We start from the raw sequence: 144,179 nt of genomic DNA, 5'->3' as shown, positions 1-144,179 counted from the left end.
CATTATTTTAATAAGGTTTTAATTAAACAGTATTATGTACATGCTGCACAGTGCTTCTAGATTACAGAGATCTAGTCTCCATCAAGGTTAGCATTCACAAAACATACAAATTTGGACTTGCCAAAAGTTAAGAAGCTTTTCCAACTTTCCGATTATATTATAGATCAGAATACAGTAATCCTTTTACACCTTCAAAATAAATATAAACTTATGTTGGTTTGTCAGAGTTATTATAGTTTGGGATTTTTTGTTTTTTTGTAGTTTTCAATCTTTATTTTAAGTTTTAGTTAGTTTTCAGTGAGGGTTTGTTAGTTTTAGTTAAGTTTTTATTAATTTTTATTTATTTGTGCTGGGTTTTTTGTTTCAGTTCTAGTTTTTGTATTTTTGGTAGGGGTGGTATTTTTCATTATAATGATATAAGGCATTTTGTATATGTTTGCAACAGGTATTTTGTAATGCAGACAAAAAAATAAATTATTTTTTAAATTTGTTCACATTAATTTGTAAAATTTGGGACCAGTTCAAAATTCTCTGCCCAAAATTGTATTCTCTTTTTTAGCCTAAACGAAAAGACAAAACCTAAAAACATTTCACGTTTTTATTTCATTTTAGTTTTCTAGGTAGAATAGGTAGTTTTAGTTTAGTTTGAGTTTATTTCAGCTTATGACAAAATTTTTAATACCTAGTTTTGGTCTTTTTGTCTTGGAGTGTGTGTGTGTGTGTGTGCGTGTGTGTGTGTAGTGATGGTGGCAGTGGGAGCTGCCCAGTAAAACCATAATCTTTTCTTGCGGCTCTGTCAAGTGTGACTGTAGTTGTTTCAGAGGGAAAGCTCTTCCTGCTCCCTTCCTCCGTCCAGATGTTCCTAAACGCTCCAGGGATTCAAACCACCAACATTCCCATCACAGTTCTACCCATAGAGATATAACACGTAGATATAACATGTGTTATATCTCTATGGTTCTACCTCTCTAACCTGCAGGCTGATCCTAAGTCCTGCGCATCAGTTTGGATTTGTCAAAAAAAGAGAGCGACCAAGCTGTGATATAATCTGTTGTTGTATGAAAATGATTATTTGCTTTTCACCTCCACACTAATTTTCTCTCTCAAAGGTTATTTAAAGATGGAACACACAGCAGAGGGAGGTGACAAAGCAATTAACCCCTTAATAAGCCCATCTGTGCAGGTGCTCACGTTATAAATCTCTCATGGTGCTCAGACAATTTATTCTGAGCGGTCAAGTTTTGTTTTTGTTAGTAACATTTTGCAAAGAGTGCATTTTTAATAACATACTGTTGAAAAACGGGAACAATAGCCAGCACTCTCAAAAAACATAATGTCTGTATTCAGGAGCCACAATGAACATGTTCTGGCTGTTCTGCCTTCATCTGCATTTGCATTTGTGGGACAGTTGGATATTCAGGAGAGGTGGCTCGTTTTCAAAGGTTTTTTTTAAGGCTTTTGCACCTCATTCTGTCTTTCTTTAGTTTTTGAGCAGAGCACCTCCAGCCTGTTTTGGTTGTAGAAAGACAAGTAATCTTAAGTGCATTGCCTTTGCTCCTTTCTTTTCAACCCCGAAACAAAATCAGTGAAGGAAAAAGAAAACAAACAAACTGGAAGTGACTGGTGTGTATCAGGGATGGAGGACAGCTGATTACATGCAGCAGAATATCAGTAATCTGATTCATAAGCATTTAAACACAGTAATCATATTACAGATACTTTTGGAAAAGAACAATAGGCGATTACTTGTTGAATTACTCAAAAACATTTGAAGGGCAGAGAGTAATTTAATATAGCTGATCTTCATAGAGATTTATATGACTAATAGCCCTATTGAGATAACAGTTTGTAAATTAGAATAAATTGTTCAACTTCATATTCTGTGGATTGTGCAGGCACATGTAATGGGAAGCTCCCAGATATAAATTTCTGTGTGAAGACGAGTGTTGCTGAAAAAGGCAACACAAGGCAAACTTTATTTATATAGCACACTTCATACACAAGGCAAATGCAATGTGCTTCACATGAAACACAAAAAAATATATAATTTGTCAGGTAAAATGGCATTATCAACTCATAAAATGACATTAAAAAAAGAGCAAATCTTAAAGGTAAAAAAAGTAGCTCAAAAGTAACAAAGTAATCAGTGTTAATAAATTTGAGTATTCCAGTGGATTACATCACTGATTTCAAGCAGGTAATCAGTAACCTGCAAGGAAATACAGCAGATTACAGTTTGAACAGAATCTTTCCAACTCTGTTTAGTACTTATACCCTGAATATACCTTCAGTGTGGCAGCAGCGGAGAGTAAACTGAGAGAGAAAGGAGTAGTTTAATCATCATGGCAGCAGCTCTTCTTTTACTCCCTGCATTTTCTAAACTCAAGTGCCCTCAAAAAAGCAGAAGTATATCACCCAAACACTGTGCAACTCCCATGAATATCAGCAAACGCTGTCATCTCGGGTGCACTGTCATTATTCACACAAACACAGTCAGACACAGACACAGACACACACACACACACACTCAGCTCCCCTATGAGGTGGCCGCTGTGTCATTTCAGTGTGCGATGGAGCAAACACTGTTTATTTAAACTAAAGGAGGAGTGAGTTGAGGTGGCAGACAAGTGCCGAGTGGACTCAGGGTCACATGATGTTTTTGCGCACTAAAAGACACTAAAAGAGGCTCACACAAAAAACACACACACCTATACGCATGCAGGTACATGCACACACACACACGCACACACACACACACACACACATACACACACACTGGAGCCAGAGCTGTTTGAAATGCATTGAGGTTGCTCTGCAATGTTCTGGTTATTGTGAATTCCACTGTGGGCTACTGTCCTGTCCTCAAGCAAACAGACGCAGGCTGGCTGTCCAATGCATTTTCAAACAGTTATCTGTCTGTCTGCCTGTCTGTCTGCCTGTCTGCCTGCCTGCCTGCCTGTCTGTCTGTCTGTCTGTCTGTCTGCCTGCCTGCCTGCCTGCCTGCCTGCCTGCCTGCCTGCCTGCCTGCCTGCCTGCCTGCCTGTCTGTCTGTCTGTCTGTCTGTCTGTCTGTCTGTCTGTCTGTCTGTCTGTCTGTAACTAACGCTTAATATTCCCTCCATCAGCCCTTTATTCTCCATCTCAAAGTCTGAATAAAAACATGATGACCCACTTTTTGCTTTGCTCTGGTCCTAAATCAAAACCACCACTCGTGTTTAGTTGCCCCTGCAGCAACTGAGAGTGAGAGAGAGAGAGAGAGAGAGAGAGAGAGAGAGATGTGATGGTAGTGGGAGGATCGTCTCTCTTTCAGCCTGAAGATTGCTTGGTAGAAAATCAACTTAAAACGTATTTCCGTCATGTCTCCTCACTACTGCTGTTGTTTACGTCTTGAATATATTTCGTCGCTCTCCAGTGAACTGAATTGACCGAATGAACTATCGATACAAGGACAGACAGCATGCGAGACAACTGCACAAGGGCTTAAATGCATTACAATCCATTTTACATTTACATTATAGTCATTTAGCTGACACTGTTAATCCTCTTATCTGTCCTTAAGTGAGCAGGTGAGAGTTCAGTGTCTTGCTTAAGGACATTTTGGTTGCTGCCAGGATCAAATGTGTGACCTTTTGGGTTTTTATGAGATAATCTCTCTAACCAGCAAATGCTTCATTTATGGCCTAAATCCATAATTTGTTTTTGTGTGGAGAATAATTCACATGTTTTGATGTTTGATCTGAGGGTTGGAAAGAGATTATTTTACATCAATGAATCCTGTCCTTCAAGGCTTTAAGTCTTGCAAGACAATCATTCTAATTGGCTTTCACTGTCAATGGGTTTCGTCTCTTGATGACACATTCGGGTCTTATAGTTCTCTGACCTCTTTATCTTCTGCTGAGCTGAGTGAGGAGAACACGCTGTATGGTAAGGTATAGTGAAATGGAGTGTGTGTGTGCAACATCTTTATTTCTGACTCAGCGTAGTGAAATCAAAGCAAAGCCGAATGTGGATCAAGGTTGTGCTGAAACGTCTTGACTGTATTTGATATTACTAGAAGAGAATGGGAGTGCAGTATTGTTGTGATTTTTCGAGGAGAACAAGAAGATGGTGGGACAAGAAAGGCAAGTGCACCGATTTCGAGAGATGAGTAGTTGGTGACAAACCCACGACGCTTTAGTATACACTATGCTGAATGATAGTATGTGACTAGCATTATCTAAAAAAAAATGAGAACTGTTTTAAACTACTAGGGATTACTTTCCCTGTTTAAGTGAAGGAGGTGGGAAATGACTGTTTACATCTAAAAATCAGTGCACAGCGGATGAATACATGTTTACTGAAATAGTTCCAAGACTAAACCTGGCTACATCAGCTATATTGAGTTAATGATATTTAGGGTTCCACTGCGCATACAAAAAATGGCACGAATTGGCCCATGGGGGGCGCTATAGTAAGGTCCCAAAGTCTAAGGCTCAGCCCCGCTGTTCTGTTAGTCGTAGAGATGTGAAACTTGGTACACGTTATGTGTATGATCATGCTGAACAACCTCCAAAAATCTTCTTCTTATGAAAAAAAATGAACACCAAATTTGGTATGTAGGCTTCTTAGACTTGCCTTTACTTTGTTTGAAAGTAGCTAAGGAATCAGCCATGCAGCTATATTTCATTTTTTTAAATTTATGAATCTTACAGGCCATAAAATAAAAACCAAAAACAACTGCTTATTACTTAAATGTTGGTCTTTTTACTTTGGATATGCTAAAGTGTTACGAAATACTCCAGGACAGCACTCCAATTAATTAATTTAAATTTATTGCAGAGACAGACGTTTCGGGCATGACGCCCTTCTTCAGTACGCTTTTTAGGCAAAAAAAAAATGCTAAAGTGTTACCATGAAGCACTTTAGTGAATGATCTACTGGGGACACACGGATGATTTTGGTGTCTATGTTCTCATCACTTAACAGGTCAGTCCCCAAATCTCCCAAAAAGCTTTGTGTATTCCTTTAACAGAATATGAGAATGTCTCCTCCCGAGTTTTCACCATGAACCTCAAACGTCTCCCACAATGTGAGCTAGTCTCACATTGTGAATTCCACTCTCAAGGTGTGTTCTTCACATGAAGGTATTCCCTCACACTTAACACATCCTCTGATGAGGGGAAATCAGAGCCCACGTCTGCTTGAGGGCTGCAAGTTCAGGAGCGCTTCAGAAGAGTGGTGCTTCTCTCTGAGAGGGCTGCTGGCTCGCACACAGAGACCAGTACAGGGTGTGTGTGTGTGTGTGTGTGTGTGTGTGTGTCTAAGGCAGAAACAGAAACAGAGACAGAGCGAGAGAGAGACAGGGACAGAGTGTGTGCATGACTGTATGACTGTGTAGGAGTGTGAGAGAGAAAGAGAGTGTTTGAGTTTCTGTCTGTGTGCATGTGTGTGCACGCCAGTGTGTGTGTGTGTGTGTGTGTGTGTGTGTGTGTGTACACGTATCAGTGAGTAATCCCCACTCTGCAGTAGGTCCACACTCCACATTTTATTGTGGTATTGGGTTGGATAATTGCACTGAATTTCACTGAATATCACACTTCTCTAACAACCCACCATTATTTGTAAAATGACTATCCCATGCCTCAAATGATAGTATTGTACAAGGGCGTATTTTACAGGAATCTTGCACAAACACTGTAATGGAGATCTGAATGTCATGCCCTTTCGGGAATATGGGTGGCTTTGTATTTTTTTTTCAAAAAGATTCAATATAAAAAGTAACAAGGCAGTCACAGGCATCCTATGCATGTAAAATGGCCTCAGTAACCTGACTTAACCTGTATCTGATTTGAAGGATACACACACACACACACACACACACACACACACACACACAAGGAGTTTCTGTGATGTGACAGCACAGATCCTGTACAGACCCACGGCGCATGCTCAATTCTATGCACTGAAGCACTGTGACAAGGTTAAATTACCTAATTCCACTAACGTTACTTAAATACCACAAGTTGACGTCACCTACCGTTAAAGTTTGTACGGCAGCGAAGACGAGTCACTGTCTGCAGACTCTGTGGATTGAGTTTGATGCTGCTGGTCTGCTGTCTGTACATCTCCAATTCATTTCCACTGAGCAACTTTAGATTTTGTGCCTCTATATGGGAAACACAGCATCTCACAGTCAAAAACGCCCTCTAGAGGCCATCTGACGAAGCGCATCATCTCACTAAGTGTTACCTCACTGACTGACTGACTGACCTGAATTTGCCTCGGTGAGGTGTGTGGTGAGGTGTGTGGCTTGCTATCCCCTTCTTTTCTCTATCTTTGTTTCCTGCTCTTCCTAAACTTTTCTCTGTCTCTCTCTCTCTGTCCCTCTGTCCCTCTCTCTCTTGACGTTATTAAGTCAATTAAGATTTATGTTTAATTGACTGAGTTTTAAGTTGATTTCGTTCAAAAGTCAACCCATATACAGTATGTATGTGCAGTTAAGTGATGTTACAGTGGTTCAGTTGAAAAGGATCAGCACAGTCAAAAACACACACCCACACACATACACACTTACACATTGACTGACAGTCATGTTGTCTTCAACTGTTCTAATTAAAATTGTATAGTGTGGGCTCAATTTGTGCTTCTTTCCCCTTATTGTTAAAACTTACCCCAGCTAGTGTTACAACTTACCCCGGTATTGGGGTAGGTTGTAACAATGAAACTGCTTGTATTTGACATCAAGTCATGAAGTCTGTGATATTATAATAGAGGTTGAAATTATTGCTATTTGTAGACAAATGTGGGTACTTTGTGTCAAAGTCTGAGTTATAGGTGCTGAGGCAAAATGTGTTACAATCATCCTGCCTGATTCTGAGTTAAATGTACAAGAGAAATAACATGCCATGCATTTATAGTACTGTAGATGCACATTTCATTTCAGCCCCGGTTGCTGCAAAAACAGAAATGCAATCACACACACACACACACACACACACACACACACACACACACACACACACACACACACCCACCAAGATTGAAGATATTTTGTAAGCAAGATATACCTTTCTGACAGTACAAGTATACAGGTATGCTCATGTTTGTGTGTGCCTACCTGTGTGTGTGTTTTTTTTAAGTGTGTGTTAGCACACGGATTGATGGAGCTGTCTGTGTGTGTTTAGTGGGCCCAGACGTTGGGGAGAGATTAGTGTTCCCTCAGAGGGAGGTTTTCCTGCCAAGGCCTCTTCGCACGGAGGCCTTACATAAAAATGAGCACCGGCGCCCCTCTGCCACCCTGACCTGTTAAACCGCCACGCTTTGCAATATATATATTTTTATGAGGCACGGGTGGCAGGGGTTGGGGGAGGAGTGTAAAAAAAAAGAGCATTGGCTGATAATGAAGCCTAAAAAACAGTCATGAGTTCCTGGAGATTCAGTTCAGTGGAGGCTAATGCAATCTTCCCTTTTCAAGTGTAGCTATTACATAATGATAGATGCAGTGCACAGAAGGCTCGCTTTTATGAGCCACTGCCAATTGGACTGTTTGGAAAAAAGAGCAAATGAGGTTAGTAATTTACATTTTGCTATACTGACTCCTAAAGGATCCAATTTTTCTCATCTCAAACCAAAGCCTTGTGGTATAGAACTGATACAGCTGTAGCCATTGCACAAGTCCCTTTCATGCATTTATCCTGCATCTATTCTACTACTACAGGCAGTGTTACACAGTAGAACCAAAGTATATTGCAAAAGAAAATATAATGTCTCTCAACCAATTAGCTGCCAGGCCTTTCTTTGTCACTTCCAACAGCTGAAATGAGAGCAAAACTTGATTTTGCAAACAATTCCTCTTTGGGGTGACGCAAAAGTGAAGCAGTCAGTGAGCATGCGGTAAAAAGTGAGCTTTTAAAATGGGGACATCTGTATACTGTCTGCTGTTTGCTGGTTCAATCCCCGGTGTAAATAATGTCCAATACTGCTGGAGTGCCTCTAAACAGCTAATATACATTCTGCCCTTATGGCAAGAATAGACAACTTGATGCATAAATAACCAATAGCAAGCAATAGTAGGTACCAATAGCAATAGTAGGTACTGTCCATCAGCCTGGCTCAATCCACCACAAAATTTAAAATTTTTATGCTGTAAAAGGAATGGGTTTACAACTAGTCAAACATGAGTTTTATGCTGGAATATGGCTCCACATGACAAAAATCGAAAAACAATTGTTTAATTGTAACGGCCATTGTGGTTTTACTACATGAGAGATGCTTGATAGGGATTTACACAATGGCAACTCGTATATTTTCTCTGCAAGAGGGCCTGTCATTACTTGGCTGCAAATCAACATATCTTGTTGTATTGTTTGACAGCCCAGGGCCCACAGTTAGCCAGCCATCCACTTCATGGCTTCTACAAAGAAACTCTAATTAATGAGGAAACTGATCTTTCCTTACCATTTCTATCTCTATCTGTCTCTTTCATTTTCTTCCTTTTTGTTTCTTTTTCCACTCTGCCTCTCTGCCTCTTCCTTCTTTTTTGTCTCTGTCGCAATCCATCTCTCCGTCCATTTCTCTCCCTCCCTCTCTACAGTAGCTTGAGGAGCAGTGGGTTTTTGTTTTGGACAGATAGAGATTTCTTTTAGCCACTGAAAGTGAGCAATAGTGAGCAAAAATGTTATGTTAAGGAAAAAACTCAAAAATGTAAGAACACAAACATAGGCACGCCCAAGCACAGAAACAGAAACATAGTATCTTTCTTTCTCTCTGTCTCTCTATCATTCACACACACACACACACACACACACACACACACACACACACACACACACACACACCTGATCTCAACTAACGTACATGAGGCACAAACTGGAGGAAAAACATAAGAGGTGTTTTGTCCTTCAGTTATAGGAGCAATAGCATCCAAGATGTTGGATTTTTTTGTGCTTTTTCTGTTCATATTTATACTGTGTGGGTGGAAAGCAGTCTGAGGGGAGAGATTCCTCCGTTTTTATCTCAGTTGATTTTTCCTCCAGTCTTTCTCTTCCTTTCTTTCTCTCTCTCCTTGTCTCCCTCCTCCCCCTTTCTCCATCTCTGTTTGGTGCATCTCTTAATGTGCCGCTTTTCCAACCCTGCAAAACATCCTCAACTCTCCCTCTTTCTCTCTCTTTCTCTCCTTCCCTCATCATCCCCTGCAGAGTATAAATCCAAGGCATCCACATGCTCATCTTTTACAATCTCATTTTGTTTCAGTATTTTAGTAGCCTACACACAACACCATAAACAGTCCATTATCCACACCATGCATGCCTGCATTGCGGCCCCCTGCCTGGGTGTAAATCATGCAATTATGGTGCACACAGAATATAAAAAGAGTAATGGATGTACCATCAAACTGAATATTTCAGGAGATGTAATGATACAACGCATGATCAATTTGTCTACTTGGTTGAAAGGTTTTCAAGGTGGTGGTGGTGTTGATGGGTGGGATGTTCTCTATTCAGTCATCCTCCTACACTGCAAAACATGACAAGTTGTCAAGTGATTTTATCTTGTTTCCAGACCTATCAAGCTTATTTCATGACATTTTTAGTCAAAATATCTCACTGTACTGGCGGATAATCTTACTGGTTTCTATAAATTTCACATTCCAATATGACTTCTTTCAAGAAATCATCAATGAAGAAAATCTTGAAACAAGAAACTTTCTAAAAGACAATTTCACTTTTACCAAGTAAATGTCCTGAAACAAGTTACATTATCCTGATCAAAAAAAGTCTGTTAGGGCTGAGTTTGTCTGTTTGTTTGATTTGTTGAAATCGGTAAAATTATCTGCCAGTGCAGTTTGATTTCACCAAAAAAAAAAAAATCCTACAATAAGCTTGATAAGCCTGGATACAAGATGAAATAACTTAACTAGTTTGTCAGTTTTCCAGTGTAGATATACAGATACCATGCCATGATGGAGTTTTAATTTTTAACTATAAGCACTGCATGACGCATGGTGGAATGTTTTCTTTTCAGAACTACAAGGAACTCTGCCAATGCTAAACAATTCTCCAATTTGCTGTTACACCCAAAGACATCACTCCTGTCACTTGAACTCTAATGTTAAGTTGATCATTGATTGAGTTTTTCAATCTCTTAAAGCCATTTTGATCTAAAGGCTTATTGAAATTAGTTTTTTAGACAAATATAAATAGTGAAGTTGATGCCTTTGCCTTTCCATCAAGGCAAAGGGCGGCTGCTTTAAAGAATCTAAAATATAAGATAGTTTTGATTTGTTTAACACTTTTTTGGTCACTGCATAATTCCATTTGTGTTATTTCATAGTTTTGATGTCTTTACTGTTATTCTAAAATGTGGAAAATAGTAAAAATAAAGGAAAATGTGATATGTCCAAACTTTTGACTGGTAGTGTATATACAAAGAAGCTTTCTATCACTATGTGCCCTAGGGTTACACCCATATATCAGGCCAGTATTGCCTTTTATTAAATATTCAATATCGGCCAGTCAGACGTCCACTGCATGATGGAGCTTCCTCCCAGACAACAGTTAGATATAAAACAATCTGTGAAACCCGCAAAGAAATTTAATTTTTTTTTATTTTTTTTTTATTCATTTAATTGTTCAGTGAAGTAATTTTTTCATTTAAAAGCCTAATGTATCCCAGAGTTTGCCCTACCAATGATGGGGTGTGATGGGACACGCCGCTTTAAGGAGCTGCTAACCCGCCAAAAAGAATATCATTAGTATGGGTTTCGGTGGAGAGTTTTAGTGTCACATGGTCCAAATGCTGTGTCAGAGGGTTTTTCACCCTGCCAAGAATAAAATTATGGGGGAAACAGTGAACGCTTGTAAATTCTTGGCATGGAAATGGTCAAATATAATAGATATAGTATACTGAATAGCCAATGCAACAACATCCCACAGTACACACATGGGAGCAAAGCCCATCAAGTGCATATCAATCAGTAATATAGGCCTATATTGCACTGACCCTGTTCTCAAGCTCTCTGAAAAAGCCAAACTCCCTGCTGGGCTTTGCTGATGTTGTGATCTGTGTTGATGCATCAAAGCCACACGTGGATCTATTAATTGACCATGGACAGCTTGTTTATCTGAGGATCTCTTGTAGATGAACTATAGTCAGTCTGGAAGTCTGAGTTTGGAAAAAACGTGTTTTATACTGTTAATGGGCCACAGTCAGTTTTACTATAGTGCATTTACAGTAGAGCCTTGTTTGATAGTTTGAGGTTCTACTCTAGACTACTAGGTTTAGATAAATTGACTTTATTAGTACAATTCTTAGTCTGAGTTTTGGATAAACACGGTTCTATACTGTAAATGGATTACAGTCAATTCATTATTCTGAGGTACTGTTTATGGACTATACAGCAGTTGGTTTATTAGTCTGGGGTTGTACTGTTTATTGACTAAAGTCAGTTTGTTAGTATCACATAAAATTAGTATCACAAGTTTCAATAAATGAGAGTCTAAGCTGTTAATGGACTATAGTCAGGTTTTGGATATATGAGGTTCTACTGTTAGCAGACTTTGGTAGTGTGAGGTTCTATTGTTACTTGACTGTAAACACTTTCAGTCTGAGGTTTGGATGAATGAGGTTCTACTAAATATAACGTCTGATTTGTTACTCTGAGGTTCTGCTGTTAATGGACTATAGTTGGTTTGAGACTATTAAAATTAGGTTCTAAATTAGTCTGAGGTTCTATATTTTTAATGCAGTACAGTAGATTTGGAAGTCTGAGATTCTGGGTGAATGAGGTTCTACAAAATATGCTAGTCTGAGGTTCCACTGTTAATGGACTGTAGTGTCAGTCCAGTCGCCTGGTAGATGCAGATATACTTCTGTCTGTTGTCTCCAGGCTGCAGCAGAACCAATTGTTTTATTGGCTGCTCCAGTGGATGTGTGTCTGCTCAGCTGCAGAGCAGAGGGAAGCCAGATAAATGAATTCCTCTCGGCTAGGCGCTGGTATTAACACGCATGCTTCCCTTCCCTGCGTCCCACGAGACAGGCGGAAAAAAGGAGAGAACCAGAGAAAGACATTGAGGGAGCACGTGTGTGAGAGAGAGAGAGGGAGAGAGAGAGATGGAGACAGAGGCTCTTTCTCAGTTTGTGTTATTGTGTGTTCCTGCTGTTCCTGTATAACTTGGCCGTCTCAACCCCAATTCAAGAGACATGGTTAACTTCTTTGCTGATCCGACTGGAATGATTTAAATCTGGCTCTATTTTGTGTTAAGGTTTGCCAGCTTGTTAGCTAGCAAATCATACTATCTGGTCAGCTAACCATGACGGTCTTGTTTGATTTGCACACTAACACATTTGATTTGCACACTAACGCATCTAGCATTAGCTTGTGTTACTGGCTAGTATGTTAACGTTAATATGGGTGCTTTGATAAGTTAGCCTGCTGGCTAGTTACCTAGCTAACAAAGCCAAAATTCAAATGTTAGTTCAGGTTATCTGAGCTGATGCTTTTCAAGCTACAACTTTGAAGTAGAGGCTAGGACAAAAGACAATACAGCTGTATCATAATAACCTAAATTTGGAAACAAATCTACCATAACAGACTATGTTCACTTTTACTTATAACATTCCTGAATAGACCTACACCCACAGCACAACAAGCTTTTCAGATATCTCTCTTCTTCTAGCTTTGCTCTTATACAGTAGGCTATTTATTATTTATTTATTATTTAGATGTTATTTACGTATAGCCAATTCTCCAGTGTACTTCCATGATGGCACCAGGAGATGTGTGATGCAAATGCAAACCTATAGTTTGTGCGGCAAAAAGGATAGTGGCAGATGTCTTTAGGAAAATATCTTCCTTCAATTACAGAGACAAAATTTGATTTTGACCACACCTTTAACATTTCACTAAACAGCCACATCAAAATGGAATCACATGTCCCAACATACATAAACACCAAATGCTCTCATCTGGATGCATAGGCCTACTTAATGAGAGCCATTTAAATGCATGGCTCAAACCCGCACATTCGCCACACAATGTATGTTGTTCCTGATAATATGAGCAAAACGCTTACCTTCAGGAAAATCAATTGCAACTTTAATGAAACTGAGGGCTGCATATACTCTCCTGCGTTTACCCTTTATCAATGAAATCGATCATGCCATGCTGTTTTCTCTATTTCTCTCTCTTCCTCCTTTCCTTTTCTCTCTTTCTCTCCCACCATCTCTCCATCTTTCGTTTTGTAATGCTCAGGCCATGGCAAATCAATTGATAGAATTGCTTTTAAAATCCCTGCTGGTAAATGCAGAATTTGGTGTTCCCCCACTTCTACCTGTTAAGATGGCATCTTGTCAGCTTCATGCATCAAGAGTTTCACTGCAAAATAAAATATCCAATATTTAAAAAATATGACGCCTATTCTTACAAAATGATTGCTGCTCTGAAAGTAAAATCCATTGTGGAAATATTGCAGTTAGCAGCTGAAGTTTTCTGAGCTGAAACGATTTTGGAGGATACAGCACTGAATTATTGGTAATGTTTTCCAAAATCGATCCTTGGAAGAAAAAAAAAAAAGTTACAAAATGCTATGCCAATAAATAAAAAGCCATTAAGATAAACAACATAAAGTGATTAAGGTTAGAAAATAATAAAACAGTCAAATCCAAAAAGAATAAAACAGTCCAAAACAAACAATGTTAGTATAATGTGAAGAGCCTCTGACAAGACAGAATTGCAGACGGCCGTCCCAGGGCGATTCGTACTGTATTATTCTGATCCCCGTAGTAAGAAAGACAGATTTGTTTCTCTGCTGGATCAATGGCTGAGTCTCCCATGGCGCTTTCCCCCTCATTTATCTTCTCCACTTTGATTTCATTGTTGGAACAGAGTGGAGGATGTCTCCTCGACTCAGCAGGGAGCTCCACACTTCTACGATTCATCCGTCTCCGTTGTGTTCCATATTATTTGTCTTCTTACTTTCTGAGTGAAAATGCCATGATTGCACACTTTGGCTGTCACCACACAGCCTGTAAATCCAGTGGTACCTTTTTGGCCTTGGATTTGTCTGCGATCCAGATTGCTGTATTGATCAAGGTTGTCTCCGACACATATGCAAACAGAATTACTCTCCCTTGTGTGGCCGTGTTACGACAGCAGACCTTTCTTTGTGATTACTGCTCAGTCCATGAACCGATAAATGAGAAAATGTTGAAGTGGAGAGCACAAACACCAGATGCAAATGTGTTGTATGTGAACGTGCACACATGCATGTACACTTAAAGAAAACAAACCTCAAGAAAAAAACAACCAAACAAGACTGGAATAAATGACTGTCTTAGATTATTTAAGAAAATGTTTGGTGCCGCCATGAAAATAAGTGTCAGGACAGTGCATAAGAAGGTAAAAGCTGATATGTTGCTATGCGTAAAGACAACATGACATTTGATATCAGATCCGAGACCTTGGGCTTAACACAGTTAAAGTGATGATCCACAAAATGTTTTGATTCTGGCGACATCTTTGGTGATGTGGGCGGTACTGTGACGTCTTTTCCTTGGATTTTCTGTTGCTGAAGTTTGAGTTTCTGTAGGTGGCGCTCTTTTCTTTGTCTGTTCAGCCATGGTGTCTATCGCTGCTCATGCTAACTACCCAGTTCTTCTTCTATTTATTCCAAACAAGCCAGTTCCTACTGCCAGAAACGTAATGGACTGGATATAAATAGTAGGTTGAATGTGTTATATGATCAGGTGAAAGAAAGTAGATTTATTTATGTGAAAATGACGTGGATTATTACGTTAACATATCATTTGGCAAAACATTCAAGTGTCAAAAACATTCAAGTTAGTACCATCTTGAACGTTACAACTTTGATCTCTAATCCACTCTAATCCAAGTCTCACACACTGTCCAAACACACAAAAAAAAAATGCTAATTTCCTTGACAACAATATCAAACTTGTTGGATGTGTCAAAGGCAGTAACCAGGATCCAGCAGGACGCGCCCTTGCTATTCATTCTAATTCTAGGGAGCGAGCCCTCCGAGGAAGACTCTTTACCTTTTTGCTAATGACCTCCAGGAATTGTTGTAATTACTTGTCGGCTCATCACTCCACATTACGAGTGGGAAGCGTTACCTGCCATCCGTCCCCCGCACAATAAAGGTCATTACAGGCGCGGGATTAATCTTCATCCTCATGAGAGGGCCTCCACAACGTGCTCATCTTTTATAAACCACAGAAGATACTCTGCTAATGCATTACAGTTAACCCCCGAGGAAAATGGCAGCAATTAGAAAAACTCTTAAAAAAAACTCTTATCTGTTTTAATAGATTTGTGTTAATACCTATAATTTCTTTATTTGCAGTTGCATCATCGAAAGCTTTAAACGCAGCAACCAACAATGATTGCACTGACAAGACCATCTGAGTCAGTTTAGTCAGTTCCATCTATGAAATTTCTACTTTTTCTATCATTGCTGCGTTTTCTATCTTATATCCTGCAGTCAAGAAGGATCTTTTAACGACAAAAACAAAAGGCTAGATAATGAAATGTAGCAAGGGCACCGTTTCATCTTACTGCACACAACTAAGACACCTGTGGCCAAAACAGTCACCATCCTGCCAATATAATAATTATTATTATTATTATTATTTTCAACGCGGGCAGCAAACCATGCAAGATTCGTTCATTTAGCAAAAACCCCCTCCAGAGTCACTGCTGATACAGAGGATAAGAAAAGTCTCTGTCACTGAAAGCAACATTGATCCACTATTTTTTGAAGTTATACCCACAAATCACTGGGACAGAGATACACACTGCCAGAGGGATGTTTTGCCAGGTTTTTCCTTGGTGAATAAATGGTGTTTTAATTCATGTCTACGATATCACCCAGCCATTCTTAGTGAAAGCTGGGATCATAGAAAGAAAAGTGGTGACTCTTCCTCTTAGAGTCATTTTAAGTACTTGGTATTTAGTAGGTAAATACTTTGTAAGAATTGTAAAGAATGTAATTACAGGCTATCCGTGCCTAAGTGGGTAAATACTTTGACATCACAGCTGAATTACTTAAAACCACTTTTGGTTTTACTCATCAGTTCAAGTAAATACATTGTAGTTGTCAGAGGTTTAGGATGTTAACAGCCCAAGTTTAACGACATAATTCCCAGGGAATTCGGCTAGAGTTTCTCAGAAACACTCCTCTAATACAAAAACCTCTCTATTACTATCTTTAAAGTACTGAAACTGCATTATTGTTTGTTCCCATGGTGTTCCCAGGCTCTTACCATATCTGATATAATTGGTTATTTCCTTTTTGATTGAGTCAACCTGTGCTCTGCAAAGGTAAAGGAAAAAGTCAATTACTCCAATTTACTCTGTAGAAAGCTGAAACTTTTATGGTAATTAACTAGTACTTAGACTATACCATAAAATTATTTAAATGCTAATCAGAGTTGGGAGGGTTAATTTCAAAATATGATCAGTTACTGAATACTGATTACCCACTTACATTTGTAATCAGTAATGTAATCTGATTACATTTTACTTTGTGCTCATAATGTGCAGTTAAATAGGCAATGTATTCCAATTATCAGACTGTAATTTGATGTTTGTGTCTAGAATATTCACAATTAACATTTTACCCTTTGTCATATTTATAGGTTTTCAATAAGTATCACCTTTTTTCAAAAGCATTAGTAATTTGATTACAATGTTTTTGAATGACTGTAAAGTTTTTTAGCAGATTACTGTAATCCCATTACTATTATACTGTATTATTTAAACTCTGATGATAATAAATTGTTTATTTAATAAGCTCCAATCAGCCTCATTAATCCGTCTTTTTATGTTTTTGCAATGATAACTAAAATACTTGCCCAAAATTAATTGGAAACATCCAACATGCATGCCAGATGCATAAGACTGTACTGATTAATCTGTCGTTGAAATGTTTTAAATTCCATGTAATTCACAATTCTTTTCTTACAGTTTTCGCATGTCTTGTTTGATAATTCAGCCCAGATGAATGGATCAGGCGATGTGCACCCTGTCATTGAAAAGGGAGAGAGATGGTGTAGATATGTTGAATGCTCTGAGGAATTTTTAATAGGGAATCATTGCGGCGTATCTTTTCAGCTTTGCACATATCTCTTTCAGGGGAACAGGTGCAGTCAGCTGCAGCAACAATCTTCCGGACGGGAAATATAAAGAAATAAGGGTGTAAGAGTTAGTTGATGTATTTCTGATTCGGAGCGTTCCTGATCAGTGGATATAATAAGAAGCGTATTCACAGAGCAGCGACAGGTTTTAAATTCCACCCTTCACATTTTTAGAGGGTTGCTGAGCACACAGGCAGCTGCCAGTCAAAGTCAAGCAGAGCCTGACATGCCAGACAAGGTAAGCCAACCTCTGCCTCCCTCACTATGAGAACCATCAGCCGTCCGAAGTCAGCTTCCATCGATCCAGCCTTCCTCTCTTTCTTCCTCACCATCTGTCCATCCCTCTGTTGATGTTTCAGATTAGTTGCTGTGTGCACTCTCTTTTTCTCATCTAAACTGGTGGCACTTTTGCAATAGAGGCTGCTGAGTTATACTGTGGAACAGGAAAGCTGAGATAAATGGCCGGGTGTAAAGAGAAAGACCTGCGCTAGTAGATGGGCAATGGATCTGAGCTGCCCACTCAGCGTTGGCTAATACATCAGAGAAGTCAGCGTGCCATTATATAGTGCACAGATAAATAAATGAACAAAAGCCATTAAGATGATTTGACTTGCAAATAAATATTATTAAAGATATTGCTTTTCTCTGGTAGCAATATCTCAGCCACACTGCAAACCTTGCGTGATTTTTCAAACTGTTAGACAATAATATCGATGGCCAAAAAGTTGTTTTATGAACATGCTGCGCCGAGGCACAAAGGCAATATGGGAAGATACGCTGGCAGTAAGTCCCATTAAAGTTTATGTAATTGCTTTTAATGTACAGCAGATTTATAATCCCGATCCACAACCCAACCGTCACAAAACTGTGGCTGAAATGGAAAGAAATAATCCTTAAAAAGTGTGTCGTTTGTGCAGTTCTCTAATTGTTGTTGAATTTAAACTACAGTGATGCTGCTGATAGTATTTTACATGCGGTGACAGATGAGGCAGGTACACCGACACCCCATCCCTATAACTGTCAATGGGACTTAAAGCTGCTAGTAGGATTTGAAATTTGATGACCTTAGCGACCCTTTAAGTCCCTTAGTGGTAGGCTAATGTTTTACATCACTGTCGGAAAGACGACTCGCCACTTGACTTGAACTGGTTACCATGGTAACCCTTGCAAAAAGTGTTTCAGTCCATGTCTCAAATTGTGTTGTCAGTGTTGGACCATTATCTAGTTTGTTATTGTGGGAATTGAGTGAGCAGATTTTTGGGGCTTGTGTTCAGTGTTGACATAGCCAAACTCCTTGCTATTGTCCAAGACAAGCGACTGTGATGTGCCAAATAATGAAGCTAACACTGAATTGTTAAATAATGTTTTTTGTGAATGAATTCTTCATTTAAATGTAGTAATCTATCCCAGAGTTTCCCAACCATTCATGAGGTGGGCTGGGTCACATTGCCTTAAAGAGCTGCTAACCCAAAAAACATTTCATTAGTCTGGTTTCAATGGAGAGTTTTTGTGTCTAAATACTGCCGCAGAAGTTTTTTCCACCCTGCAAAGAATAAAATTCTGGGGAAATTTTGGATCATTAAAATGAAAAACTGTAAAGATGTTGTATATTGGCACAAAAATTGGCCATCGGTAGCTTCAGTACAAAAATATTGGTGTTGGTATCAGCCGTCAAAAACCCACATCGATCAAACCCACCTCCTACTCCCTGCTACCCCAGCAAAGTGGTGGAGGTACACTTCTACACTTCCAGTACTTTACTTCTCTATTCCTTTAACATTTCTGTGTTTTTTTTTCTGGTTAATGATAATGTTGTACTAGCAGGCACCTTCAAAAGGTATTTTATCCCAGCCTTAGTTTCAACCTGCTGTTTACAAATGCATAGCTTTTCACTAAGATCCGTAGTGACAAGATCTGTCAGCATGCAGGCAGGGAGCAGTAAGCTCAGACTTGCAGAAAGCTGGTTCTCTTTAATGCCATAAACAGCCGCTTAACTCTGCAGCAGCCCCTTTGATCTCCACTCTGACAAACGCCAGGTTGGAGAGAAGATTATTTTCAACTGGGATCCATCACTGATGATAGATCACTTGCTAAAAATCGGGATTAATAACATAATCCATCTTTGAGTTATTTTTTGGCTTACTTCTCCCAAAAAAAAAAAAATCTAGTGACTAATACAATATGAAGCAGAAAGTTAAAAAAGTGACATCAACTCTTATAAAGATTGTACAAAGATTGATAGCACAAAAATACACAATTATGGTACATTTTTTAATGGATGGCAAGTAACTTAAATCATTGGTTGACGTTGGTTGCTAACACTTTAACATTTTAGATCCCCTACATTTGATTGATATTGCATTGAAATGAAATGTTTTGGAACAGAATTCTTCACTTAATTGAAAATCAGTAATATGACAAGTGTTAATACCATCATCCTTTTAATTAATAGCACAGCATTAAACATAATCACAAATTAACAGGATAGCATTGAGACGTACAACAACTATACAAGGACAATACCATCACCTTGACCATGATTAGTCATTAGTTCATGTAAAGTCATGTTTGTTCATCATCTCACAATCCAAATGGCATATTTCCCTGCAAAGTTTTTCAGCAACTGGAACATATTGCAGTTACCATTTTTTGGGGTTGTAATCATTTCTATAATCCAATTGCTTGTCCAACAATACTTAGTGCACTCCAGAGACTTAGGCATTTTTTCTGACTGGATTTTTTCTTCGTTGAAAAATTATGTTGTTTGTTCTTCAGTTTCATAGCTACAGGATAAGTGTTTGTCACAGAAGCATATGGATCAGTAATGCTGCATCAGTCTGATCACCAATCTGCTCAGTTAATGATGTGTCACGTAACCATTAGCTGCCTCCCTGCAAGGTAGGATACCTGACGTCATACAGCTCCACTTTCCCTGTATCATTCTTTGTTCTATTTCATTCTTCCTTTCTTTCTTTTTTCCCTTACTTTCCTTCATTCCTTCCTCCCTCCCTTCCTCTCTACTGTCCATTCCTCCTTCCTTGCTTTCCTATATTACATTTCCATTGTGAGCTGAGTTTTTCCTTCATTTAAGTGCCATACTGAGTCTCAACATCAGGATTTTGTCGGGGAGGACGATGATGTGTCACCATGGCAACCCACGCATAAGCTCACAGAGATACACACATCATGCAAACACACACTCGCACACCATCTGATCACGTGTATGTGGGTGCATGTGTACTTGCGTGTGTGTGTGTGTGTGCAATCTTGGCTATGTGCTTACATATGCATGCATGTGCAATTATGTCAAAAATGTACTGTTATGTGCCTCTGGGGCATAGAGGACTAACATGAATAAGAGAGAGAGAGAGAGAGAGAGAGAGAGAGAGAGAGAGAGAGAGAGAGAGAGAGAGAGAGAAGAGGAAAAAAGACTTGTGTCTCAAAAGCCAAATGACATTGTTTGACAGATGCTTTCAGCATGTGTCTGGTAGTGAGTGCAGATAGAGACAGCTGTGAATGTAAGGTCACTTAAAATGCCATTACTTTTCCTCGTAATAAGAATGGATGAAGCTCTCAGCTCTCACCATTACTGCCTGTTGCCTCTCCACTCTGTGTTTAAAACAAAATTGAGATCCCCACATTGAAAAAAGTGACACCTATGCAGTGTGTGATTTTTTTTTTTTTTTTTTTAATTAAGCAACGGAGATGCTGGAGAAGCAACTTTGCCTTACTGCTGTGCTACAGTACATTGTTGCCAAGAGGGACGTATCCTGAATTTTGTGTTCTGTTGTTCCTCCCCCACTCAACTCCCCTACATACTCTTAGATAATGAATCCTGGCATGAAATTTCCTTATGGGATAAAACTTATTAGCTATATTACGAGCTTTGGTTACAAATTGGAACCATTCTTGAAGATGGTGTCATCTGTATCTTAAATTTGATAGTTCAATGAATTTCATCTGACAAAATGAAGATACAGTGTTATAAACTCTTTACATTGTCTTCAGTTGAGAATGATGCCATGCTGGGACAGACATTCAACAACGATGATCATTCAGGTCCACCTTCTCTCTATCTTCCTGCTGTAAATGACCATTAGGTACATGGAAAATTTCATATTGCACAAATCTTAGTAATGCTAAATCATGAACAAACTGCATTGGAACTACAGTAAATTACTGTTTTTACTCATGAAACTAAGCTGCAGCGATTATTTTTCTCTCTACAGTAATTCTTTAATAACAACTTGCCTCACTATTAAGTCTAGGCCCATACAGACCATCACTGAACACACATGTGAACAATCAGTCTAAAAATACTGTAGCCACAATTAAGCCTTGAATAAATATGGATATAGATTGCAACAGCTTTTAATGCCCAATGCTACTTCCTTTTGGGTTAATCTTGAAAGCTCTGCATCCTTAATAGTTGGTTAATAATGCTGTCTGAGGAAGTTTGCCTTGAAATTGATAAGCAATTTTATTTATCTAAAGTGACAGATAAAATGGCTGCCTTAATTAGCACGTTCCGCTGTCATGTAGTGGATGGTAGTAAATCCCTGCACCATGATGATGATGGTGGCAGTCTGACAACACTGACTGGGGTGTCAGCCTTTCTCCAGGGTCATGTATTTTTTAAAGTCTCTCTCTCTCTCACACCCTCTCCACTCTCTTCATGCCTGTGAAGACACAACGTACAGAGTGTGAGAGAGAGAGAGAGAGAGAGAGAGAACAGAAAAAGAGAGAGTGAGCTGGCAACCCGGAGGCAGCCATCTTGGATTGGGTTAAAAGCGTAATCCTGGGCACGCTGTATCAGCAGAAGAGGAGAGATAAGAGAGCGAGGGAATGCCTGTGCTGGGAAACCCCCTCTGCAGAAAGAGACAGGCACGTGCACAGATACTGCAGATACAGTCGCAGTCCAATAAAACGCCTCGGCAGAAGGTGGAATAGAGGAGCATGATGTAGCGGAGGTTAGAATGGGTTTAGTGTTGTTATTTGAGGCACGTAGTGGCATGAAACCGCAACATGCCAAATCGCTTAAATAATGACTGCAGTCCTTTTTTTAAAATTCAATCTATTTAGGTAAAAGATTGCAGAAAATATTTTTAGTCAAGCACCAAACAAATGTGCATTCCTTGAGTGATATTTAAACCTGCAATAAGCAATATCAGACCTTATAACCAATCGTGAAACTAATGTGTGCTATGTGGAGATTTCACTGAGACATAATGATATAAATATCTACACATGCGGGCCAGCTGTGTTGCTGTTTTCACCTCTTTTCTAAAGCTTGTTGTCAATATCCGCTCCGGAAGGAAGCTCCTCAGTAGCTTTTCACTTTTTTAAAACTAGCTTGCCTCCACCCTCGCTGTTTAAAAGCGGCGCTCACCCCCTCCCATTTGTCATTGTGGGACAGTTAACCTTCAGCGAGAGAAAGATCTGTCAAAGCGAGACTGGTAACCGGCGAGACTTCTCCGTAGGTACGGTTAGCTTAGCTATTAGCCTTTATGCACGGTCTTTTCCTAGGTTTGTCCTTCGTAGGCCTCCGTAGTGCCGTGGTTTTGCTGTATGTTATGCTGCCTTCAAATGGAACTCGTGAGCTCGTGGTTTACGACATGGGAAGTCGTGTACACGATATGCTTGGCGTTCAAGTGGTTAAGTCGTGAGAGCACCGCTGCTAGGCAACGCTGCGTCTAGAAGCCACCAAGGCTAACAATTTAGCTAGCTAGCGAGCGGGTAACGTAATGCAGGAAATGCAAAGGCATAATGACAGAGTAAAAAGATAAGGCCGTTGGGAATATCAACATTTTCCTCAGACATATTATAAAATTACTAAGAAAAACTCTATACGACTAAAATTACAATATATTAAATTTACCATCCACCGAAAAATGAACTTCCATGGCCGCCGCCATTTCCGAAAATGTCAACAAACACGTCACAACTCGTGAACTCGGAGCTTTAAGAAAATTTCCACTTCCGAAGTCGTGAATACCACAGGAGGGGGGCGTTCATATGGACTCTTCTCGTGTACACGGTAAACACGACCCCATTTGAAGGCACCATTATTTACAAATGTGTTGCAGTTTCTGTCGCCCTCATGCACACACACACATGTACACGGCTCATGTACACACACACACATACAAATGAAGAATTGTAGATTGTGTATGGAGAAAACATTGATAAGGTGACCAGACAGAACAAGAAGATGTATTACACCAAATTCAGATCACATTCTCTTTTAAACCTTCTAACTAGCTCTTGCTCTCTGCCAGCTATGTTGCATGTTGTAAGAGCTCATTTATGTTCAGTACCTCACTGTGCTGGCACAAGCTGACAGCAAAATGGTGTGGATGCTGCATTTGTGAGTGATTGGCTGCCTATCTGAGAATATGTACATATATGTGTCCAAGTGATGGCTGCAATGTGTGTGTGTGTGTGTGTGTGTGTGTGTGAGAGAGAGTAATGAAAAGCATTGCATTTTTTTGAGAGTGTGTGTGTTGCCTATCAATCAAAATGTGATCTCTGGTCAGTTCATTGATTCTATGGAGTGTGCTAGTGCACTTCTAGGCAGCTGAGTGGCACATGCACACACACGTGCACACACACACACATATTCTGACTTGCCTCACCGATATTTACCTCCTCTAACACACCGTAACCACCACCGCCACAGAGAGGTGATTGAGGTTAAAGTATTGATGAGCAGTAGCTGCCTGGTCGGACTGATCAGTAACAAAGAGAGGATGGTTTATAATGACGGCTGTAGAAATGATGCTGGTAATGGGAGTTTTACAGAGAAAACCGCCTCTGGCCGTTGTGTCTGGAATGGCTAATTAGCTCGCTGTTTACTCTGCAATATGTTTGGAACGGAGGAACACTTTATCTTTGTTGTGACTCTGATGCGCTGTAACCTTAGAGGACCTCATTTCAAATGCATGGCGTGTAATACAATACTATACAGTATATCATTAGTGGTTGACTGTGTTTTCTGTCTCGTAAGACAACACAAAACATGGCGCATGGTAAGTGAAGTCATACTATCAGAAATGTACAGTATGTCTGCATAAACACACACACCCAAAATCTCTCTCTCTCTCCGTCTCTTTCCCCCCCCAACTCACCCACACATACACACATATACTGTACATTCGAAAGGTATATTGTTATGCATCGCAACACTTTATTGCCTCTGCAAATTATAGACAGCATGCTGAAGTTAGCCAAGCTTGAATCTCCTTCCTTTGAAAACAGCTCTAAAAAGAAACCACTGTAACGGATTGAAGTGATTGCCACTAACTGACAAACTGCTTTTTTTTGCTGTTGAAATTTGTAGCCATCACCACCAGAAACCGGATTCTGTGACAAGGCATAAGGAGCCTATGATCATTATTTTCATCATTTCTATTTCAGGGATTCGAGGCAAGTTTCTTGTATTCCATTTTTACCCACATTCTCCCCTCTTTCATCTTCCTGCAGCTATTTTTACATCCTCTCGTTCTAACGATGCAGAGTGCAGAACAGCAGCCCGATGCAAACGGGAGGGCGAGATGAGATAATGGTGTTTGTCATTGTTTTCTCATTCCAATCTGGATCATCTGCATTAGAAACGTTTTTCTTTGAAATTGCCCTTTATACAACAGGCAGCGCCAGCCAAGCAATCTGATAAACAGACATTAGAGAGCAGCAGGGTAGAGTAGAGAGTAGATGGACTGTCCTGACAGCAAGGTGTGCTGAAGTGTCTATGAGCAAGGCACTGACCTCTGACCTCTGACCTCTGACCTGCCTGTGGAGGAGAGTGAGAGAAAAGAGAATTTCTCCTTCGGGCAAACAATAGTGTCACAGAATTTCGTAGCTGTGTTAATGAAAAATGCCACCGGTTGCTAAGTGTAACAAGTGGCAAGTAAGTGGCACAGAATACACAAATATTTAGACCTCTACAAAAGTGTGAAGTGTTGTACATTTACACTCATCATTGACCTCTAGGTGGCCGTATAGGTTCCCATTCCTAAAAATGGGCATTTTTGCCAATTTTCAGAGTTCTGCTCCAAAGCTATGATAAGATATAATGATTTATATTCTGTACACATATAGTCAACAATTTGATCCAAATCTTTTTAATGACTTTGGCTCCTTTCACTGCCTGTTGTCAATACTGTCAGATCTTTGTCACCTCAGTTACAGAGACTTAAAGCTGCACTAGGCAAGAGACTGCAGAGAAAGAGGCTGCAACAGAGAAGAGCACCCCATCCTCACTAATTGAAACCCTGTAGATTCGACCTATTTGCCCAAATGAAATTCTGGTGTGGTCACTGGTGAGAAATCTTCTCAGAGCAAAATACGAAACTGTCTCCTAAACAAGAGCAAGTGAGCGCTCCGTCCAGAGAAAGATGGACTCACCGACGATGGTTTAACCTCTTCACCACCTCCACCCCCGTCAGCCACTAAGAAGACAAAGTTAGGTCAGAGGAGTGTGCAGTTTACTGATGTTAACGTTACATGATTTCTGGGTTACAAAATTCAAACACTTACCTCTTGCTGCCATTTGTGGCCACCAATGTACAAGTTGCCTAGTACAGCTTTAAAGAAATGTTATTATATTGTATGGAGCTAATAATGTTGATCTATTAAAGCTTATTTCATGAAAAATGCATCAAATTTTCCACCAAAACTTTGTTTTACAGATTTATTTAGGCTCTGTAAACTAAGATTTTGTTCATCAATGTATTGTTTTATTGAAATGTAAAACCTCTTTTGTCCCAGAATGGAGGAATTGGTCATAGCAAGATATAACCAGTGCTGTTTGAACCCTGCGTTTATCTCCGGGTAGAACAAGGCCTGAAGTCGGCATAGTGGGAGGTACAGCTTGTGAAAACTGCATGTTGAATAATTGATTGTGTATATAAAGCATGATGTGGAAGAAGAGGAGGAAGGGGAGACGGGGCTGGGGGAAGGAAGGAGGCTAGTGGAACAGAACGACAAATAAATTCACATATTACCTACAGTAAAGCCTTGCTTCACCGCCCAATTCAATTTCTGCCTCTTTTTTTTTCGTGCTTTCTCTTTCAGCTCACTTCTCCTCTCCTCTGTCCCTCCACTCCTCCTGCCTCAACCCACTCATTTACAAAATGGGCTGAAGAGTGCCAAAGACTTTTCCAATCTATTTTTTTTTATTTTTATAAAACTGTCAGTGTGCAATAATTGTGGCTGTTTAAAAATGTATTGGCTTCAGCAAGGCAGCATGGTGTCAGATCCATCAGAATCCTTTGGGGACTATGTAAATGCGACACAGTTTGCAGAGGGACCCTGGTGTTGCTTCTGCTACATAAATTATGAAAGATGCCCCCTGAAATTGGGATTTGGATGCAGGGAAACGCAGGTGGATTTGTTTGAAGAGTAGGAGGCCATTAATGGCGAAACCAGAACAGTTTTACCTCATTTGCTTGCTGTGGATTTGATAGGTGGAGAAGTTTGTGGATCCACATTCAGCATCTGAACACATTTGTGCTAATGAATATTTTATCGAGTCCACCGAGAGACATTTGTAATGTGCTTTGTATGTATTTTTGTGCAGTGCAGGGTGCAACACAAACGGGAAACGTCAAGGGTAATCCATCATTTCAAATCACATATCTGCCCCACAGTAAGCATGAGATTGTTCACCACTCCACAGCTGAAAGTCCCACTCTGCAGCAGTTTTCATTAGCCAAGTCTATCCAATGCAGCTTGCTTGACAAAATCCAAACGCATGTAAAATGTGAGTGGCATTTTGTGCTTAAGCACCACTGGTAGCAATCAGCCAAACAATCACAGTTTAATTTGCCTGAGAGCCTCCGTTTGTGTGTGATAAAAGGAGATGTCACATAAAACTACACTCATCGATTGAGTATAAACATAAAACAAATCTGCACCATATATTACTGAGCCAGCGCAATGCAGAGAGCTGTTGCGGCTAGTTTAGTTCAGTGAGAGGTTCAACCGAGACGCTTCCCAAGAGGGAAACAGGAGACAACACAACAGTCCATCATTACTCACTGAACATGGAAAATCAAAGTAATAGACACTGTGTAACTGAACAATGCAGCAGGACATGAGCAGGGTGATTCACTAAAAATGCTGGCTATGCCTTTTTTTTCAGATATTTGGTAAAACAAAGCAAAAGAACCTATAGATCATTCTCTGAAAATCAATCACACCCCAGGTAAAGAACAAACAGAGGTCAGATGTATTGTGGTATAATGTCCCCTGTAAGCTCTTGATAGCCATGTCTTAAGCATTAGCTAAGATACAATAATAAACCTAACCCTAACCCTAACCCTAACCCTATCCCTACAACATCAGGCAGTATGAGAAATAATTTCCATAAATAATAAAAAAAATAAGCAAAGTAATAACAAATAAGCAGTCAGAAGTGCAGGAGTGCAGCGAAAGATTTAAATTGTGAAAAATTAATGCGAAAACTGTTTCAGATTTTTTTGTTGTTAATTGATATTAAAATAAGATATATTTTAGCTCTATTAAGAAGACATCAAATCTTTCACACCTTTCAGGCATTTATGTTTGTGTATGAAGAATTTAGCAGCCAAAATGAAAAAAATTAACCACAATTTCAACTGTTCGTATGGCTAAAATGAGATGATATCTCTTGCCGAAAATTCATAACAATCATTGAAAGTAAAATGTACAGACATACACACACCCACATGTACAGGTGACATGTAAAGGACACAAAGGACTGTTTACATGTTTACAATCGACACAGACTGAATTCACACAGAAAAGAATGTCCAAACCTTATTATGTTATAGCATAAGCAATGGCCAGACTCATTTGAGTAAATCATCAGTCATTCAGTGCTCTGGCTTCAAACCCACATGATGTTCATGATGTGCTTGAGGCGAAGGAATAATGAGTACCTGGGAGGTTTGACTGTGGATTATGAGGAAAAAGTTGGTTATCCTATTCTGTGGTGGGAGAGAGATAAGTGTGAAAATGTAAGATTATGAACCAGCCATCAGCCAGTTGGACTCTGGGACTTCTCAAGCAGTTACGTCTGTGTTTTCAACATCCAATTGGATAAAAAAAATGTGATTGTGAAAAATACCATAGGTCATATAAGTTGAAACCCATGTTTAACTGATCCTTGTTAGATTCATGTGTGTTTGTTGAGGATAAACTGGGTTAAAGAGTAACTAAACCCCAAACCCAAATCTGTACAAAGCCTAACATCTAAAGTTAAAAAAGCATGCTACTGACATTGCCATCTCCTATTGGCTGATCTTTGGTGCCAGATGATGTCACCACCTGTCATACACTATTGAAGGTGACATAATTCCACTAACATTACTTAAATACCGCAAGGTAATAATGTTACCTACCGTTAAATGTTTGTAGGGCAGCAGAAGACCAGTTATCAGGTTACTGTTTACAAATCCCGTTACTAACACAGGCGAGTTTGGAGCAAATGGTGGAATGTTAAGTTTCACTTTAGTTTTCAGGCTTCTTTCAGGCTCTGTTGGATTGAGGACAGTGCTGCTGGTCTGCTCTCTGTGCAGCTCCACATGACAAACATGACGTGATTCACACATCAGGCGCATTAAAGATCGAATTAGATCAATTTCTATACATTGACCAACTTTTTGTTTTGTGCGGTGCGCCTCAGATCAGATGAGCCAATGTATGGAAACACTGCATCTCGCAGCCAAAGACGCCCTCTAGAGGCCAACTCACAAAGCATTGATGACTGACTGACTGACTGACTGACTGACCTGAATATGCCTCTTGATGCCCTCGGCTGTGCCGTGGGAAAAAATAAAATTAGAATCACTTTATAGCTTCAGTCCACAACAGGGAAGGTAGAGGAATGTCTCTTGTTACACATATAAAACGGACAGGTGAAATGTTATGCATCCACTGAACTGCATTGTAATTTACTCAGGATTCAGGTATTACAGAGGTTCAACATGATATAAGGATGTTCAAGGCTACAAAGTCTGTGTCGCTCTGCCTGGTTACATATTACTGCAGAGACTAGGCAGACTTTTGTTGAATGTTTGTCTTGTTTTTTTGGATGTGCTTGCTATCAGTAAGCTTCTAACAGCGTGTTTGTGTGTATGTCCAAGGCTGCCAAATATCACGGCCATCAGCTTAGAAACACAGCCAAGACATCTGGTACTGTATGTGCAGCTAAGAGCTGATGCTTGGTCAGTTTGAAGGACAACCTATAGTGTATCTCAAGGATAAGCACTTCTCTCTACTCTTCATTAGCAAAATTACGTCAGGGGCATTGGGAATATTGGGCGACCATAAACCATTCTGACTTCACATGTGTGTTTGAGTAGACCTGCATGTATAGGTAACACTTCTGTGACAGCTATGACAACCAAATCAATAATACGATCATGTCTGGTAGTATAAAGGCCTTTGTATGTGTTGTGGTAAATGCGGGCAAATGGTACAGTAAATGTGTACATATACCACAGAGTTTGTAAATGTGCACATTCCCCAAGGTAAATCTTGTAAATGTGTACATTTGCCGATCAGGCTCTCTCACAGTCCTGTTTCATTGTGGGTGCAATGCTCTGTTAGCCTGGTAAGACCATCCTGATCACGTGACCTCACATTCTGTTTCGCTCCACGGATCAGTCTGGACTTCTAGCCGCCCACATCGATTTCAGTGGGCGGGAGTACTTGCCTTGACAGACAAACTCCTTCAGCCAATCAGCGAATCCAAATTCAAATCCACACGGAAGAACGGCGAAAACGTCTTTTCCGCCGAGAAACTCCGCTAGTGCATACTCTTGTTCTTATTTAATTGTTGTTATTGTCTATTTCTGCAATAACTGCAGTTATGGCTGTGTTTACTCTACTAACGTTAACGTTACCGCTCGTTGCTTCGGGAGACGGCATTACTGTTTTGCCAGCGGCGGCCTGTATTTCACGTCATCAACTACGACGCAGTCCCTGATTGGCCCGGTTACATTGTAATTTCAGGAAATCGATGCGGGCGGCTGGAAGTCCAGACTGATCCGTGGAGCGAAACAGAATTTGAGGTCACGTGATCAGGATGGTCTTACCAGCCTAATGCTCTGTGGGAAATGTATGCATTTATCATTTTCCCACATTTGCTGTAACATATGCATTACATTGACTCACATGTGTTTCATAGTGATCCATCTGCAGAGAGAGAGTCATGTTGAGAAATTGCACTTGCCATGGCATAAAAGTGAACGCACACTATAGGGCACGTGTGTGTGGACCTATTTTCTGCTCCGCTGTGATTTGTAAATCATTAATAAACTGCCATGGAAGGCAAAGCAATTTACTTTGACTGGGGTTGAAATTATATATTTGACAGCAACAAATCAAAATGCATAGTATGCCATGTGGAGGAATGGAAAGATATCATGGTAGAGTATTAGTGCAGTTGATTTGGATATAGGGAGTATGCTCACAATTTAGGACTGTTAACAGATTAAAGATAGTGACACAAACCACTTAACTCCATGTCTGTCACTGTTGTTATTCCTCATCCTCCTCTCTAGGTGAATTGACTGATGTAGCAGGTAATTTAAACTTGTTCAAGTGTGCATGCATACACATGAACACATTCATCTCCTGGTAAATAAGTCTCTGTAAATGAGGAAAACCTCTTTCAATCTCTCTCACTCTGTTCCTCTCTGACACATACGCACACGCACACACACACGCACACGCACACACGCACACACACGCACACACTACACCCCCCGCCTTCCACACACACAAAGTCATTAGTCATCCACCACCATAACCACCCCCACAACACACACACACACACACATACACACATGCATACGAACACACACAAATACACACATACAGAAGCACTGTTAAACACAAAGACTGTAACTACAGCATTTCCTCCAGGATATTTCCCCAGGGCCCAGTATAACGTCTCTGGCTAAGGTGGAAGCATACATTATATATCTCAGTTGGTCCCTTTATGGCTTGTTGCTAATAGGTTTTGTGTAAATAACAGCCTATGTTACCTAGATTACTTCAGCAAGAATTACAACCACAAGGAGATGTGCAGTCAAAGCGGAAACGTCAAACTAACACAAATGTCTCGTCTGTAACGCAACATACAGAAAACACAGTGAAGAGCTGGAGGCGAATCAGACTAATAATGACTGGATGAATTATTTGATCTGATCAAATAACTAATAACAAGCATTGTTCTGAGCAGTTTCTCAAAATGCCGGTTTGTAAGCAAAGAGATAATAGTGAAGCTGACAGTCATAGTATTGCCTGCAGAATCAAACAATGGATAGCAGTAACCCAGAGGTTAGAGAAGCAGGCTTGTGGCCGGAAGGTTGGATTAAATCCCACATGTGAATGAGAGATGTTTTCCCCTCCTTTTGAGTAATGCACTTACTGTAATCCCAAATTGCTCCAGTGGGACAGCAGAAGACTGTGGTTGTATCACATTCACACAAGTCACAGGTGTGAATGGAAGCTGTATGAATGTAAAGCAGAGTGTTGCTGAAAAAGGGAATGTGCTCTCAGCAAACAAACCCTCCCTGGAAAGATAAAAGCAACATTTTCTATAGCATTTGTATCCAACAAATGTTTGACTCATGAGATCAGGCTGATCCCACGGCTATTTGTAGGAAATAATTTCATAAACAGTGCACCCTGCATTTGTAAGCCCTGTATGAATTATTTTTATGGGGAACACCTTTACAGAATCTCAAGATGCCTTAGAGCAGTGGTTCTCAACATGGGGTCCGGGGACCACCAGGGGTCCTTGAGGGGGTTCCAGGGGGTCCCCAGCAAATTGATGAATTGTTAAACTTTAATTATTTAATTTACAAGAAGTTAACACGATTAGAGAATGTAGAAGAATGACTGTTTTGATCATAGTGTCACTGTTATCTCTCTACCTACAATACAAATAGTCATGGAATTCTGGACAAAATCATATCTAGCAATAATAATATTCTCAGATTTGGGTCCAAGAGACAAAACCTCATTAAATGGGGGTCTGGGGCCCTAATGTGGACTAGATTAGGGGTCCTTGATATGAAAAAGGTTGAGAACCACTGCCTTAGAGAGTGGTAAGCTTGGTTAGCTGAAGTATGCCAGCAATACTGTTGTTTTCTAGCAACCAAAACTTTACAGTAATAACCTATTTTTGTGTACAGTATAAAAAAAATAAATGTCTGTACAGTTTCCTGTCAATTATCATGAGATAAGGCTGCAAGATAATGACTAAAAGTTACAGTCTATTGCTTACAGAAACTGATGACTCAAGCTGCTAGCTTCTTCATGGGTATATGAATCACAAAGAGTTTCTGAGAAAAAAAAAACGTTTACTGCCCTACTGACTCTCCTTGTTGGACTGCCACAACCCCATTAAAACTAACATTCAATTGTCAGTCAAAGCCAAATTCAGCTGTAAAAGCAACACTTCTAAAAAAAAAACACCTTCCATTTTTCAGATGACTTTTACAATACCTTGAAACCAGAGTTAATTTAACAAGAGAGCAATGGGAGGCTGTTCTTGTTAACAAGGTCATAGAAACCTGCTTTGGGGGAAATCTGCTATTTAACAGCATGTGAATAAATGGTGTGAATCAAGGTGATGGGGGAAGGAAATGAGAAATCATAATGAACAGGTCTGGGCTGCTAGAACAAAGACACAGCAAATATTAATCACTGCAGAGATTAATTAATGACTGGTCATAATATCATTTTGCAGCAGTTTTGTTTGATGAGACTGGTCACGAATCAAGTCAAAGTGGCTTATACACCAGACACTAATATATTATTTAGTACAGTGAGTCTATGGTTATGCTTTTGTATTGACAACCAAGTCCACTCCCTGGCAGGTCTGCAGTATACCGCATAGACAAATTGATAGATACATGATACAAGAGTCAAATGATCTTTGCCTGGGGAATGTCAGGCAATTTCATGGTTATCGATTCTGGCCTCGTCCATATCTACCACCTCCATTTTGTCTGTGACCTTTCTCATAGGTCAAGCTCGGGTCAATCTGAGGTTTCTTGTGGCAACAAGCGGTTTCCCCAGAGGCCTCTGCAAAGCAGCTTCCCAGATGGTGCAGTTCATTAAAAAAGGAGAGCCAATTTAGTGAATTTAGGCGGATTAAGAGAATATATTAACTCCACCAATGGTGGTACAGGAATATACGGTATCGCCAAGCTTCCTCCCACACTGTTATTCAGAGCAGATCAAAGAGAAACGGGGAGAGCTGAGATTCCCTTTGTGGATATGAGGAGAGAAAAAGAGGAAGAGAATGAGATACGTTCTAATTTAACAGGCTGCAATGACGAGATAGAGTTTGGCTACCTTTGGCGCTTTATCAAAACAAAATTACAATCTGCTGCATCACCACTTCCTAAGGTCGTCCCAGTAAAGTACACAGACTCGACGCTGATACTTCTTTTTTTCATTTGTGCAGCTAATATGGGTTTAGGAACAGTAAACAACAAGGAAGAGAGGTTCTTTGGAAACAGCATATTCAAGGGTTTTTATTAGATATGATTAAGATTACTTTATTAGCTAATTTACACTAGGTAACTGCAACTTTTGTTTGTGCATATCCCTCAGATGTACACATGCATATAGCCCCTTTTAGCTCCCTTCCAGAGAAGCCGGAGGTCGGGGTTTCCCACAGTGCAGCACCTGTGGAGCGGTTCGGGGGTCAGCGCCTTATTCAAGGGCACTTTAGCAGTAAACTAGAGGGCATCATAGGTGCAACACCAGTCACCATCTGGTCACAACTGCAGAACCAACCCACTGTAAACAAATCCTCTACTTTTCTCTCAAATTCTCTTAAATACTTCAGTAGAGGAGTTTGATTTTATCTATGTTTTGATGGACATCCATAGTGAATATAATAATAATATAATAATACACTTTATTTGTATAGCACCTTTCTAAACACAGAGTTTACAAAGTGCTTTACAGAAAACAAGAGAAACAACTCAAAAAAGAAAGACAGACAGCAGAACAGAAGACAGACAGTGGTACAAAAGACGGACAGTAATAGAAAGCACAGGGCAAAAACACAAGATTTAAAACAGGATCAAACAATTACATGAAAGCCAGTCTGTAGAAGTATGACTTGATATAATATAAGACAAGCAAATCTGCTCTGGGCATTTCAAAATGTGATTTTATCTCATTGCGGTGCATCTTTTATAGTAACAAACATTTCCATCATGTGCCACATTAAAATGCTTCAAATCAAGCAAAGTTAAGGCTCGATCAATGCGTCCCTCAAAGACATTTTTTCACCCCACACTCTTCCCTCCCTCATTCATCACACTGCCTCCCCCTCTCTTTTGTTTTGGCTCTCCTGCTGTGTTCACTGTCTCTGGCGTATAGCTGACTATATACTTTGGAGCACAGTGTTTTAACAGGAAAGGAGAGGGTGACATAGTGACTAAAAAAAGGATCTCCGCCATCCATTTCTGTCATCCAAGCATGTCATCCATAATAAAGTATGGTTAGCATGTGTGAAATGGCTTTCCGGCAAGGGGAGGGGAGGAGAGGAGAGGAGAGGAGAGGAGAGGAGAGGAGAGGAGAGGAGAGCTAATGGAAGGAAAGGAGAATGAAACCTCTTCTTTTTAGTATTCTCTAGCTGGTTCTCCATGTTTATTCTCTGCTCTTCTTGTCACAACATGTGATGTCAAAAAGGTTTTGCATGGCGAGTGACGGAAAAAAAACACACACTTGAAATCCAATCTGAGTGGTCAGACTGAGTTACATTTTCAGAGATGTAGTTTGAATCGGTGGTTGGTTTTAAATCTGATCTGAAAATATTGGATTTCATGTGACTTTAGAAAAATACTCAACTTGTATCAGATATGCGAATAAATGGGATTTGAGCTGCCTGTCTGAGCATAATATAAATGTAAGTACAAGTAGCCAACTACAGCTCAGTCATTATCGGGGAAGAGTGATTTGTGATGGAAACAGAATTCTTTCTTTTCCTGTTTCATTCTCTGTAACTCTCTTTTCCTATTTTTCAATCTTTTACTCTCTATCTCTCTTACATCATTTCTCACTCCTGTCCCTGTCCTCCTTTCTTTCTCTTCTCTCTCTTGTTTTCTCCCTGTGTCTTTTTCCCCTCTCTCCCTCATATTATCTATTCACATATATCACCATATGTCTGAAGGCAGGACTGAGGGTTTTGCATGAACGAGGGAGATAGATGAAGAGAGGAGGAGACAGAAGAACTATAGAATGTTAATGATGGAGGCGGGCTGGTTGGAGATGTGTAGTCTGTTGAGCCCCCAGTGTACAATTTATTTGGCCATTTAGATTGTATTCATGCTTACATTATTTCTTGAACTATTTGTCTTATACATGGAAAATCCACATGGACAGCTTTTTGAAACTTTAATAACATGCTGCAGGTCAAAAAACAAGTCTGCATTACTTCCAGCCTCCTGATACAGTCACGGTACTAAACTCACCTCAAAGAATTGTGAAGAGTTTTGATCATTTTTTATCAGAAAGGTTGAGCACATAAGGCTTCAGATCAATGCCCCAGACTGGGTAATATCTGTTAAAAGGGGAATTTCTATATTTTTAGCTGTTCTAAAGCCATTTCTCTCTGATCTTTATCGTTATCAGAAACTGTATCTGTACCTCTTGCCCTTTGATGCTGTTCCAACAAAATTCCTGAAAGAGGAACTTGACCAGAAAATGTCCCTTCTGTTTTGAAACATGCAGTAGTTCAACCCCTTCTCAAGAAAACCATTAAATCCCAGCAACTACATGCCAATCTCCAAGCTTCCATTTTTATCTAAGGTTTTACAGAAAGTTGTTTGAAGCCAACTAATGCTTGTTGTGAATGAAAACAACAGCAGTAGTATAGAGATTGCCCTCATTAATGTAACCAATGACCTTTTAGCAACAGATTTTGGTGCAAGTTCTATTTTAATCCCTTTTAGTGCAGCTATTCACACTGTAGTCCATGCAATTTTAACTGACCAATTCAAATCCTGGGTTGGCATGAAGGACACACCACTTAATTGGTTCAGCTCATACTTCTAATATAAAACATTGTCCTTCACTATAGGGTACTCCTCTAATTCTTCAATACACATTACCTGTGGAGTTCCTCAAGGTTCAATTTTAGGCCCCATGTTGTTTTCCATTTACATGCCCCCACTTGGCCACGTGATTCGTAATATTTCTTGCTACGCTGATGATACTCAAATATATTTACCACAAGATGTCACTGCAGCTAAATGAAAAAAAAAAAAAGAAATAGTAATACTGTTAGCCAATGTGAAGTCAACTGTCAGAAATTTGGGTATAATTTTTTAATTCTGACTTAAGCTTTGATGAGTAGGTAAAGAGAGTGCTAGTAATCTAGTAGTAATCTGAGAAAAAATCGGAGAAATTCATTCATGCTTTTAACTTTGGCAATAAGCAAAAGTCTCAAAGTTTCACCTCTCCAGCTTGTTCAAAATGCAACAGCGAGGATTTTAACTCGTTTCCAGATCCCATAATCACCATCATTACTCTTACACCTACTAAAGACACCTATTAAAATTCCTAACCTTTAAAGCAATAATAATTAAAAGAACCCAACCCAATTGTGTTCAGTTAATGGCACAGCATATTGATAAAAGGTCGGGCATAATATTGCAGACTTTAACATTTTGCAAAACTATAGGTAGATGGGTACCACAGCTGTTTTTGTGACATTTCTTCACACATTTCCAAGCTGTAAGAACGTGCATTCTACCTTATGCATATTAAATGGCTAAATTTGTAATATGCACTACACTTTAACCAGATTTACATAACTCCTTGAAAAGAATGACATCAAGATAAAGCAAAAAAAAAAATTAAACAATTTCACAGATTTTGAGAGATGCACAGCCCTGCGTGTAAAGATATCTGTACACACATCAGATCTGACCATCTCTGTGGTCGTGTTACATGCGCTGTCAAACAGGCTTCAGTGATGCATTGCTGTGTGTCACGCAACAGAGAGGTAGAGGTGGTCCCAGGACACCTTGTGTCACACAACTTGTGTTTAGCCTGCCTTGGAGACTGTTTTCATTCTCATAGTTTCCTGTTCCTACCTTACTAACCTTGATACATTCTCCTTATCTACACGCAGTCATTGAGGTATGAACTTGAAACTACAGGTATATAGAGGACTCCTTCCACATGTAAACACACACATAAAACACATGCTTGCATGCACAAACACTACAAAGCTGGCAGTATCATCTCAACTCACTGAGACATCCTTCTCTTTTTTTTTCTCTTTGTCTACTTTTGCCTCAAAGGAAAAGGGAATCATCACTTTAAATTATTTGGTACCTTTTTATGCTATACTATACTACTATACTATTATAATTTTTCACTTTTTGACTAATTTCCCTCACCATACTTTTATTTTTACATTATCCACAGGCCATTTCCCATTACATGGATTTGTTGTTGTAATATAGAGTATGGTCACTTTAATGAATGGTTATGTCATGCTCATTTAAGTGCTGACTGTTAAATTAACAGCTGTCTAGTCCAGTGTAAACTATATTAGTCCCACTGAGTATTTCAAGTCAATTGCTTCTTATCCAGGAACTCACCGGCAGTTATCAATATATTGTCTGAAAGGGAACAATAAAGCTGTTTCTATAAATAAAGTAGGTATCTCTCATTTCACATACGATTATTGCTTCAGAATGACATTGATTTATAGCCAGTGTGATGGATCTTCAAACGTAATGGGCACCTAGGAAGGCAAGACTGAAGGTAAAATGCTCTACGCATTGACCAAAAATCAAGGTAGACACGTATGCATTGATCAGCAGTCTGCTGCAAGTAGGTCTGAAGTAGCAGAAACAGTGATTAAATTGAGTAAAAGCCTCATTACACTTTTCTTTTAAGGATGAGACGACAGCGAGTTGAACTAGTGCCTGTTTTGTGCCATGGCCTCTTTTCTATTCTAATTTTCTTGTTCTGCATTGTTGCCATCTCATCTCCTTGGGCAAATCTGTGTTACCTGGTTAGGGAAAAGGAAAAACTTGTTTCTTTTTGGATGAGCACAGGTTTATATATTAAAGTACTTTTTTTTTTTTTTTTTGCTTGAGGCAACCTTCCCCTAAGACTGAAACGCTTGATAATGAGGTCAGATGAATAAAGGGAACGGGAAGAGAGAGATCTGGTTAGCATAATGCTACAACACCGTCTCAAAAGGAAAACTTTTTTCTTTAAAAGATGGCTGCTTTCATTTCCTTCCCAACCCTCAGCTGCAGAAGGGACAAAAAACTTGTGGGAATTAGAATCATGTCAAAGCTCACTCATTTAGACTAGAGGAAGTTATGAGAAGTCTTTTTAAGCAGACTGTAGCTCAAAGTACTCTAAGAAAATGTTTCTCTCTTTCTCTCTCTCTCTCTCTCTCTCTCTCTCTCTCTCTCTCTCTCTCTGTGTCTCTCTCATTAGCAGTATTCCCATTAGAAGATTGTATTTATATCAGAGGAGCTGAGTGACTTCTAAAAATAAAAGGAAAAATAAAAAAAGGATTTTACAGTAGCCGATTGCAGCCATCATATTCCATTTGATGCAACATTGTTTTGTATCACATCATGCATCATATCATATCACATCATTACATCATCACATAACATCATGTCACAATGATTATATCACAATACAACGCAATATCAGAATTACATCATATTACATTATCACATCACATTACCACAGGGAATCACATCACATCATCACAGTACATCACAATACATTATCATATGACATTGTTGCATCAGAAGACATCACATTATTACATCATCACATCATCAAGTAACATCATGTCACAATGATTATAACACAATACAGCTCAGTATCAGAACTACATCACATTATATTTCCATATTACATCACATGACATTATCACATCACATGACATTACCACAGGGAATCACATCACATCACATTGTCACATCACAGTATATCAAATTACATCACATAACCAAATAACACTACATGTTCACATAAAATCACCACATCACATTGCATCACATCGCGTCACATTAGTATGTTGATGTGCCACATACTTTTCATCAGTGAATAAACACAGTAAACAAAAAAACCACATACTTTAATTGACAAACACCCAATACAAGGAAGACAAGGAAGATGTGTGTGTGTGTGTGTGTGTTTGTTTGTGTGTGGACACCCTCGCTTGACTAATCTGTCTTCATTAGCAGAATGGGTCCTGAGTGACTGGTGTCCTTTTGCCCCCTAACTAGCTGCCGCTGTCTCAAAAGCTGAATAAACACCCCTGATACCACTTTAGAAAGCAACCGAGTCGAATTAAAAAGGTGAGTCAAAGTCAAACATGCACCGACAGCGCTCGCCCGCCGAAAAGATACAGGCACAAACAAATTAGTCCGAAAGACAGAGACAGAGAGAGGGGGTGGGTTGGGGGGGGGGGTTCGGGATAAAGAGGAAAAAGAGAGCGGGAGAGAAAAGAATGAGAAGAGGGAGAGAGACGGGATGAGAAAGCGAGAGGGAGGGAGGGAGAGCGAGAGAGAGCAAACTTCTATAACAAGACTAAAGTAGCAAGACTGGCAGCAAAAGAGCTCCTAAATAAATGAACCCAAAAGGGGCGATCTGCCAAGGCTATTGTTACCGGTTTAATGTTGAGTATTGATTAGCTGCACATTTACATCAAGGTGAACTCTCGGAGAGAATACCAGCTATGTCGAGGTGGACCTTGTAGCGGCTGCTTCGCTCGTTTTCCTGGCAAACCACGCTGGCTCCGGCGGTGTATCTGACATGCTGATGTAAGGGATGCTGACTCTGCTGCCGACTTAAGTTGAATAAAAAAAAAAAAGTGAGAGGCTTTTGATTTCATGGCGGGGAGAACTCTTAGCAAAATGATGAACGATACAGACGGGGGGGGGGGGGGGGGGGGGGTTGGAAAGACAGGGGGGGGAGAGAGGGAGAGGTAAAGAAAAGAGGACGAGAGGACAAGAGGAAACACAATGACAGAAATGCAGAGGGAATACAATGCAATAAAAAGAAGAAAAGGAGAGGAAATAACAGGCGATACAATGGGGAAAGACTCCAGCATGTAGCCTCCACCCCCTGCGGCCCTCCAGCAGCCTCATAACCCCAGAATAGAGTTTTCCCTCTCTGTCTCTTTGAGCAAAATGCTGATCCAGCAGGCAGTGTCCTACACAGATAGGGCCTGATGCTAGCTGGCACATTTAGAAAGGCACACAGGATTGTGGTATACGCCTCCTCTCTCTCTCTCCCTCTCTCTCTCTCTCTCTCTTTCTCTCTCTCTCTCCCTCTCTCTCCCTCCAGCAGCTTTTATGTTACTATAACCCTTAAGTCACAAGTTACAGCCGAATAAAATGCACAGCAAAATTGGATAGATCGTTGGGAATAATATGGCTAAGCTCAGCATAGACAGCTAGTTAAATAGATAGACATTTAGAAGAGCACGCCAAATTGTGGCTGCATCTCTCTCTTTTTCTCTCTCTGTCTCTCTCTCTCTCTCTCTCTGGTAGAGAGGGGATGCTGTGACTTTGCAGCAAAGCTCGCTCGCTCAGGCAGTGCTCCAGCAGATCACTGCTCTCTTTGCCACGGCCCTAATCGAGTTCTCTATAGTCTGTCACATTGTGTACAAACCGGCATGCTGCAGGTGATATGGAGAAGCTAGCGAGAGGCACTGGTAAAACCCACTGGAATTACATGGTGCAAAAAAAAAAAGAAAATTCAGCCTAATGTGTCCATACGCAACTGCAGGCGTTAATAAGTAAATTCACATTCTGCATGCTCCTTCCAGGGGGTTTAAAATGCTTAATGGGGTACTTATTTGCACCTTAGACCAGTGGTTCCTTGGGATCAGGTGATGGTGATTTTGAAATACTGTATATTTCTAATGTAGGCTATTTATTTATTAATTATGCTTTCAATTTTTTTGATAAATGATTTTTCTTGTGAAATAATGAGTATTTGCAGCCTCTAGGCTTTTTCCAATAATCAACCAAATAAAATAGCTTGAGAGGGGGAATAAAAATCTTTCTTTGGTGTCAAAGGTCACCAATCTGCGTGTTTACGCCTGCAGCAGTGGGTAGGGATCACTTTTTAGAGGGGTAAGAGCCACAAATGTTGAGAACCGGTAGATATACAGTATATTGATTGGTAATGCATTTTAAACATAGCTAGGAATGCTGTGTGTGCTTTTCTGCAACATGCTATGCCACAAGTATTTTGCTGTGGCATTTGTTTAAATGTAAATGTATCCGTATGCTCTGTATCTGTAGTAACAAGTGGCAATTTTCTGTTTTCACTGTGCTGGTGGACATCTGGAGATCCCAGTGGAGACAGCTCATACAGAGCAGCATGATGAGAGGACAAAATGTTGTGATACATCAGTAGAAGCATGAGAGGAATGAAATTAAAGACTGTCCTCTAGTGGTGAATCTGAAAATTGCCCCGTTGGAGAGTTTAATCTAGGAAATAGCAGCCACACTGGTGGATATTTGCACCAGTATATAAAATAGATAGATAAATAGAATATAAAACAGTATTTTCTGCGGATTACCATTGGCTTCACTGTATTTTATGCACACATGAAAATTCGTCTTTGGCTTCATTACCATTAAATGAAGGGCAAACACTGCATCCCAAATCAAATTAAACTAAGTAGCAGGGATGCAAAATGGCTCCCGCAGAGGGAGCTGTGACATCAGATGAAATCACAGGATTGGTAATTGACTACTAGATGTTGTACCTGTTTCTTGGCTTGAATCAGTAATCAACTAAAGAGTAAGCTCTAGAGGGATATTTGCCTAATCAGCAATCACCATCAAGCACTCATTCACCGTCGCAGTGATTAGTACACAGACTGTATCGATCTAGCTAAAGTGATTGATAACGTTTTAATGGTGCAGGCATTGCGAGTGCGAGTCAATGTTCAATATCCTCCACAGATAAGGCAAGGGGAGAAGCAGGGAACGATAACCTAGCTTGGGTCGTATATTATTGAAATGGTACAGTATCACACTGAGAGATGCATTAAGGGAGAGCGATAGATAAAGAGCGAGCAAGCGAGAGAAAGACAAAAAATATATAGAGGTGGCGCTCTCCTGTTTGACTTAAAAGCACATAAATCAGCATATTCAGACAGTTGCCTAGCCAAGCATCAGGCACATTCTGTCTGTTTCTTTGTGAATCTTTATCTTCACTTCAAGATCAGGCACAGTAAACACAACTGAAAATAGAAAATGGCCTATCATCGCAATAAGACACATTTGCTTGGTTATTGGGCTCTATAATACACCATTGAAACTATTCTTCCAAAAGTCCTTGAAACAAAATTCTATATATAGTGTATAGATATGCAGTTACCAATGACAGAAATAGAAATTAGAAATTGCCGATTGGCATAAATTACTCAGAGCAGAAACATGTTGTTTGATGTTTTAAGTCATAAACTCCACTCCATCACTTTCTCAATGGACTCAATTCTTTAATGCTGTATCCTAAGCAGGTTCCAACATTTAAAGACCCAGAGCGAAGAGCAGACTGGAGTTCATTTTTGCAGAACCACCATTCATTTTCTCTCCAGGCAAATCTGTGAAAGTGCCCCAGAAAATGTAACGCAGAATACTCGAAGCCTCATTTGTCTTGGTGATATGTATTGACATGGTGCCTGGGATGGATGGTGAAACAAATTGGAGCTGAGGCCAGTGAGGGGACATAATGGATACGGTCGGCTGGTCATCTGGTAAAAGCATATAGGAGACCCGGACTCTTACTGGAAAGGTGGGAGGCGTTTGGGGACTTAAATGAAAATGTTCTTTGACAATGTACTTGGTCCCATATTGCTCAGTGGATAGAGAATGACACTGAGAGGGTGAGGGGCGCGACTCCCACTGGGGGACCTTTGCTAAAAATATATGCACTTGTGGTTTTGTAAGACACTCTGGTTAAAAGTGTCCACCAAATGGCTGTGGGTGTTATCCTTAATCGAATGTATGACCATTTCAAGGTAATATGATAAAAAATAAATAAATTATATTACATAAAAATGTTTTTTCTTTTGAATCTCTCCAAAAAAGTGGAGAAAATGAATGCCAACAGATTTTTGATGTGAAACCTTTTCATAAATCACAGCTTAACATGGATTTGGCTGGCACTGTTACTTGCACTAGGTGTGGACCAGCGGAGTGTAGGTCAAATAAATCCACCAAAAATATTTGACCTACTTTATGCAGTTTCTCTCAGATCTATGGGATGCATTCCCTTCCATAACATGCAAAAGTATTTGTAATCATTCACCGTTGAGACTATTCCAGATGTGGAGGGGCTATATTTTAAATACATTAAATAACAGGTCTATCAAGTAAATAATGCTCTAGCACATGAACCATGCACATTTCATGTAGTCCAAGAACTGAAGGCCATTGTCAGTCATATTTTTTACCTAGGTCTGCAGGATGGCAGTGGGATATTCAAAGAAGCAGGATTACTCAGTTAATAATACTAAAAACATCATGAAGTAGCCTCTCAAGTGTTGATCATAATGGAAAATCAGTGGTTCATATGACCGAATTGTGAAAATATGGCAAAGTCCTATAGGAGCTAATATCCAAGTTTAATTTACTGTAACAAATTATTCAGAACGCCAAAGACAGAATCAAGAATAACTAGTAATTATTTTTCAGTTATCTGGTAAGTGTGTAAAGCTGCTTCTTGAAATACCTCTCAGGAACAGATCAAAGTCTAATAGTGAAGGTAGAAGATGAAGAATTGTATTTCCTCAGCAGACGCTGTGATCATCATAAAACCATCTGGACCAAGTACAACCTTTCCACTGGATAAAACATGGGAACATCTGGCAGCAATTATATATACAGGACTCCTACAGGTTTCCCTTTATAGGATTTTCTTCCTACATTTCTTCACTGGATTTGATGTTTTGGTCAGTGTTCAATTAGTCAAGATTGATCAAGATTAATCATCACAACAACATACATCACAACATGAGACGCTGTATCGACATGTAGAAAATGTGTATTGGGAGTCGACTACAGTTTTGTTTCAATTCTTTTCCCGACTTTTCGTCCAATTCTCAATCAAAACCTGGAAATGGTAAAATAAATTTTCTACATTTTTCCATACTTTTCAGATCTGTGTAGCAGCTCAGTCTACAGTAGTGAAGAACCGCAAGGATGGAGTTCTCATACTATACTACCATGGTCTTTTAAAATATATTGACAATATGGCATAGTTCAATAATACTGAAACACTATGGGAGCATATTATAGTGTGCAAGCTTTGACTTTTGACTTTTTCACAGCATCAGGCATCAGACAGTGTAGGCTGGGTGGGGAGGGCTCCAACTGTAATGTTAAACTGCTATCAATAGCAGTAATGCTTCAGGTGCAGCCTTGGTAGAGTCCTGGATGTTTCCTGCACCTATTTAGCATTAGTACTGCAGTCAACACTGCTGCACATTGTTTTTCAAATGTTGTAAAGTGGAACTGAATAAGCATAACACAGCTTGTGTTTCTCACACACCTGGATGCCAGATCTTTCCTCGCACTTTGTGATAGCAGAGTAAAGAAATCTTGTTCACACCTGGAAACAGGCCGTAGTAAGTAAGTAGACAGTAGGCAAAGCAAAGCAGGTCACAGTGAATATTAGACAGTGATGTAATCCAGTGGAATACACAAACACAGTAGCATGTTTACTTTCAGTTATTTTTAGTGACTTGGCTCAAAAATAACTGAAACTTATGTAGAAATAATGCTACAGAACATGCAGTAAAACACATTTACTCGAATTTAGAGATGGTGATTTGAGTCATGTTGCTGTCATCATCTATAACTGATATTAGCCACTATTTCAAGATGTGTAAAATATTGTTCATGTCTGTAATTTTACAATCTAAATAACAGTTACAGGTACAGTAACTATGACAGATTAAAATTACTATTTTTCAGATTACTGTAACCCTGTTACATGATCAACTCTTCCCCAACACCACATGTGAAATATAAAGTAAAGGAGACTAGTTCTAGTTAGACCACAGGACTCAATGAAGCTCAATGGACTTTTTCTAGTCACACAAGGTGTCAATGACATGGAAAAACATAGCAAAATATATTGAAATATTTAAATGATTAGCATGAAAAACATTCAATCTGGGGTTAAGTCCCCCCTTGGTAGCAGCGTTGCATCAGACCCGTCCTTAGTGCTGTGCTGGTTGTTTCTGTGATGTAGACAGATCAATGTTGTGATAATGATTAATCAATAAGCCTCAAGGCCCTCGAACCAAGGTAATAAAACAGAATTACTACTCCAATCTCTGACACAGAGCTGGTTCTATACCGTTACCTCACTGGAGTCATGGGAAACACAGATCAACAGTCTTGGTTGTGTCAGTAGCAGTTATGGTACAAATTTTCAATTATTCCAGATGAAAGGTGAAGGTGATTAAAGGTGCATTGTACAGTGGGAGCCACTGGGAAGGAACCCCCTTCATGCATTTATCCTGTGTCTATATCCTGCATTAATACTGCAGACTATTCTTTCTTGAGTGTTACACTGTGGAACCCAATTAGTATGTTTTCTCTCATCCTACTAATTACCAAACAATAACTCTTCACTGCTGAAAAGAGAGCAACACTTGATTTTTGTGATTTGAGATAGAGCCAAAGTGCAGCAGTGGTTCAGCAAGCATGGGGAAAACTTTCAGATCGATATTCCTTAAATATTGTGCCTTGATATTTATGATGATATGAACTCATGGCGTCAGATCTGAATGAGAAAAACATTCCAGTCATGCACCCACTATATGTTTGAGCAATGGACTTTACAATATAAACCATAGTGGCGTCATTTTTAAAATAAGTAGCCAGTAATTTGATAGATTACCTTTAGTACAATGCCAATGACAGCAAAGGAAAAGCAACCATAAACCATCAATTTACTTGGTCATTGTGAAAAAAGTTCCTATGCAAAATTCACTTCGCTAAAATAAAATATTCTGACTCAGTGAATACATTTACGAGTCTATAGTGGTGAAACTAAAATGCAGATTGAGATCGACACCATATAGCTCTAATGATATTTGCTGCTTGTCCTTGCGCCAGGTCAAAACTGGACAAGGAGAGAAACCTGCTCAGCTGATGTTGCCGCTCCGCCATTGTTGCCCGGGATTTGTCATTTCCTCTGTACCACCGATGTCTTGAAGCTAATCCTGGGAACTTTGTGATTCTTGACTGAGCATCCCATTCCTCATAATGAATGTCGGGAGTGTTAAATGTCCTGCCGTCTATAAGGTCATCCCTTTAAATGTCAACAGGCAAAGAGAGAATGAGAGAAAGAGAGAGACAGAGACAGACAAGGAGAGAGTAATACCTCGGCTGTCCTTAGGCTCATACATCTTATTGACCATCCTCAGTTTGCCTATATCAGAAAGGAGATGATTCCTGCTGAACATGCAAAAGCAAACACCTGGATGAGGGAATTATTTTACACTTAAAGTTGCACTAGGTTGAATCAAAACTTGAGAGCAAAATACAAAACTTTTTCCTAAACAGCAGCAAACAAGCACTGTGTCCAGAGAAAGTTGGACTCACGAATGATGGTTGAACCAGCTGGGAAAGATTTTATTTTTGCCACAACTACTAGCCATTTGGAAGAATACATTTATGATTTCTGGGTGATGAAGTCCTTCAAAGTTTAAAAAATTCAAACAGTTATCTCCCACTGCCACTGGGGGCCGCCAAAGTGTGAAGTTGCCTAATGCAGCTTTAAAGTAAAAAACAAGAAGCACACACATATGTAGCAAGTACACTTTGGCCCACGTCAACAACAATACAGAAACTGAAATAGTTGAGATGCACATGCACGAACACACACACACCACACACACACACACACACACACACAAAGGTCCTTCTACTCCATTCCTCCAAACCCTCCTGAAGATTTGCATGCAATTAGAGGCGGTGCGGAGGTGCAGTGGCAATCAAGTACAGAGCCTGGGCCTGCTAGATAAGGTACCGCCATGCAGCCGCCATGTTGCCTTCCCAGTCAGACGCCAACACCACCGGCACCAAGACACTCCTGCTGGGGACGGAATTTGGAGTGTTTGCATGTACGTGTTCGCTTGGGGTAAAGTGTGTGTGCATGTGTACTAGAGTTGGACCGAAACTGGATTTTGAAGGCCCAAAACCAAAACTGATATTTTTGGATTGAAGAAGTTGATATTTTGTACCGGTATTCTGTACATTTAAATGTGAACATTTCCACGCCAAAAAATTCTGTGTTTCCCCCAGATTTGCATTCTTTGCAGGGCGGCAAAAACCTCTGGAACAGAATTTAAACCATCATGGGACACTAAAACTCTCCACTGAAACCCAGGCTAATGAAATTATTTTTAGTAGGTTAACAGTTCCTTAAGGCAGAGTGAAGCAGGTTCCATTACAGGTTTTACAGACTGACACCACCTGAAGCTGTTGGATAAGATCATATCCTCACCACCATCATATCAGTGGTGGATGACATAGATCTTTATTGAAAGGCCAATATCGGCCACTTTAAGGCCACTATAACCCTGATGTGTACTATACACGGCTCTCTCAGGTGGTGGAGGGACGTGTGTGTGTGTGTGTGTGTGTGTGGTTTATATAAAAGTGTAAACAATTTAGCACTTCCCTCACCAGCACCATACAACCAAAAAAGTTGAATATGCACTGTATTATGTGATCTGCAATTTGACTTTTGCACTTTAGGAGTGAGTTGGGTAAACTTTAACTTAACTTATATTGTCCCTCTAGCAGAAATTTGGTTTGCAGACAGGGTTTAAAATAACACAGCAAACACAATGACAATACATCGGATAACATCAGTCAAAAACATGTGACTGCTACAGAAACTGTTACAGAAGTGCAAAAGATAAAGAGACAGAGAAAGAAATTGTGTGTTAGGGAGAAAGAGAGAGCGGGAGATTGAGTATATGTGCATGTATGAAGAGAATGTGTGTATAGTAGGCCTCATACATTCTCCTTCTCAGTCATACACACACAAACACCTATACACAGATGTGTGTTTGCCCATCTGTGTGTGTGTGTATATCCCCGTGTGTGTGCACGTGTTCATCTGCTTTCACAGTAAGCCTCCAGGAGGTATCTATCTGCGCACGTGGGTTATCAGCTGTCAAACACAGCCATTGAGGAAATTAATGAATCCAAAACAGAAGAGCAGGTGCTACAGAATCAACGGAGAGAATAAGTGACTCTAGCAGGAGGTGGAGGTGCACGCTTCTAAAGACTCACATACGGGGAAAACAATTTCATGCCTGTGGCTATTGTTCCAAAGCAAGAGCTATTACCTCAAATAATAACAGCATTTATCCCTCCATGCACAAGGAGTGGAAGAGCTGCAGTGTTCACCGTGTGGAAATTGATATGCAGATACAGTATATAGCACAGTATGTAATACCAGAGCAAATCAAGCCACTGTAGCCCATCTATGAATAATGATTGCATAGGGGCCCAATAACAATGCAATCGCAAAAGCGGTCATTTGAATCTGCATTACAACTGAAGTGCTGACAGTGCGTGGGTTCAGCCACCGACTCGAGGCAGGAAGGTTTTCAGAGTCCGCCCATGTTCAGTACTACAACCACAACGGAAGATTTGTTTTTATTAAAGCTGCCGTCAACAGGATGCTTTCCTGCTCTGTCTAAGATGAAACTGTGGACCACTCCTGCTGCCTAATGACAAATTCTAAATTAGGAAAACCTGATAGAATAAACAGGCGTCCCGATGCTTTTCTTTACTAGGGCCTGTAAAAAACATTTTCTCTTACAGTATGGTGTGAGATTCAAAACTAAGTTACTACTACATCTACTCAATTACTAAGTATGGTACAGGTATGGTACACACTTGCCTGTCTGTGTGAGTAGGATCTACCCGGAATGAAGTAAGCAAGTGCAAATAGACACCAGGCAGAGAGCTGGAGAGATGGATGGATGATTGATAGCTAGACAGACAGATAAATGGACAAACTACAGTTATAATATCGACTGTTGCGATTTCCATTTTGCAAGAGGCTGCAATTTTCCATCAGAGAGAAATACGTTTCAGATGAATTCCTAAACAAGATGCTGAGCAGAGACCATCAACAAATCAGGCTGCATGTTAAAGAAAACCCTATTAACACTGAGCAAGTCCTATAAGTAATGATTTAGTAAGATGGAAGAAGTGTATTTTCGCAATTAGTTGCTGTACTAAATACGTCAAGAATGCAGGTTTCTTACGATGTATTGATAACGACAACAATAACAATGCACAGTAACAACACCGTAGTGCTTTGTTGATGTGTTAGCTTGCTTTCGTGTCTAATCCCTCCAGCACTGTAGTAAAGATGGCTGCAGCGGGCTTCCACTCCTCCAGCTGCTTCACTTCCTGTATCTCCTCCTGTTTGTCCCGGAGCCTCTTTTTCTCTAAATAGGGCACGCTGCAAATAAAGGCAATACAACATGAGCAGTTTGAGGAGTGTTTTCTCATTCAACAAAATTGGATTTATGTGTTTTAAAGTGTGTTGTACTTTGTATCTTTGAAATTGATCTCGTTTATCTTCTGATGTGTGTTGTATTTTACTGCTTTTGCATTCCCCCTTCGCTGCAAACCAAAGCATTACAGAATTTTTTATTTGTTTACAATAGCAATATTTCCTGCTTCATCAAATTGACCGAGAATAAACGTATACAATACAATTAAAATAGTAAAATTGGTTTTGGGCCACTTTTACCTCTAAAGGCTTAATCCCAAAGGAGAATAGCAATGCTCTGAACTGCTGCTCACAGTTTTCTGTTGAGGAAGTGTGTGTCTGGAGATGCATAAAATATATTAACTGTTGGGCTCCAGATTGGGATCCAGGCCCATTAAATTACAGAATATTCCATTTGTTTCCCACTCACCGGGTCTTGGTAGAAGCCTGGAGAGGAATGAAGGTGTCTGTTTTGATATTTGACATCGTCCTGTAAAGAGGATCATTTCACTGTCAGCAGTTTGGTTGTAAAACTGTTGGTTTCCACACTTCACAGGACAATCATAACACAAAACAGTGTCATATGTGAAATTATATGCTGTTGTCTTCACCCTCCTGCTTTTCCCTTAACTTCAGTGATAAAAAAGACAATTGCCCCATCTGCTGGTCGAATGCATTACATTACAGCTCCCATTTTCACAAAATCAACACTAATGGCAGTATTTCTGTAAGCCCACACCCGTTAGAGTTAATTTAATACTTTTAGATAGTTTTGAACAGCCAAACAAACGAGTGGACAAACAACACTTCAATCTATACAATTTGCTGTGCAGTCTCCCTCTTTCTTGCAATAGTCATATTTTCTGTACATCAACTGACATAACAGGCTATACACAGTATTGTCTGGTTAAATTGTAATTATGGATAATTAAATGAAAACAGTCTAATTAAATTACAATTACAAACAATTTTGTTACTATTTTGTTGTGTACCTGTCCTGTCTTGGTAATTTTGGTAATTTTAAGGTCTACTCAAGCTTCAAGATATAGCATAATGTAATAACCCTTACTAACCTATGGGAAAACTGTTCAGAAAAATGGTTTCTCACCCAAAGGTGCTGCGAGGTAATGTGGAGCCTAACTTGTGGAAGCCGGGGCTGTACTCAGGGGAGCGGTACGGTCTGGCACCAGTTACTGCATGGCAGGTTAAAGAGCCTGAGTAACACATTGACAGCAGAGATAGATAGATAGATAGATATATAGATAGATATATAGATAGATATATAGATATATAGATAGATAGATAGATAGATAGATAGATACCTACTTGAGGTCAGTACACTTGGAACTGTACATGCCAAAAATCCATCTCAAAGTGATTTATTTGTGTATTCAATCTTAAATTCTTAGTTTTGTTCAAACTAATTAGAAAATAAATCTGTGAATGTGCTGAGATAACTTGTTTCAATAATTTTATCTTTAAACACATAGAGGGATTTGTCTTATTTCAAGACACTACTGTTTGTTTGGAAACAAATGATCACACCCAAATTAGCAGATTTTTTTTTGCTTGTTTTAAGAAAAATTCGATTTTTAGACTGAATTCAGGATTAGTCATTAAGATGGAGATTTCTGCTGTGTATTGCAATGTACTGTATAACACTCTAACCATCTGTAGATGTTGTCTGAAGTAGGGGCTTGTTTCAAAATCTTTAAATACTAAATAGCTACATTTTAGACTTACTATGTTTTTTCCTGCCCATGAAGACTTCAGTGGTTTGAAGTGGGGAGTCCTGCCCAGAACGAGGCTCCTCAGCACGGACGGTCTGAACCCGCCGCTGGCTCAGGCCGGGGTAAAACACCCACTCCTCCTCAGACACCATGTTAGCTTCTGCACATTAGAAGATATTCAACTGAATCCAATCCAAATCCAACCACAACACTAACCACAACCCACAACACAACATAACAACACATCATTTATTCCTGAGGTACAAACATTCAAACAGGATCAGTTCACACACTCCATAGCAAGAATACAACAGACAGACAATGCAGGATATATAAAGATATCAGTATACTTGAGCATGTTGCAAGGGCATGCAGGAGTAGATATAGCTGAGTCCCAGGAGTGGGAAGAGGGAAGGTCCTTGGTTAAACAGCCAAATGGCCCAAGGTATGAAGTGAGTTGCCCCTGCCTATTTCTATCACACTAGGGACCAGAGAAACGCCAGCCCAGCAGTAAAAGTTCAAAAGATGGGTGATTATATAGACAGAATAATAAACCTTAAGGATTAAAAACTATTCTTGTCTCCATTGAAGGGATAAATACAGGTTTATAGGAAGCCTATCTGATTTATCATGAACTGGATGTCAAGAAGGCTTTGAAAGAAAGCCGTAATATTTAAGTTCTTCCTTGTCGTAAATCATGCTGTAAAACAGAAAATAGCTTGAAATGCACTATACTGTATGTGATTTTTCATATAAATGGCTTTGAGCCCCTTTGGCTTGTGCTAACATTGCTAATAAATGCTAACAAATACAGCCTCCGAGGTGTCGATATATGTCAGTATCCCCAAGGCAGCGGGAGAAGGGGTTTTGTGAAACTATATTGATTTCCCAAAGGTCAAGGGTCAGGGTCAGCTGCACTATACACCTGGAGCTGGTAGGGATTTAGTGGTTTGCTCAACGATGCATCAGCAGCTCGCTGTTACACTGGCTTGAATGCCCCCAAAACCCCCTGAGAGTGCGCAGAGGGTCGCTGGTTCAAATCCCTGCACAGGCTGGGAAAAATCTGCGCCTGTAAAGAGAATGAATAACACTCTCCTCCTTCAACTGCTCCTATTGAGGTCAGGCCATTAACCCCGAACTGCTCCAGTGAGGCTGGTCAGTGGCCAACAGTTGAAGCTTGGTTTTACTGGACAGCTCCCAGGTGTGACTGGTGATGACTATGTGAATATCAAAAAGGCGGTCCTGAAAAGGAGCACAGCTCAGTAAAACCCTGCTTTGGATAAATAACGATTAGAAAACTCTGAGGGAAAAGCTTCTTGATTGGACTAAAAGGATTTTTAGTTGCTATGCAACACCAATGAAATGCCTAGTGGGCATTGTGCACATGTCGGCCTCTGCCCCTCCCAAACAGAAAATTAGAGTCCAACGCCAATTTCTGGCTGTGCTGCATCCCCAAAAAACTGTAGAAACAGCAATGTTGCTCTTTTACATTTTTGCACCGGACAGTTTTATGAATGATAAATTATCTTATTTTAGAGATTCTGATGGTTATATGTGTTTTACATGTTTGGTATTTATCTACAGTGTTTCTTCCATGTCGTTTTTACATTTGTGTTCACCTGACTGCATAACCAATTTCCCTCTGGGACAATAAAGATATTGAACTTGAAATTGAATGTTGACACATACATTGCCATAGCTTGTCGGTGGTGACAATGAATCCCCAAAGTAGCTGATACTGAAGGTTGGCGGCTCCTGAGCGACTATGAAGTTGTCTGGACTAAAAAGAAGTTGTTTCAAAGTGAACGCTCTCTGTAACAACACTACTCACGTGGGAAAGGCCTCAGGAGGCGGATGCTCTGGGGGAACTTGGCGTCTTTAATGTGGGGATGGGGGGCATCGCTGTACCGCGGCGAGGGCAGCCAGTGGCGTCCAGACCGCCAATCAAGATCACCCCTGAGGGGTCAAAAGTGAAATCAGAGTTGGAAAGTAAAGTAAATTTACTTAAGTACTGCACTTAAGTACAAGTTTGAGGTACCGGCACTTGAGTATTTCCATTTTGTACTTTTACTCCACTACATTTCAGAGGGAAATACTGTACTTTTTACTCCACTACATTTATCTGATGGCTGGAGTTACGAGTGACTTTGCAGAATAAGGTTTTCATAAAATATGTTGCATTGTTAGAGTTTAAATTACACAACAGTATATGGAGCAGTTAGACCTCTAACATTAAAATACTTCTTATAAGTTAATGCATCAATAATTTAATTCTGAAAGGGACTGTTCTTCAGAATGAGTACTTTTACTTTTGATACTTAAGTACATTTTACTGCTAATATTTCTATACTTTTACTTAAGTAAACTTTTGAATGCAGAACTTTTACTTTTAATTAAGTATTTTTCAATTATGGTTTTGCTACTTTCACTTCAGTAAAGGATCTGAGTACTTTTTCCACGACTGCCTCACATACAGGACCTCACATACAAGGCAGAAGGATTGTACAAGACACATAACATACATACAAAATGAAATGAAAAAGATTTAATCACCGTATGCATTCAGGCAGCATGGTAAATACTACAGTTGAAGCAGAGCAGCAATGAATGTGTGTGTATCTGTATGAATGTGAAGCAGAGCTTGTGCTCAGCAAAGCCTCCCTTGATAAAGATTATAAAGGGTTATGAGTGTGTAAATAAAGACCACCAACAGATATCTTCTCAGCGGCTGACTGGACCACGCTGTGCTCTGTTAAGAATATCCCGGTCTGATTTCAGATGCGGTATCACGAAATGTGACTTCAACACATAAGAAGACAAACAAGGGCGGTCAGAAAGTGCTGAGCAATGATGCAGCACTGTATCTGTAATCCGCTGAATCACTAGTTGCTCTGCAGACTCCTCAGTCCTTCTGTCTCTGTCTGTCTCTGCCTGTCTGTCTCTCTTCCTTTCAGGCTTCCTGTCTGTCTCTCCTTGACACTTTGACATAACAACTGCTTGATGACTCATAAAGCGGCCCACAGCGCTGCCATAATGCCACTTCTATTGGGGGAATAACACTGTGACAGCATAGTGGTTAAGTGTCACTGTGACAAAGACAAGTCCTGGAGTGAGTTAGCAGGAGTGTGTGTGATGAGGATGAAGAGGATCTCAGCTGCTCGAGGACAAGAATGAAAAGCTGCACTGCAGCAATTTGCTGTAACATCACAGGAGGGCCGACTGACAGGCTTAAGTATTGTACCAGCAAGCTTTTACATGAAGTAGCCGGCTCGAAAAGGAATAAGATGGCAATTTGGAGTTCAGTCAGTTCATTGAGTAGCCTACTTGTCATAGGCGTAATCGGCGGGGGGGATGGGTGGACGCGCCCGCCCATCCCCCAAAAAAATATCTTAAATTAGCATTTTGACTAGTCATAATGTAATAAAAGATATCTTAAATTAGCATTTTGGTTGGTCAATGCTACTTTAAATGCTACTTTAAGATATTTCAGATATCTGTAATGAGAACTGCTGGAATTACCACTACTAGGCCTATACTGCTGCAGCAGCTGTAGTAGTAGCAGCAGCAGCAGCAGCAGCAGCAGTGTTGTTGCTTGCCACTACTGACTACGACCACCTGGCTTAAAAGTACTGCTGCAGCAGCAGTACCCAGCACGTTCCCTGGAGCCCCTGGTAAAGCTAGTAAAGCTAAGATAAGATCAGATCTGTCTGCAACGAACGAAATTGGTGGTGTCTCGCATCTCTCGTGCCGGCTTTTTTTTTTTCTAGTTAATTTTGATGGTTTGGACTGGGTGGTGGGTTTTGCGTCTCTTTGTACCAACCGCTAGCTCTTCAACGAACTGCCATCACTAACCGCCAGACCACACCTTTGGAGCGACTGGCAGGCTGGCTTCAGCGGGACGCGAACTGCGCCTCAATCGCGACCGCCAGACCACTGTTTGTACTAGCTGGCAGGCTAGCTTCAGCGGGAGGCGAACCGCGTCTGTTCGTACCAACCACCACCTATTCAACTAACCGCCATCGCTAACCGCCAGATCACACCTTTGGAGCGGCTGGCAGGTTGGCTTCAGCGGGACACGAACTGCGCCTCTTCGTACCAACCACCAGCTCTTCAACGAACCGCGTTCGCTAGCCGCCACGCCACCTGGTCCAAACTATCAAAATTAACTAGAAAAAAAAATAAAACACGCCCAAGTATCCAATAGCTACTGGTCTGAGGAGCCGGACCGTGTAAAAAGGTTCCCAAAGAGAGCCTCTTGCTGGACCAAGCATCAGCTGTACCAGCACCCAGGGGAGCATACCTTACCGTGGTAAGGTATGAAGCTCAAGACCTCAAGCGGGGCCTTTTATGCCCTGGGCTGCTGCAACCAAACATGTCAGAATTCTGATTGTGATGTCATCAGTGCAGCTGAGACAGGCTCTGATTGGTAGAGCAGAGTCCAGCTCCATCCAATGATGTCATAATCGGTTAGAATGGCGAAGCGAAGCCGTGTTCTGATTGGTTCCGATTGAATGCCGAAAATGAGTTTGGATTATTTGAAATGATATTTAGCCTATTACATAGAACTTTATTTCTATTTGGAGTAGGCTTGTAGATGCATGCATTTACAAGTCAAACTTTTCAATACGAATGTACGTATGTAAAATAAGTCCAAATTTATGTGCAATTGGATGTCACGTTTCTTAGGTGTGTGTGTGTGTGTGTGTGTGTGTGTGATATAGGCCTAAATGTTGTCTAACAGCCTTGAAGCATAAACACGCCGCCAAGCCTCCAGCTGGTCCAGCTGCACCGGGATGAAAGCTGTGAACAACTCAGAGAAATTAGAGAAACTGTGTGGCTGAGTTCAGAAAATAAATAAAAAATAATGCATGTATATGAATAGATTGAAGCCATTTTGTCCAACAATGTCTGATAGGAAATAATTGAATTATTTGTGTGAAGAATTCCCTGTAAGTTTCCTTTTTCCACGGACGTCACACTCTCTCCCCTACTCTCTCCAAAATTTCAGTTTGTTATAGGCTATTATAGCTGTAAGCAATACTCAATTAAGTACATTAAGTACATTCCGGTACTATAATACACCTAATATGACAAGAATAAATACCCATGGAAAAGAAAAAAGAAAAGAACATAAGTACATCTCATCTATACAGTGCTGTCTTCCTTCTAGCCCAAGCTTTTTCTAAATAGTCAGCAATTAAAAAGGTTTTGTGTTCAAACAACCATGCCAGTATATCTGTGTCCTGCATAAGGAGTAGATCATTTTTTCCCTCCACTTTATTAAACAGTCTCATTCTTAAATCGTGGTAATGTGGGCAATACAAAACAAAATGGATCTGATATTCAATCTTAAGCTCACACAAAAGTCTCTCTTCCTCAACAGTACCCACTCAACGACCTGACCTAATCTGGGCACACAGAGATCTTATTTTTTCTTTGACAGGTTATAATTCATGTTGAATTTCACAAAATGTCCTAAGTTTTGTAAGTTGAGTCATTACATTCATTTGCAATAGGAAATACGGTCAGATCAATGTCTGCTAAATCCTATACGGCTGACGCACAGTGTCCTGGCGCTCGCTGTATTCAAGAAAGCTCATCAGTGATGCCAAAGTCTGTAGAATTGCAGGAAATACATTTAAAATTAGTTAAATTTTGGCCCCCCGACCTTCAGTTGGTCCCCCCCAATGTTTAGACACAATAACGCCACTGCTAGGCTACTTGTCATGCTGTGGTGAATATACATCAACAATTCATTCAATTGTAAACTGCACGGCCCTTTACTTGTTGGAATATCTTTTTATTATTATTATTGTGGTAAAGTTTCATTTTTCACCACAATGTGGCAAGCACCAAGTAGAGGAAAGTAATGGACTAAAATTGTCCATTATATCAAAAAGTATCTCTTAAATTCAGATCTGTTAGAGTTGCATCCCTATACTCACAATGAAGTACTGTATGTAGGCTACTGTACGAATAGTGGCATACATTTCTATGTGCAGATTTTGATGAAAGTTGATGAATAAACATGATGTCTGTAAGTCAACACTTCTCATAATTGTATTTCAGCAGAGTGGTTTACAGCAAAAGATGAAGTGGTTTATGGGGACAGTTTCTGAGGAACAGTCTAATTTAACTGGAATTTAATTCACTAGAAATTAAACCAACGACAAATATCTTGCCACATGGGGGTTCCTGGGTCAAAATCTTAGAAATGTCAGTAATGGGGGAAATTAAACTAAAAATGTTGTGGACCCCTGCTGTATGCTACTTACTCTGTCAGGTTGGGCCTGATGTGTCCAATGTGCGGTCTGTAGTCTTGTAAACCCTCCATAGATGAATTAGTAACAGCCTAACCAGCAGGTAATCAGGCTGCTGTTGGCCGAAGGACGGTTCATTCAGCTTTTTACAATTTACGCCCGGAAGTCTGCCTTTACAGACCGAACGTCAACCGTCTACGGTCGATATTTTGGAAATTGTTCTGTTAATAATTTCCTTTTGTAATAACGCAGTAGTCAAAAGCACCATGCAGCCAAACTTAGCCCTTTCGCCATACACACAGATACCTCAAGCTGTCACAAGCTGTTGCTAGGAGACAAACTTCCAGCGTCAAGGTAGACAGAATATATATTGAACTTCCGGTCACAACTTTCAAAATAAAGCACCCAAGATTTTCTCCCCCAGTAATGCCAATACTTTCCCCCCCAAAAACGTCGTTTTCACATGATATATTCATAGAAATATGAGCATGAGCAAGATGCCATAGCCTGCCAAAAGTGCACAAAGAAAGACTCAATCACAAATAATAGACAACTTGGTGTGAAAGCTGTCTACTCCCATAAAGTCAATGTTAACCCATAGCAGTAGCCTAATAGTGCCAGCCAGAATAAGCCACCACTGAAATGCTCTGTGCTTACCACATAGAATATTAAAGGCAGGAATGTTTGCAAGTTGTCTAGTACAAGTTTTGTGATTGAGTCTTAATTTCGACAATATGAGGCTATGTCAATTACATGCAATTACAGGCAATCTTTCAAAGAGTCAGACGGTGGCGCCAAGAGATCAGTGTCTTAGCCTACTAAATCCTAGTAAAGGGTTTCTTTGAAGTCATCAGTGAAATGTGTCTGGATTTCTTTCTTTTTTTTTTCAAAGCCAAACTATCACTTTTTGGTATGATAGACCTATTTCATGGTCATTTGGCTGCGCTCATTTTGTGTGCCACTCTTGGTAGCCTAATTCTGGACTTTATGTCTTCCTCTCTTTTTGCAGCCTTTAATGCATGCAGTGGTCAATCCATTATTTTGTAAAAGTTAAACATAACTAATTGCTTGGTAGTGAATGGTAATAGCACCCATGGAGAGGAAATCACCTCTTGAGCAATGAAAAAGTCTGCATACAATATCATTTGCAACCATAATTTACAAATCCGCTTATCTAAATTTATTGGTACAACTGGAGCAATGACTAATGACTGAATTATTATCTGGCAATGTGATAGGCTAAATGATTAGTTGTAGGTCACCAAACTATCAGGGGACATAGTCCTATGTGAAATGTATGTATTTAGTTCATTTTAGATAGCTTCCAAATAGATGTTTGCTTTATCTTGACTCGCAATTGTAATGATAGAAACTACATTTGAGCTAAGAAGTGGCCATACAGCCTGCTTTGACATATCCAATTAACGCGAGTGTCTGCAAAACTGGAGATTTCAAGGAAACACGCACACACACACGCGCGCACACGCACACATACGCACGCACACACACACACACACACACACACACACACACACACACACACACACACACACACACACACACACACACACAGGCTGGAGCGCTGCTCTTTTAAATACACCTGTTCAGGCGTCTTCCTGGCTCTCCGCTCGCCGGTGCTGATAGGTTTGTCGGGGAAGAAAACAGCATTTTTTTTCTACGCCTGGTGCCAGAAGTGTCGAGGAGAGGAGCTCCTCTCATAACATCATCACACCACACACACCAGTGTAGCGGGGCTCCTCCAGTCGCTGCTGAATGGATTACCTTCCACTTCATCTCTCCCGGATGGTTTTGCGCATAACCTCCTGATATCAAATTTCCACCAATCTCCGAGAAGACTCGTGCGTTTCTGTGATTAGATGATAATCTCTGTGAGATTTGTGGACATTACTAACCATGCCAAGTGAACTGGACTGATTTTTTCCCCCATCCAGAGGCAAGCTTTGACTTCAGAGTCTCATCACCACTGCGGAGTGGACGCACGCTGATCATCTGGAGAGCTTTTCTGCAACAAATTGTTGCAAACACTCACACAGGGGCGAAGTCATGGTGCCGGTACCGGCTCGGCTCGCCATGGCACCGTGATAACTTTCTCTCCGTCCCCCCTTTCTTTTTTTGTTTAGATGTTTTTCAGTGGGATCGTCCTTCTTTGGGAAATTATCCACCGTTTCCCCTTTCAATTATGTTCACTTTCGCTGCCTTCTGCTACATGCTGTCTCTGGTCCTCTGCGCGTCCCTGATCTTCTTTGCGATATGGCATGTGAGTAGCTTGGATTTCATTAGTCTTGTTAATGATTTTTAGAACCGAGGGACTGTTTTGTTATCGCTGATGTTTGCATATCGGACATGCAGGTAGGCTGGCTGGACCAACGCTGTGTGCTATTTGTGCGTAATTGTGTGAGGTAAAGGAAAAGCTCAAAGCATTCATCCATTTCAAATGTGTCTTTTAGCAGGCTTCTGTTCCAGATTACAGACTTACCGCACTGATCATTTTTTGGACAATCATGTTCCTTAAAACGACAGGTGCGCACCTGTATCTGGACGGTGCTTATGGGAGCTCCTGGTGCATCATCCATCCATGTACTGTAGCTTGCATTTTCACCAGTTTATCACAACAATGCCACCAATGTTTTCACTCTTTTTTTTCTAATTTATGGCTGAACATTTGCGCCTTGACCCAGTTAAACATGCAGAATTTCTTTTCAGTCGTGTGCAGCTTTCTAGATCAATTAAACAGTCTCCCTTCCAGATCAATTAGGAAATCTTGTACAGTGTTGACGCCCCCCCCCCCCCCCCTCCTCCTCCTCTCCCTCTCCATCTTTCCGCTCTGCTCCCTCTCTCTTTAATCAAGCTTCTGCTCAGCAATACAGCAATGCCAATATGACTGGCTGCACTATGGTATTTGAATAATCTAATTATTTGCTCCCTGAGCCCCGTCCTCGGTGCATCTCCATCATGCAGGGCCTTATGTAAAGACAGATTTGGGTCAGGTCTTCCAGCCTATTGCCCTGGGTCTGTCTTTTGCATGGAAACAACAACAGACCTGATACACTTGGGATGACTGATGAAGGGCAATTACAGCCCAATAGTCTGCCTGCTGCCTGCCTGTCTGTCAGACAGTGGCCCATGTGTCTGCTCACAGACCAGGCATAAACACTGTAATGTACCTTCATGACTGTAGAATTAAAACTGGTAGAGGAACTTTCTGTCCATTGCACAGACAGAAGGAGAGCACAGCACTGCATAGTTTCCCATTGTGAAAGGTTAAATGTATGGGAGGTTTGTGCTAAGGAGCTGACAGGAGAATAGACCAGCAGACAGTACAGTATATCATATACTTAATGATGCTATGGAGTACTCCACTCCTAAAAAAAGCTGACTGTCTGTCTGTCTGTCTGCCCCAGTGCACAATGGATGGATGGAAAACATAACATTACCTTCCATTATGTCTGTGATGTAAATTCAGCACTCATGGAGGATCACAATGGAACACATTATTCTGTAGCTTCAGCAATAATCCACACGGCACCGGGCTTTATTTTGCATTCTGCTTAAGACGGCAGAAACAGTGGAGATGCCTCCTCCACTGATTCCCATTCACAGAGACACAGAGACATGCAGCATAATAAGCCCGTGCTCCACACTGTGAGGGAGCATAATTAGGACGAGGCTGTGAGGTGGGAATATGGGTAAGTGTGTAAACGTGCAGCAGGGTTGGATATTAACACTAGCCACCTGCCAAATGCTGGAAAATTTTTGGCAAGTGCAGCAAGTAAGTCCGTCAGTTCTACCGGCCACTTTGGCAGGCGGCCAGCTTGCCATCAGTCATCTTTTTTTTTCCTATTTCAATAACTCATTTGGCTTCAAAGAGCGGGTGAAAATACTGAATCCTCCTGCCACAGCGGCCAGTTGACCGAAAGGTTACTTTTATGCCCTGAACAGCGTATTACTAAAAAGAGCAAGGGTGCTGAGTCAAACTACCCAGGGTGAAATAAAGCTATAAATAAAATGAGGCTGTGTAAGTGAACATAAAAAGACAGAGGCTATTAAACAGGCCACAAGACAAAGACAATGGAAGAGTTATGCATTGCACTGCCTACTACATATTAGGGCTGGGCTAAATTACGATATTGACTAAATCAAATATCATGATATTTTAGATTGAATACCTCGATATGGGTAATGTGATGAGATTTTGGGGATGAGTATTCGTCCTTTCATAAGAACATTTTGAAAATTAGTAATGATCATTAGTAATCAGCAATGTGTAATCAGTAATGTGGATATGATGAGCAGGTAAAGGCAATCATTGTTCATTTTACTCAAACATTTACTAGAAAATTGTGTCACTTTACTGTAACACAGTCTTTAAGACCAGGAAGAGGTAACATTTAAGTTATTTCACAATATTACCCAGACGATATCTAGTCTCATATCACGATATCGATGTTATACGATATATCGCCCAGCCCTAGTACATATTACCAATCCTGTCAGCAGGTAACGTGACCGCCCGGTTCATTAAGGTCCCTCAAAGTCGGAGAATGAAATATGACCGTACATCGATAGACTCCTGTCACTAATTGGCTGTAATCAATCAAACTTTACCGCTCAAGCTATTAGCTGACATGTGTGTGGCTTATCTACTCCTTGACTCATTTCCAGGTGCTTCCCCTCACCCGAATCCCCCAGATAAACCTTTCATTTACTTGTTTTGACGCAGGCGCTCTGATTGGACACACCTGACCCTTGTCCTCACGTCTCTCCCTGACAAGCTTTCCCTCTCACACAGCTCTCATTTCCACACAGGCGAAGCGAGTCTGTCAGACATATAGAAGGAGAACGGGAAGGACATTTGGGCTATCTTTGGAATATCCATTATCATTAATCACGTCCTTCTCTTAGTAAGCCATCCCTGGATTTGCCGGGGCTGAGGTGTGAAGTAAGTACAGGCTGAGTGATGAGGAAGGAACAGATCTTGTCTTGAGCTCAGCTTCACCTTGAACCCAAAAACATCTCTGCTCCTACCTGAACTGAGCTCCTGTGTGAGCCCCATAAAGCTGTGCCGGGATGATAAATTGGTATTAAAAATACTTCCTGACAAAATTTTGTAACCCTAGTGTCACCCAAGATGAAGTCATTTTGGTGAGAAATTCAGCGTTTCCGGCACGAGGAGCATCACATTGGGTTTGGGTGTAAGTGTCAAGAGCTAGGAGGGAATCAGGAAGTGTGTTGGATGTGGAATAGCAGGAGAGGAATCATTGCTCTGTGGTAACGCTTATCGCTCGGTATAATCCAGACAAAATGGCACTGGCAGCTTCAGAACCACTTTAGACTACGGTCCTTATTCTGTAATTACGGTGTAATTACACTTAAACAAAAGTTGACACATCTGGTTTGGTTGCTAGCAACATGCCTCAGTCACCTGACATATCCATCACCTGATCTTGACTGAATATTTACCAATTAAGATTGTTGGAAATAAGCTATTGTCAATGGAGAGAGGACAGTGCCCAATCTCCATCTTTCTTGCTGTTTTATAAAATTCTATATTTGATAACTCGATAGTAGGTAACTCATTTTACAGTATATTTTGTTACAGTCCAATTACAGTCATAGACATGAGGGAGCTGGAATTTAAATGACTGCATTCACTTATTTTTTTTACTGTAAATTACCAACATCTTGGGGTGTAAAAGCTGTCCCAAACTCTGGTAAATCAGATTTTTCAGTATGCATTTTTTAAGCTGGACTGGACCACATACTTTGGTTATTTCAGACTCATCTCTTTTGGACTCTGAGAGAGGAAGATACTCCATATGCATTAATGAGCTCGTGAAAATCTGCTTAGGTTTTTTTTTTTTTTTTTTTTTTTTTTTTATAGTGTAAAAAGGAAAGTCTAAACTAGCCTTGAGTGTCAGTTGCAGACTGTTGATAGTCTTTTTCACTGCATGGCAAGTCTAAATGGTTTAGACTTCATAAATTCTGTCATTCCTTCATCTTCTTTCGCTGGGAGTAAAGTGGCTTTCTAACACAAATTCACACGCAGTTAGAAACCACATACCTCTAACCTGATTAACTACTTTGACAGGTCACCGAAATGTATTCACCCACTGAAAACAAGATTAGGTAATATTCATGATAACCGTGTTACGATATCGCCGCTGCGAGATAAAATGACATTTGTAGCGCTTTGCTTCTAACCAGATGCAGCGATCGGGGGAATCAATCTGTTCATCATCACACGGAGAGCGGCGCCGCGGTCACCCATGGGAGCACTCAAGTAACCCATTACGAAGCCATTTTAATTAACATACAAGGTGAACCGCGACCTCCCCCGAGCTCAGCGTCTCTCTACGGCCCGACTCCGGTCGAACGATCTCCTTCCCATGTAACCGCAGCCCCTAATGTGCTGTAAGTGTCATTAAGGCTGGGAGCGAGCCAAGCGCTGCTCCGGTACATCGCTGATACATGGGAAAGCCCCGCGGTGCAGATATGATGTAGAGGTTCCCCCCGCCAACGTGGCAGAGGGGCAGAATGTCAAGCTGACACCATTTACTCTCCCGGCTGGTGATCCCATTACGTTGCGGCTGTTTTGGTATCAAGTGCATGCAAGGTGTGCCGAGGTACGGAGGAGCTGTGAGAGGAGACTGCCAATATTTTCACACTTCTTATCTCTTCCTTGTCTTTCGTTCTCTCTTACAGCTGCCTTCCTTTTGTTCACTATAATTACTTCAGGCAAAGCAACGTCGGTTCCTTAATAAATAACATGAAGGCAACACGTCACGTCGCCTTGATAGCATGAATCGTCGTGTTTTGCCTGATCGTTAAGACAAAATCCATCCATATCATGATGGATTTAGAAGTCGGTCTCCTCAGTGTGTTTCTAGCCTGGTAAGACCATCCTGATCACGTGACCTCACATTCTGTTTCGCTCCACGGATCAGTCTGGACTTCTAGCCGCCCACATCGATTTCCTGAAATTACAATGTAACCGGGCCAATCAGGGACTGCGTCGTAATTGATGACGTGAAATACAGGCCGCCGCTGGCAAAAGAGTAATGGCGTCTCCCGAAGCAACGAGCGGTAACGTTAATGTTAGTAGAGTAAACACAGCCATAAGTGCAGTTACTGCAGAAATAGACTCAATAACAACAATTAAACAAGAACAAGAGTATGCACTAGCGGAGTTTCTCGGCGGAAAAGACCATTCTTCCGAGTGGATTTGAATTTGCATTCGCTGATTGGCTGAAGGAGTTTGTCTGTCAAGGCAAGTACTCCCGCCCACTGAAATCGATGTGGGCGGCTAGAAGTCCAGAGTGATCCGTGGAGCGAAACAGAATGTGAGGTCACGTGATCAGGATGGTCTTACCAGGCTAGTGTGTTTCTGCATCACGCTCCGATTTTGACAAGTACAGGACATTCGCAGTTTTTAACGGAGGTGCCGTGTGAATAATCACCGAACAGCCTCATCTGTGTTACTGTCTCTGTGTGGATCGGATGTTGGAGCAAAACAACTTGTTTCCCTGGGTTTCTATGTGCAAGAAAGAGAGAGATGGTAGTGGTGGGGGGTAGTTGGAGAAAGAGTTGGCGGAAAGGCATTGAGGAAAGGGAAGATGGAGAGTATTTTCCTTGGTTTAGAAGCAGAGGATTAGATTCTAGAATGGCAGAAGGTTGATTTAGCCGCTGAGACAGATGCGAAAGTGCAGCGGAGAGATTGAAAGTGAGAGAGATATTTAGCCAAGCATGATTCGCGCCGCCTCCCTCAGGCTGCCGGAGGCCTCGCTCACGTGATCCGTAAGGCCTCAGACAGCTGCGTGTCCGGTGGGGAGGGATCGGTCAAGTCTAGACGAGAGGGACAGACAAGGTCGCGGCAAGATGAGAGGAGAGAGAGAGAGAGAGAGAAATGTGGATGAGTCTGTTGAAGCAGAGAGGGATGAGTCAGGCTGACGGAGGGACGAGATGATGGAGGAGGAGAGGGAAGAAGGGCGGAGAGACGACTGATTTTGCTTACTGCGAGTTAAGACCAGGTGAGACGGCGTTAGTTGACGGATGACAGGAGAAGAATGCAAAGCGATGATCAGAGACATGAAAAGGGGGAACAGCGGGCTTCAGAGAAACTGTGAGGAGGTGTCGATGCAGACAGCGAGAGATCAAAGGGAGATGGGAAAGAAATAATAAAAGTTAAACTTCTCAGTGGGAAGGCTGAAGTTGCCTAGGAGAGTGAGGGGAGTCATCAGGAAATGTTCTGAGGAGGATGTCAAGCTCTTCTAGGCAAGTGAGTTACAGTGACAGTGTAGAATACAAATGCAGAAACGAAGGAGTAAGAGACAGGAAGAACAAGAACAAGACATTTTGATAACCCTTTAAATTACAGGCCATTATTTACACGGCAATGACTGGAAATAAGTAACTAACATACTAATTACTGAGAAACAAGTTTAAAAAGGTGCTTTTACCAGTAATTTTATTATATAAGTGGCACTACTGTACACTTTTGAAAATGTGGTGCTGCTGGCAAAGGATAAACAAGTTCAAAAAGGAAGAAATCTTCTGCACACTATCTAGCCTGCTGCTGCTTTACAACTATAAATTGTATATTAAATATTCTATAGCTTCTAGATGGTCATGTTATTTATGATGGCTTCTGCCTGATGTCCTTTTCAGGCTCGTTCTGGGATTTCTGTTGTTTTCTGTTATTTCTGTAGAGTTAGTATGGAGTATGTTTGTATACATATGTGAATATTGTGCATTGTCAGTATTACTGTATGTATTCTACATTGTAAACAAATGCAAACCTAATGAAAACACAGATTGTTTCTGCACAGGTGTAGTCACTTGCTGTAATGAATGTTCCTCTCCTCCATGGAAGATAAATCAATGGAGATAGTGTGCGGAAGCTTTATTCCTTTTGGAACTAGTTCATCCTTCGCCTGTAGCACCTTTCAAAGTTTTCAAAATTGAACAGTAGTTCCACTTCTCTAATACAATTACTGGTAAAAGCATCTCTTTTTAAACTTGTATATTACTCAGAAATTACCAGTCATGCTAATGCTAGAATTACATCTATTTTACTTGGATATTACTTAGTTATTTCCAGTCATTACTGTGTAATTAATGGCCTGTAATTTAAAGGGTTACTGAAATTTCCACTTAATTGTCCACTAGGACAGTAAAGCTCTATGTTGCAGAGAAGGAGCCAGGTGTTACCATGTTGTCTGGGATCATTCATGTCTTAATGAAATCAATTAACTACAGATGGAATGAAATCAGCTTTCCACTTGAGGTGCTTGTTGCAATTGTCTCTTTTTCTGTTAAAGATTATACTGTACTTGTGCCATCTTGGCTTGTGAGGATGTACGCAAGAGATTAGCCCCAATAAACGCTAGATAGCATGCATGCTTATATTTACTGTTGCTCTGTGCCACTCCAATAATAAATATCCCCTAAAACAAAAGCGTTAGGTACTTGTTGTTAGGTAGTTTGCACAGGAGAGGACAGGAAATATAGGAGAAAGAGAGAGAGGGGGGACAAGCTAGATTCAGACTCACAACAGAGCTGTTGGCCCTGACCAAGCACAGTGTTGTCTAATCAGACATGTAGAGAATAACTGAGGAAATATAGATTGACTGTTTGATTGGTCCAGGACAAATAGGTTGGTCACTGTGTGTCAGGGTGGAGGCAGGTTGATAAATTATGCAAGGAAAGCCAATGACAGCAAAAACTCATTTTCTTTGACGAGTATGCAGAAGTCCTGCAACCTTGGGACACAGACTGGACCAGAATTGTTTTTTGACAAAGTGGGGATGCTGGTCCTGTTGGACGCCAATTTCACATATATCCCAGGCAGTGCCACCATGATGCCTCACCACACTCTTCTGAACTGTATCTACAGTATATCCACAGAAAAGACTGGGAAGTAGCCGGAGCTGAAGGCATTCTAGTAAGACATCTAGGTGTAAGAAATGCATAGGTGAAGCCGGCGATTGTAATCTCAATGAAGCAAACAGTCAACAGGGCTTTCTGGCACCAGGCACCGGAGGCTAATCGAAGTGGCGTTAGGTATAGTTGAGTTGGCTCAGCATCGATCCACATGTTCATTAACCCCTGCTGGCTCCTCATCCATCATTCTGACTCCACTGTTTCTATTGTTCTACTGCACAGCACATGCACTGTATCCACTCTCTATCTACCCCTTCCCTCCCTCCTTTTCCTTTCCAATTGTCTCTTCTCTCCTTCTCATTTCTCCTTCCACCTACACTCTCCTCCCCAATTCTTCCCATAATAATTGCCATGCCATTTTTTTTGTTTGTTTCTGACACCAGGCAATTTGGCAACGTTTCACTCAACACTGCACGTGCAAGGCATCTTGGTTTGCTTCCATAAGCTGTAGTCATAGTGAGGATAAGTAAGAGAATGGTTTAAAAAGTATGCAGTTTTGAAAGCCATGGTTTCTTTCTCTGTTGACTTGCAATAGCACTGTTAGTGTTGTATAACAATGCTAACAAGAGGCTGGTGCCAATTTTGCAGAATCCACAGTACAGGTCTGGAAACATTTTGAATGTCTTGAGACTGGGCTTGATAAGTGATCATTGGAGATGATGATAAGTGACCATTGCTTGCAAAATCAGACAAATCGATATATGCATCTCATGCTTCTGCAAGTATTAAAAATGCCTTCACCAGCTGTTTGTTTACAGGTCTGTTTGTTTTGTGAATGTTTCCCTGGGCCACATGATCAAAATCGATAAGGAATTGACTGTGAGGATTCAGGATTTTGAATCTCTTGGAATTGCATCGATTTTTCTTGTGTGTAAAGAAACAAGGAAAATCCACAGTGGTTTGACATGTATTGGGAAACAATCATTATTGACAGTAAGGAAACCAACCTGATGATATGCAGGTTGGTGTAAATAAACAGGTACAAGATAGTAAGTAGCAAATACCCTGACACCCTGAAAAGCAAAATTGTCTGTCTGTCTGTCTGTCTGTCTGTCTGTCTGTCTGTCTGTTTCGTCATCATTCGTTTCATTCATTCATGCTTTCCGGCTCTGCATGAAGTGAACAGTTTACTGATTATTATGCTATAATAATATGCATTGTAATCATTATAATCAGAGCATGATGTAGTCAAGCAATAGTCGTCAATGTACCAATAGACCACATCATGCAACACTTTGCGTCACGCCTAATGATGCCCATCATAATACTGCAACATTACACACCAGCTTAAAGTCAGAATTGCTTGTCATTTTGATTTGAAAAGGTTTACCTAAACACAGACCACACAAACACAACCTCTAAAAAGAACTTAACTGGCTTTTGGTTGCCTAGTCCTTTTGTTATCATTGGCTATGTTCACATGCAAAATGTATTCCGTTCTTAACTCGGTGACCGTAAGCTTGCGCTCCAGTTTTGAGGAACCCAGTTAAGATCCCTGGTTTACTCCAATATTAAACTGGTTATTTTTGCTGGTTACTATCGCTCAGTCAAAGAAAGAGTGGATAATTGGCAGCTGTACCTTCTCATACTTTTTGTCTGGCATACCATTCTAGCTGTGAGCGAGGCACCACAGGTAGACATGAAAATTCTGTTAACTGGTTTATTTGTGGCAACAGAAAAACTCAAATCGCAGGGTGGCAAAGCTTCATGTAAACACCTCAATAAGACCTAAACTGGAGTATGACCAATAGCCAAGTTACTCACGCTACATGTAAATGTGGCCATTGGTTCTTGATATGGTTGGTTATCGTTATGGTTGGTCAATGCTATTGTGTCCCTTTGGTGACATCCAGTTGAACCTACACAATAGTGTCTCAGTGTGTGCTACACGCATCTGACTCTGACAGCCTATACAGTTAAGGAAGTAAGTGTACAACATAACTGTTATTTAGCCTGCTGGAATCAGTGTCTATGGTAACTCTGGGCATTGACACATTAGAGAATGTAGAATGACTATTTTGGTCATACTTTCACTGTTATCTCTCTACCTACAATGCAGATAGTCTTGGAATTCTGGACAAAATCATATCTAACAATAAAAATATTCTCAGATTTGGGTGAGAGAGACAAAATCTAATCAAATGGGGGTCTGTGGCTCTAATGTGTAATAAACTAGGGGTCCTTGATATGAAAAAGGTTGAGAATCACTGCTGTAATGGACGCAATGCACAAAAATCTGAGGTTTGAATACATTCTGGTGCACCTATATAACTAATAGCAATATCATAACACAGTCACACCAGATTCATAATATATTTAAATACCTGATATAATGCCTAATTTTGTAATATAATTAAAATGTAATAACTGTGAATGTAGCTGCATATATGCTTATAATTTACCTCTGATGCCTCACAACGCACCCGAAGCAAAGAGTTTCTCTGAGTTCCCGTCGACTGAATGATGCTAAGTGTAGAGAATGCTGATATATGAATTCGCTACAAGGAAGAGAGTTTGTTTCTTTTCATCTGCTCACAGTAAAGTAAGGGGTTAACTGTGCCAGGAGTATTTCTGAGCATCAGAGAAACTGGCTTCTCCAGCTGTCTCCTCCTGCCAAGGTGTTCTGTGCAGATACAGGCCTACACTGATGTGAGCGTGTTACCAACAAAAACACAAGCCAACTCCCAACACACACAGAGCCAGTGTCCGCTGGAAAGTCTGCAGGAGAGAGAATGCGTTTTAATGATGCTTAAAAAATTCTGAGGGGAAAACCGAGCTTAAAATGCAGATAGAGAGAGAGAGAAGCTAAACACATTCAGTGTTGTTTCACAAGTTAGAGTGATAAAAAATGTGCAAATGTTGTAAAAATGGAAATGCAATTCTTTCTCTCAGTCTCCTTTTTCCCTCCCTCCTTCAGTTGTTTTAGGTTTCCTTTCTCATCTCTGCTCTTCAAAAACAGCATCAATCTCCAAACAGGCAACCCTTCTCCTTACATGAATCCCTGCATCCCTGCATCTCTGCACTGGCCATGTCAGCCATTTGGTTGCCACTTTGCTCCAGCGAGCGCCCTATATTATCAGCGTTTCATTATTAAACTTGCCATTTCTGCAAAATGAATTACACGCAACAAAAGACCAACCCGGACTTATTCACAAAAGACCCTTTCCCATTCGTGGCTCCGCATTTTACTCTCCGCCTAAGATAAGATGAGATAAAACTTTAATGATCCTCGTGGGGAAACTGGGCAGCCCGTGTTGTAAACTTTGCATCGTGCCTGTTAGTTAATGCTGGGAGCCAGACAGACTGCATGAATTCAATCTTGCACCATTCAATTCTCAATTGGCTGTATGCATATTAGACTAAGCATTGGGCGCGAGTTTCATTGTGCTCTAAATTGCTAGTCAGAGGTTGATGAGAAATGGATGTGCGGAAAATTAACCCGTATCGAGTGGGTTTAAAATACCGATGAATAATTGAGGCGAGGCACTGAATAATTGAAGCGGACCTTGTAGTCTTTTACATTAGAATGGATGTTCCCCCTGACTGCTGTTGTGCTGTTGTTTTTAATGTAGTTATTTCCATATGAATGCCTTGCAGCAGTACGATAGCAGCATGGAGGGAGAAGAATGTTTTTTGGCGGGTCATAGTTTCAACTCACAGATAGGCAATAGAGACATACAGAGGCAAATTATACACATATACACAACAAATTAGACAACACACATAGTCTCCCTCTTCTACTCCCTCTCTCTTTCTCTCTCTTACACACACACACACACACACGGCACAGTGTCAGTCCACCAGCAGCTACAGTCTGTACTGAAACACAGTGTTTATCCAGAATCGGTGTGCCAAGAGGAGCAGAGGGTGCCAGCTCGCTCACTCAAAAACAGAATTTGATTTGCACACAGAGCCCAAAGTCATCAACACTGGAGCCGCAGCAGAAAGCCCCTTTTTGAACACATCGCACATTTGTTGAGTTGCGGTTCTCTGGGTTTTTCGAGCTTTGAGGCGAAGGTTGTTTGAGATCAAAATTGATTGAGCAGTCTAAGATCACGGGGATGAAATTCTGTTTTGGGGTGGATTTCGCCTTAAGCCCGTCTAGAAATGACTCTGCCTCTCAGCAGCACATCCACTCTGTAGTATTCATCTCATGCGGTGCACATAAGGATGTATAGATGAGGTATTTCATCACCCCCCCCCTCCCCCCCCCCCCGCCTTGTGATGTACTGTATGTCACCAACAGTTTGTGTGTGTGTGTCTGTGTCTCTATGTTTTTGCGTATGTGTTTGTGTGCTTGCGTGCATGAGCAGATACATGTGTGCGCACTGTGTTTGCCTGCATGTACTGTATGCGTAGATGTATGTACCCATGCAGAGTGTGTGTGTGTGTGTGTGTGTGTGTGTGTGTGTGTGTGTGTTCCTGTGGCCCATGAGGAATGGCCAGAGGGAAGCCAACACACTGTAACAGTGAGAGGCAATGAGCCAGGATCATTCCACTGGGAAATAACATGTAAAGGGCTGCCTGTCACTGCGGGGGCGAGCCCAGGGAAATAACCGGGGATTGGTGCGGGCCTCTGCTGTCTCTCTGATGTTAATTCCCCACACTCAGATAACACACAGATCCACATGCACTAACACACATGTCATGGCTTGCATTATGTCTCTTTCTGTCTTTTTCTGTCTCATTTACACACACAATGCAGGGATAAAACGTGTTTGTTTCTGTACCACACACAGACACACAAAAACACGATATAGTAATCCATTTTTTTTGTGCATGCACCATACATGAACACACATACACACACAGACACACACACACGCACATACGCACACACACACACATTAACATACTTGTGCTGCTCTCATATCTTGCGGTTCCCCCATGGTGCGCACACATCAGAGACATACAGTGTAGTTCATATGCAGATACACTCACTGACACTCATATTTTCTATCTCCCTGTGTGCTGCCTCTCTCTTCCTCACTCTCTTAAACACACACACACACACACACACACACACACACAGACAGACACACACACACACGCCTCCCTCCTGGGGGCCAACTAGTTGAGCTATAACAGCTGTCTTTGTAGTGTGATTGCCTCCTTTGCAACACATACCATGAAACACCAATGGAACCGTTGCGTAAAGATGGCAGTTTCCTCGCTGTTCATTATTTCTTGATTCTATTACTAAGAGCTGTCCCACAATGCAACGCTGGGTGGGCGGCAGGATCAAATGACACCTATCCAGGGGTCTCATTTATTTTTAAGTCTCTTACACGCAAATTTTGTGCCTCCAGGCAGATCTGAGCCAACGTTGTAATTTAAATCAGCAGTTTACATTTATATTCTCCAACACTAAATCTAAAACATTTCTATCATTACCTAATGAGTGCTGTAGATGCTACCTTCATTTTTTTAATCATATTCTTTGGAGACATATTTTCATGCTTAAATGACATTTTTAGTCTATTTTATTATGATACGAGATTAAGTCATGGTATAAAAATGACATGCACACCAAAAATGTGATTGTATTGCGACATACTATGATTAGTCTGATTATGCTCTTAGTCAGACTAAGTGTAATTGTAACAACAGATACTCCAATTTACATGTATTAATAATATAAAGAGGCCATTCAGAACATGTATACACCTTCATCACATTTCTTTATATGTAATCAAGTTGTACATGTAGCTCATGTTGTTCATTCAGTCAGTTTTTTGTTATTTCTGTTTGAATACTTGCACTAACCATGTCACATGTAAACCAGATTATATGGGGAGGTGTCACTTTATATAGAATCATGTTAACAGCTTATTGCCTTAATCAGAGTATTAGCAATAGTCGCATTCGGCCGTGATCAGATAGGACGCTTTTTCTCTTGCTCAAACACAAAGTGCAGGTGTGACAGAGAGCAAGAGGTCAAAGGGCGCAAGGAGCGTTACATCATCTGTCATCATTAGGCCTTCATCAAGTTTCAAGTTCTGTTTCAAGGGCTGCTTTCACCTGACAGTGCAGCAGCCTGATTGGCTTGTTTAGCTTGTGAAACCGAGGCTGATGACACTGATGTTATGTGCAGCTAAAGTTGAGACATTTTCACCTTGGAGCCCACCATTGAAAATGACTGGAATAAAAGGCACAGGCGAGTTCAAAAAAGCATTCTATGTGATCATGACCTTATTGTGTAAATGTAGCCACTTTTCAGTGTGATTTTCTCAGCATAATATTGGTTGGCAAGACACACTGGAAACACTGAGGATGTGCTTTATCCATAAAGACAAATTTCAACCTGCCTTTCTTTCTTTCTCGTTTCTCTTTATCTGCTGCTTCTATATTAATCTCTTATTTTCCTCTCTCTCTCTCTCTCTCTCTCTCTCTCTCTCTCTCTCTCTCTCTCTCTCTCTCTCTCTCCCTCCCTTCCCCTTTCTCTGTCTGTCTCTCTCTTTCTGACTCAGATAACGGCTTTTGATGAGCTCCAGGCCGACTTCAAGGTGCCGATCGATCAGGGCAATCCACTCCATGCGGTAGGTTTGCTTTCCCTGCTCTGCACCATACATCTACTGTACATGCTACTCCATAGATTATTGTCGTGTGTGTGTGTGTGTGTGTGTCTGTGTGCGCGTGTGTGTGTGTGTGTGTGTGTGTGTGTGTGTGTGTGTAAAAATACTTTGATCCATTTGCCAAGGACCACACACATTAATACACTATATACCAGCGGTTTCTCTCTGTCTCGACTTTCTCTCCCGGTCTACCTTCCTGTAACTTCTTTCTTTCCTCCTTTCTTTCTTTCTTTCTTTCTTTCTTTCTTTCTTTCTTTCTTTCTTCTACATGTGTCTGCCTCTCAACACTTGCTTCCGTCTCTCTCTCTCTCTCTCTCTCTCTCTCTCTCTCTCTCTCTCTCTCCATTAATATTAAAGTAAGCAGTTGGCAACATGCTGGCATTGTACGCTCTCCTCTCCTCTCCTCACTTCCTGGCTGACTAGCGGGCTTCTATCAAATGACTTAAGGCCAAAGCATTAAGTATTAATGAAGTATCATCTTTAAAGAACAAATCCTTGAATCCAAATGTAAATAAAATAAATGCTCAACCACTGCCAACGCCCAAAACATGGAGTGTCAAGGTGTGTTCCTCCCCACATTGATTGACAGTGCTCACACTTACATGCTGCAGCCAAACATTTAAAGTATTTACAATTGTTGAAATGGGTAAGAAACAATAAATTGACTTATTTTGAAGAAATTGATATCATGCCCTGGCCATCTTGACATACTGTATCCTAGTTTCCATATTTTCTGTGGAAATCTTCTGTGGCTTACTTGTTTTGTCTAGCAGCACAAATGACAGTGATGAATTTTGAGGCACAGATTCAGGGCACTTTTCAGAAGAGTGACATGTTATATATACCGTAGTTTAGGATTAGCCTGTAAAGTTATGTGGGCCGGTTTGAGGTTAATGCCATGTGATTTTTGCGTTACATAAACCTAACAACATAATATGCTCTCACACAATTTCTTGTCTTTTTAACTGTTTTGCCTGAAAACTGGTTGTAGGGTTGTGATATGGGTGTGAGTTGGCAGGTTTCCTAGCTATTACTACTGTAATTGGAACGCACACCTAGATTTGATACCAACTGAGGTGAGGTGAGAGGGGACTGAACGCGAGGTTGTCATGGGTGGAGGTGCTGGAGGGTTGCCGGGTGTCAACTGATCAGCAAGGACTGTGATGAATGAGAGAAAATTGAGGTAATCGGCATCTGTAAAGCCTCCACAGGTGTTGAAGAAGCAGAAGGTGAACGCAGCTAATCTGCAATAAAAAAAAATCAAATCCTGATGTTCACCGTGTGTTTTTGAATAGATCTTGTCTGCTGCACACTGAGCTTCTTTCATTTATTGTTCCTTTCCTCCATTGTTGTTGCTGTGACTTCCCTGTGCTGTGGCCGCTAGCCTCACCTTGATAGACACAACCCCTGGCCACGCCCACAAAAAAAAAGGCGTTCACCCATCCCTAACATAATTGAAAACCCAATTTCAGGCAAATAGGGGGACTTAGGCATGAACACACTGGATCACAGACAGACACAGACTGATCACGTATAATACATCCTATTTATTTAATGTTATTTTAATGTGAAAAAAGTTGCATATTGCAGCTTTAAGTGCTTAGAAAATATCATTATGTACCTACAATGCTTTTCCACAGGGAATACACAGGTTATAACACTGGATTGAATATATATCCTCAACGCTCCCCTGGGCAGTGTGGTAAACAAACTGGATGTGGATGTGCAGCGAATATTGTATGAATGCTGTACTCTAAAGCTGTTTAAACTGTGCTCCAGCAGCTCTGCATTAATGTATTTGTATCATCATATGTAAACAATGAAGAACCTGGCACTCGATCTTGAGTGTAACGCGTGAGAAAGAGGCAATTTGACAAAACATGGGTCTGCTTGAGCCATGGTCAGTTGGTTGTGATTCTGTGACACAAAACACACTCCCCCTTTCACCCCCTCACTTACAAATAAGTCACATGTTAAATCCCACATGACACATTTGTTTTCATGTGTGAACAATTTTTTTTTCACATTGCATTCTGACATCACATGTGACAGTTTTTACTTCAGCTGAGAACATTTCAATTCATTGATGCAAAGTGGGGTTTTTTTTTTCCACAAGTACACTTTTTTTTTTTCATGTTTTCACCTGCCATTACATGTGACAATATTTTCTTCTCATGTGAAAACTTAATTTGACACGTGAAGCTGTCATTTTCACACGGGAAATGGGAAATCTCACATATGAAAACCAACGTGTCCAAAAACCACATGTGCTTTGACTTCACATGTGGATTTTCACGGGACTTTTTTTATAAGGGTTACCCCCAATCTCATCTCCTCCCACTATTTTCTTTCTTTTTTTCCTTTCTCAAACTTTCACACAGAGAGGAAACAGGCAGACACATCCTGTTTCATCACTCTTTTAAATTGCCCGAGTGGCAATCACAGATAAACGGCTTGTGCCAAGCAGTTGTGGAGAAAAACTTGCATTAGCTCTGGCCACCTTGGGAAAGCTGCCTCTGGTGAAGTTGTTTTAGGATGGATTCCAGCCCTCTAAATCCCTTTCCCTTGGGTCTTTTGGGGTTTTACTACCGCAGTTGGCTCTTTTAATAATGCATGGTGGTACAGTATGAGCAGTTAGTTTGGAGGTGACTTTGACTTAACGCTCTGGACTGCATATAGCTACTCCGGAGTATTGACTTCCATACATCCTTGGGGAACGAGTTGAAGAAAGAGGGGAGAAAAGTTGGAGAGGAGTAAGAGAGAGACAGCCAGAAAACGAACGCAAGACTTTGCGAAAGAGGGGAGAGAGGGAGACAGCCAGAGAAAGAGGGAGAGATGGATAGCTGAATGAGGATTTCTTAAGAGAGGCAAATGAAAAGAATTATTTGGCTTGAAAGGCATTTTCAAGACTTTGAAGACAGTACATTAGACCAGATTTCCCCCACTCTGTAGCACTTTCATATTTTGTCATATTTGCATATCATTATGCGATGCAGAATGTATCAAAGAATTCAGCAGGGGAATGGGTACACAAGGTTTTGTCACATTTTCTCTTCCCTTTTCCTTTCTTCTCACTCTCCAATTTCCTTTACCCATCCTTCCCCTCTTGCTTCTTCATATGAAATGCATCATTGCAAAACGCTGCCCGTTTCGAGAAGAAATATCTGTCCTGACATACGTTATTTCATTTTTCTTTAAAATACATACGATCATCCTCAAACTTGCAGCCATTCTCAACGTTCAAAGTTCTTATGATAGGTTGAAGTTAATGTCTAAGCCTTGAAAATCATTGAAAGTCTGTGGATTTGAGGAAATAATAAGGCCTTTTTATCAAAATATAGCACCCAAATTTATCAATATGCCTCAGCTCTCTGGCCCCAGGATCAACATCCTGAGGAAAACCCTGTGATGGAGATTTGCGTTGATTCGCGTCCTCTTTAGTTTTAAAAGTAATGATTTCAGCATGATTTCTTGACTTGAAATGGATAAAAAATGAAGCCTCTATGACGTCTAATTTTAACCAAAGTCATTTCTTACCCCAAAACATGACCTAAAAAGTCCTTGAATTTGATGTCCATGGGGGAACCCTGTTTTTTATTGTAGGTAAACCACCCTGTTCACAAAAATGGATCACTCCTACCATGGCTGTTGTTTGTTATATAAAGCAGGCTCACAAGCATCAAGGGATTCAGTCGCAGTTCAACTGAATGTTAGAATGGGCAAGATGAGTAATGAAAGCAGCTGAGAGAGTAGAAACTGTTTCTAGCATCTCAGAAAGCTCCTGGGCTTTGTGCGCCTGATAGTGTCTACGAATGGTGCGACTGCTAGTATTTAAAGTGGTAATACACAAGATCCCCATTGGCAATAAGCGGTCATTGCTGTGGTGTTTCTGCACTGCACTTGCCGGAGATCACCTGTCAATCAAACAGTGTGGGCGGGACTGTGACGTCTTTTTCCTTGGATTTTCTGTTGATGAAGTTTGAGTTTCTCTTTTCTCTGTCTGTTCAGCCATGGTGGCTCTCGCTGCTCATGCTAACTACACCAGTTCTTCTTCTGTTGATTCAAAACAAACTGCTGTTGCTGCTGTCGGAAATGTGGGTGGGTCAGCACATGGATCCCCACCTTGAGAAACACACACACACACACACACACACACACACAGACATGAGCACATATACACACACAAGGACATGCAAACATACACACATACACACACACAAACATGCAGGGACATGGATGCAGGCACATACACACACAAGGACACAGGCAAGTATACACACACACACACACACACACACACACAATCATACCACAAGACATAGGTATAGTCTCAAAGACTCACAAGGACACACATACAATTACACATACAAACATGCAAGGAATGCAGATGCAGGGCAGGCACTCACACAAGAGTATGTGCGCACACACACTCTCTCTCTCACACACACACACACACACACACACACACTCACACATCGTGTAAGTTGGGTCTGGCCTGGTACTAGGTGGGTGTGCCTCATAACGAACCTAATAAACCTAAATAAACCTAATAAATGTTAATAATACTCCATCACAGATTTCACTTTCATGTATTTGTTGCTCATGAATGTCACTTCTTCTTTCAAATGGAATAAAACTTCAAACTCTCACATCCTCGCTCACTCTTCCCATCTTCCTTCCTGCCTTTATTCTCCCTTTCACCAGAGGAGGTTATCAATCAGAGGGTGATGGCTTCCTCCTGAGTGCTGCCATATCTCCCCCACACACACACATTTATACACACATACAGGCATGATCCAACTCTCACTGACTCTCTCTCTCTCTCTCTCTCTCTCTCTCTCTCTCTCTTTCTCACACACTGGTATAATGTCTCTCACCCGCTCTTCCTTCCTTCCTTCCTTCCTCTCTCTCTCTGTCTTTCGTTCTCGCAACCAGGCAGTCTAATTAGCGGTTTCTGTCAGCCTGCTCCCTCGGGGGGGAACCTCACTTGGTGGGGACCCTTCACACACACACACACACACACACACACGCAGACACACACACACACACACACACACACACACACACACACACACACACACACACGGGTGCAATCTCTGTCTGTCAATCTCATACACAGATATCGACAGTATATTTCATGATATGCAACACTTGCTTCATTTACCCTCTCTCTCTCTCTCTCTCTCTCTCTCTCTCTCTCTGTCTCTCTCTCTCTCTCTCTCTCTCTCTCTCTCTCAGTTGCACACACTCATACATACAGATCTATATTCACCAGTTATAATCAGGTCATGTAGAGGAAATAGTATAGGGAGGAATGTCACTGCACATTGTTTTTGGCCTCAAAAACTATGTTGATTCCAAAGAAAAGTAGGGCTGTTGATGCTGGAGGTGGAAATGTTTTGGATGTCAATAACTTTTTGTCTTTAATAGTTTATACATGTGTTATTTTGTGTGTGTGTGTGTGTGTGTGTGTGTGTGTGTCTGTATGTGTATCTGCATCGCTGCAGAGTCGTTTTACAACATAGAATTAAACCAGCAGTTTAACTACATTTTATTTTAGCATGATGGTAGTTGAACTAAATTGAAATTTGGATAGTAGTTTATTACTTGAGGTGTGGTTGCTGCAATACCTTACATTATTGTCTGTAAAAGAAGATGTGCATTTTTTTCATTCCTTTATTTATTTCCTCTACCAAGGAGGTTACGTATTTTTTGGCACTGTTAATTTGTTTGCCTGTCTGTCTGCAGGATTTCTCAATAACCTACTAAATGGATTTCCGTTAAATTTGGTGGGCAGATCGGCCTTGGGCCAAGGAACAATTGATTAGAATTTGGTAGTGATCCAGATCTGGGATTTCCCGCACTAGATAATTATTGCTTTTTAGCTTAACCACAAAACTAACAGAGATGGAGACTTGGATTCCAAATCCAAGGGTTTGTTTACAGGGTCAATAAATCAATTTAACTTTAAACTCCAGTGATCAGAACGATGTGTTTGGGTGTAACAGTAAGATGGATAATTGCTCAGTGTTAGTGGAGGTTTGCGCTCTCTGAGTGCCTTCAAGTTTTTGTCATTTTTTCATTTACTCCTTTATTTGCCAGGGCTGTATAAGTCAGATGTTACAAAGACCCTCTTATTGATTCATTATAAATTTACATACAACAGAAAGTTAACATTCCCTCGACCTCACCTCACAACAAGACCTGCATTTTATTCCCCGGCCCTTTCTGTGTGGAGTTTGCATGTTCTCCCCGTGTTTGCATGGGTTTCTTCTGGATGCTCCGGTTTCCTCCCACAGTCCAAAAGACATGCAGGTGGATTGGACACTCATAGGTATGAATGTGATCGTTTATCGGCCCTGTATCCCATGTATACTGGGACAGGCTTCAGCCCCCTGTGACCCTGAAAGCAATAAGTGGGTTAAGAAAATGAATGATCGAATGAATGAACGCTGCATTGGGAAATCAGCTTGTTGTCTGCAGCGTGAGAGAAGTGAGAGAAGACAGGATGTAAAAACTGCCGGGCCGGTGCTGTTCAGCGACTGTTTGAAGCCACCAGTGAGATAATGCAAAGGTGCTGGAAGGAAAGTAAGCTGTCCCAGTCAGCATGAGTGGAACGTGGTAGTGAAAAGCTTTTTTTTTCTCTTCTTATTCTCTTTTAACTGGTTCCCGAAGTACAGTACTTACTGTTCTACTACTTCCTGACCTCATTTTCTACAGTGTGCTGTGCCACACTTTTTTAAAAAGCACGAGGGCTTCAAGGAATCTTATGGGGTTCCTCAGATTACAACCACTGGGAAACCCCAGAAGGTTCCTTGAAGAACACCTTTGTAAACATCTAACATACATCTAACATACAGGGGTTCTTCAAAGAGCGCTATAGGGATATATTTTCCTACTGGGGGACCCTAAGGTGTTCATTGGCTCCCTGTGGGTCTTAACAGAATCCACAATGAACCGTTTGCTTTTGGAGTGCAGAGTAAGAGCAGCAGGGTGTGGGGAGACGCAGCGCTGACTGATCGCTCAGATCAGTGGCTGCTCATTGTCATCAGATGCACACAGGCTCATCTGCATGCTCAAACACACGTGTACGCATGTATGCACACTCATATACTCACACACACACGCTCTCACACACACAATATTAAGGATGGGACGATATATCGAAATTCAATATATCGCAATACAGAAATGTGATATCGTGGGGCAGAAAAATAAACTGTGATATTAGCTACATTTTATTCTGCTGTAGTAATCACAAATGAGATGACTTGCCCATCACAATTTCATAAGCTCTCCATCCAAATCATGTTATTTTCACTTTGTAATGACATTTTTAAATTGTTGTTTACATTCTAGCAAGCCAATGCCATCGCTAGAAAGATTTGTAGATTTGTGGCTCAGAAATAAACATAATTCTGCACAGTCAGATTTATGCCGTGCTCAGATTACAGGAGTTTTTCGCCGATTTATCCCCGATTCGCCCCTCCCGACAATCGGAGGAGAAATCTGGATCTGAGTCTTGGTCGGAACCGAAGTTCAGCACAGAATATCTGGTAATGTGAGCAGTTTACAGATCAAATCTTAACCCTCCCGAACTGTTCGAAGACGCATCGGAGCCGCCCCGATAATTTCTAACCTGTTTGATATTTGCGAGTATCTGCACGGCGACGTCACGTCATTATGCCTTTCAACATTGGACAATACAACTTTAACGTCCCGGCCGGGACAGCTGACGGTATTGCCTAGCAACGGTAAACCTTTTAGCACTTTTAGCGCTAGGCTAGCGATAGCATACCAATGTTATAACAAACAAATATTAAAACTGACGGTTAAATTCTCACCTCCGGTCCTCCGGAACGGACTGCCCATGCCTATGTCTGTCTCTCCAGCCATTTCCTCATCCAAATTCGTCTGGCCTTTCGTTTTTCTTTGGTAAACTACTGCACACACCAAAGCCAGCTGTTCCCCCCCCATGTTTGTAAAGCTCCTGCCTCTCCATGGTCACGTGAGTTGTTGCGTACAGCAGCTCCGTCGGGCAAGATAATCTTAATAATATCTTGTAGTGTGTGATGCACCGTTATTTTCTAAACTTGTAGTGTGAGCTTGTTTGCGTTTTGAGAGAAGAAAATCGGTTAGATTTCTCCTTATGTGCATGATGCAACCCGATTTCAAAATCGGTTAGGATTTTAAAACTCCTGTAATCTGAGCCCAGCTTTAGTTGCCATTGAATTTTTATTTATTACATCGTATCGTGGTCGTATTGAATCATGAACTCCATATTGCGTATCGAATCGTATCATGAGATAAGCTTATCGCCCCATCCTTAACACATATATCCATAAAAATGTCGTTTGGTTTGTATCTCTGTTATTCTTCCACACACATCCAGTTTCTCATACGCACACACAAACGCACCGGGTCCCCTGATGAAAATACACTTTAGTTTTAAATGCTTTGTTCCCCACAGTGCTCAGGGTTTGGCTTGTGTTTTTACCATGCTCGTGGCATCTGTTGCGTTTGTGGCTCTCCAACGCACACACACACACACACACTGCAGACACACTCCAGTGAAGATGCACACTCCTACACACACACACGTGCACACATACACACTTCTATTATCTAGGGATAAGGCTATAGCCGGGAGCAATGATAATATCTATCTAACTCTCCCATCTGAAATCAGAAGGATAACTCAGCAAGGAGATAAAGGCATCCTGCTAAGAGAGCCTAGTCCTCTCATGGATCGGGGGCCTTCAAATATTTTATGAATCTGATTTTTAACACGAGCGTATCGTATTGATGTAGGCCGACATCCCACCAAGGACACAAATGCAAGGAAGGCACGTCGCCGCAGTCGTTTAAATCGTTATGCGCGCCTCATCTACCTCGTGAAACAGCAGATCTTTGGCAGAATCTACCACACCGCGCTGTATACTATATCCGACAGCCTCTCTGTGGTGTTCACACTCTATAAAGGCTTCCTTCCGCGCCTCATCCTCCTCATCACTTCATCTCCCTCTCTCCTCCATGCCTGTCTCCCTCACTCAAGCTCAAGTTTCAAGCCTAATTGCTTTAAAGGGAATTTTACAGCAATTAAACACACTTTGCACCGGCAGAACGCCGGCAAAAAGAAAACAGTAACATCAGCATCTTGAACAGCCGCCCCTCCCCTTTTCCTTTCTCTCTCCTCTCCTCTCCTCTCCTCATCTTTAGGGTTCATTGTCCGATCCGGCTCACACCAGGCAGTTACTGTAAATGGGAATTTGTTCTTAATTGGTTTGCCTGGTTAAATAAAGGTAAATTTGAAGGAAAAACTCCCCCCCCCTTTCGCCCCCCTCCATCCTTTCCAACCCATCTCTTCGCCTTACTTAACTCTTGTTTACAGTTCCGCGCCGCTCTTGCTTGTCAAGCAAATTCTCGCTGAGTAACATTTCAAAGAGGCATCAGCCTAATTGCTTGCTAATGAGAAGTTTTGAGTAGGCAGTTGCGGGCGTGTGCGTACACACACACACACACACACACACACACACACACACACACACACACAGCTGCTGAATATATTTGCGTGTCCTCATTCAAACTCAGGACGAGATGAAGGCGAGAGGAGATTGTGTTGTACAGGCGTGATTCGGTCCGGTCCTTGATGAGGTGCGTGGTCCCAGCCAGAAATAGACATTAGGAGCGGAGATAATTGGATATCAGACTGGGCCTTTCATGGCTGTTGTGGTGTTTTTGTCAGAAAGATGAGAGTGTGTGTCGCTGTGTGCGTGCTAGTGTGTGTGTGTGTTTGTGTGTGTTGACGCCGTATAGACAAGAATGGCGATGGCGCGGAAAAAAGGCCATGGCTACAAAGTGCGGTACAAGTGCGAAACCCAATTAACAACACCCCATATATTTCACATCAATTATTAGAACACAGAAAAAGCAACCACAGAAAATGTTGTTTTTGTTTTGCCCACAGAACTTGAATGGGTTTATATGTGCACATAGAAAAATAAAGGTGCCGGAAATGTTTCTTTCGGAGTGATGACATAGATTCTGCACTCCTTTGCTTAGACACCTGCATTGTGTTTTTGTTTATCTGCCCTTGTATAGCCTCATTTGCAGTTGCACAATATATTCTATGGACTATGGAGGGGTTTGGTTATTTTCAGCATTTCTGCCATCACCCACCATCCAATAACTAAGAATTTAAACACTTTTTAATATCCCAAAGAACCATATATGTTGACGCCCAAAGATCACTCCGAAGAACCATTTTCGGTTCCAGTTTGCACCTTTATTTTTCTGTGTGTGTGTGTGTGTGTACGTTTATGTGTGTGTTACGCTGCGGATGAGGTCATACCGAGGACAGGGGGAGGGTCGAACACTGAATACATTTTGAAGAAAGACTTCCAGTTCACGCTGTAATCCAGACCAACTCTCGCCCCCACCGCACTTTCCTGCTGTTCCTCCTCCCAATCATGGCTTCCCTATTTTTTTGTTTCTTTTTTCCCTTTTTCCATTATCAAAGCCAAACTTCATGTCAGTGCCTGCTGAAATGGCTTCTCCTCGTGCTTTGAAACATTCGAAATAATGAAAAGTTAAAAGGCAATGCGATATTTTTCCGCAATTTTCTTCTCACGCCTCCATTGCTGTTGAAATGAGGTAAAGTCCCATGAGGCGTTTTGGGGAGATGAGAGATAGGAAGAGTGGAAATCGTGATACTTTTTGTAGGCAATACAGCGGCAAGACTCAGCGAGCGCACACACACACATACACACACACACATACACATACACATACACACACACACACACACACATACACATACACACACACACACACACACACACACAGGCACTCATAAGAAATGAATAAGTGCTGCTACAATGGTCAGCCTCATTTTCACACTGTCTTCCACTTACTTTCTTGCTACTCCTCTCTCTCTCTCTCTCTCTCTCTCTCTCTCTCTCTCTCTCTCTCTCCCCATTGTTACAGTGGTATTACCTCAGACTTGTATGCAGGAACCTCTGGTTTCATTATTTAGAGCGCTGGCATAAATTAAACATTTTCTAGGAGAAACTTCTGCTGTAACAGTCTGGATTTTTCCCAAAATAGCAATTAAATGTGTGTACGCTTACGTCTTCATCTGTGCATATTTTAGGAAATAACACACAGGCCCTCACTGTGTGGAGGCCATATTGGCACTGGGCAGAACCCAGTGGATAAAGGCCCACACACACACACACACACATACACACACACACACACACACACACACAGAGAGAGCGAGAGAGAGAGAGAGAGAGAGAGAGACAGAGTGAGAGAGATCCAGACACGGCCTGTAGTTACAGTATGTCATGGTAATCTGAATATGCCCGCATCATGTACACACACACACACACACACACACAGTCATTCAAGACATTGGGGCCCTCTAGCTTCCCTGTGTGGTGGAGTTGTGTTTCTAAATGCGGAGCCGCTGTCAGCAGCCTACCTGCCCACAGCGCTGCAGCCGGACTGATGTCACTTTCACAAAGTAACACATCACTGATTACTGATTACTGATTAAAACTGGAATCAGACTGTAAATGGGCCAAGTATTCCAATTAGAAAACTGAAATTTGGTGTTATTATATTCAACAGCTATAACAAACCAATATTTGAAGTATACCTAAGTCAGATACCCACCATTAATAAAAGAAATACATCTACTTTTAGAAAATGATTGATGGTGAAAACAAATTGTGATGAATTAAAGACTAGAAATTAACGTAAGCACTTGGTTGACAAAAGGATATTTTACAGGTTAAATCCTCTATATTTCAGAAATACATGAATATTGAATGCCAGTGGTGCATGCAGAGGCCAAGTATGTGTGTGTGTGTGTGTGTGTGTGTGTGTGTGTGGAGGGGGGCTCTCACTACCTCTACACATACAGTATATTCTTTCTGCCTAAGCCTCTAACTCACACCTCTCACACAGGGAGCTCCTGCTCTCTGTATGTTTATCTCGCAGTCTCTCAAACACACACACACACACACACACACTGCTGCTTGGCTGCTTGTAGCTCAGCAGAGGTAGGTTCTCATCCTCTTCTCACGGTACGCAGTGCAAATTTTCACAGCAAATCCAAATCCATGGGCTGTTTGCATGCATGCAGCTCAAAATATGATGATAAAAAACACAAGAAACCAATTACTAATTCATACAGGTAAGATAAAACCCCCAAGGGCTTGAATCTAGGCTACATGTAGGCTCCATAGCTGTAGATATTGCATAGTTATAAGAATATGAAAAAATAAATCACACTGAGGCGTGAGGAATACTCAAAATTGGTTTAAATAAGCAGCATTTTCACTCACTCACATTTATTTCACTGCTATTTCATATATTTTCATCATGCTTTTCTCCCGACCATCACGGGCTGATTGGGAGCGAGTACGGCCACGAAATATCCCTTCAGCTTTGCAGACGTTCTGACTTTGATATTCTGCATGAGCGCAAATGATTTTTTTAAATGCTTTAGCGATCCCACTGAGCCGCTCGGTCCGGACGTTTGCAAGCAGCATATGAAAAGCAAAGATAAAGTAAAAATGTCTGCCCATAACCACAAACAGCGTCAAGTTGAGATCAATATATGATTTATAAGCATGCAGAGTTATGCATCGCCCCCTGTGGAATCGACAGCGCTGCCAGTCATGTCCAGATTGCGTCTCTATAGGATTTTGTTAATATTTGATGATGTTAAAAGCTCTGGTGAGATGGTGGCTGTTAGAGTCGGCATTGTGGCTGCTGCTGGTTTAAACATTTTACAGCTGAATGTACACGCTTTAGGAACCTGAAATACAGAAAAAAAGACATTAATATAATATACTATATGACAGTTTATTTATTTTGTTTTGTTTCTTTATTTATTGGGGTGAGAGTGAGGGCCTGATCTTTACTTGGAGTTGTTTATTCATGATGTTGTTGGTTTTCCCTCACCTGCGTGTTTTGGGAGCTACGCTGAAAATTCAGTAAATATACTGAGAATAAAATGTTGCTCTCACTAAAACCTGTCTGGTTGTAAACAGCACAGTCAAAGTCAAATCAAGTCCATCTTTTCTGACATACAACTCTACGTCTTTTAATCAGGGGAACTTTTGACATTTTTAGGTTATCTTTAAAGTCACCCGATGTCAGGTGTGACATGTTTCTCGAGTGAATCATGAAAAAAGAAAAACATCAACAGATCATCTATGAAGAACTTTAAAGACCAGAACTGACAGGTTAAAAAGGCTGCAAACACAATCACACAAGTAAAACAACAAAACAATTGCAAAAGACAAGGCTGTGATACTTCTTCTTCTTCTTCTGGACCAGGTTGTATATCATGTGACCAACTTACTTAGAAAACCTAGAAAAAAAAGTTTAAAACTGTGCATATCCAACTCCAGACCCACTTTCCACCGACTTTCCTTCCACATACCAGAACAAACTTGTACTATTTCCATTATGTTTCATGTGGCGTGATCCTCAGACGGCAGCATCCAAACTGACTGAGTCATCAAATAACAAATTGTTCTGTGAATCCTAAAAACCTAAAAACTTACGGTCTCTCTGTTTGCTCTCCTTGCAGAGGGAGAGACTGCGGAACATCGAGCGGATCTGCAACCTGCTGAGGAAGGTAAGCAGGAAAAACCAGACCAGTTCAGATCATTTAGCATATAAATCATATACTGTCTGTGTTGCAATAATTTCTTGTCGCCATTTTTCCATTTCTCACTAAATGACATTGTCCATCATGTGTAGAAAATGGACCGTGGCCTTAGGATCAAGTCAAAACATTTGATGATGCCTGGTGACAAAAAACTAAACACACATACTGTTGGTGTCATCGGGAAAATAAAGCAGTTTTTTCTCAATTCCTGAGAAGTTGACTTTTTGGAGACACAAGGTTTCATGTATATGTGATATCTACATGATTTTGTGCAGCTGTTTACTGGTATTCTATAACTCTAGCTGATGTAGTTTGTAAATGTATTTTTTTTGCTTTGAACTGCAATTTGAACTGTAATTCAATCCTCTGGCTTCATGTTGGATTGAGATCAGAGGAAAGACAGAGATTGAGAGGTGCTGTGCTCTGCAGAGCCATGCTGTCTGTGTGTGTGTGTGTGTGTGTGTGTGTGTGTGTGTGTGTGTGTGTATGCTTATGCTGGGGGTTGGTAGGTTCAAAAGCTGATCTTTGTTATCAGTGTTGTCAACTCGAGGCCCCGGGACCTTCATGGGCCCCTGGGGAGGACACTCTCCCTATACATGCAGAGACGGATACACACATGCATGAACACACACACACACACACACACACACTGTCCTTGCAGCTGTGACCTAGTGTGCTGTGAAGAGATCATTGGAGGTAGCTGTAAAAGTGCTACAACAGTCTTAAAGGCGAACACCACTCAATTTAAGAAGTAATGTATGATATTCCTATAGTCTATGGCAGCCCAGTCAATATGTTTACATGAAGACCTCTCTCCCAGTGCCAGAAACCAGAGCACTAAGACTCAAACCTGTGATGCAATCAATATGTCATCAAAATCTGCAGCAACTCCACAGGCAATAAATGGCAGATGGATTTTGTTGACTCGCAGAATGCTCATTTCAGTTTTTACCCCCGCATTAGCTGCATTCTTCTGTAGTATTATCAGTTATGAACCAAAAAAAAAAAAACGCACCCTCATCACCAAGAGATCACATTTTTTACTTCTTTCCCAGTTCATTCTCAATGGAGCAGACATGACATCACAGGTTCAAGTCTTGGTTGTCTGGTCCAGGCTGGCCTGGTGGTTAGAGACCAGCCTTCACCTGGAGGACTGGGGTTCATAAGCAGAATTTGAATGAGTGCTGCGGGTGCCTGGCACCCATGACCAACAATGTAGAGAATCCCTCAGAATGTAATATTGGTGAAACTTACTCATAAGTTGAATAAGTATATTGTGAACAATAATCAGTTATTTCCCATCTCTAATTCACTCTTATAACCTTTATCAACACAGTCATTGAAACATTTGTAAAGATGAAATCTAGAATGAATTTGTAGTGATGGTGCAATATGGCAGATTTGAAAAAAAAAATGTTGTTGCTGTACTTGACTGAATGTGAATTGATAAATAAATACTCCAAATCCCAGCTAAACTCTCCTGTTGTTGATTGATAGGTCACTAGGAATTAGCACGGCATTTTCTGTAGCATAATAGTCATGACTTTTAACTGTAATTTCAGTATGCTCAGTCATTATTTTTGCCCTTACATGATTGGGTAGACATAGATCACAACTATAGCACCCATATACATGAAAGGCAAGCTCCGCCCCTGCCAAGGCTCAAGCCTCCTGGTCAACAAGCATCTGTCTTGCTGAAGTGAAGACATTGAATCTCTACCATGATCCAGTCTGTAGCTGATGCTCTGACAAGCGAAAGTACAATTTCCCTGCAGGTATGAGAAAAGTAGTTCATTCACATGGCTCTTGATATCAGATTTTTTTATGGAAATTCTACAATGCCAATGCCTTATTTACCGCCCTAATATCAGATACTAGTATCAGTATCAGGGAATGGAGGTTGTTTAAGTCTCAAGAACATGCGGTATAAAACATTGATATAAATACTGCAGTCACTCATCTTCAGAATATGACATTTAATTATGGATATTCTGAAGTTCCCTGCACAGACAAATTAGCAGTTGAAAAGGCCTCTGATTGGATGTATGAAAAAGGAAATTACAACAAATGCACACAATTAATGGACCATATTTTCACTCCGCTGCATATTGAGTTCATTATGCCTGTCAGTCCAGATGCCTGAGGTCCTGATGCAGGAGGATTTGTTGTATTGTGGTTTTTTTTGGTTGTTTTTCTCCTTTCCTCTACCAAACTATTCAGGTCACTCCAACTGGCAAAGTCACATGACGGTGGTCATGAGTGATTTGGTTAAATGCTTTGGCTGCGTTTCTCTGTGCTGGCACACCTATGTGATAGTTTGCAAGATGTGCGCACACTTACACATGCACACACACACACACACACACACACACACGGATACGTGCCATTTTTGTTCTCAATGGAGTGTGTTGTGTTGTGATGGGTTCCGGACGGCTGCAAGCCCATGCAGATGACAGTAGCTTGAGGGGATATACTGTGTTTTTTACTCTCATGTGTGTGAGTGTGTGTGTGTGTGTGTGTGTGTGTGTGTCTATGTGTGTGTTCTTCATTAGATGTGCAGTCTTGTGGCTTGAAGCGATGAGCCGGAGCGTTGTCACAGCAACTGAGCAAACCTCTGAGTGTACTCATTAGTGCTCTTCCTTCCTTTATTTTTGGGCCTGTCTTGTCTTTCTTCCTCTCTCTCTCTTCCTCTCTTTCAGTGTCGTTCTCTCTCTGTGGATCGCTCTCTCTCTCCTCTTCCTCCCACCCTCCCTCCCTCCCTCTCTATCTCTGCATCTCTCTTTTCCTCCCTCCCTCTCTCTCTCTCAACACCTTACTAACTGTAGTAAGGAGTGGGTGACAGGGAGCAGTGGGAGACAGCGAGCACAGCGCGCTGTACACTGTGTTTATTTCTGAGGTGCCAAGGGGGTTTATTGAATCCCTGCCTCACTGTCTTCAAAACTCACCTTTGGCTGCCTTTCACTTGTCTCATCAGATGATTATCAAATCCAAGACTTTCAAGTCGACTCTCGTGTCCCTGTGGAGAACGATCTCCCAAGCTGTCTGGGAGGCAAGGAACTTCTCCTGAACCCGAGCACAGAGAGTGAATCCTTACAGTTTGAGATGGGCTGTGTGTTTGACATTGCGGCATCAATGTCACACACGTGTTCTTTTTTTCCCAGCTGTTTCAATCGGCTCTGTACTATAGACTCTAGACTACTATACTATCAACCCATACTATAGACTGATCTATAGACTATAGTCCTGTTTATTTGTGTCTGGTAGTTTGGATGTGATGCTTGGGGCTCTTGGGGCCACCATTCGTTCTCTATCGGGTGGCAAAGGTCCCATATTGAACAAAACATATCTAAGTATTTTGTCATTGTATCGAATAGCCAAGAAAATGCAAAATCTGAAGCTCATCCCGTTTTGCCATAGTTTACCTAAAAATCATGTGATTCTACAAGCTATTTTGCTTTGGAGTCCTCAGTGACATCACTCAGTTCCGACAATCTGCATTTGACCACCCCAAGGGGAATAGCCACTCCCACTCAGCGAGTGTCATATCCTAGTTTTTCTCGTCAGAGCTGATAGCCCAACCCTCCGATGAGGCGGCCAATCAGAGCAGTGGGTCATTAGCATAAAATCAACACCCACAGAAAACAGTCTGTTCTTTACAATGGAGACACTGAGAGGGTGGAACACACACTACAAAAGCTGGATTTAGGTGGGGTTTTGTGCTATGCACTTCACAAACGTTTTTTTAAAGACCACAGGGAACTGTGTTCAATTGCTAAAATATGGGACCTTTAAGGGTTCTTATCCATCCTCCATCCACGGTGTTCTTTTGTTTCTTCGGCTGTTAGATATTACGTCATGTGAAAACCTTGTAAGTCCATTTTCATGTTTTCACCTCAATTGAAGGATTGCATGGCCTTCTATGGGATGAGAAATTTCTATCATCCCTGGGCTTATAAAACCATTTCAAACCCCTTTGGACAAACTCAAAAATGCATGGTGGTCAAGCTACGAATGAGGCTGCTTTTCTTTCCATTTCCAAGGTTTTCACCCCACCCGACAGCAACGATATTGAGAAAGACCTCTTGTATAATTTGCCTTCCTTCTCTGCCCTCTCTCTCTCTTTTTCTCCCGGCTCCAGCTTCTCTCTAAACCTCACCTCTGTTTCTTTTTGCATTCGCTTCCCAGATCCTCAGACCCATTTTTCTCACCTCCTTTCTCTCTCATTTGTTCCTTGTCTGTCTTTTTCTCTTCTCTATCTGTCCTTTTTACCTCTTATGTTTCCCCCACCTCTCTCTCTCTCTCTCTATCTCTCTCTCTCTCTCTCTCTCTCTCTCTCTCTCTCTTCACACTCTACGCTGGAAAGAGATGAGAGGAGAGTCAGATTGAGTGGTGCTGTGCTGAGCTACTCTGTTTCTGCTCGCCACTGTGAGTGTGTATGTGTGTGTGTGTATGCATGTGCATTTTTGTGGGTGCGTGTTTGTGAGCTGCATATGTGTATGTGTGTGTGTGTGTGTGTGTGTGTGTGTGCACGTGTGCATTTTTTAGCTTTTGTGTGTGTTAGTGTTAGTGCTTTGGCACGTTTGTGTGTGTGTTTGTGTTAGTGTATCTGTGTTTGTGTGTGCTGTGTGTGGATGTGCATTTGCGTGTGTGTGTGTGTGTGTGTGTGTGTGTGCAGTGATTCTGCAGAACCAAGTTGGTAAACAGGAGCTTTTCATTTTTTCAGACTGTTATCTGGATTGACTGGTGGACTCCGTAGTTCCCGTGGTAACGCCTAACCATTGACTGAGAAGTCCCATTCACATATCACACGCACAAGTCGCTAGCATTGCTACCAGACTCTTTATCAGTGCACATAAACATCTAGGTGTTAGCTTTTATGTCAGCTTTGGCTCTAATATTTCTCTGTCACTACCTTCAGCAGACTGTAAAATAGTAAGAATTGTTGACAAGAGGCAATGCTGTTCAGTTCTCTGTATCCTGCAACAACATGGGTGATCTTGGTGTATCTATGAAATGGCTCCAGTCCAGTCCAGTCCAGTTTTAAGATCCACCAAGCTGCATGTTCTGTTGTAATTAATGCCAGAGGCAACTGACCATCAGAGTCAATCAATCAATGAAGGAAGAGTGAGGGCACTTTCCACTCCTGTTTAGAGGAAGGCTGAAGCTAACTGCAATGTGATCCTGTCTGTCTGAGCAAAACACCTCAGGCTCCTGCAGTGTACCATCAACTGGATGACTGCCAACATGCTTCACACAGATACATCTGATAGCTCAGCTCCTTGACAAGGATACATTAGTACATTAAGTACATAACTATTGGTAGCAGACGTTGCTATTTTTAAAACTACAAAAACATGAATATGTGGCTAATTGCTATAACTGCCAAAATTTAACAGCATATGGGGAAGAGTGACGCGGAAAATGGTAATAAGTATCAGAATCACCTTATCCACCAAGTATAATAAATGTGGCATAAGATTAGATGAAACTTTATGGATCCCTGTGGGGAAGTTGAATGACTGCAGCAGCAGAGTGTCTTCTCTGTACTAATACTAATACAGGACTGCTATTGGCTCAACATAATTCTCTTTGATGACTATTGGCAGATTTACAGGATAACAGATGTTTGCAGCTTATAGATCTATCAATTTACAGCAAATCTCCCATCACACCTCAAAGCGCAAGTCTGTTTTACTTTAATGCTTACATGCCATGCCAGTATAAGCAAACCTTTTACAGCTGTAAAAACAGGTAAAACTCATGTTCAGTGTCAGCTCTCGTATCAAAAACTCAGTCAGTCAATTTTAGCTTGAAAAGACATCTTTAAACCAATTGATAAAAACATTAACAAAGTCAGTAGTGGGTGACTAAACAGAGGGAGCAATGCTGCAATTACAGACGGGGGCTTTTATTCTGAAAGGATAGACCGACCAGACAAAGTTCAGCTCAGCAGCAAGCTCTGAAACACAGATTTTGTATTACCTCTTTATCTTTTACAGTAGCAGAAAGTGATTGTACTGAATATGAAGTTGCTTAGTTTCCATATATATTCATCATCATATTTTTTGTAACACCCCTTTCAAGAGACCAGTCTTATTGTTATTATATACTAATGAGAGGCTTCATCTGTGTGTCTGCATGTGTATGGGAATGGATGTCACTGGAGGATGTGATGCAAAGTGATTGATCGATGGTTTTCCATATATGTATGCGGCTGTCAGTGTCAAGACTGTCACTTGAGTCCTCAAAGTTCACCTTGAGAAACTTTGTTAAAGTCGAGATGAAACGGCATTTCGAGAGTATCTAACTTCCGTATCGTGACGTATTTCCGAGTGAAACAGGAAAGACAGGCGGGACATAACGTTGGGAGGAATTTGATTTGAACGTTGAAAAGTGGGTGTGCTGTTGCTAGCTAGCTAACTAATGAATCTTAGCCTCTTAGCTCTGTGCGCTAAAAGTTGAAGATTGATTGATGGGTGGATGTCATGATATTATTGGTTGAAATTAGTTACGGGCATGCTTACGTAAGCACACGGCATATTTTGTTTTACAGGAAGAAAACATGATTGAATTTTGATATAAGAATACAATGAAATTGATTTTTGGTATTTTTTTTGGCATATATTGTTAAATAGGTGCACAGTATGACCGGGGCATTTTTCATTTCATCTCGTCTTTAAAGTGTCACATTGTTTAATAGCAAGGGTACGGCGGTTATGGAAAGATTCACTGTCTTTAGATTAGCATTTAATTTGCATGAATTACAAGGACTTTAAACGTTTCTTGTATTCTATTTTCCATGCTGCAGTTCACTTTGCTGTACTTCACAGAAAATAATTGGAGGCGGGACAGTCCCAGCTAAACACTGGCCCTGTGAGCCTGGCATGAGGTGACTTATGGAGATGTGAGGATGTCAGAACAATCCTAAAATGACCTTAAAATGTTTGAGTTGAGCAGATACAGTCAGGGTTATTAAAGTTTGGGATTTTTCACTAGTTTTCATTTTCATATAGTTTGCAATTTTTATTTCAACTTCAGTTTAGTTTTAGTTTGTTTTCAGTGGGTTTGGTAGTTTTGGTTTAGTTTTTATTGTTCATAAATGTTTTATTTAGTTCCAGTTTTAGTTTTTGTATTTTTAATTTGGGTGGTATTTTTTAAAGGTATCATGATAGAAGTTGAGAACAGGTATTATATGTTTGCAAAAGGTATTGTGTAATACAAACAAAATCTACAAAAAAATAACCAACCTTTCAATACATCCTGAACTAATTAAAGTTGGGCTCACTTGGTTTCATGCTGCACCAATGAAATGCACCAGCAGACTCAACAGCAATCTGAATTCAGACCATTTAGCTCAAAATAATCCCAAACGGGACTCTGACATTTTCTCCCGAGTATTTTTGAAATGATGCAACAGCCTGACAGAAAAAAAAAAACATAACAAATGCAATCCAATCTTATGGCATAGATAAAGCCTGTATGTGTGTATGTGACTGTGTGTGTGTATGATTCCTTCAGTGCAATCCCTCACCCAGGTGTGTGAAATTGCCAACTTCTCCAGCAGTCGGAATAATCAGGGCTTAGTATGCAAACAGCACCGCTTCCTTGATCCCACACACTGTTACCAGGAAAGAGGTAGAGAGAGAGAGAGAGGGAGAGAGAGAGACAGGTGAAGAGGAAGGTAGAGAAAGGAAAAAAAACATAGAAGAGAAAGAGAGAGAAGAAGTCAGGAGAGAGGAATAGAAAGAGAGAGAGGGGGAGAGTGGTGGAAAAGGGAAACTTCTCTCAACTAGCAATTGGCATCCACTGTTAAGCACTCTAGGAAATTAATATTAATAATGTGCTGCGTGCCTCGCATTGGAAACAGCACAGGGGTTGCGGGCACTCTGAAAATTGCATGACTGTTTTTAATGGTTATATATACTAGCGAAGGATGGTATGCTATACTTTGCATATATTTTTTTCATGCAATCTGCGCTTTTTTGATAGCAGCAGAGAGAGAGACGGGGGAGAGGGAGAGAGATGTAGCCATTGAAAAAGTCCATATTTTTACTGCACTTTTGCTCCATCATGAAGAAGAATTGTTCCGAAAAATCTAGTTTTGATCTCTTCTCAGCTGGAGCGTACCATAGTCTGGAAACTGGTTTGGTTTGGAGGCACTAGAGTTTTGTGTGACAATATACAATTGTTGTTTTCCTATAGACTAAATCAAACTAAACTAATATTCAAGAATTTATTGCAGTATATTATTGCAGGATGGATCCAGGGTGCACAAAAATGATATTCCAAAAGCCCATAATGGACCTGTAATAACTTATTTTATATGATTTCACATGGACTTTAATGGAGTTTAATAACAATTAAGTGGGTGACCTTCCATCCATCATCTACGTCTAGTTACTACTAGCTCATTCTTTTATCCATCTTCCATCTCTATCTATCAATCATCTATCCATCCATCCATCCCTCCATCCAGTTATAAGGTCATTCCTCTTCCATAGGGCTTCTCAGCAGGTGGGTTTCCTTTAATGACCAAGTGTAGCATTTGAGAACTGGAGCACTGCGGTACTCTGGTGTTCTCTCTCTCCAAGAATAAAAAGTCTGCTGGCCAGCCTACCTGCTGGAAGTTAAGTTAGATTCATGCCTCGGGCAAAACAGCATCCGAGTCCATTCTGAATACTTGAAAAGTCGTGAGGAACTCTTGGTTAACCGCTTGGTTGGCATGTGAGGTGAAAAACTTTGACTGTTTACGTGTATGACATGACAAGATAAATCAGTAAACCTTTAAATTATGGCCTCCTTATTTTCATAAATATGGTGTAATTAGATCATTGTAAAATGGTAATATATGATTAATGACAAGCTGTTACATAAAGTGAGAAACTGGCCATTCTCTTTTCATTCTTTAGTTTATTTAGTGGAAACTCAAGTAGGACAAGTAGATACTACAGAATTATAAGCCATGAGAAAAAGGAATCAGTCTTTAGTGTTGTTGTTTGGAAAATATAACACTTTCAAATATTACCAATAATATATATCATTTGGCACAATATCATTTTTATTATTTTGGCATTGACAATAGCCTTGATAGCACAGACCTTCTACTGCTATTCTGCTACTAAGAAAATGTGAAATGCCTCAGTTTTAAATGTTGATCACCTTTAACTTTACATCCTTGACAGTGTCATATTTATTTCAGAACTTAATTTCACATGTTGCTACCTGTTTCCAACAAGAGTGCAAACATATTGTATCACATTGGGTTCACACAAGATCACAGGTGATAACATCTCATCGTGTCATGATACCAGGATTTTCACCTCAATACCAATATTAAGTTTAATATCTAAAATTTTGATAATATACAGTAATTAAGAAAAACCTTCACACAGTGTGTCACCACACTTGACTTGGTCAGTTTTGTAATAACTTTTCCACAGGGGGTTTTGATGTCAGGTGGGTGCTTGTCTTTGTCGGCTCTGTAAGCAAAGCAGTTCCATATTTGGCACCAGTTTGTCTACCGGTTTAGGCGGACCAGGATCCAGTTCAAGATGTAGTGAACTCTTTGACGCTGTTGAATATTTTCAGCTGTTTGACTCCGACTGCCGCAGTCCGCTGTCAAGAGCCAGACTGACACTCTGTCTGGTCCAATCCTTCGTCTTTTAACTCTTCCAATCCACTCGTATTCGCCCGCAGGTGACGCTGAGATGGAATTTCAGCTTGCAGAACACATTTGGTGGAAGTATCGAGCGTTTATTAAATTCAGTATCGAATTCAATCTTTTGCAACGGAATTGAAGTAGTATTGAAATTTCGGTGATCGTGACAACACTGCTCATCACATATCACAAGTGAAGCACATGTTCCCGTGTGTTTTTTCACTGATGAATCAAGCACAGCTCAAACAGCTCCAACACAGGAAACTCTGACTATATGTAACTATGACGCTAGTGAAATATATTTGACCAGATGAGTTGGACACCGGATCCTCAGGCTCTACTCCTGTCTCGTTTCTCCTCATCACTCTTTCCCTCCTCTCCTCCCTGAAGCGCTGCAGGTCAGTGTCTCTGTCACTCTTCGTTCTAGAAAAGTTGTACTTTGCAAAGAGTTCCTGTCACTGGAACCCCCCCCCCACCCCCCCACCCCCCCAGACTTGGCGGTCCGGCCTTTATCTTACTTATTAATGTGAAATAGGATTCGCAGCTATTACGGTCAAGTCGATATATTCACCTCTATTAGCATCATTACGGCAGCTCCAGCGATGAGGAAGATGGTTTTGAGTAGGAGACCTGATGAACTCTGGATAAGTATTTTATTGTATAGAAGTATCAAAAGCTTAGTTAGCTGTTTCCTTCCTTTCTTCCTTCTTTCCTTCCTTCCTTCCTCCCTTCCTTTCCTTCCTTCCTCCCTTCCTTTCCTTTATCTCGCTGGGAATGTCAAGGTGAAGCTAGCTCCACGTTCCACTTCCAGCCAATCAGAGTTGAGGATGCAGAGGAGTGGGATATGTGGAGGGGGGGGTTGGGCGGTTGGGGTCCCCTGTGGTTGCCATGACGCTGGCTGTTATTCTTCAAAGGAGGAGCAGTACTTTTGAAGTTTCAGTACAAAGGTTCTCCTCCCTTCCTTACCTCTCTCTCTCTATCTCTATCTCTCCCTCTCTCTCTACCTCTCTCTCTCTCTCTCTCCACTCATTTACTCTGTCCATCATGCAGGTCACATCCACTTTCACTCGCTAAGTCTCTTTCTCATCCTTCTATCTCTATCTCTCTTTTGTTTTCTCTCTCTCTCATGCACACACACACACTCTCACACACACACATAACTGTTACATATCTATAGAGAAAACAACAGCTGGACATGCAGGTGATGTAGTTTGTGTGAAGTGTGTTGTCTGATGTGGGGTCACTGCGTACCTGTCTGCATGGTTTGATAAAACTCTGTGAAGCCTGCCGAGGTACAGGACACAAAGTAAAGCTGGCTGCACTGCGCAGATGGTGTCTCTGTTTGTGGGATTGTGTGTCCATATGTGTGTGTGTGTGTGTGTCCGTATGTATGTGTGTGTGTCTGGGTGTGCATTCTTGCTTGCATTTAGGTGTGTGTGCGTGAGAGAGACGGAGAGAGAGAGAGAGATGTGGAGATACAGAAGGACACGTTTCAACTGGGAATTTCTCTTCTTTTCTTTTATGGAAGGATGAATATTATGGAAAAAGCTAATATGGAATTTCCTTGACAAATGTATTCAAGGTAGATCATTAAATTAGATTGGAGAGACAGCAGGGGAAGAGAGGGACGCATTTTGACTGGAAATTCCTCTCTACCGTGCGTAGCGATCAGTGAATATTGCGAATGTTGAATCAATGTTCATCTCAGTGGCATCACTCACTTCGGTGGTTCTCAAAGTGGGTTCTGGGGACCCCCAGGGGTCCTCGAGGGGGTTCCAACGAGTCCCCACCAAAATGAGGAATAGCTTCATTTCACTATAATTTAATTCACTTAGAAATTGCCCCAATTATTCCAGGGAATATAAAAGAATGACTATTCTAATCACAGGTTTCACTCTCATTACTATTATCTCCCCATGTACAGTGTAGACAGTGAAACAAGTCAATACTAAATCGTCTATTTTGGGGTCTGTGACATGAAAATATATGGGAATAAAACGTGAGATCATGTCGAGGTGAACATGTGCGTGAATCAGCGTCACCATGCTGTTGCTTACCTGATGATTTTCTTCTGATAGAGCACATCTGGGATATTTTGTGCATGATGAAACAGCACGGTTATTGTCATAGAATTAGATCCTATAATTAGAATGAAACCTATTCTGTTTCTGCGGCTATTGTTCTCTGCCCCTCTCTGCAAGCGGCTGCCTGGTAACGGTTTATTTGAGGCAAAAACAGGGGAAGGACGGCGTATCTAATTGAGTCTTTCCCCTACACATCCAATTTGTGACATAAAGCTTAGCCTGCAACCAGTTACCGCCGCGCTCTCTCTCTCTCTCTTCTCTTTCTCTCACTTTGTTCTCAATGTCACTCTGTCCCACACTGTCATTCTTCTCTCTCTTCTCTTTTTGATGTTGGGACTTTCTATGTCTCGCATTGTCTCTATCTGTGTCTCTGTCTCTGTATAGCTGTCTGCAAGAGTGGAAGTAACTAATTACATTTACTCACGTAACTGTGATTATGTAGCTTATATTTGTGCACTTGTACTTTTTGGGGTATTTTTTTAAAGTCAGTTATAAGCATATTTTTACTGAAGTACTGTACTTTTAAATCACATCCATTACAGATTACAAATTTTGTGGCTCTCCATACGCAACAGAAACTGGACCAATGTTAAAGTGGCCAATTGTGGAGCCATTCACAGTGAACGATCAGTCAGCAAAGAAAAGAAGAGTAATCTGGCTTTACTTGGTTTGCGCTTTATTTTGTAATTTCCAATTTTTCCAATGAAAGAATCTAGTTTGAACTCTGTCCTCTCGTCCTTTTAGAATCACATGGAAAAGATCACATCTAAAAACGTTCTCTTTTCTAAAAAGTAACTCAGTAACTTTTACTACTTTTTACTTTTACTTAAGTAGATTTTAACACCAGTACTTTTACTTCTATTTGAAAGTAAAATATCAGCAAAGTAACAGTACTTCTACTTGAGTAGGACCTTCTAGTACTCCACCACTGTCTGTCTGTCTCTCACCTTAGACAGATACAGAACTGTATATAGCACTACAGTCTCATTTTCCTGCCCTAGCGGCTGCTCTATCCTCAGGCAATGTTTGTGTGAGTGTGTGTTCTGTGTGAATACTGTTTACTTTCTGACTGTTCAAACCCAACCAAGTTCTGCATCCTACCTCTGAGAGAGGCAGCTCTTGCTATACAGGGAGATAGGTGTGTGTATTTTGAGTTTATTTGAGTGTGTGCGGGTGTGTTTGTGTGTGTGTTAGAGACTGCCATAGAAAGTTTTGTTTGTATTTGTTTGTATTTAGATTTCTGTAGCTGACCCTGAACTCTGACCTCCCTGTGGAAGTGGACAAGCAAAAGCCAAATTTCCCTATAGGGATCAATAAATTATGACATTTTATTATATCATGTGGTTGAAGTAAAATGTATAATCAGTTTGTCCTCATAAAGGTAATTAAATACATAGATCATCATAGGGAAAACTCTCTGAGACACGATAATGCTAGATGCAGATACAGTGTTTTAGCTAGGGGCAAAGCTGTTGGGTGATGGAGGCGTAGCTGCGTTACTGCTGCACCATTGCTCCATTTCCAAAGCAATTGTTTGGAAAATTCAAACTGTGTTCTCTTTTCAGCCATCCAAAGGCACAAGGAACATTCTGGTACCCAGTTATTTCAGAAACATTATTTTTGAGTTGGAGTGGGGAGCCAATTAGGTTTAGGTTTAGTTTATTGGCACATACAAATAATGAAAACTAAAAAAAAAGACAAAAGAAATGAAAGAAAGAAAGAAAGTAAAATGGTGTAGGTGACATAAAGAAACCACGAGGGGCTTAAACATATCACCCCAAAATATATATATATATATTTTTTTTTTAAATCAAGATGACAATCAGGCAACAGGAACCAAATGACATGAAAACTCAACACAGGGAGAATTAAGAGAATGAGGAGATTATTTACATGTGCTGTGTGGTTATACCAAACCCCTCAATGTAACGTCTATGGGAATATGTGCTAGCATGGCAAATATTTCACCAGAAGTAGCCAAGCTAGCTAGCTGCAAGCTCACATTTGGCTTTGCCTTGCTAGACCAATGTTGGTCTACTGTTTTTAAAGAAATACATCAAGTTTTTGAGAGGTTGGCTTGTCGGTCAAGTTACCTGTTAAGTGATGAGAACATAGACATCACCCATGTGGCCCCAGTAGATAATCTGCTCCAGTGCTAAAACACTTTAGCATACACTATGTTCAGTGATAGACGACTAGCATGACCTTAACAGCGAGAAAATGAGAACTTGTAACAGCTGTAAAGTTAAATGCTGAAAAATCTTAAATGATATGTGGCTAAGTCTGCCAGTTTTGTGTAGTAGATTGGGTAAAATTGACACAAAATATGATTAAAAAAATGAATAATTAAATAAATAATGCACTGTTTTGAACTACCAGGGACTACTTTTCTTGTTTACACAGGAAGTTAACATGGTGGGAAATGGGAGACTGTTTACAGCTAAATTTCGCTATGCAGTGGATGAATACGTGGTTGCACACCAGAAATAGTTCCAAAAATAAACCTGGCCACATCAGCTATATTGAGTTAATGATAATTCATTTTTAAAATTAATGAATCTACAGACCATATAATAAAAATTACTAACAAACATGTATTATTAAAATGTCAGTCACCTACTATCATTGAACAAAGTGTATGCTTAAGAGCATGTAGCACCAGAGTGAATGATCTCCCAGCAACATATGAATGTTTTTGGTGTCCTCATCACTTAACAGTAAGTTGTCCAATGGACCAAACTCCTTTTGAGAAAGACTTCTCTACCACAGCCAACACTAGGAAGTGCCCCGCTCTGCATCCTGTGACGTCTCCAATGGCTGTATACCAATGTACTCCTTTTTCTGAGTCGGACAGGCTGTAATCAAGTGGCATGGCGAGGCCTGTTGTGGTTGGCAAAGACGAGGGGATGCAGAGGAGCGGGTGGGACGGAAGGACTCATTAGCTTGTCACCGAGTCTGTGAGTCTATGAGCTGAGAGGCCAAATAGAGAGAGGAGGAGGAGGGAGAGAAGAGGAGAGAAAGAGAGAGCTAAAAGAGATAAGACAGGGAAGAGAAAGAGATATACTTGTTTTGCACATGGAGTCTTGTAGGTACAACATGGCACTAACACCACCTGGGTTAATGGTTTGATTCCAACCAGAGAATCTGGTATAAATCTGGTATAAATCTCCCATTATCACATTAGTGGATACGTTACTCCCATGTGTCTTATAAACAAATTTGGAGAAAGAGATTGTTGGAGGTGGCGTTCTATTGTACTCATAACTAAATCCTCAAAATCCCATTTCTCACATGTTCTTGTTTGAAAGCACAGAGTACAATAGAGAGAACATAACCTTCTGCTGTTGTAACTACACAGCATAGCCAACCAAGTGTGCTCTTTTTCTACAACAGACAGGCGACAAAATGTAAATGGATGCTCACAGAAGACTGAGGAGCTCCTGTGGTGACGGGTGTCTCCAATTTATTTGTTTTTGTCAAAAACACTTAGCTTGTGCATTCTTTCTACAACTGTCTTATCTCTGACCCTGTCGCATACTTTCATCTGAGACATGACTGCGTGTGTGTGTGTGTGTGTGTGTGTGTGTGTGTGTGTGTGTAAGACAGTAGTGTCTAATGACAGTCCTGTGCATTGTCTAAAGTCAAACAGAGCTATCCTACCTGGCAACCCTCACCTGAACACTCATTATTCAGTTGAAGCGTTTCAATCCAAAATGAGACATCAAACATTTAAAAAAAAAAAAAATGTGACCTATTCTGATGAAATGACTGCTGACATCAAACTTATTATAGAAAAACATTAAAGTTAGTAGTTATTTGAGGACATTTGCAAAGAAAATTCTATAATTTTTTTAAGGTGGAATCTCAAAATGATATACAGTGTTTTGGGATAAATCTCTTAATTTATTTATCCAGATGGAGTTTGTCCCAGTGACCATAATTTCTATCCCAGCTGAAGGCAATGTTGCTCATCTCGGTAGCCTCAGAATTTCACCCGTGTGCGTCACGGCTCTTAGACTACACTGTGACCTGGGGCTGCTGTCATCACCAGCTCCTGCTGAACGGGAATTTCATCAACTCAATTGCAAAAAGAAGAGTCTTCCAATTTCATGCCTATCATTCCTGCCCTCTGGGTGAGAGGGCATCGGCGGAGTGGCTGTGAATACTGCCGGAGCTCAGTTTATTTAAGTTGAATGAGCGGACCCTTTGATGTCGCAGCTCAAGGGAAGCTGGTCTTTCAGAGGCTCGGCAATGAATGAAAGCAATATGTAAAATATCTCAGCCGTGTGGCGAAAACCTAAAATCTCGAAAATGTCAACTTCTCGGTAATTGTGCAACCGACTCCATTTTTAAAACAACCACCCTACATTTTAGATTGATGACCATGCATGTTTTTTAAATTATAGAAATGGTTTTGAAGGTTTTTCATAAAATCCAGGGTCATACAATTGTCTCACCCCACACAAGACCTTGGTTTGCTTCTATTCAAGAAATTCACCAAAATTTAAAGGTCCACTATTACAGGAATTCAAATTTACCTTTATTTATACACATATATGATCAAAGATGTTTAATAAAGACATCGTTAAATTTGCTTTTATTTGAGTGGTTAAATTTTAAGTTATTCCATTTTCAAAAATCCCAGGTTAGGGTTAGGTTAGGTTAGGGTTGAACGGCATTCAACGCATCACATCACAACTGGATGAATCCTTCAAATCAAGCCAGTTTACAGCATTTGACCAGGAAAGCCTCCAATCAGCAGGTTTACCTAATTTCATTCACTTTAACTAATTCAATTCTACTTTTAATTAAACTGTATCTATTTACAGAACATCATGAAGAACATTATTCTTATCCTGAGCCATGGTATATTTGAAAACAAAATCAAGAAAACTGAATAATTTGGGACCTTGAAGTTACAAGGTTTTCACTTGACAGCAGCAATACGGCATTAGGAAGATGCCAAGTTATTAAATCTGTGGTCTGAAATTGTGTCCTTTTGATGAATCTGTGTGAATTTGGATGAAGTGAGGAATCTAAATGAATACATCTGAGAGCATGAGCACATATGGAAAGTATGTTCCATATGTTAGCATGTTCCCTACCTAACAGAGGCCTTATTATTATGCCTTTGTGTCCAACTTTTCATCTGAATTCTGTTTGAACAACTAAATGAAGCGTGCGGGTCCCTGCACCGCGGCATCTCGGAGGAATACGAATCTTTTAAAGGGCGTAAAATATGTATAATTATTTTTTGCTGAGCTTAATTACAGTTGCCTGTTCTGAAGGGAGGGTTGAGACAGTAATTGGCGAGTAGGTCTTTTTTGATCTCAGGCAGTGGAGGAAAAATTGCTGCAGCTAAAATGAGCATCCGAGCTACATCCAGATGAAGAGCGGACGCAAATGAACAAGGCGGAGAAGAGTGTCATGCACTTGATTGTGTGTACGTTACATGTGGGAGACTGCAGAGAAGGAGAGGGCCATAAGTTTCCTGGCTGCCTGGGTGGCTACTGCATATCTTTTTTAATCGTTCTTTTATCTCGTTTGTGCCGTAATGTCTTGATCTTAGAGGACAAATCAACACAAAAAATAATTTGCATTAATAGGAAGCCTTTGAAGCAAACCATCTTCATTTATTTATCCTTTATCCATCTTGCATTAGTACTGCAGACAATTATTTCATGAACGTTATACAGTAGAACCAAAAGTAGTATCATGGAACACAAAACTTTGATGCCTCTCAACTGACTCCTTCTAACTTGCAATGTGAGAAAAGAGAGCAAAACTTGATTTTTCCAAACGGTTCCTTTCATTTGGATTGAACCAAAGCAGCAGCAGCAGTTGAGCAAGCATTCACTCTGACAGGTTAGCTGTCTTTCAGTATCATAACACAGCAGCCTGTTTGCCAAAATGTTTTGTTAGCATTATCCACACTTAATAAATTCCACACAAAAGCTGCTTTGCCAGCTCAATGTAGTTGTAACTAATATATTTGCTGGCAAAAAATAATTGGATTGGCCATAGATTAATTAAAGTATAATAATACATAGATTACCCACTGCAGTTGCAAATCTTCCACATTAGCAAAACGGTAACACTTCACTCAATACGAGGTGAGAGAGCGTTGTTTGGTGTTAGAAGTTAAATGTGTGACGGCTGACTGACTGACTGACTGACTGCTTATCGACCTGAATTTGGCCGGACATTGGAAAAATGTGGCTGTAATATGTGGCTCTGACATTTAATTTTGTCAGTTAAATAATCAAATGGTTCAGGCAGTAGCCTATAATCAATTGGGCCACACTTAGTCACTTGCTCCATCCTTGCTGAGCCAGGATTGTCTCTTGTGTTGATACTACCAGCTGAGATTTCCCTGTTGGTGCGATGGGTAGCGTTGTTGCCTGGAGAACATGAGGTCCTGGGGTCACGCCTGGTCCCCACCAACGCCGCACTGGTGTCAGAAGTGGGACGGTGAAATAAAGGCCATCAGAGAGGTGTGTCAGTGCAAGAGGTTCGGGTTGAGGGATGCCATAGTTGCCGTGGGACATGCTCTCCCATTCGGTAGGGGTAGTGTAGCATCTCTGGAAGGGCCTGCTAACTACTCCACTAAATAGAATATCCCTGTTCGTATAGTCGTAGCATTGTTGCTTGGGGTGCATGAGGTCCCAGGTTTGTGCCTGGTCCCCTTTGGACACTAGAGTACATTACTTCTGATTGGCAGAGCTGACTGTGCAGGCTCTTTAATGTTATACCCATGCTACCAATGTGTCAGGAACAAGCCGTAGACTGACTGAAGGAATATGGATGCAGTGATGAAAGCTGTCTTCAGTCTGCACTGTAGGAGCGAACATCAGTGGCTGCGTCTGTCTAGATTGTTTCCTATATCCGTGGTTTGAACACAGGTTCCACTTGCAGGAACCCAAAGATCTGCCAGTCAGCCAAATGAAAATCAGAGAGTTCAGCCAACGGTTAAATCTCAGTATCAAAGTTCATCGCCACCCTCTCCTGTTGGGAGCCGTGGTCTCATGCCTGCTCAGTGGTGCTAATTTGCTGCTGCACAACCAGGTGGGAGACAAACCACGAGTCAGCGTGAACGGGGTGAGATGAGGAGCGGCGAAAAGTGGGCTGTGAGGTCGGTTTGTTTGCTCAGCTGCATGCAAAACAGTTACATCCGCACTCTCCCTCTTTCTCTCTCTTTCATTCTCTCTCTATTTATTTATTTCCCTCATTAGTTCTCAGTGTTGCTCAGTGACCTGGTGCGCGCACCTCGTGTCCCTTAGGGGAGCTGCCTGAAAAGTCACATTTCAAAAGCTCTCCAGCCTCTTTTCAATTGTGAGTGAGCGCACTCCGTGGCGGGAGGCCTCGCTAATTGGACCTGGAGAGGTTGAGGCCGAGCCGAGGCGGCCCTGTCAGGTTCCACTTGGGCTCTGAAAGGGAGCGTGGGCCGCAGCTCTCATTTACAATATTGGATGGTGATTTGTAGTAAGAGGTCTGGGAGCTGTTTGCCTCAGCCCACAGTTAATGAGAGGGAAAAGAGCAGGCGAAAGTGAACAAGCAGGGACACTTCAAGCAGGAAAGTGAAGGTGGATGAAATACAGGTTTGCTGCAAGGAGAGGGGGAGAGGCAAAAGGTGAAACGGAAGGCGGTTGTTACCACTGGGTTATGGAAATGTAACCCGAATCTATTATTTAACATCTTTCACACAGGAATATACGGATGTGCTGTGTAAAAGTGGCCGCTTTCACTCTTAGTCAATGCACAGATGACGCTTTTTTGACACTGATTTGACGTGCTGGGCGGTGCCAGAGCTTTCGGCTGCCACACCCACGAAATAGGCAACACATTTTGGAGCTCTGCCCACATTAGGAAAGCAATGCAATAAGAAAATCAACTTTAATGCTTGTTATTTAGCAAGAAAATGAAGAAAATGAACATATGCAATGATGTAAAACATGCAAAATTCAGTGTGAGATGCAGTACATTGGCTAACTAAAAGAAGAGCAAGTCAGTTTAGGTCAAGCTTGCAGCAAGTATGCAACCCAGTAAAGTTCTCTAGTCTCATTCCTTCAGTGTCAGATTTCCCAACTGAGAACAAAACAGATCCCTCTGATCTAATTGTGCCTGGCCAGGATTTTTGTCTGCATGACACCCTGCAGATAACAACTACAGGAATAGTCTGGTGCCTTTCTTCAAATAAATCAGCAGAAATGACTCATCGCAGGGTCAAGACGGCAATCTGAACCATTAGTACAGTATCATAGTCAGCGAATCGCTAATCCATTCACAAGTCAGCAATTTTCTGCAGGCAGATACTTTTAAAAGTGCACTAGTTCTAATGTACTATCACTAAAACTGACCATCTAGTCTTGTATGGAGAATTACATAATCTGTTTTCCAATGTGCTGCTGTCCTTTAAAGCTTGGCTCATTCGTTCTGCAGCCAACATTTTATACACTTTACCAGCAGATGGCAACATGATGAGGGATGAGAGATGTCACTGCGCCTCCTGGAGGCCAAATAGAGAATAGCTGTTCAATTCCACATATGTTATTTGAGACTGGTTGAGGTCATTTAGAGGCAGTTCCACACTACAACCTCACCGCAGGTCACTACTCCAGAAAAAACGTCGTGAAAAGTCGGTCGGTCACTTTTACTTTTACTAAATTGTTCCAAGTGTTGTGCATTTTAGCTACAGTATCCTTTATCCTGCCTCAAACACCATTGAAGCCGGTCTAACTAGACCAGAAACACGCTGACCTGTGCCTCAACTTATCCCAGATGCTGCTAACTTAATTTGACTGCATCTATACAGTATAGACCTATCTATATAGTAATACAAGTGTCTCATAGGCCTTATGTTACCTTGATCACACTAGGGACTTAAATTAAAAACAAAGTGGAAAAAATGCAGATTGGTCCATTCCTATCACTCAAAGCAACCAATCACACTACTGCAAAGTATAAGAGACATAAGCTGGACCAATCAGCATGAGCAGAAAATGGTATTGAGGAAGATGATTGTTTTTACGACTGTCTCCTGTTTTTCTACTACCTGACCATTCCCCATGTCCCTGCTCTAGGCCCCATGTGTTAGAGTGTTTATACTGGCTTCTTCTGTGGTGAGCTGAACTATCACTGCAGGGAAAGATACCAAGGAAAAGACAGATTACGCTGCTCTTTGCACACTGTTCTCTCTGTGTGTATGGCTGGAGTGGACCGCTCAAACCTCGCCAGCCACATTCATTTTAAACTGTGATAAGATGGCTGTGTCCAGTTGTGGAAAATTAATGGATACCTTCCAGCCAATCAGAATGGAACGAATCACTCAGGCCATGGTAAAAGGGGAGAGATACTGTATTTGTTCTATGTTTTATTATTTCTTTTTTTATTTATTTGCCTCTCAGAGATACAGTATGTCACTGATACACAACAGAGAGAAATTAATGAATGCAGCATATTTCCCGGATTCTTGGGGAGTTTTACCTATGACTTTATTTCAGAGTTTATTACATTACATTTATACTTACATTAAGGGCATTTGCTCTTATAGAAACAGTAGAATAAGGTTCAATTCCGAGATCCTCAACATTAGAAGCAACCGACAATAAGCAGTGCAAGTGTAAGGCATTCCTGACAACATTCCTGTGAGAGAAGTGCTAGTAAAACAAATTAAAATAAGAGCTCAGGTTGTTGTTTACAGGCATTGCCAATGTGAGCAAATCTTTCACATCCTTAAAATACATGTAAGACACCTTCAGCTGTCACATGCTGTTGTCTCAAACACTGAGTCAGTCAGTTTGAGAGTGAAAAACGGTAGAAAACACGAGAGAAAATGTTAAAAAGTCAGTAAGGGGATGATTAGTGGGGTTTTAAGAATATAGAGAGTGATTATAGAGTGGGATTTAAAGACAGGAGGTTTTAAAATATTTACTTTTGCAGAATAGCAACCTAGATATAGAGGCATATTTTAGTATTGTGAGCCAGATTTGGCCTTTTTTGCTGTTGACAGTAGCCAGTAAAGACCCAGAGTTAAAAGCTCCCAGTCAGACTTGTCACAGCTAGATTCAGCTTTTGATATAAAATCCATACCACACTCCAGATGAATCAGCAGCAAAAAAGACCGACTGTCCCAGCACTTATGCCTTTTACTGAAAAAGCTGTAACTCCCCATTCCTCGCTGTCCTCTTTCTCATTTTCCCTTGCTTTCCTTCTTTTTCACACCTCATCCCTCTCTCTCTCTCACCCTGCTGCTCCTTGCTCACACCATGATACATAATTCATGCAAAAATACCAGGATTTTTGCAGGGTGTTCTGGTGGCTCAGCAGACTGAGACGCAAACCGTGTATTTTCAGTATTGTGGATGTGAATCTGGTTGATGCCCTTTTTTTTTTTTTTTTGCGTGTCACCTCCTCTCTTCCCCCATGTTTCCTGTCACTTGCTGCTGTATGCTGTCTAGCAAAGCAGAAATTCCTGAATAAAAAAGAAAAATAGTGGATTTCTTTTGAAGTAGAATCACCATCAGATTCATCTCAGTTGCCAAGTACAATAGAGGTACAGAAATTTGTTTTGGTGACATCAACAAATAACATAGGAGCATAAGCAGGAATGTAGTGGAGGGTAAACCCAGCTAAGCTCCTTTTACCTTTACTTTTAACGTTTTATTTGTGCACAGCAAATTCTCCAGTGTGAATAAGTGTTGGTTTTTGACAATTGGTTTGAGTTGACAAGAGTTGATTGGAGAGCTGTTTGTTCACTCAGAGCTGATATTTGCTCTGGGGCGGCTGTTCAAAACCTAAAAAGTGTTCAATTAACTCTGATGGATCTGGATTTATATAAATGCTGGCATAGTGTTGACTTTTAAACTCTCAGAGTTAAATTAACAATGACAATTTTGCTGTGGTAAATAGAGTTTACCTAGCTTTTCAGGCTGATTTCCATAATACTACAGTAAGTGGTATCAACTGATTTAAGTTATATGAATATTGGGGAAAAAACATGAATTAATGCTTTTTGGCAATACAGTAGGCATGGGACGATATATCGAAATTCAATATATCGCAATACAAAACTGTGACAATATGTATCACGGGGCAGAAAAATGAATCGCGATATTAGCTCTCCATTGAAATTATATTATTTGCACTTTGTAATGACATTTTTAAATTGTTGTTTACATTCTAGCGAGCCAATGCCACCGCTAGAAAGATTTATGGCTCAGAAATAAACATAATTCTGCACAGTCAGACTTTGTTGTCATTGAACTTCTATTTATTACATCGTATTGAATCGTGAACTTTTCTTCACATTGGTTGTACTGTATGATGAACACTTACTGGAGTTCATAGTTTAGCCGCTTTTTTCATTTTCCACTACATAACTGAACATAAGTATATACAGGCACACATGGTACAGGAACATCAGCTTTCAACTCAAGGAGACAGTGCAAAACATCCAGCAACTATTTATAGATTTACATACATACATACATACATATATATATACATTCAGCATTCTATCACGGTCAGGCAGCATGGCATCTACAGTACAGTTGCAGCTGTGCAGAGTGTCCAGTAGTGACACTGTGTATTGTAGGATAGCTGTACTGAGTCGGATGGAAAGCAAAAAATAGATTCCCACTTGAATGAACCCTTGTCAGGGTTGCAGTAGCGAAGCTGCTGGGTGGATCAGATGGGTGTAAGGGCGGCCCCCGGGCACCCCAGCCACAGAAACACATCTCCAGTCCCAGCCAGGCGCAGTCCCAGATGGGTCCCCCTGTCAACACACACACACACACACACACACACACACAGCTTCAGAAGATCCGCTCAGACAGTCTGCGATTAGAGGAAGAAAATAGTTGTTATTCATTTGTATGGAAATTTAATGCATATGCTTCAGCACACACGCACACATGCACACACACACACACACACACACACACACACACACACCTCTGCTGAGCATTTATACTGTATGAAGTCACTGCAGGGTCGCCAGCAGTGCCCCGCTTAGTTTAATAATTGTTTGATTTGCATTTGTTGTTGGTAATTTTTCCGCTTTTTACATCCTGGTGTACTCTCTGTGTGTTTATGTGTGTGTGTGTGTGTGTGTGTGTGTGTGTGTGTTTCCATATGTCTGTCAGGAACCAACATATCTTCACAACTGAGCCATGAAAAAAACAACAACATAATGCTCAGGGGGATTGTCGGAAAAAAAATGAGGCAAGGCCTGGACCTGGAGGGGCTTAGGTGATGACACTGAAAAAATATGTCTAGCATGTTTGTAACACTTTATAAACACAGCTCCTGTTTTTTTTTCATATAATACAATGTAATTGACTGATGTGTCAAAATGTAACATTTTGACACATCAGCTGTTCCTAAAATTAGGCCTGACCATTCAGCTGACCTTGACTGAACACTTGCTGGTCAGATTGTTGGATTTAAACAAGTGCAAATGGAGCCAGTGGCCATTCTCCTTTCTGCTCAAACTGAATAACATTTCATAATTTACCATGTATTTTATTTCAGTGTAATTACTGCAATTACAGCTATAAGGAAGCTGTAATTTGAAAGGGAGTATAGTATAGTATATATGCTTGACTATTACAGGATAATGACTTAAAACATGACACACGTTGATGCTGGGCGGTGACAAAACCATGCAGTACACTAGCATCTAAACCTTTACATGCTACAACACTGCTTTTTAACCATCTTACATTCATAGTCAAGCCTTCTTGGGGACACGAGGCTGTTTTCATCATGTTTTCCGTGCTTACCACCGACAGTTGTGTTTTCGCCGCTCATGCTTTATGTACTTCATGAGTGTAGCGTGGTTGTTCTGGATCATGTTTGTGCCTTCGACTGAGTGCTCTCCGCCAACGTACAGTAGGGATTTGAAAGAGAGGGGGACAGAATGTAAAGCTTTGTGTGACTATTTGTTTTTTAATGAGCTTTTTGTCTGTGTGGGGAGGGGAGTGTCTCTGTGTGTGTGTGTATGTGGGGAGAGGGGGTGTGTGTGTGTGTGTGTGTGTGCATGTGTCCTCTCATCCATGGACATATGTATGTGTGTGTGTGTGTGTGCATGCTGTATATGTGCCTCTACCACATGCGTGAAAGCAAATGGATATATTTAGTTTTTGTCTGAGCAGCAGTTTTCTCGTCTCCCGCTGTTGAAGAGCTATTCAGTGAAAATGTGTTTTTCTGTTATTAGGAGGCATGTAGCCACGTGAATAATGCATCGTGAACACTGCCTCTTTATGGCAGCATATACAATAATGTTCAAGGCCAGGCGGCTCAGAATGGGACCATAATGTGTTGGAGCGTAGACTGTTAAATATACATGAGTGGTGAAGGGGCTTGCTTTGTGAATAGCATTAACTATAGTGTTGAAAAGCTACATTTCACTGCACTAGAACATTTTCATGTTTTAGCACGCATAGTTCTCAGGTGAATCACCAATATTGGGGTCATTCAGGTGTTTGTAGGGATTAATACAGCAGGCGGTTTCAGTCAAACAATCTGATTGGTCAAAGACCCTTGAAGTGTGGCTAGCCGTGTTTTGCTGATTGGTGGTAATCTGCGACGTCCTCATTTTTTTAGGTTTTGGTAAGATCTTTGGTGCTAAGCGGTCATTGCTCTTGCACTTCCCAGAGATCACCTGTCAATCAAACAGCGTGTCCAGTACTGTGACGTCTTGTTCCTTGGATTTTCTGTTGATGAAGTTTGAGCGAAAAGTGGCTTGTTTGAAATAAATACTGTATAAGAAGAAGAAGAATCTCATATATTATCTCTTTAAGATGTTCTATTGTTGTAACTGTTGGTTGTGTTTATGTTTATATAACCCTCTTTTGCTATGTTTGTTGTATGTATGTTTTGCTATGTTCGTATTTATTGATCTTATAATTATCAGTGATGATCCATTCTAATTCTATGGTGAATGGACTAAATTTAGAATCGGTGTAGACGTGTTTCTGGCGTGTTTCAAGATGTTTCAAGATGTCTGACACTATTCAACTTGTTGTTGAAATATTGGGGAATGTGCATTCATGAACTCATATGGAAGTTTACATGTTAAGGGTTCTACAAAAGTGAAACACCACTTAAACTTTGCTGGATGACAAATCAGAGCAGATCTCTCCAATGACCGCGCTCTCTTCATCTCACTCTTGAAAACAGCACTGCCTCCCCCTCTCCCTCCCACACTATAGTTTTTGTTTCTGTCTGTCTGTCTATCTATCTACAGTATGTCCCCTTTTTTTCCCTCATACTTTAAGCACTTCAAAAGGTTTTCCTTTTTTCCAATAATGCATACATTACTTCTAACAGGGTAACTGTGTAGCGTTAAGGGCTTGAAATGCTGATTTTGTGTGGAGGTGCACCGCTTTTCCCACAATGCTCAGGACAGGATAAGATCTCTAGGGAATTAAAGTAACACACACACTTATACACACATACACAAATACACCCCTTCTTTCTCCTTTTCACGATGTGTGGTTGTAAGTGTACATAGGTACTATATTATGCCATTGAGTGCCATTTAATATGCTCAAAGTATGCTACATGTCCATGTACCTCGGTCAGCAATATGCAGACTGATGATGCTTAAGTGAATTAGACTAACACTTCAAAACACTGAACTGTTATGCCTGACTATCTCACCCATGTTAAAAGAATAGCCAACTATAATCTGCAGTTTCTCATTAAAATGGATATTTTTGAGAATAACATCACTAAACTCTGAGAAACTGAAGTCATTTCTATGCTGAGAGAAACCTGTCTGATGATCCCAACAGCTGTTTTATGTGGGGTGGGATTGAAAAATGACTATACCAGGGGTGTGATCCTATCAAAAAGTGACATTATTTTCAGATACTAACAGCCTATGGGCAAAGGTAACGCCCACACAGCCCTTCTGAATTGTATCACTTTAGAAAATGCTCCCTAAGTTTAATTTTATTACACTTACTGAATATTAAGAGTGCTCAAATCTTGTAGTACTAATGTAGTACACACCAGTGACATTTAATAAAAAGGACACATTTGTAAATATTGCTGTCACTCCCTTTAAGGTGCATTTTAGTTGGCTGCAAATCTAAGCCTAGTAGAGGTTTCTGGCACAACTTCACCTACTTCCAAGGTGCATGAAGAAGGGAAAAAGGTCTAAAAAGGCAAAAACTCCAGCAACACTTGTAGTATATAGAACAACTTTATAGATAGACCAACGCGTTTCGGCTTGTGGCCTTCATCAGGGCAAATCTAAGCCTACCTTTGCAACACGTTGAGCGGCGTAACTTTGCATTACCTGCACATCTGATTCAAACCATCGCCTCCAACAATCATTCACACAATATTTACGATACTCCCTTTGAGCCAAAGTGCAAGCTTTTTATTATGACTCATTGTAAAACTGTGCAGATATACTGTAAGCTTCTTTTAACTTACTCCCAAGTTTTTATTTCACAGAGAGTTGGAAAATGACAGATGTGGCTTGTTGCTAAAGAGGGGAAGGAGGGGGGGGATTGGATAAGAATTCCTAACGACTCTCACACATAATCTCACACGTCCTGGTTGCCAGGAGGTCGTCTCAAGCCTCCCATGTTTGGAGGGCCTGGTCCTAGAGTTATTATGATAATGAGTGGTGGAGCCCTGCCATCAGTGTGTTTCCCATTGTGGAGCTAAGCTCTCCGTAATCTAGATGGAGGCATTTAGCCGCTTGGAATGCATACACTAGACAGATTTACGGTGGCTAAATATAGGCTATGCTAAGGATTTGAATGCTAATGATGATGCTTGAGGTGTTTCTTACACCTGTGGGCATTGAAATGAGTATGTGATGGAGTATCTGTTGACTAAGTTTAGTTTGGATTTCATTTTGTTTAATTCCATGCAGATACAGTGATCATATTAGAACAAGAGTAGTGTGTGAGGGAGGTTGAGAAAGCTTCTGAATTATATATAGATAAAAAGGACAGTATGGTAATTTCCAGCAATATCTGCATTTGCCATTTATCTCACTCAAAGAGAGAACAGTCTTTCCACTGTTTACCTTCTTGCTCCTGTACCTTTGCCAAACTTTCTTGCACTTAACAATTACTTTCTGGCATTTAAACACTCATTTTTAGCAGACACTCTCACCCTATCCAACTTACAGTACAATGAGTACATCAGTAGAATAAGTTCACATTCAAGTATCACCAACATTGCCAGCAAACCAATGAGGGACAAAATCAGTGCGAGAGAGAAAATGCCATGGCAGTAAAATACGCTTCCTATAAAAGCACTTAAACACTCACAGACCAATTAATGAGACAGATCATTTCAACAAGTTGGCCTAAGTGGTTAAGTGTGCAGTAAACCAACAGTTTTCATGGACATTTATTCCCTGCACTTTGCCAGCACCTCTAAGATCTACATCGATGCACAAGACACGGCGCTGTTATTAAAATATATTGCAGTCTCATCATGTAATATTCATGTATCATCAGCAACGCAGTAAAGAGGCGCTAGTGGGGAAGATTTAGAGCCAAGCCCGAGAGTTGGTGTTTGTGTGCGCTCTGGCACGACGCCTGGCTCTCTGCTTCTTGTCATTATGAGGTTCTTCAGTTTTCTATCAATGATTAAAATCTGAGTAATCAATCAAACCCCTCTCTTCCCTCTGCTTCTCTTCTCTCTGACTCATCCTCCTCTTCCTCTCCCTCCTTTCGTATCTCTTTCCTGCTCTAACACCCATATTTCTCTCTATCTTCTTCTCCTGCTTCACCCTCTACAATCCCCCTCTTTCTCCCTGCATCAACTTCTATCCCTGCTCCCCTCTTTCTCTCTGCTTCTATCTTTCCTTTCCTTCCTCTTCTATAGTTGGTGCTACCAGAATACTCCATCCATGGGCTCTTCTGCATCATGTTCCTGTGCGCCCAGGAGTGGCTAACTGTGGGGCTCAACATCCCCCTGCTCTTCTACAACACATGGAGGTAACTATCCAATCCACCATAGGCGCGTGTGTGTGTGTGTGTGTGTTCTTGTATTTCTAGGCTTATGAAGATCAAATGTCATCACAAGGATAGAGAATAGACTGTAAAAAAAGATGGATGTAGCGAGTGTGAAGTCACCCATTGGTTTCTGAAAGGCCGTTTTGAAGCCTGGAGATTGTGTTTATAGTCGGTGCCATGTTGACATTTTTTGGAGCCAGAGCAGCCAAAGTGAGGCTGAGGGTGAAGTTTGGGACGTCTGCAGAGCTGCATCACCGCCTAATATTGGCCCCAAATTGGTGACCTGTCGATCAAATCGCCATTTGGACACACATCAGAAGAAGTGAAAGCTACTGAGACCATAACCATGTTGAAAAAATTTACTGACTTTATATTTTTTGTGAGAAGTTGGGTTGTTGTCCCATTGACTTGCATGGAGTTGGGCAGTTTGGAGTCTTTTTGGAGCCCTATAGGGACGTTAGAGGAATTGCCGCGACCGCCACTTGCTTATTGGCTTCAAAATTCACCCGTAGTTTTGGCCACTTTGGATAGAGAGATGTGGAAAAACATCCAAAGTGAGGACAGTTTTGCCAGTCCTCACTATTTAAGCGATTACTTTAGGGTTAGAGCTTGGGGTTAGAGTTGGCAAGTAAGGGTTAAGGTTAAAGTTAGTTCAAGATCAGGATTTCGGTTTATGGTTAGAATTGGGGAAAGGGTTAAGGCTAGGCACGTAGTGGAGAAGGTTAATGTTTGCTGCTTTAAATTAAAAAACCTTCATTGAAAAGCTGCAGATGACATCAATACACATCTGATGCCCCTGAACGGCAATGCTCAGAAAATGGGTCACCTGTCAAAGATCTCCAGTTCTTTTTTTTTATTTGTTTTGTTTTTTGTGTCCTTTCTTTCTGTTTTCGTCTTTGCTGTTCTTCTTGTTGGTGAGGTTTTGACGTGGATCACTGGCAGGCTGCGCTTGATTGGTTTGTGCTCAGCTGGTTGAAGTTACACAGTGAGGGGAGGGAAGAAAAGACCGGAATAAGAGGAGGGGAGAAGGAGAGAATAAAGGAGAGATGGGGAGAATAGAGGAGAGGAGAAGGGAATAGATCAGAGAAAAGGAAAGGGGAGGAGAGGAGAGGAGGAGCATGGAGATGAGAGAAGAGAGGAGAACCAAGGAGAGAAAAACATCTTGCTGTCTCATTAATTGGAGATTGTGCCAGATGCCCACTGGCTACAGATGCTGCTCCCCGCACAGCTGAGAGATGAAAAGACAAGGAAAGAGAGAGAGAGGACAAGGAAAGAGAGAGAGAGAGAGAGAGAGAGAGAGAGAGAGAGAGAGAGAGAAGCAAGAGAGATGGAGAAAAGGAAGGAGAGAGTAGCAGGAGGCATCATGGACACACGGTGAGGCAAGAGAGAGAGAAAGAGAGAGAGTGAGTGATGGGAGAGAGATCTAATATTGACAAGGTGATTTAGAGGAGAGGGGAGGAGGAAAGGAGGGAGGGAGGGAGAGAGGAAAGGAGGGAGGGAGATAATAATGAGGAGCTGAATTAACACAGAGAGGCTTTTGGGTTTACAGGGTGAAAGAGAGTGTGCATATGTGATCATAGCTACGTAGCTGGGTGTGTATGCGTGTGTGTGTGTGTGTGTGTGTGTGTGTGTTTGTGAGTGTGCGTCCATGAGATGCTCTGCAGAGTTCACAGATGCTCCTTGGGGCTGATTCAGAAAGCCAGATTGCCCAGTTAGCCTGCAAAATGCTCAAAATCTTCACATGTAATTCCCAGTGTTTTGAATAATTTGTCAAAATAAACTTGTACATTGGTACTGACGGATGTCTTGGAGCCATACCAACTGGTGATTTCTCATCAGGAGCACGCTTAAGAAGTTATTTCATGTCCGTTTTTAGAGTTTGTTGGTTACCCGAGTAATCCAGCTGCTTGACATACACCCCCCCAACACACACACACACACACACACACACACCCTTCTCCCCCAGGACTGTATCAGCTGTAGCTTTGGTTTACAGGCCAACAGTGATGTCTCTGCTGACCCCCTGGCAGGAATGAGAAATAGGCACCACCTATGTTTAGACTGGCTCAAGGTGTGACACAGCAACATGCAGGTCTGCTCTGTGTGTGTGTGTGTGTGTGTGTGTGTGTGTGAGAGAGAAGTTTCAAATGAGGCTGGCTATAGAAAGGTAGCTGTGGCGGTGGCCTCTGGATTGGGCTGTGTCCGTCCGTCTGTCTGTCCAATGTGATATGTGAAAACTGAAAAATGAATCGTCAATCAAGTTCTTCTTAGGATTTTGGAGAAGGTTTTCACCCGAGTGAGACGTCATGTTTTGTTTCTTAAAATCCTTTGCCGGATTAATAGCTCTCACAATGTGCGTGGGCGTGTGAAGGGAAGTTCCAAGAAAGACTGGCTGAAGCAGTTTCTTAAAATGCTTTTGTTGCCAGCTGAATTACCCTCAAAGTGTGTGTGTGTGTGTGTGTGTGTGTGTGTGGGTTTGTGTTTGGTTAGAATAGTCGGAAAGATGAACTGCTTTCTGCCTGTGCGTCCAGGTGAGGCAACAAGAGTGTGTTCATGCTTGTTTGTGCACATTGCCACATGTATGTTCAAATGCGTATGTTTCTACATACATGCTTACTTGTGTGTGTGTGTGTGTGTGTGTGTGTGTGTGTGTGTGTGTGTGCGTGTGTGTGTGTGTGTGTGATAATGCACATTAAATCACGTGATTGGACAGTTTATGTTTTCTCTTGTGTCTCACCTTTTCTCGGGGGAGTTATGGAGCAATGAATATCAATAGTTTTATACTGAAATGTTTATAAGCTGATTTTATGGAATAGTTTGTTAACTATTAGCAAACTATGTGTACCTCATTATCAGTCATTTGAGCATGTATCTTTTGTTGAAATACATGGGAATTATATATTAAGTGAATCATTACAAAACCCCTATATCACACTCAAAATACATTAAAATACATTCTCAAACATGATTGAATACATCATACATGCATGAGTCATCTATTGATCCCAGATAGACATTATGGACAACTAGATGTACATTGTAGTTAATTTATGAACAACCAGTATGTGCATGCATAAACCATCTATTAGCCTGACTCGTGAAAAAAATAGACCACATGCATAAAGGTGGCGGCTTCCTGGTTTGGCATCACACACCATTCAGTTCAAAACATCCAACATCACAGTTGAATGTTTGTGTATGTGAAATGCTCTAGGAGGGGCAGTGAGGACCGAATGACTTGAAACCAGGAGCCCACTGTCTTTATGCACCTGGGCTATTATGTACATTACTTTACTTTAATATAATCCATCATTTGCAAAGAATCCAATTCATTTGTATCAGCGTTGGGGTCAATTAAAGGCAAAGTTCACCCTAAAAAAGAATTAACGTGAGGTACGACTATGGTTCCTGCAGGTTCAGTCAGTGTTTGTGAACATAAAAACCCTCTCACACAGCCAGACCCTCTTGATGTCGTCTCAGGGTGATTTTGTCTGAGTACATATTTTCAGTATGGCACATTTTCCATTTCCCAATTGTGAGAGCCCCAGTGAAATAAGTCTCATTTGTATGCAAAAGCTCCAGGAAACATCTTGTGATTCGACAAACCCAGTCTGCTATTTATCACCTCCAGGTTTTGTGTTTTGGCGACAGTGCTGATTAGAGCTTTGGCACTTTTTTTTTTTACATAGCTTCAAGGCAGAGTTGTTTGTGTTCACAAATATTGATTATGCTAAAAGCAAAGCAATAACATATGCAAATTCTATTATAGGGTGGATTTTGTCTTCAAGTTTCAATTCAGTCAGCAGGTGATAAATTACTGTAATTTGAAAGAGGAAATATAATAATATTATGCATGGAAATTGTAATTTCCTGAACTGGCTGGATTTAGAAACAAAGAATAAACCCTGAGCCCTGATACCTGTATGACCGCATAACAGACCTGGGTAAAATATATATTTGAATATCCATTCAAATATTTGATCTTGGCATGGCGCCCTTTGTTTATCTTGCTGGACAATCAAACAAACAAAAAAAAAAGGATGGAAATGCCACTTGCAAGATAAGGCAAACCAAGCGCTCCTCATCGGGATACTTCCCCAGTTTCCGCAAACATATTCAACTACGATTTCGCCCCAGGTCTGCTGCATGATGGTGTCCGCCTAACTCATCATGCCATCTTTTTCCATCTTATCTCCTTCCCCATTTCCTCCCATCATCTGCCCCGCCTCCCTCCCCCCTCCCCCCTTCCCCCGGGGTGTGGAACGGGTCAACTACCCGCGGTGTGGTCTTTGCCCTCTGTGGCAGGTACTTCCATAGCCCAACGGACACTAAGGAGCTGCTCTACGACCCGGCATCCGTGATGAACGGCGACACGCTCAAGTTCTGCCTGAAGGAGGCCTGGTGCAAGCTGTCCTTCTTCGTCCTCTCCTTCTTCTACTATCTCTATTGGTGAGCCAGTGGCAGGCGGGTTGGGGTTGAATCGGATTACATGTGAAGGGATTACATTAATCTGATTAGGCTAAAAAAACAAAGTAACTTTTGAAAAAAATTGATTATTGCTCATACCAGTATTTGATGGGAAATGGTGTTTTGACTGTAAATATCAAAATCTGCATCATTTTACACATCTTAAAGTGATGTTTATTTGTATAGAGCAATAACAACTATTACAGCTTTCCAATTACATGGTATAATGTGCAATAAACTAACGGTTTAACTTCTTGTTCTATAGATTTTGGAGTAATTTAAAAGCAGCTGAAAGTAATTAGATTACTGAATTAGAGTAATCCACTGGAATATGTTACTGGAATATGTTGAGAGTAATTCTGGGAGCAAGGAGCATGGGGGAAAGGTTAGGAAAAGGCAGCGACCCTTTCAATTACATCTACCTCATTCTCATGAAACACTGCAATTTGACAGTAAAAAAGTATTATAAATTCTGAGCTGTTATTGGAGTAAATACTAATACTGTGAGGAACAGCTGAGATTGTGCATTGTCTCACATTTTCCAAATCCAACAGTGTGGACAGTAGATATTCACTCACAGAATCAGCTATCAACTTGTCTTACAGTATATTTTGTTACTGTCAAAATACAGTGCAACTACTAAAACAATGTTACTGAATAGGAATTTTGGTCTAGGATCATCAGCCAAGTCACATGACTAGGTGAACTTCCTTAAGACGTTCAGAAGGTTTCATATCAGTGTTGTTGTTTCATAGAAATTGCCACTAGCCTCCCTTAAGTATTTGTTAGTAATACTAGTGCAAATCTATGGGTAATGTAAGCATTTCTCTCATAATCACATACAAGCCCTTTAGGCTACTTATTTTTTATTATTAGGCCCACTACTGCTCCTGCAATACATGGTAAGGCTTGCATGAGATGTTGAGAGAATTAGTTTCATTATTGACATGCACTGACATTGCAAACAAATGCATAGGTGGATCGCAGATGGATAACGCCAAAATAAAATAAAAAGTAACACTTTACTTTAAAATGGCCTTATTCCAGTGTATTAACCTATGGAAAAGTATTGTAAGTACACACTATTACTATGTAGATATCTATTAAGGAAAATCTCCTTAATACATAATGTATTTACAACACTCAAATGTACTTTTCCATAGGTTATTACACAGGTTAATACACTGGAATGAGGCCATTGTTGCCAGTGTTACCAAAATAAGACTTTGAATGTCCGTAGAAAGGCCTTAGTGTGTGATCAAGTACTGAAAAGTGCTAAATGTTAAAGTCTCCTTCACATCTTGCTTATTATACTGTATTTTTACACATTAGAAGGAGGTAGTTCTTCTGCTTTTGATAACATTTTGAATTATTTAAATGAAATCGTTCTTAGCCTGTGCATTGTTACATAATTACATAATCTTTCTAAAGTTTCCTAATGTTTCTGATAAAGTTTTCTGGTGTTATATGATAATCGTGCACACAATGTTGCTGTCCATGTCTAATAACCTTGTTATTAATCATTACGGATTCTTGTTCCATGTGTCGTGTGGTTGTTGCAGTGTGTGGAACCTGGAAATATCCCTCTAATAGGTCTTATCAATGGAAACACTTAAAGGTACAATCCTTACATTTTTTGCCCTTTTATTCTGTGATAGTAAATGGAGACAGGATAGTATTATTCTTGAGAAAATTTGACTTGATCCATTGCGGTCTCCCATATAGCCCCCACAGTCTTTGGCCCATTATACAGACTGAGAGAAATTGATCCATTAATGTGCCATGAGGGACTGTTGTGGCTATATGGCTCTTAGCCTTGAATTGAGCTTGAAAGATTTTTTGGTGAAGCCCAGTTGCCTTATCAGCAGCAGTATTCTCAGATTATTCTTAGTTTGTCTGATGACTTGGCTTTAAACATATGGCATTCTCCAACAGCCAAACTTTGCACTAGTAGCTCAGAAGATGATTTTTGATAGCAAATGATTCCCTAACCCAAAAGGATTGCAACTTTAACATGGAGTTGTTCTTGTATGTGTGTGATAATGCTGTGACTAAACATATCAACACATAATGTTCCACCCTTGTAGACAAATTACATGCTAAACTGCTGATTGGTCTTTTTAGGTAATAGGTACTTTGTTAATTACTCATGACATGCTGTTAATATCTTCATCACAGCAATACCACACAGGTAGAAAAGCAACATCATGAGCAATGTTAATGACTGTTGTCATTATGCTATAATAATAGATGCTGTTTTTATGTGTACTGATACAAGTAGACATCTTTACAGTTTATTTAATCTGGAATTGTATCTTAAAATCTTTTTTTCAAACAAGTTACAAACGCCTGCCAATGAGGCGAGATACTGTTTCTTGTTGTCACTTTTTTCAACGATTCTTGAAACAACTGTCAATATCTTGAAATAAGGAGCTCACCCCACTTTCAAGATAATGTGACTCATTTTAAGAACATTTTTGAAAGATTTGGCATTGGAAATGACCTCACTCCACTGGTTTTTAGCTTGTTTTATGAAAAAATATGATTTTAAAACTCAGTACTTGACTTGTTAACACGAACATGGTTATATTTGAATGGTTGTTTATGCTATTTGATAAATCAAAAATAGTCCGAAATTTTATTCACAAGGGAAAGGTGCCTCGTTTTCACAGCTACAGCTGTCACTGTTGACAGCGGAAAGATGCCCTTACATTTTCAACATGACATTTCCACTATAGGCCTACAGTTACACAGCATTATACAGTACAGCGATATAATTAATTGCATATTTCTGATGTTGTTTGAAAACTGTGTAACTCCAGATTTGACCGTTTTTATTTAACAATTTATTTGCACTTGAATTGAAATGTGACATGCCGCTTTATGTCCTGAGTTTTCTTAATAAGTCGACTTTTCCACTGACAGCAGCACTATTCTTTAAAATACATTTTCTATATTCCGTAAGCTGTACACATTTATTTTCTTGACAATACATCCACACATCCATGTCAAAACAAATGTTAGTTATACATCCATTCTACAGTATATGAACTATTTTGCACAGTGGGTCATATGTGTATTCTTTAAAATAGTAAGACAGTATTATGCTCCCTCCTAGCATGGTATAGCGACAGTAATTATAAGACAAATGTAGTAATGAGAGCAATGGATTTATGCACATATCTCATCCATATTCATACCAGTGAATATGTGAATCAATGGATGAAGTCAAGTTACCAGTGTTTTAGGTCCAAGAAACATCTCTCTTACGATTCTGAAGAGGAAAACATTAGTAATAGATGAAAACGATCAATCTTTGAAGAGTTTGGAGTCGACTTGAAGCTCTTCACGTCGACGATAGCTGTAACTGTGTCCACATAAACTGTCAGAAGACACCAAGCAGGGTATTAAGATATATTAACTACATAACACGTGGTCTCAACAGTCACTTATCCACAGTGGCAGGGCTTATTATTGCTACAAAGCAGGCAATTAACAATCTTATATAATGGATGCTCACACAAATTCACAAACGTTTTTAAATCCATTTATTATTTGAGTGACACAAACGAGGAGTAAGCCCTGCATGGCTAGTGTTTTCTGGTCCTGTTGCGGACGGCGGGGCTCATGTGGGTGTAAACTGAACGGTCGGCTTGAACTCGATCATCTTGCTTCTCCATCCCACTCCATCCTGTCCTGCTCTATAGCTCATTTTGGACTGGATCTGCTGATTCAGAGGCTACAGGCGGCGGCGGCAGCAGCAGCAGTGAGTTCCTCAACGGTGCGGGGTGATGGTTCTGTTCACTTTCAATTCCATCTAGTCCAAGAGGTGGACTTTAGTTGCAATTTGTAAAACCATGATAAGATTCTTATATCGGCTATACAGCTTAATAAAGTCATTGGCTACGTTTACATATACAGAGTAACCTGTGGTAACCCAGCTATTGGCCATACTCCTGATACTCGGGTTAAGCTGTTTACGTCAACCTTTACTATCCTGCGATTGAGTAACCCAGTTGGCATGAATAAACCATTTAACAGAATATTTCCATCCATCTGAAGTGTCCCATCCACAAATAAAACAGTCCACCAGCTAAAAAGTAGATGAAAAGGTTTGGCTGCCAGCTACCCCTTCCCTCTTTGACTGAGGTTCTTCTAATACAGGGGAAATAAATGATGATCCCAGTAGTAATACTAATTATTACTCGCTGCCATGTTTTTTGTTGACATCAAAATGTACCCAGAACGCTGAGCGAGTTCGAGTTTGTGCAGACCAAACCAAAAATGAAAGGAGATTTTCATACCATAATAACCAGTTAAATATTGGACTAAACCAGACATTTTAATCATGTTCCTCATAAGCAGAGTATGAGTTTAACCTGTTTATTTTAACCAAGTTGTAATGTTTACACACGTCAACTCGACCTAGAACAGTTATTTGAGTAAATGGGTTAAGAACGTAATTCTCTGTCCATGTAAACGTAACCATTGACAATATGGATAGTCAGCCACTATTAAATGACTCTCAGTTTTGATTTATATATTGAAGCAGTGGAATTGGAAGTGAACTGGCTTGAAACCTGCTCCATGGGTTTTTTTTGCCTTGTGATACTGACTCTCCTTTTCCTCTTTTCCCCAAAACCAAACACACCCAGCACCAGTCACCTCAATCCCCGACCCAAAGATCCTCCACGCCCTTACAAAAAATCTTACATCCACGCATTGATGGATGCATACACACACACACACACAATCACGTGTATCCACATGATGAAATTGTGCACAGACACACACGGTTGAACACAGTGTCTCTCTGGCTCACCTCCACACCTGGGTGACGGGTGATTTAAAATCCTTTTTGGATGCTCAGTGGAGCTTGTCTGGTGCAGATGATCCACTGGAATTGCTCTATAACTCTTTATTTTGTCAATCTGGACGACCAAATAGAAAAATCAAAGGGCATCCAACAGACCTGGGCAAAAATATATTCATTGTTTGCTTTCAACTGCTGCATCTTTGTACACTAAGATAAATCTTAAATCTCTTTTATTTTTTGGTAACATGTTACAATGACCTTATTCCTGTGTATTAGCCAATATATTAACCAATGTAAAGGTATTGTAAGTACACAGTAATACTGTGCTAGAACTTAATAAAATCTTCCTAATACATATGGGACGTGTGTAACCACACTCTAAAGTACAATTGTCTTTATTATTATGTATTATTGTGTACTTATAATACTTTTCCATGCCTCAATACGCAGGTTATTACAGTGGAACAAAGCAATTGTGACATATTCCCTTTTTTTTATTCAAAATGTATTTAATAGTAACCTTGAAATTACAGCATCCAATCAGACAGGAATAGTATTGAGGAAAATTAGACACAGCTGGTTTGTTTTGATATCAATAGAGATCAATTTTTACTGAATATTTACTTGTAAAATTGGCAGTTTTGTTTACAACTCAAGAAGAAGAAACCAGCGCAAATAAAGAGAAAATCTGTACCCATTATCCCTCTTTCTCACAATATCAGTAATTAAGCATTTATTTTTGTTACTGTGTAATTATACTCTCTAAAATATTACATATCCATTTTGAGAAATATTCCAAAGATAGATAGATAAGCTATATATAATTATATCAGTTATTTAAGTTTTATTTTCACATCAGCAATAATTTTGGAAGAGTAGGTGGATATCTCATTTTAGAATGGAACTCCTCACTTCCAGGGTAAATGCAGATTTTAGGGCACTTGTAAATTCAAGAGGTTACTTATCCACTGTTTGCCCAGGTCTAAGAAACCCAGACACACTTTCTATTATTCCTTGACCCCAGGTGAGCTCTCTGCCGTCTCTCCCTCCTCTGCAGTAGTTCCTCCTGACACTGGATGATAATGAAGCCCTGCCTGAATATTGAAGTGACCTTTACCCTCCGACCTCTCACCTTCTTTCTTCCCTTTGTCCTCCTGAACCTCTTGTTTCTGTCGCAGGGACACAGAGTAAAATGTGATGGACTACTTTTTCGTTTGTGGGATGAATGCAGATTTGCTGTTATACTTCTCCACTCGGTTTTACCCATGTGATCTACAGTACTGGTGTTGTTGTAATGCTGCTTATACTGGCTGTGTTGTATTGCTGTACATTTAAGGGTCTAACCTTTTCACTGGTCTTCTAACTCTTTATATCTCTGTGTTCTTCCCTGGCATGTAAACCTGCCCCTCCTATTTGCTCACACACACACACTCACACACACAAACACACCCACGCACCATAGTCTGTTGTTATTTAGCACCGTCCATATATTAAAACCTCCCACTCTCCAGTTAATGGGAAATCAAAGCTCGAGTCCTGCGGCTTCACCCTCCCAATTACACTGGCAAGGTTAGCCTCGGCTCATTAGCCAAACACACGTTTAAAGCTAATGGAATAGGAAACAAGAGACATCTGTCACAAAAGGAGCTCAGTATAAAACGTTTATGGCAGGCAGGGGGCAATTTAGGAGTTGAAAGGGGATGTCCCTCTTGTTAGCACAAATTATGACAAAAATCCAATTTATTTTAGGGAGAAAATGTTATACAAAGAAGAATAGGTCTAATAATCATCTTCTTTACAAGCTAGATAGATGTCTAACCTCCGAAAGCCTTTACAAATTTCGGGGTCTTTAGAATTACAAAAAGGGCAAAAAATGACCATAACATTTCTCCAAACAACATAAGTGTTCTGAAGCCAAACGATTGCACTGTGAGTCCAATATTTACCTCATTAGCTCCTGCAGTAGATATTCCACATTCACAAAGACGGTGGAAGAGTCTTGCTGCCTTCATGTCCTCGTCATCAGCTCGTACTTACAAGTTTTACATTCATAAATACAACTTGTTGCACAGTGCGATCATTTGGCTTCAGAACATTCAGTTTTGCTGCATGAGCTGTAGGCTATGGAGTGATTTTATGGTCATTTTTTGCCCTTTTTGGAACACTTAAGAGTAAAGCTCTGACCATTTCTGTTGTTTAGGAGAAGGCTGACATGGAGCAGCACTAGCTAACATGCAAACTTCCCCAGTGTTTCGACTGACATGAGGGTGAATAGGCAATTTATAGGTAACAATTTTCACTTTTGGGTGAACTATTCTGTTAACCGTATGATCAGAGTTTTGATCCCCTTAACAGCCAACATCTCCTTGAGTGAGCACTACTCGATGCCAGTTGTTCTGGAAAACAGAATCAAATAAAGGCCTACTATGTGAACATACTAAAGTAGTAGTAGTAGAGTAGCCTAGTATTTAAACTTTGCCTGCATCTGAAACTGATTTCTGCAGCCGAACCTAAAACAGACTTTCACTCGCTATGCAACCTTGTAGATGAGACAGAAACTCCTCAAATGCACCGTACTGTATCACTTTATGCATTTTAGGCTAAACTGATAATAAATAGGTGATTACCTTGCAGTGCAAATGTTATCCTTTAACCTCCTTGATACAGTGAATTACTCCCTTTTCAATTGGGTTGGAACTCTTACAATGTTTGTGAGAAAATCAACAGTCAAGATTAAATTTGTTTTACCAGCAGCTTGGCAGACGTTGCTTGTTGGCCCATTGCCCTAGGGTACGGTGCAGAGCACACTTGATATTGATTTTTTTTCTGCTCCCTTATTCTCCTACTAACAGAGACGCCGACTGGATTAAACATAAATCAAAAAGAAAACCAATATATTTCCAATATATTAAATTGCCTGTAACTTTGCTCTGTGATTGCTTTTGTATTTGCAAATGCAGTCTGACACGCTGTTTGAAAAGAAAGAGCATTCTGGTTCCCTTGGAAAGAAAATATCACAGGCAATTTGAACGGATAACAGATATAACTAAGTGAAAAGTGTCAATGTCAGAAGAAGTTCACTCCCAAACACTGGAAATGCATTTTGATGAGGAGTAACATTGTTGTTTCCCAAAATACATTCAGTATTCAGTTAATATTTTGGAAGTGCAAATGATTCTAGCCTGAAAAGCAGAAGTATTTCATAAGCAAAGCCCTTAAGCAGCTGCCAACCCACTTAAAAGAATTTCATTAGTTTGAGTTTCAATGGAGAGTTTCATTGTCCCATGATTTAAATGCTGTTTCAGAGGCTTTTCCACCCTGACAAGAATAATTCAGAGGAAAAATCCTTGTTATCTTTTGGAATTTTTTGACATGAAAATGGTCAAAAGTGCAGCCAGAGCACATATGTTGTATAGCCATTTATATCACCTTGCAGACCATTTGAATGCATGGAACCATATAGAAATCTGTTCGCTACAAATGAATAATACTTCCAGAAATAATAAAGCCATTAGCATGATCTTTGTTAGGTAAACAAGCTTTTTGCTTTCTCCACCCTATTTGTTTTAAGCTTTACTGAATATATATTGATTTGGCGTCCTGTGTGCATTTCACATCACACATTATACACAAGACCTCACACAGCGCTCTGATTGGAGGCAGACTAATTGGATGTTACGTCACATTAATGCATCCTGTATTGTGTCTGCTCTTGTGTAACAGTGTGTCATGTGAAGAGCATGTTCAGCGCAAAGTCAAATTCCCTTCAAATTTACTTTACAGTTAGAACACAAATCCAGGTTGATTATAATATAGACTCTGGTTTGTTGGTAACACAACAACTGGCTGTTTTCACAAGTAAAATCTAACTGGACTAACAAAATGTAACAAAAAATACAACCATCTTACCTTTACAGCTGAGATTAATTGATTTGATTACACTTTGGTTACAAGTTCAGATGGAGAAGCAGGCAAAACCTTACATTGACCATCTTTGTAAAAACGTAGCAATGAGCAAAGTGGAAATGAGTGGATCGGCCCGACATTAGAGAGGAAAATCTCTGAACATGAAATCGTTGTTTTAGTTCCTAAAAGTGGATCATTATCTGTCATTTGGAGATACTTTGCTTTTAAACCAGATGTCGACAAACAAGTACAGATTCCTGTACTGTTTGCCTTCAGGTTGTAGCTGTGCCCTAAAGTAACAAAGTAGTAATTATCTATTATTTGAATTTTGTAAATAAGGGCCACAATAGAGTAAGACAGCAAGAGTGAAAACAAGACTTTCTAGCTGCTGCTACTTTGAGAAATACTGCACTGAAAAAGTGAAAATATATGATATTGTGCAAAAATGTTAAAATATGAAGAAAAAAAAATCTAACAATTTATCGGGATTATCATTTTTGCCATAATCGTGCAGCCCTAATGCCCAGTATCCCTCTTTGCTGCAGTATCCCATATTTTAGCATATATTATGTTTTGTTAATGTCTAATTAGGCTGTGTAAAGTGAGGGAGCTGTAATTTAAAGGGCTACAAGTAAATCTACTAATGATGAATCCAGTCCTCAGAGCCTGTAATGGTAGGAGGTTAGATCCCCGGGGAGGAACCATGCTTTTTCTCTCTCTCTCTCTGTCTCTCTGTCTCTCTCTCCCTCTCTCTCTCTCTGACACACACACATCACTTTTTACCAGTTTATCTCTCTCTCTCTCTCTCTCTCTCTCTCTGTCCATGGATATTCATGAGTCAACAGAGTGAACTTGCGCTCTTCACACTGGCAGCAGAAATGAACTGAGGTGTTAAGTGCTCGAAGGAGCCTCAGGGATGAATACAAATGCCTCGAATCTGGAGTTACTGTCAGCGAGGTGCTGATCTGTTCTTGTCAAGTCACAGCTCCGTCAGCGAGCAAAGTGTTAAATCCCCAATCTGCGATTTTTGCTGTTGTTGTTCTCTCATGCAAGCCTTTACTTTAGCAGGGAAGGGACACAGTGAGAGCAAGCTCTCTTTTTCAGGTGAACGCTGTTTACAGACATCACCGACGGTCGCTTTGTCGGTGGTCAAATAACCAGGTTTTGATGATGTATTGGGTAGAAATCTTTTTCCAACTTTCTGAAAATTATTGTAACTCAAAATGTAGATGTATTTCACCCCATGCAGATGCATTTTACAGACACTGGAAAGACTAACCTAAACCTTTTTTATGACTTCATATTACATCAAACACCTCATGCTCAGCTGTCATACACTGTTAGTCCTTGTATCACGCTGAGTGAAAAAAAAAAGTCATATAATATGCATAATTTTGGGGGATTTTCTTTTCAGGGTTGTCCCTTTTTTACATTTAGATTATAAATCATGTACAGAACAGAAGAGAATAGAATAGAAAACTTTATTGTTCAGTACAGATGTGTGAAATTTTGCATTGACACACAGGTACAACTTAAACATTTTTTGCCAACTAGCATTGCTGATTTAGATCTCAGTGCTGGTCATTAATGTTGAAGTTATAATACTGCAACATGTACTGTTGTGTCAGGGGGTCCATAGATTCTCTGGTGAAATCATGAAATACTGAATCAAGGAATTTTACACACAGTGCTGGTCAGGAATCTACTGGACTGTTTTACGGTTTGCTGTGTACACATTCATTGCATTGCATGGTGCTCATCAGCTATTTGCTTTTTCTTTTGCATTCAGTGGCGACTCTTCCACAGCTGCATAAGAACTTTTCTGAACTGAAAAAAACAACAACAAAAAAAACATGCCGGGAAGGATTTTTCCATTTTTAGGCCATGGTAAATGCCTAAAAATGTAAAATAATGCTCGGAGCAATGCTAAAGCTAACAGTGCTAAACTTTACTAACATTCCTTGTTGAACGGGCCTTATTGGAATTCCATTTTTTCAATATTTGAACAGGTCTGCGGTCAAAGATGTCTAATAAAGACACTGGGCCTTATTTTCGGAGAAGCTTTTTTGGCGGATCGTCTCCAGACAAACAAAATTGTCACTGCTCTGTAGTGCAAAGCGCATTACTTTTAAAGGGAAGGAAAAGAGGTGATTTGATTGGTCATGATGACTGAGGCCGGCCCCTACCATCCCGTTTCCAGCTGTACTGCAGGTGCACCCCGCGCTTCTGGCCACGAAAACAGCAAACATAGTCACCATGCTCTGCACCTTGGGCCGCTGACTGCACTTTGCACCATGCACCACTGATTCACCAAAATAGGACCCAAGATATAAAGTTATAGCATTTTTCAAAATCCAGTTTGACGTGGTTCAGGCTGGTTCCAGCTGATGCATTACAGCTGGACTCGATCTTGACTGACGCCCCTCAGTTCTTCCACTCACTTGGTACTCGCTGCCAGTTTGGGCTCAGCATGGAGACAATTCACAGAACTTATTCTTCAAATTGATTCGAGAAATACCCTATTAACTTAAACTACATTCATTTGGAAAAAAAAAAAAGAGTCATGAAGCACATTATTTTCTGAAAACGCATGAAAAGTGCTAACTATGGACTATGGCACTACTAAGTACTATGGAACAGTTAAAACCAAGAGGTGCTGCTATAGCTGCAAGCTAATAGAGCCTTGTAAAGAAGCATAACTAAATTCAAAATGTCCAAGGATCACTATAGAGATGCTAAGCGTAGGATTTTCTACTAATGCTTACAAAATAAAGCAATGACTGTCATTGGATGAGGAAGAGAGGGATCTTTCAGTGTGAATAAGCCTCCAGATTATCCCATCGAGAAGCTTGTGTGTTTCAGCCATGGTTACTTACCTCCTACCTTTTATATCCAGCCTAATTCTTCAAAGAGACATCAGATGTAAAACTTTGCCTTCAGCGACCGAGATAAATAAAGCATGTTCATTCTCCATTCACTCCTTATCAATGTCATTATTTAATAGGCAGTGGTTCGGAGAGGGAGATTTTTGTACTGAGAGGCCCATGTTAACATAAAAGTCCGCTTTTGACTTTCCAACTTTCAAGTAAACAAACAGACTTCCGATTAAATCTGGAAGGGACCCAGACAGCAATATTGAGATGAATAAGCTGGAAAACTAACTATGGATCAATGAAATGTTTGAAGACTTAACCACTATGCACACACACACACACACACACACACACGCACACACACACAGTGCTTGAATGCCTTCCCTCCTGAATGCTATGTCGCTTCAAACAGGCCGTTAGATGATTCAAATTGTTTTTTTTATAGCAATGTTTGCTTTGTCACCATCTGTCTGCCTGTCCAATCACAGAATTGTTGACTCACTTCCTATTTCCTGTTTCTTCTTCTTCTTCTTCTTGTGTTTCAGTATGATCTACTCCTTGGTTACCTCATAACAACTGATCTGTCAGCGCCTAAGGAACAAAAAAAAACAAAAACAAAAAAACCTCCGGATACACTCTATACCACAGACTGCTGTTGTCTCGGATCGGAATTCAAAGCTTGCACAACAAAATAAGAAATTGAAAATAGAAAAGAGGAAAAAACATTTCTGCTGTGAAGCCAAACAACAATGAACCGGTTTGGGGGGGTCGCAGCTTCTTCTCTTTCTCGTTTCGACCCCAAAAGAAGGAAGGACGCGTTTTCAAAAGCGGAGAGAGAGAGAGAGGGAAGAGAAGCGGTTCAGGTCCGCCTCCCCCAACCCCAATTTTTTTCACCCTCTCCTCCTCGATATACTGTACATAGAGACTAAAGACTAAAACTACTACTGTTTACAGTTTGACTGGTCATAGAAGAAGACCCAAGTTAAATCACTGCCTGGCCAATGTTTGTACCACACACACACATCCACAGCCTTTTTTTGTCCATCCTCTTCTGGAGTCGTACGGTACAGTACAGTGAAGACGCCGTACAGTAGCAGCGCCGGTAGCCCGAAGGACGAAGAGCACAGTAGCGTTTGCACAGTTTGTCTCAGGCACAGCACAGCATGGTAAGGCGCCGTCCGGCCCAGCACAACTCACCGATAGGATTCTCAGTCATTCCTCCTCGGCGTCTCATCTCACCGACCGTAGCTTCACTGGTGAGTCAGAAGAGAGGGATAGACGGACGGAGGGACGGAGGGACGGATCACACTGTACAGAAAAGAGAAAAACGTGCTTTGGGGGAAAACACATCGGGTCCAGCGAATGTTCCCCCCCCCGCCCCGCCCCGCCCCGCCCCGCCCCGCCCCGCCCCGCCCGGACAGCACATACAATCCATGGCCTGTGTGTGTGTTTTCTTTACATTAACATTATGTGAATGGCTTTTGTGACGTGTGCATTTTGGTGTATTCTTAAACGAAAAAGGCATTTCTAATTGACTTAACGATCTACGGAAAAAGCATTCTATACAGCAAATGACTTCTTAGTGTTGTCCTAGTGTCGTCCTATTGTGGGGAACTTTTCTAAAGACGAAACGTTAAGATATAGAAAAACCGAGACATGTTCAAGCTTTTATAGTAGAAGAGCACAAATTCTTTGCACAAATAGTGTCTATGATCTTGCACAATATTTGCAATATCCGGCAATGTTAAAGATACTTTACGTTAGTCTAGCCAAACGGGTGAAGGTCTTCCAATATGTAAAGAACTATCCAGCCCTGTTTTAAAATGGGGGAAATACAATGTGAATCTTTTCTAGCGCTATTTACACGACGGACCAAAATGTGTTAACTTGTCTTTTCAGTATTAAAATTGATTTATTCATGTCTAGCCTATTTGTGAGATACTGATGGCTTGCCTCCATGCTCTATCTTAAACAAAATCTTATGTTTCCGATGTAACCGATCCATAATAAAAAGACAAAATGAGTAGTAAATAAAACAGAAGATGAGAAAGGTACGTAGCATTAATCCCTCTTTCTCTCTCTCTCTCTCACCCAGTAAATGCGACTGTAGCAGATGCTGCCGATAATATTTGAAAAAAATGTTTGAACACGACTAGATGTGAACTTGATGTGAATCTGCTTTTACTTTCAGCTTCTTTCACAGAATTTGTTCAACCCAGGCTTGTTAATAACAATAATAATGTGATACTTTATTGATTTTCTCTTCACTTGGCCCCCTCCACAGAGAGGTCAAAGGTCAGGGGTTCAGAGTCTTGCTCAGTGACACTTCAGCAGGGCGGATGCTTGCAGACATGGGGGGTTTGAACCTGCGTCCTCCAGTCGAAGACCGGTCTGTTTATCCACTAGGCCACGCCCCCTTCCTCCCAGATCTTTACCATCATCTTCACTCTAAAATCTGTTTCATCAGCCGCGACTCAAGGACCAGACAGGAATGCCCAATCCTTGTTGTTTTTTTCTCTTATTCAAATTACAGCGTTTTATATCCTTACTGTGTATGTGACCACCCGAGGTGAATTTAGATATTGTTTATGAAATAAACTATTTTAAAATCAACAACTTGATGTTTACTCTATCACGCTGTATTTGCAGGTTTAAATCCCCCCCCCCCCCCCCCCCCCCCCGTCCTGAAAATTGCATTACTTTTGCATTCATTGTGCTCTGAGAACATTTCCCATGGTTTGGTAAAAGAAGGAAAGAATTAAAGAAAGAAAGAGGAGGGATGGAAAGGGGAAGTCTTTTTCGCTGTAAGCTTCACTGTGTGCTGTAAGCTCAGATTTGTATGATGGTATTTAGAGTCTTACTGTATTTCTTGACTTTCTTTCTTTCTTTCTTTCTTGGATTTTGCCGCTGTGTATTGTCTAACTCCTTTTGCATATCCTCTCTAAACCTGGGGGAAAAAAGTAAGTTTCATACCAAAAGGAAACTCATCTTTCAAAATAATTGCTGGCCTGAAAGAAAGGAAAATTATGGGTTACTAAAGTTACGAGTCATCATAACACATTCAAAAACGTCATGTTTCTGAAGATGGCATCAGCTCTGCTTTATAAAGAAAATAAAGAAAGCTGGGCACGCTGAGCCTTTAGTGCTTGACAAAAATTAAATCAATATAATTTTCTGTGCTCAGCCTACATGCACTTACAAGACACATCTATACATTGTTAGAATATGTGTGAACCTAGTAAATAAACTCAGACTTCCTAAATAAACTTAGAGATAATGTTTGCCCCAAGGAATCCACATTTTCTGAAAATTATCGCTAGTTTTCCATAATCTAACCTAAATAAATTGGGCAAAAGATAATACATTTTGCTACAAAGTAGCTACATTTCTAAAAAGAACAAAGAACAGTGAAAAACATGAAATTTGTTTTCATAAATTAACTTGAAATTCATTTTAAATTTCTCCCAAATCACTGTGCACAGAGAGATCTTTGACTAATGACAAGTTTTGACATACGGTTTTGACATATATTTGTGCTTTATCACACAATGTGCAGATTAGGTTTGTTTTTAACATCCTGTGTATCACACCATAGTCTATTTTGATAAATTAATTCTGAACCAGTTGTTGAAATCAGGACATTAACCTCACTGGCCCCATGGGAAGTTATTAAAAGTTTCCCAACAGCGCTCCTCCATGGGTTCAAAAGTATTAAACTACTATTTTTCCACAGTTATTTGATGTTTATTTTGTCATTATACTGCTTTGTGAAAGGGAGACAGTGAAGACTCATACTTAAGGCTTATGGTTTTACTGTGAAAAAGACAGAGACACAGAGAGAGAGAGAGAGAGAGAGAGAGAGAGAGAGAGAGAGTGTGTTTTAGAGTGACTGTCTGAGAGTGAGAAGGTGTGTGTGTGTGTGTGTGCAGGTGAGTGAGTGTGTGTCCGACAGGCGGTGACAGATTGGTGACAGCCTGTCTTCCCAGTATGCACCTGGGCGCTCTCCACATCACTGCCACATATTTCGTCATAATTAAACCACGCTCACACTGCTGACCTCTTGCCCCTCCATCGTGTGTGTTGTGTGTGTGTGTGTGTGTGTGTGTGTGTTTATATGCATGCACTCTACCAGTGATGTATGTGGATTATACCCCCCACCCCCCTCCCAGATTCCTCCTCCTCCTGCCTCCCTCTGTTCTCTTCCCCAAATCCTTGCCAGCATCCAGCACTCCTCTCTTAAAGCTGTGAAATGACATTGAGCTCTTGTCCTGCGGCTCTGGCACACTGTGCTCAGCCTTCTGGAACCTGAGGTTTTTCTGTGTAAAACAACGTTTCTTCAACTTTTCGCAGCCAGGGACCCAAATTTAATCTCGCTCTGCATGGGACCGAAGCTCACTGAAGCATACTGGTACTCTTCCCATGCGGAGGCCCAGCAGAAATAGGCCCCGTGACTCATTTGGAGTTCAAATACATAGTTTTGCTAAATGCGAACATAGGAGGGTGAGTCAAGTTTTGCAGAAGAAGAGAAGTCAGTGGACTCACATGGGATGAGGACACTAGAGAGCAGCAGTTATTCTAGGTCAGCGGTCCTCAACCTGGCAACATCGAGGCCCAAGAGTCTGCAGGATTTAATTCCAGCCAAATACTCAACAAGGTTGAACTTTAAGTTTATTTATATAGCACTTTAAAAACAAAGCAGGTTTGTACCAAAGTGCTTTAGAAAAACACGTAGTGGTAGAATGTACCAAGGTGCATTACAGAGATACAGCAGTGTACAAACAAAAAGAAAAACACATACACAACTATAACACAGAGGAGCAGATTAAAAAAGAACAAACACACAATCAATAGGTGAGGTGACTCAGCTGATTAGTTCCTCCTCTCTGGTTGCAGGTGTTTAAATCAATGAAATGAGCTGCTGTTGTGATTGGTTGCAATAAAAACCTCCAGACTCTTGATGGTATTGATGGAAAATGGTTGAAAACCATCAAAAGTCAAGTTCAAGTGTTATACTCTATTTAATTGATTTTTAAGTAAGAGATCGCTCAGCTAGTTTGAGCCAAAATAATTCTGTCCCCAGTGATGTTGCAGGCAATATTGCCCATCCCCATTGCCTCCGATAATTTATAGTCAAACTCACAGAAACATTCATGCTGGAATAGTGATTTCTACTTCCTTTCCAGAGCAGGTGGATGGAGTCGGGCAACATTGATTGGTTTTCTTCCATTGCTTTGCAACACCCACAACTTGTACCTCATCCGCTCTCATTCCTCTGTGTCTGATGTGGCTGCAACGGCAAACAAAAGTTGAGCGAGGAAACGACAAGTCATCTCCCATCAACCCCCTCGTCGTGGACGCCAACCTGGATTATTGTGATCCTTTGAAGAAATATTCTTTTTTCCGTCTTTATTCCTCCCTGAGAAGTTTTTCCTGGTGCCGGTACACAAGGTGAGGACCGAGGCCCGCCTGTGCAACTTTGGCTTTATTAGGTACTGAGTCTGCTTTTTTTGTTGTCTGAGTCTCCTGCTCACTGACTCAGCCAGTTTGTCCCCAGAACACCTCTCAACTCTAATGCAATCCGAACGCTTCCCAGGGAGGTGGATCCTTGTTTTCCCCTTATCGCAAAACTTCTGTCTTCCACTTTTTTTTCCCTTTCTTTTTTTTTTTTGCTTTCACTGCACGTCCTTCACCTCCCTTCACCGTTCCTCCCCGGTGATTCTTTTTATCCTCTCTACAGACAACACTGGAGAGAGAGAGAGAGGGAGAGAGGGAGGAAGGGAGGGAGGAAGGGGACGAGAGGGAGAAGCAGCTAAGCATTATGGGCCTTGACAAGTGTGGTTGTGCCCTCCTGCAGTGCTGGATGGGCAGTCTGTCAGCGTCCTGCGTGCTTCAGATGGCCATCCTGTCAAACCGCATTACCCACTACACCACTGGTGAGAGAGAGGGACGATTCACCTGCCGTACTCTTTCTCTCTGTCTCTACCCCCTCCACCCGACACACACACACACACACACACACACACCCCACCCACTCTCCCTTCCCCAAATTTCTCCCTAATTCTCCTTCTAACTCACTCTTTCCAGTTCTATATTCACTCCTTTCTTTCCCACTGTCTGTCCAGCTCTCTCCCTCTCTCCTTCTCTCTCTCTCTCTCTCTCTCTCTCTCTCTCTCTCTCTGTGTTTATCTATGCCCCTGTCTTGATTTGCTGAGCACATGACATTCCTCCATGCAGTAGCTGTAACTGTCGTTCTCAGACATTTTTTCTGCTCCAGGCTTGGAAACAGAGGGGTATAAGTGGGATTTTGGTAACACATGACTTTCATATAATTATCTGCTACCAAAAGCTTATATTAAAGCTTAAGTTTTAAGGTGGTTATCTGTCAGAGCCTTGTATTTTGTGTTTTTTTTGTTTTTTTTGGTGACATCTTTGTTGCTAAGCGCTCATTGCTGTGGTGTTTCTGCACAGCACTTCCTAGAGATCACCTGTCAATCAAACAGTGTGTCCAGTACTGTGACGCCTTGGATTTTCTGTTGATGAAGTTTCTGTAGGTGGCGCTCTTTTCATTGTCTGTTCATCCATGGTGGCTATCGCTGCTCATGCTAACTACCCACTTCTTCTTCTATTTATTCCAAACAAACCATAAATGTAAAACACATCACTTCCTATATGTGCCAGAGGATTTGTCCCAGGAAAGACCTACCTTGAACTGGGTATAGGTTGAATCACTGTTGTGTTATATCATTTATATGAAAAAGTCACATGTCACAATTTCAGCATAGTTTTGGGATTGAGTTTAGAGTATTTAAATGACTATCTTCAACACTGCCAGACACCCAGTAATACAAGCAGGCTATTGGCTCATGTGTATCAAAGGCCTTCAACCAGTCACGCTGCATCATCCATCCTCTCGTCCTTCAACAGCTCCCACTCTCCCATATCGTTTAAACTGCCTGTTTTCAAGTGTTGGCAGTGTTTACAAGCGCTCTGTGATAAACAGCTCTCGTCTGATGGCTTTATAGATGGATCCACAAATAGGTGGGATCTGTGTAACTGTGTGAGTGGCTGAGAAAGAAGGCGTTCAGTCAATGTTCAATCAAAAATATCACATCAAAGGATAAGTTGAACCGATAGTGTGCGGTCATGGTCTCCTCTCTTTAAGCTGCTGCACAACAGTCCCCCAAATGATCCTAATACCTGGTTAATATGCTGCCTCAGGCTCCGAGCACCCGCTTTTATTATTGAAGTATAAGCAGTCGGGGAACATCTTACCGCTTTCTAGTAAAAACTCCACAGACTTCCAGATGCACAGCCATAAAAGAGTGGATTGATTAGAGAATAATACAAGAGGAGAGAGCTCATTATGAATCCCTTCACAACACCATCAATCCGCCTGCCAAGGAACAACAGAAAGAAAAATGGCCCTCATGGCTTCCTACAGCAGTTGTTTTGCATGGTAAAGTGATACGCGAGTCCTCGTCGAGTTTGGCTCCGGCTCTCTGAACTGCAGCCAACTGTAAATAAGATTCACTGTTGTTTGACAGGCCGCCTTATTGAACTGCAACCAAATTGTGTTTCCCACGTCGGCCTGCAGGATGTGTTTGGCTCCCTTCTGTAGGAAATCTGTTATTATATTATGTTCCTCTCCTGCATATCACCTAGGGACACACGACAAAATCTAATCTCCAGTATTTTGGTTGGACTGTCCACATACTCCAGGCCATTTGACAACATGGCCCACCCCCAAATCTTGTAATTTAGTGTAGTGTCACCTCATCTTTCTGATGGGCCCTCTCTTGCTTGGGGCACCATGAGAGTACCCCCCCCTTTCCCCCACTACCAGCGCTCGTTCTATACACTGAATGTACAAAATATTAGGGACATCTTCCTGATATTGAGTTGCAGCCACTTCTGCACAATCCACATCTCAGTTGTCTCAAAGCTTAAAGATTCCTTCTGTAACTCATCTGCTTCTCCTTATCTGCACTAGCTTCTCCTTTGTGATTGCTGTAGATTTAATGAGGGAAATCAATAAGAGATAATGGGTTTTTACCTGGATTCACCTTATTAGTGTACTTCATGAAAAGAGAACGTGTCTCTAATATTTTGTACATTCATTGTGACCTTGAGTATTTATATGTTTAGGGTTAGTATTCTGTATTCTGATTACTTTCAGTTACTCTCAGGCTGCCATATTTCATATAGGTACAGATAAGAAAAAGTGAAAAACTACAAAGTTCAGGAAATTTATTTCAGGTTTGCATACAAATACAATTTTTCTTCTGTGCCACATTTTAGAACACCTGCTACTATTTAAATTGCTACTAACCCTAACCCTTCTTTTTTTAATTCTCACTTTCAGTTTAAAAGTATTCCCAGAAGGAATCCTCTAAGTTCTTTAAGTATCTGAAATCTAAATGTATTATTTTCACACCATATTTGGATCGTCCAATGCTGATGCAATATTGTGAAGTCTGGTTTAAGGTTGATCTTAGATTTGGGTTTAGGGTTAGAATTAGGGTTAAGGTTAGGCTTTCAAAGTCTGTAGAGATGCAGCAAAATGGGAAAGTGACACATCATTGAACCTTGTCACCTGATAGTTGAGTATCAACATTGGAGTATCCTAATGAAGTGTTTCCATTATTTTTGATATTTAGAATACCTTTCCAGAGAATAACACAGCTTAATGCACTGGAGTAAGACCGTCGAGATGGAACGTTTTATTGCTCCTTCCAGACAGATCGATTCCACTGGCTGGTTATGCTGGAGAGGACTGCAAATCAAGCCACTTCTAAAGAGCACTTCCACCTTCCCACCCTCCATCAAAGTCACTCCGATGAAACAGAGGAATCAACCTTTACTGTAGTTTGTGCGAATCCCCTCTTGCTTTGATTCTAGCAGGAACGAGGGCGTTTAAGTAAATCTCTCTGAGGAATTTCTGGGCACGGAATGATAGTGAGTTTTGGCATTCTTCGACTCTGCAGATTAGCACGGTTTTACACTGCGGGTTTTTAGGTGTATTGTGGGAACTGGGAGCGACCATTGGCTGGGTTTCTCATAGGCCGCGAGCGTCGGGGCCACCGGCGATCCATCCAGCAGCCTCCCAACGCCAGAGAAAAAAGAGAGAGGTGGGGAGTGTGGCAGCAGATAAAAGCACCGAGCAAAGACTCCTCGCTGCTTGGTTCATTTGTTTACTCAACACCAACACAGAGCTAAATGTTACCAAGTACTTGCCAGAGTCTGCCTCTATGTGCAAGTTGGTGTATTGCTGGAACCAAGTGCCAAAAAAACCATCTGTTGTTTTGCAATGTTGCATTGCAAAGTTGACCAAAAATCTTATTTTTCCAGGAGTGACATTTACAAAGTTGATAAGTTTTTAAAGGCGTGCCCATAATGTGTTTTGCCCAAGATTATTATATTATACCATCTGTTATTATTTTAATGTCATTTAGTTAGCTAGCTTTCAGACTCGGCTCCCTGTTTTTTTTTTCAGTAGATGGGACAGAGTGATATGTTATTAGAAGTGTTTTTTTATATAGACAATTGTTTTTTATATAGAAAATTGTCTGTCTTTACAGTACAAAGGCATTAGACCATGGTGAGTATTTCAACATATAGATACTACTACTACACCCTTCTCTCTCCGCTTTACTTACAGTGTGGCAATGTTCAAAAACAGAACAGAAGAAAATTACTTTGGTTAGTTTCATTTTTTCACATGGCCCGGTTGAGAGAGTTAATGTCACAAACATATCCCATCATGCATCACCATCATAGCATACATCATCGCTACCATATGGCAACTGACTCCCATGTATGTATGTTTTGATTCCCAGCTGTGGCATTTTATGTGCTTCTCTCTACAACCATATAACTACAACCATCTCATTTCTCATCTAAATTAAGAGACAAAAAATGTTGATGCCTGCTCATCTTGCAGAATAAAACGCTGCTGTCACCGTCTCCAGAGAAATTGTTTTTTTAGGGAAAACCAGCCTTATTTTGTATTTGGTGACCATGCATTTTAGAAATGACAAAATCTGTTTTTAGGAGGTCTTCAAGCAAACAGCGACTAACCCACTGTGCTCAATATACCTTCAAAGCATTACATTTCATCATGTCTTGCTGCAGGCAGAAAGGGGGACATCTGTGTCTCGGACAATGTTTGTGTGTTGAAAGCGATGTGTGTTGACACAGTGCGGCCAGGATGGAAGAAAACACTTCTGTTTAATTTAAGGCACCTACTGTACTGTACATCTACCTGCCAAGGGCAATGTGCCTCTGTACTGTAGCTGAGGCTCACGGGCTTTGTAGCACAGCACGGATGCATGTGGACAGGTGACACTACTAGCTATGCTGCCCATGTGTAAATATGGGTAAACAAGTATGCACATGCACACATACACACACATGTACTGTACATGTGCATGCAAACCAGTTGGGGAGGGGATTGTTTAGTTTTTATGTTTTTATATAGTTTTTATTTCAATTTCAGTTTAGTTTTAGTAAGTTCCCAGTGTGCATTTGGTCATCATAAAGTTTTTTATTTATTTTTTTTTATTTAATTTAATCTTTCAATTAGCGTTAAGTAAAAATAGCCAAAAATTTTCCACCCAAAGTTCAGTTTCAGTTTTATCCTGCATATAAAAAGAGATGAAAACGAAAAACAAACCCATTTTTATTTTAGTTTAATTAGTTTTACAGACAAGATAGTTTTAGTTCAGCTTAAATTTTTCAGTTTTTTTTTTTTCCAGTTTACAATGTTTTAACACCTTGTTTTCGTTTTAGTTTACAATGATGACTTTGATGCAAAGTCACATATACAAACATACAGTACAAATTCACAGAAACGCCCACATGCACAAACATACACACAACATCTTGCACAAAAGCACACATGGGTGTGCAAAAAAGGAAATAGGCTACTGTCATATACTATACATGAGTACACAAACAGGAGAGCACAAGTGTTCACATGTACACAAGGACAAGACATTCACACAGAATAAAAACTATGTTGGCTTTTAGTCCACATTGAAAGCTAAATTGATGGCACACAGCATTCACCCACACACACACACACACACACACACACACACACGTAAACAATGGCTGGCTTCATACTGATTCACCCTAAACAGGAGCCATTCAGGAATTCAGAAATATTCTGATCTCCCACGTTTATTTTTTTTTCTCCTCAAAAAGAGCTCATATTGTTTTGATCATTAGATAAAAGCAATATGTGTCTGTATTCCATTTGGTAGACAGTTTTATCATGAGTGCCTTACAGTATCATGAGTGCATACATTTTTGTCACTTTTGCCGCTATGGATCGTCTCCTTGCGTTTGTTTGTTCGGATATTCATCCGTCACACACAATATCTCAAACACTGCTGATCTGATTTTGGTGAAACTTTGGGGAATGATGCCTCTCACCACTGCTCATGCATTTTCAAAATATACCAA

General features: G+C 40.8%; 2 protein-coding genes across 2 annotated transcripts; one reads left to right on the top strand and one right to left on the bottom strand.

Moving 5' to 3' along the window:
* Positions 1–49,534: 49,534 nt before the first annotated feature.
* Positions 49,535–57,767, bottom strand: spats1 (spermatogenesis associated serine rich 1). Its single transcript, XM_078289766.1, is given in 5 exon segments — positions 49,535–49,670; positions 50,773–50,896; positions 51,447–51,593; positions 53,265–53,389; positions 57,709–57,767. Coding segments are annotated over 5 exon segments (591 nt in total).
* Positions 57,768–59,834: 2,067 nt separating this feature from the next.
* Positions 59,835–122,708, top strand: cnih3 (cornichon family AMPA receptor auxiliary protein 3). Its single transcript, XM_071899277.2, is given in 8 exon segments — positions 59,835–59,870; positions 59,873–59,971; positions 74,124–74,192; positions 87,838–87,885; positions 116,521–116,633; positions 116,821–116,823; positions 120,957–121,100; positions 122,681–122,708. Coding segments are annotated over 8 exon segments (540 nt in total).
* Positions 122,709–144,179: the final 21,471 nt, after the last annotated feature.

Source organism: Centroberyx gerrardi, chromosome 18 (assembly GCF_048128805.1).
Source record: "Centroberyx gerrardi isolate f3 chromosome 18, fCenGer3.hap1.cur.20231027, whole genome shotgun sequence".
In the NCBI taxonomy this organism is placed as follows: Eukaryota; Metazoa; Chordata; class Actinopteri; order Beryciformes; family Berycidae; genus Centroberyx; species Centroberyx gerrardi.
The sequence above is the reverse complement of the archived record's forward strand: the minus strand, read 5'-3'. Positions and strand labels throughout refer to the sequence as shown.